Source organism: Phragmites australis, chromosome 23 (assembly GCF_958298935.1).
Source record: "Phragmites australis chromosome 23, lpPhrAust1.1, whole genome shotgun sequence".
In the NCBI taxonomy this organism is placed as follows: domain Eukaryota; kingdom Viridiplantae; phylum Streptophyta; class Magnoliopsida; order Poales; family Poaceae; genus Phragmites; species Phragmites australis.
In genome coordinates, this window is record NC_084943.1 from 1,010,738 (window position 1) to 1,144,085 (window position 133,348).

The 133,348-nt window shown below is 50.6% G+C and overlaps 7 protein-coding genes and 1 non-coding gene across 9 annotated transcripts in view; 3 read left to right on the forward strand and 5 right to left on the reverse strand.

The window, feature by feature from the left end:
- The window catches only part of LOC133906396 (E3 ubiquitin-protein ligase RDUF2-like), a 922-nt gene extending 186 nt beyond the window's left edge, over positions 1–736 (reverse strand). The window contains exons 1-2 of the mRNA XM_062348283.1: positions 658–736; positions 1–569 (exon numbers count right to left, since the gene is read on the reverse strand). The exon at positions 1–569 is cut by the window's left edge and continues 186 nt beyond it. Coding sequence (XP_062204267.1) covers positions 1–550 — 550 coding nt within the window. The 5' untranslated portion in view covers positions 551–569; positions 658–736. The remainder of the gene's footprint in view (positions 570–657) is intronic.
- A 7,218-nt stretch (positions 737–7,954) lies between these two features.
- LOC133906838 (small nucleolar RNA Z247) lies at positions 7,955–8,093 on the reverse strand. Its single transcript, XR_009907849.1, has one exon. It is a non-coding gene; the product is annotated as a small nucleolar RNA Z247 (small nucleolar RNA).
- A 2,922-nt stretch (positions 8,094–11,015) lies between these two features.
- On the reverse strand, positions 11,016–12,182 carry LOC133906804 (phospholipase A(1) DAD1, chloroplastic-like). Its single transcript, XM_062348820.1, has one exon. It carries the CDS (start codon positions 12,180–12,182, stop codon positions 11,016–11,018), a length of 1,167 nt encoding a protein of 388 aa, XP_062204804.1.
- Positions 12,183–39,849: 27,667 nt separating this feature from the next.
- On the forward strand, positions 39,850–43,688 carry LOC133906357 (phosphatidylinositol 4-phosphate 5-kinase 6-like). Of its 2 annotated transcripts, none has more exons than XM_062348230.1 (8): positions 39,850–41,291; positions 41,419–41,586; positions 41,744–41,909; positions 41,987–42,103; positions 42,189–42,382; positions 42,496–42,591; positions 42,695–42,751; positions 43,134–43,688. In XM_062348230.1, exons 1-8 carry the CDS (start codon positions 40,057–40,059, stop codon positions 43,423–43,425), a joined length of 2,325 nt encoding a protein of 774 aa, XP_062204214.1. In that variant the 5' UTR covers positions 39,850–40,056; the 3' UTR covers positions 43,426–43,688. The 2 variants fall into 2 exon arrangements, with proteins under 2 accessions (XP_062204214.1, XP_062204213.1); XM_062348229.1 differs by having other exon boundaries at positions 42,496–42,585; positions 42,677–42,751.
- Positions 43,689–44,152: 464 nt separating this feature from the next.
- LOC133905748 (uncharacterized) lies at positions 44,153–47,051 on the reverse strand. The gene is made up of 3 exons (XM_062347511.1): positions 46,374–47,051; positions 45,757–45,977; positions 44,153–45,172 (listed from the first exon to the last, which is right to left on the reverse strand). Exons 1-3 carry the CDS (start codon positions 46,576–46,578, stop codon positions 44,603–44,605), a joined length of 996 nt encoding a protein of 331 aa, XP_062203495.1. The 5' UTR covers positions 46,579–47,051; the 3' UTR covers positions 44,153–44,602.
- Positions 47,052–49,326: 2,275 nt separating this feature from the next.
- LOC133906277 (DNA-directed RNA polymerase V subunit 5A-like) lies at positions 49,327–53,447 on the forward strand. Its single transcript, XM_062348138.1, has 4 exons — positions 49,327–49,788; positions 50,346–50,522; positions 51,974–52,087; positions 52,960–53,447. The coding sequence occupies exons 1-4, from the start codon at positions 49,456–49,458 to the stop codon at positions 53,083–53,085; spliced, it is 750 nt and encodes a 249-aa protein (XP_062204122.1). The 5' UTR covers positions 49,327–49,455; the 3' UTR covers positions 53,086–53,447.
- Positions 53,448–53,537: 90 nt separating this feature from the next.
- Positions 53,538–55,309, reverse strand: LOC133906278 (two-component response regulator ORR9-like). The gene is made up of 5 exons (XM_062348139.1): positions 55,135–55,309; positions 54,956–55,044; positions 54,776–54,853; positions 54,600–54,670; positions 53,538–53,814 (listed from the first exon to the last, which is right to left on the reverse strand). The coding sequence occupies exons 1-5, from the start codon at positions 55,235–55,237 to the stop codon at positions 53,559–53,561; spliced, it is 597 nt and encodes a 198-aa protein (XP_062204123.1). The 5' UTR covers positions 55,238–55,309; the 3' UTR covers positions 53,538–53,558.
- A 6,170-nt stretch (positions 55,310–61,479) lies between these two features.
- LOC133906458 (cytochrome P450 90A4) lies at positions 61,480–64,564 on the forward strand. The gene is made up of 7 exons (XM_062348373.1): positions 61,480–62,256; positions 62,385–62,663; positions 63,348–63,434; positions 63,581–63,659; positions 63,751–63,857; positions 63,961–64,097; positions 64,238–64,564. Exons 1-7 carry the CDS (start codon positions 61,546–61,548, stop codon positions 64,338–64,340), a joined length of 1,503 nt encoding a protein of 500 aa, XP_062204357.1. The 5' UTR covers positions 61,480–61,545; the 3' UTR covers positions 64,341–64,564.
- The last annotated feature ends 68,784 nt before the right edge of the window (positions 64,565–133,348 follow it).

Genomic DNA, 133,348 nt, shown 5'->3' on the forward strand with positions numbered 1-133,348 from the left:
TCGCCTGCTGGTAATTTTCGTCGTCGTCGTCCTGCTGCTGCGTGGGCAGTGCGTGGCGGCAGAGAGGGCAGACGTGGTTAACCCGGAGCCAGCCGAAGATGCAGTCCTGATGGAAGGCGTGTGAGCACGGCATCGCCCTGAGCTTGTCCTCCGCGTCGAAATCCTGCAGGCACACGGCGCACACCGCCTGCAGCCCCGCGTCGCCGGCCCTCGCCTCCTTGAGGCCGATGATGGCCTTGCTCGAGGCGGGGACTCGAGCACGCTTGTAGCTGTGGTTGCGCTCCTCCTCCGCTTCATGGTCCTCCCGTATGATCCAGTCAACTGCAGTGCCGAAGAACAGATGATTACGCATCGGCACCAACGGCACCCTTGGGCCCCGGATGAACGCCCTAAGCTCCTCCTCCTCGTCGTAGTCTTGGCCGTCGGCTGGCGGCGGGTCGCTTCGACTCTCCTCGGCTATGCACGCCCGGCCACCAAGGACCACCGGATGGCGGCTACGGTTGCCTTGGCCGTCGGAAGCAGCAAGTGGTGCTGCTCTTGCGGCATCCATCTGCAGCCTGCCGCGGACACTGCTCGGAGAAGAAGAATCGGATCAACACGCCGACGGGGATCGAACACGCTGATGTGATGGGGAGCGGAGGTAAATGTCTTACCGACCTATGAATTTATGGGCTGGTGCGTCGTCTTATTCGCGGTCGAATTCGGATACGTAGCTCGATTTCTTTCTTTTTTTCCGAGAACACGCCTTGGCGTGTTATTTCATTAAGAGGAGAAGCGGTAAGAGTTAAGATTACAGACGTACTATTGCCTGTCTGGCATGGCAGTGCAGCCCGGCAAAGCATCGAGACAGCGAACAAGCAAAATACCGGCAATAGCAGCTACAAATAGAAGCAAAACAGGAATGCAAACTCTAAACAACATCAGAGCAAAAAGGCGACCGAAGATGGCTGCTGGGAGAAGTGCAGCAACCCTGCGTTGCCGGCCGTCGCCCAGTTTCGCTCCTCATCGCAAATCATGGAGCTCAAATGCCCTGGCAAAATTGAAGACCGATTGAATACACGCCGGTTTCTCTCGTTCCATAAGCTCCACGATGCCAAGATAAAAAAAAAAGAGTCGAAGTCTTGACGCAAGTTCTTGGTTATCCGCTTGCGCGAAGTCAGCCACCAATCGACCAAGCCAGAGTCCGCCGATGGAACCAGATGTTGAAAATGGACCGGTCTCAACAAATTGAACCATACCTCCCGACTATAAACGCAGCCCAACAGCAGGTGGTGGATGGTTTCAGCTTCCTAACCGCAAAGGGAGCAAGGACCTCCGTTCCTGAGGTTATGGCGCTAGAGGCGATCATTTGTCCAACACTGGCCGTAGATAGCTAGCCATAGAAAGAACTTACACTTAGCCGATGCCTTGGAGTTCCACAGCTGTTTTGCCCCCGGTAGCTCCGTCTGACCAAGGAAGAACACGTTGTATGCCGATGACGACGAGTATTGGTGGTTGGACGACCAGCACCAGATGAAATTGTCCGGGGCTTCAGTTAACTGAACCAAGTCCATCATGTCCCAGACCCTCAGGAACTCGACCAGAACGGGAACCGAGAGTGACCCAGCAATGTCTCGTACCCAGCGACGATTACATAGAGCATCACCCACCGTTCGTGACTTCGCAATGCGCTTTGAGACCGCACTGAACAGATGGGGCGCCATATGCTTAATAGCCCTTCCTGCGATCCATTTGTCCGACCAGAAAAGTGCCCTGCGACCATTGCCAACCTCAACCGAGACTGATGCTTCAAACATTGCGCTGATGATGCAATCACCTTTCGCCGGGAGAGATACCCAGGTGCACGAATCGTCCACCCGTCGAAGCCACTCCCATCTTAGCCGAAGCGCGTAACCAAGGAGTGTGAGATCATGGAGCCCCAACCCACCAAGGGAAAGAGGCCGGCACACTCTTGGCCAAGCAACAAGACATCTTCCACCAGACACCGAGTCCGAACCACTCCAGAGGAAGGCGCGACGGAGCTTGTCAATGGCCTGGATTGCCCAGGGTGGCAGGCACACTGCGATCGACATATAAACAGGGATGGCCTTGAGCGTCACTTTGGTGAGAACAGCCCGGGCAGCCCTGGACATCAGGCCGGCTTTCCAAGTAGGAAGACGATCAGCAACAGCATCAACCAACGGTTGTATGTGACATTTACGAAGCTTCCTCAATGCCAAAGGCACCCCCATGTATTTGACCGGGAAATCAGCGACCCGACAAGGGAAGAAATGTTGCACCGACTGTAAATCCATTTCCGAGCACCGAATTGGAGACACTTGGCATTTGCTAAGGTTTGAATGGAGGCCAGATGCAGCAGCAAACATGTCCAAGATAGCTCTGATCAGGACAAGGTCTTGCTCACAAGGTGAGATAAAAATAACTAAGTCATCTGCATGTAAGGAAGCCCTATTTTTAATTTTCGGGACACCCAAGTCTCTGAACAGTAAAGCACTATCCGCGCAGGAGATCATCGCGTTGAGAGCTTCCATCACTAGCACGAACAGGAGGGGGGAGAGGGGGTCGCCCTGACGAAGACCTCGGGCGTGACAAATGCGACTGCCCGGCCTCCCATTTAACAAAACTTTGGTGCTTGCAGATGAAAGCAACAGCACCATCCAGTTAATCCATCGCCTTGAGAAACCTAAATGCAAAAGAATGTCAAACAAGAAAATCCAGGAGACCGAATCGAAAGCCTTAGCAATATCAATTTTCAACAGAAAACACGGCCGGCACTTTCTATGGAGAAGCTTAGCACCAAGATCCACCGCTCTAAAGTTATCGTGAATGTGCCAACCTTTGATGAAAGCCGATTGATTCAGCTGCACCATTGCAGGTAACCTCGGTGCAAGCCATAGAGCAAGGGTCTTGGTTATCAATTTGCAGAAACTGTGAATCAGGCTGATAGGACGATAGTCCTTGATTTCTTGGGCATTAGACTTCTTGCGCAGAAGGATCATGTAGGAGTCATTGACCAGATTTAGACTCCTTCCATCCAAGGACCAAAGAGCATTGAAAGCCCTCAAGACATCATGTTTAATAATCTCCCAAGAAGTTTTGTAAAACATTCCCGTGAACCCATCTGGCCCCAGTGCCTTCTCAGCCGGTATTTCTTGGATTGCCTTCCAAACCTCTTCCTCCGAGAAACAAACATCAATGCTGGCTAAATTGTGTGAGGGAATGTTGAGGGCTTCAAAATTCAGAGTGACCAGTCGGGGTTCCTGTGAGCCCAACACACCACTGAAATAATCAAATGCATCATCAGCTTTCTCATCCTTCGTGACTACCGAAAGTCCCTGGACTTGAAAGCTCTCAATGAAATTTTTTCATTAGCTGTGGCAAAGCTTGAAGGTGGAAGAACCTCGTGTTTGCGTCCCCCTCTGCAAGATACAAAATACGGGATCTTTGTCTAGCAATCGTCTGAGCTAAAGAAGCAAGGCCCATGCTTCTACATTTGAGGTCCCTCCGGAGGTGCTGCTCATCCTGCGAGAGCTAACGATGATCCATGGCCCATTCAAGCTGGTGGATCACCTCCCTGGCGATTGCCAATTGCAACTGGACACTGCCAACGAATGTTTGACTCCAACTCTTGAGAGCTTTGGCGGTATTGCGCAGCTTCTGATCAAGGGCATGGAAAGCGTCCACATCCCCCGTCTGGCACTGCCATGCCTCCTCAACCGTGTCCAAGTACCCCGGAAAACGGGGCCAAATGGACGCGAAACAAAAACGGTGCTTAAAGGAGGAGCACCAGTTCGTGTGAAGCACGAGAGGAGCGTGGTCGGAGCAGTAGCTCGATTCCTTGTCAATTGATTTCGGATGGCGGCGCCGATTTGGATCCGAAGTGCGGGGAAAGGATGAACAGAAGGTAGAGGAGAGAGAGATGGGGCCCAAAGGTGATTCACTGTGCTGAATTGGGATCTGACTGGGCCGGTGCAAGGGGGAGGGGAAAAGGAAAGAGAGGGGCGTGTGGGAGGAAGAAGGAAGGCTATGACGCGCAATCGATCGGCTGATTAGGCGGCGGGAGAGCCGCTTATCTGGACGACGGTGGATGTGTTAAGATTCGGTTGTTGTGGGTCCCTTTTTTTTGCGTCGGCCCATAAAATCAGATATACATGGTACATATGGTCCCAGTTGTGTCACTTTTCTGGACTAAACAATATAACTTGAAGCGGAAGTCTGTTGTTCGGATTACCACCGGAAGCCAAGCGGAAGTCTGTTCATCTTCCTGGGATAATCACATACTGATTTTAGGAAACTTAGAGCATCAGTGGTTTTTAGTTTTTTGGACTTGTAAGTAATTTATATATGAAATGGCACCAATGTTATCACACCATAGTCTTGCTGACGGTGGGCTGTGAACTCCAAGCTTTTTTAGTAAAGACCGAACCCACATGATTTCTGCAGTAGCATTTGCAAGAGCTTTATATTCTATTTTTGTGCTCGATCTTGACACTGTAGCTTATTTATGAGTACTCTATGATATAAGATTAGATCCTAAGAAGACAACCTAACCACTAGTTGATCTTCTGTCATCAAGACAGCCTACTCAGTCTGTATCTAAAAAGGCACTAACATGCATAGATGGAGACTTGCTTATCTTTAATCCAAGTCTAACAGTATGCCTTAAGTATCTTAATATCGTTCTATCCAATGAACTGTAGTAGGGGCATGTAAGAACTGACAAATCTTATTTACTAAAAAAGAAATATCTGGTCTAGTCAAAGTTAAATACTGTAAAACACCTACAATATTCCTATACTGGGTTGCATCTTGAGACCCTAAAACTGTACCATCTTGTGCATACAACTTTTCAGAAGTAGATAGAGGGGTATTAACTGGTTTGCAATTAGACATTCCAACCTTTGGTAATAAATCAGAGGCATACTTTTCTTGTGTCGTGATAATACCATTAGGTACCTTGTTCACTTCAATATCAAGGAACTAGTGAAGATCTCCCAAATCCTTGAGTGCAAAATCTTTCTTGAGATCCTGCAGTAGAGCTGAAGTTGCTTCCTGTGTGGAACTTCCAACAATTATATCATCCATATAAATAAGCACAAAGATAATAACATCTCCTTTGTTATAGAAGAAAAGTGAAGTGTCAGCTCTTGAAGATTTAAAACCCAAAGCATACAGCTTAGCACTTAAGCGAAAGTACCATGCTCTTGGTGCTTGCTTCAACCCATATAAACCTTTGTCTAGCTTGCAAACATAATTTAGTAGAGTCTGCTTCTCATAACCTGGTGGTTGTCTCATATATACCTCATCCTCCAGAACACTATGAAGAAATGTGTTATGTACATCTAGCTGGTGAAGGCTCCGACCCCTAGATATTGCAATAGATAGAACAAGTCTTGTAGTAGCTGCTTTAACAACATAACTAAAGGTATCTTCGTAGTCTATACCATATCTTTGTTTAAACCCTTTAGCAACTAGATGAGTCTTGTATCTATATATATAGATCCATCAGATTTTCTTTTAATCTTGTACGCCCATTTACAACTTATAATATTGCTACCCTTTTTAGGTGGTACTATGTGTCAAATTTTATTTTCCATCAGAGCTTTATACTCAATATTCATGGCATGTTTCCATTCTCTATTATGTAAAACTTCCTCTAAATTGAGGTTCCTTGCAGAATTAAAGAACCCATATTTAATTGTACCATCAGTGTATACCTTCTCCTTGCGAATACCACTTTGTAACCTTGTTTGTGGCCTGATAGAAGGAATTGTTGGAGCTGCAACAGCTGCTGTCATAGATAATCCTGGGGTAGTCTGTCGTGCAACATCGTGAGTAGAGTCAGGTCCAGGTGGGACACCGAGCCCACTGCCTTATCGCCGCATGTCGCTGGTTACGACTGATGTCAGGTGCGGCGTGGGTGCGCTTGACCCGCACCCACTCGCCCCGCGCCACGTATCAGCTATAATCAGGTGTAGTGTAGGAGCAACTAGCTGATCACGCCTTGTGTCACCCAACGACGAGCTGAGCTAGTTTTGAGCTGGAGTGCCGGAGTCGTCATACAGCGCGTGACGCGCATCATGCATAGACGTGTCAGAGTCTCCTGAGTTAGATCCCGAAGGGATATTGGTACGGGCAGAGCAGTTTTGGCAGGGAGATCACCTCTGATTCCTCTGTCGCTGCTCTCAAGTCCTGTTGCGCCTACAAGACTCAACATTTCCTATTGAATTCTTGTTTCTACATGCTCATCAAAATTATTAGTGCTAGGAGTATCAATCATTTGATCACCTGAATATTCACCCCCATGATCAAAAGTATTAGGATTTGTCAAAGTTGGAGGAAGGAGAAGAATCTCATAATACAATCTAGCACCAGCATTAGAATGTACTTTGGAAAACGGAAAAATGGTTTCATCAAAGATAACATCTCTAGAGATGTAAATATGGCCAGATGAAATGTCAAGGCACTTAAAGCCTTTGTGTAAATTATTGTACCCAAGAAAAGCACACTCCTTTGAAGAAAATTGTAGCTTGCGAGAATTATAAGGACAAAGATTAGGTCAACAAGCACACCCAAACACTTGCAAGGAAGAGTAATCTGGTCTTTCATGAAATAGTCATTCTAAAGGAGTAGTGTATTGTATAACTTTGCTAGGAGTGCAGTTAATCAAATAGGTAGCAGCAAGGAATGTCTCATCCCAAAATTTGAGAGGCATGAAAGCATGAGCAAGAAGAGCAAGACCAACTTTAGCAATGTGTCTTTGCTTTCTTTCTGCAAAACCATTCTGTTGATGTGCATGAGAACAAGAGACATGATGAGTTATGCCAATTCTTTGAAAGAAAAGAGTGAAGTTTTTCATATTCTCCTCCTCAGTCAGTTTGCATGGTGATGATTTTTCTATCAAAGAGCCTTTCAACTAGGCTCTGAAACTCATGAAATTTCTAGAATACTTCATATTTAAACTTAAGAAGATAAATCCAGGTAAATTTACTATAATCATTAATAAAACTGACATAATATTTTCTACCTCCAACAGAATCTGGTACAGGACACCATACATCTAAAAACACAAGTTCTAATGGGAATTTTGACACACTCGAAGACTTAGGATATGACAACTGATGACTCTTGGCTCTTTAGCACGCATCACAAACAAACTTATTATTTGACTCACTTAGACAAGGGAGATTATTAAGACTAATAACTTCATGAACTATAGGAGATGATGGCTATCCTAGGCGACTATGTCATCTAGCAATAGAAGGCTTGACAACTCCAAAGGCTTGTTTCTTTGTGGACGCAGAAGGAAGAGGATAGAGTCCATTATGACACCTCCCTCTAAGAAGAGTGTTCTTTGTGGCCTGATCCTTAATCAAGAAAAAATCAGGATGAAATTCCAAAAAGACATGATTATTAGTAGTAAGGCGATGAACAGAAACAAGATTTTTTTAGCCTTTCAAACTTGAAGAATATTATTTAGATGAAGATTACAACTAGGGGTATGAACAGCAGTGTGACCAATATGACTGATATCCATACCTGCACCACTCGCTGTATGAATCTGGTCATTGTCGTTGTACTTGTCTCGAACAACCAGCTTGTCGAGCTCTCCAGTGATGTGGTTGGTGGCTCCAGTATCAGCATACAAATTTGTGTCCACTCCATTGGAGTGTGTTGCTACACCAGCGCTCCTCTCCTCAGGAACAAACGAATCATCTAACATGTGCTAGCAATTGATAGTCGTGTGACCCTCCTTGTCACACAGCTGGCACATAGGGCGGAGTGAAGTGTTGCTGCTATTGTTGTTATAGTTGGAGTAGCCACCGCGGTTGCCGCTGCCATTGTTACCGCGCCCACAGCCGCGTGAGCCACCACCACACCCACCGCCGCGACCACCACGGGATGCGACATTGGTGGACGACTAAGATTGAGTGCCTTGAAGAAGATCTATTCGCATCAAAACTCAGCAATTGAGCATATAGCTCGCTTACTGAGATTAGCTCCACTCGCGACACAAGAGCCAACACGAGGGGAGTGTAGTCGTAGTCGAGGCCGGTCAGGATGTACGAAATCATCTCTTTGTCATCCAGAGGTTTGCCGACGGACGTCATCTCTTCTTCGAGCACCATCATCTTCTCGACATATTCGACAATCTTCATGTTGCCTTTCTTTGTCATGGCCAACGCTATGCGTGTGTTCACTGACTGCGCACGCGTATGAGAGGAAAACATGTTCTCAACGATGCGCCATGCTTGCGTAGCCGTCTTCATGGCGACAACTTGTGTCAAGACCTCCCGAGAGAGAGAGAGAGAGAGAGAGAGAGAGAGAGAGAGAGAGAGAGAGTGGACAACAGATAGCTAAGGACCTATTGATGTGAGGCTACCCAGCGTGCATACTCAGGGTTCAGTCCCTTGACCGACTTGTCTCCTTCCTTGACGTCGATCTCCTTCTCCGAAGGGATGCTGGTGCCGTCGAGGAAGCCATCCAGCTGTGCTCCACGCACAGCTAGAAGGATTTGCGCCTTCCACAAGAGGTGGTTCTTCTTGGCTAGCTTTTCTGTGATTGGATGGCCGAATATTGGATTCATGGTGAAGGCCGACGAGGAAGAGCCGGCTGCCATGCGACCTAGATGCGATCTAATTAGGAGAAGGGGCTCTGGTTACCATATTGAGATGCATGCATCAACTAGTTCACATAAAACTCTAAGTTGATGGGAAAAGATGAGCAATTCACTTATACTTCAACAGTCGAAACAGTCGCCATCAGCGGCAAGAGCCCGCCGTGCACTACTACAGAAATAGTTTTTAGAGGCAGATGATAACCCATTTACAGAGGTGTTTAGCCACCCACCTCTTGTCGAAAGGATGTGGAAATGGACAATCCCCATAAGCGCAAAAGAGATCGTCTGTGAAAACCAATTACTAGAGGTGGTTCACTTAAGGAACCGCTTGTGAAAACCGATTACTACAGGTGTTTCCTTAAGCGGACCACCTGTGGAAACCGATTACTACAGGCGGTTCCTTAAGCGGGCTTTCTCTGGTAGTCGGTCCCTAAATCGATGTTTTTTGCCCTGAAAAAATATTTTGGCCCGACCAAGCACCCCATGCGGGCGCGCCGTCGCAAGTTACGTGATTTTTCACGCAAAATACGCACGCGTGCAGTTCGTGACACTCGAACCCAGAACATATCAGCTCGCGCGATACATCCTTACCATTCCACCACAGAAGTATTAATGATACACATAGCATATGCAATCCTTTGATCTCTTCTGTCTGAAAATTTAAATGATTATTTGTACGTTTAGCGTATGCAATCCTTTGATCTCTTCTGTCTGAAAATTTAAATGATTATTTGACTTCAAATGAAAAGGTTTTTAACTTCAAATGAAAAAGTTTTCAACTACAAAGTTGTAGATCTCGTCGAGTTCTACAATTTTTATATAAAGTTTGTCCTCATTTAATTTTGTATGAAAGAATTATGATTTTTTTAATATAAGCTGTCATCCATTACTAGAGGCGGTGGTTCCTTATGTAAACCGTCTATGAAAATCGTCCCATTACCAGAGACGGTTCACATAAGAAACTGCCTCTGGAAATAAACTTTTTACACAAACGACTTCTTATGTCGTCCAGCTCTGGAAATCGTACCATTTTCAGATACGGTCCACACAAGCAAACCGCCTCTGAAAGTGACCTTTTACACAGACGACTTCTTATGTCATCTGTCTCTAATAATCGTACTATTTTTAGAAACGGTTTACATAAGGAACCGCATCTAAAAATAATATTTTACATATGCGATTTCTTATATCGCCCGCCTCTGAAAATTGACCATTACCACAGGCGGCTGTCATAAGCAGTCATCTTTAGAAATTTATTTTCACAGGCGGTCCAAAACTGCAAGGGGTCCCCACCAACTGCTCAAATAAATTATCATATGAGCCGCTTATGAAAAGACACCTATATATTTTAAAATATAGTTTTTACAATAGTGGTGACCCAAGAGTCAGCTGGGCAGGACTCCGTGTGAGACTGGGCTGCGCGCGTCGGCTTCTCTAGAAAATGCAACTCCCCGATGTGGATGCTCCGGCTTCTCTTCTTCAGGTGGATGCGGCACCGAGTCACCAACGAATCATGCGTTCATGCATGAACGACGCACCGCTCCATTTACCTGCAACTGCAAGAGTTGTAAACGGCGGAGCTCCGGCCGGCCAGTGTGCGGTGCCGTGCGCGGTGATGACCCATGGACTACGCAGCACGCCGCATCATGAAAGGCCGGTCCGGCGGCACGTGCGAAACAAGCACAGTCGGATTAGGGGCGTGCATGCTGGCATGAGCGCCTGACCATGGCACTGAGAGCGACAAGATGCCGTTCCAACTTCCAACCCATGCAAGGGCAGCACGGCCGCCGCTGTGGTTCCCAGAGGCAGCGAGGCGAAGGAAAAGGGCCGCGCAGGGAAGAAGATTGATCAACGTTCTTTGGAGTTTGGACTCGGGCCGGGTGGTCGGTATTTCAGATAATAACGACAACCCCTGAGCTCGTATTTCATTTTATTTCCATGCAAAACCGCGACGATAAATTCTGAAAAAAAATCGCAGGTCCTGTTGAGACAATTTGGAAAAAACCATACGAAATTTCATACTCAACCAAACACTGTGGAGGGAGAACGAAAAAAGAGAAAAATTGAACGCAGGGTTCGTATTTCACCTCGTTTCCCAAACAAAGCGGGATGGAAAAATGTGGATTTTTTCACAGTGACGGGTCATACAATGGAGAATACAGTACAGGGTTTCATACTCAAACACTACCTGTGGAGTGAGAACTAAAAAGATAAAAATCTGGACGAACAGTGGAGACGGTTGCAGCGCTGGAGCATGATGTTCTCTCGAGACTCCAGAATTAGTTTCTATCCAAACAGACCTTAGCCATTCCTGTTAATTGTCTGTACAAACTAATCACTAGTTTAGCATATATATTTTACACTGTCAGATTGGCATAGGCCAGTACTACATTTCCTAATCTGTGCAGGCAGCCACGAGCTTGAGGTACAAGTCGAGGTCATGCGACGCAACCACGTTGGGCGCCGAATCTTGGCTGCAGAGCCGCAGCTCGCGTCCCACGTCGCTGTACGCCCACCCCATCTTGGAGACCAGCCACCTCGGCACCTTCGGCTTCCTCTTCGCCGACTCGCCGCTGCAGTCGTCGACCGGGAACCCCGGCACCTTGGTCACGATGTCGTTCGAGTTCACAATGCGGAGCACCTTGCCGCCGCTCTCCTCCAGCCTGCGCCGGAACGCCGCGTTGCCCACGCGCGGGCCGCCGAACGACACGGCGGTGACCATCGGCGCGTCGTCCTCGCCGCATTGATGCGCGACCGCGATCGTGATCTCGTAGGCTGAGAGCACCGCGAGTGCCGCGCCGAGGCTGTGGCCGGTGACCGTGATGCTCAGTGGCGGCATGCCTTTGTTGCCACCGTACTCGTGGACGATTCTCTGCACCTCGCCGCGCACCTGGTCCTGCAGGCTGCTGTGAGCTTCGCCTGGTGCAGTGAAGAGCCTCCAGAACCCACTCTCCACCATCGGCTCGTCCTTCTCGTCGGCGTCACTAGAACGCGGCGCGCCGGCCGGCAGCCGCGTCAGAGTAGACTGGAAATTGTCGACCCACTCGCTGCACGTCGCGGTGCCGCGGTACGCGATCACGACGTCGCGTCGGCCGAGCCGCTCGATCTCGTCCTCGTCGTCGCACACCGCGACATAGCCAATGTAGCTCGAGCTGCACTGCGACAGCCAGCCGGGCGCCGAGGTGGACGCCGCGTGGAGGAGGCGGGTGACCCGGTACCCGGTCTCGGGGAGACCGGCGCGGCGCAGCAGGGAGCGGCTCGGGAACCGGCAGGAGCCGTACGACGGGGCGCGGCCGTCGAAGTCGAAGCTTACGTAGGCCGCGCGGACGAACTCGCCGTACCGGACGAGCTCCCCGCGCAGTGCGCCATCGAGCGGGCTCAGCAGGCCGTCCCAGTCGCGGGCGCCCTGGAGCTCCGACCACTTCCTCCCGATCCGCAGCGTCGCGGGCTTGGACGCCAGCGAGCAGGGCGCGAAGGAGCTCCTGATGGTGCGGCAGCTGCTGCCACGGGACAGTGCAACGCTAGGGTAGCAGGTGCGGGATCCAGAGATGGAAGCCGCCATGTCTAGCTAGCTAGCTCCTTGGATCGATCAGCTGTGCACGCTGCCTCCGAGCTTCGATTCCTTGCTGAGTTCCGAGCAGCAGGAGCTTATTATATATAAAGTGGAGGGAACTTGGGAGCTGTGTCGTGCGATTTGAAAACGGCGGGAAGTTGGCAAGCAGACACCGTGCGTCGTCTTTCGTCGCTGCGCGTTCTGCTTGGTGTGTTTCGGGCAATGCGGTGTTCTCCATGCTCGTCGTCGAGTTGGGTTGCACCACGTACCTCCCCGAACGCGAAAGTTGATCGGCCAAACCTCCCAAATGTGCAGTCTCATCTCTGCTCTTCGATCTGAAGCATAAAACTCGCATGTTTTTTTGCATAGGAAGAAGGTTTCACAGCGGAATGCAAGCTGTGAGTGTATTCGTTCGGTGTTGCATTTTGCACGATTGGCACGTGAATGTACTGCAGCTCCTAAATTGAACCAAAGAAATATTGTCCACTAATTCGAATCTAGATATGGTGTCATTTCAGTTTATCGGCTAATTAATTATATAACCAAAGAAATATTGTGGAGCTTAATATCTTTTATCTAGTGGCGAAGCTACAGCTTGGTGTCGAGGTCAGTCGACACCGACAAAATTTGCTAAATCCAATAGAAAAGCACTATTTATTCATATGGCTAACCCCGTTGTCTATTATTCATATGGCTAACCCCGTTGTCGAATGGAGCCGACCCGGGTGGTCTTCTTGCCCTGGCTCTGCCCCTGCTTTTATCCACAATTTTACCAATAGGATGGTGTCCACATCGACACTATCAATGTTATGAATTTAGAAATATTCTTTGTAAGAATCCTTAAAATTATAAGATGGACAAGATCCTAAAACCTCTAAACCACTATATGTCTGTGTGCCTACTACAAACTGTTTTGGTAAACACCCATAGTTAATTAGCGGCATTTTTTTTTGGATAGGAGTTAGCGGCAATTTGAATGTGCTATGCTGAGGTTCATACACACTGAGATACCTAGCTTAAGTTTAACGACATGTACTGTCACTACCACGAAAACACTCTTCATTGCTCTTTTATTACTGTCGGTTCGGATATAACCTGTAGTGATAGTATATTACTGTCGGTTCATATGAAGAACCGACACTAAAAATCCATCCAAAAATAAAAGAATCGATAGTAAAAATAATTATCACTACCGATTCATGTCAAGAACCGATGTTAATACTAATAATATCGGTTCTTGATATGAATGGACATTGAAAATAATTATTTTACTATCGATTCATGTTATGAATCGGAGTATCATTGCCGGTTCGTTTACCCGTCTTCGAAAATTCAAAAAAGAAGTCATAGGAAATCGTATGGAGACAAACTTTATATGAAACTTATATCTCTTAATTAGATCTACAACTTTGTAGTTGATAATGTTTTCATTTGAAGCAATTAAAAAACCCAAATAATCATCTAAAAAATTTGGTAGGAAAAGTCAAAAGAATAAATTACTCTATAACCATCAACTAAAACTATGATGTGAGATGGTAAGGAAGCTTTGCGTGAGGGGTGCCTCGCACAAAAACCATAAGGTTCGCCGTGTGCAAAAAAAAAAAATGTCGGTCCCAAAAACATAGGATTTGAGACTGACTATCACTGTATTACTATCGGTTTTGTTGGTTCCTAAACCGCAATGATGCTAATTTAGAACCAGCAGTAATAAACTTTTTCTGTAGCAGTGTGTCCCTATCCCTATTCATTTTAATGGCTTGTTTATGTCACTCAATCGTTTTAGGGGTGCATCTCACCTAAATTTTCTCACCATTAGATCTGATATCTACGTTTTTGGATTTGCATATGATGATAGTAGTTACAAAAATTCAAGTAATATTGAGGTGGGTCTCACCTGAGATTGATTTACACCAATGATACGTGAAAATTACAAAAAAAAAAATGTAACTCCTGTGTAAATAGCTGTAATTCCCGTATAAACTAACTGTAACTTTCATATAAACAAAAAATTCAGGTGTCATGAGGTCTTAAAACACATAAATTTTTATACCTAATATACCTCCATCATCCATAAAGCACAAATCTGATGCACCAAAATTTAGGTGTTGACTCTAAAACACTCATGTAAAGTTTAGCAGATTTTTTAAAAATCTTAGAGGAACCCCTTTTTAATGGTCAATGGGGCGCAGGGCTGGGGCAGGAGAGATCTCCACCTGATTTATCCATTAATTAAAAGGAGGTCTAAACCATTTTTTAAAAAAAGTACAACATGACATAGGATACACTCACATCACCACACGTGCATACTCACATAGCTTCTACTAAAGACCGGAGATACAAAGCCTAGAGATTAACGAAATCACCATATACGCTTCGCGGTCAATATGTATATCGTCTACCCCTAAAATAAAATTTCACCTTAACGAGACACACAATAAACAAATTTAGAATTTAATAATAGATCGATAAGAATACAACCAACTTCACTAACCACTTAAGTAAATGCTGGGTTCTCAAATGGAGCCTAAACCGACCAGGTTTAGTTGTACAAGGCCACGAGGTAGCCTGGTTCTATTTCTCTTGCCCACTCATGCTTGTGAGAAGATTCAAAACTAGCATTGATTGTCTCGTGCCTCATCGAGCCTTACGGCTAAGCAAGGAGGCCAAGTATTCTCAAAATTATTAACAGGTGAAAGTGAGGCTATGAACATATATAATGCCATGTACGATGCATAATTGCATATGCCCTCCATTTCTATTTCGGCCACAGTACTTTGATAAAAAGAAGTTGCAAATACGGTGCTATATTTGTTTCATCCCAACATGAGTGTTCGCATTACCAAGCTTTGAAATTTTTGACCAAATTTTGCCGTCATTTGGTTTAAAGTTATAATTGGTAGCAGATCTTTGGCACTCTAGCTCAGTTTTTTTTTGAGCCAGTGTTGTACCAAACGTGGGCACTCTTGGCTGAGAAGCGCCGTTCGTGTTCTGTGACACGCGTCAAAGCAAATTTGCATTCGCAGTATGCAAATTTGCTTTGCTGCTTGTCACTTAAAACCCCAGCAAGAGGCAATTAGCGCCTAATTATCCTCTACTGAATGAGCTTGCATTCTAATCATGGAAAGCCTATCCAGGACTGCACTGCCTAATTGCTCTCTCTACTGCCTAACGCTTCCTCTACCCTCTTTCCCTTTTCCGGACCACGTCCAGGCAGAAAGAAATCTTGCTGCAAATGCGTATGCCCGGTGCTCATCAATGTGCTAGCCTTGCTTGGTCATTTTACACGTGCAACAAGTGCAGTATAATCTGGCCTGGCACGTGCGGACCATGCCCAGTTCATTTGAGCACATGTTTTCCATTTCCAACCTCGTGCATATAGGATCAAAGTGCCATTAACGAAAAGGAAAAGGATAATCGACAATGGTGATGGGCTGTTAGCTCATGGGCTAATGCATATTAGGCCCATGATTAAACTCTTCGACGGCCCACGAGGCCCATGACTATGAGTCCATAATGGTCCGTTCAACACATGTTCTGGTCATTTCCCAAACCCTATTTTTTCTGGCTTCTATCTTCTAGCTTCTTACAGCAGCAGGAATAGAACCAGAAACATAAAACAAATAGGGTCTAAAGGTTTGTTCTATGTTAAATCAGCTTACAAACTAGAATCCAATTACAAGATCAACGTCTGCAGAGAGATTCTATGAATTTAGAGGAAGATAAAAGTATCAGGTCAATTTAGTCGAAAACATGGGAGATGCAAGTGCCAAACAAAATGGTCAATGTGGCTTGTCGTCACTCCCCGTTTCATATGGTGGTCATGGCTCTAATGACAATCATCGCGAGTAGAAACGGTCGAGCGCTCGTCTCCATCTCTCTGCGCGGCCAAACAAGCCGTCTGAATCCTGCCCGATCACGCCAAGTCGCAACGGTGCTTGTGCTACTAGCCTGCTACCTTCCCATGTTCCCCATTGCGAGTAACTTTGCATCCCAGATATGCATGCAATTAACTTTGGGCCGCCTACAAGACCGTCGAATAAGATGCATCCACAGTGCAGAGAATGCCTGAGGAACGAACTGAACCTTTCCTGATGTTCCCGGAGCTGAAGAAGCAAGTATTCCAACTCCATTTTTCTCTACTCTCATTGGCCACTTTGATGTGCGACTTTCGATAGCAACAGTTCAGCACAACATCAAAGTTCTGTTCCATTTATATTGAGATCTCAGGGGCGTAAGACAGCTTCCGCAGACAAATGCGTGTCGAATGAAGTACAAAGCAGAAGCATAATAAAGGATTTAACATGATTGCATGACATAGGATTGCGGTTATCACAGCCAAAGTTAAGCACTATGTTATTTATAGTCTAAGAGTAGCAGCACACCAAGTTTGCAGGTTAATCACATGACAATATATGCAAGCTGTCAATAGTCATTGGTAGTTTGGCACAACCGCATAGTACGACATAGCTCAATGGAGTTGCTTATATATGAGCTTAAGACACCGCGAGTGGAATAGCACCAATGAGATCGCAACCATGACTAGAGAATTCAGATCGACCTGCATTGCGATTGAACAATGATTAGTGGAGACACAAAGAATATGTTGCGGCAAATCATAAAACAGAAATGTAAAAGTGAATTATTCTATCAAAAGGAGCACAGGTACATGACTATACGTTAGTACCAGGGAAATTCACAACAATTCACTGCAGCATTCTAGAATTCAAGCATCAACAAGATGGCCAGTAGTCTAAAGCATTCAGATCCACAGATATCCACACCACAACAGTTTTGTTAGCAAAAAGCAGAAACCAGTTATCAAGTTTTAAATCCCGAGCTCCAGCGCATGATATGATGTGTTGCTCAACCAAAAAGCTTACTACAGTGAAATGTGATTGCTAAACATGTCATCAAAAGCTGACAGCCTAACAATCAAGCAAAGCATTAGGCTATCAGACCACTAAATAGCAGAGGGTTTCTGATGGCAGAACAATTGAAGCGGATAATTTTCCAAGTAGCCAACAAACAAGAACAATCCCCAACAAAGATTCACTCAAACCTCTCAAATTAATATTTATAACCTGCAAATTTTACACAATGGATCGTCCTAGCAGAACATTCAGTATTACAGCAATTACCCATAAGCAATGAAAGTGATGCTTCCCTGTCCTCTAGGGGAGGAAACCCACATGTATTGACCTGTGTATGGTTTGAACATAAGCGCACTTAATAGAATAAATAGTATATGAAAGATATGCAAATTTTCAAGGATACGAGAATTAAACCTCAAAAATGCCATTTGAAAGCTGTTCCCCCTCGACGATGATTACAGTATTTTCAACAACAACAAAAACTGAAGTGATTTTGTGTTCTATGTTAAAGAAAGTGGTAATAATTTTATCAATAACCATGAAACCACCGTGGATAATTCCATATGCTATCATAATTTACATAAATAACAGATGGTCATTTTTTAAGAGAAATACAGGAAGAAAGGCTCCTCCTGCGCAGATGATCAGGTATTGGATCCTCAATATCTTCCATCTCGATCTCTTTCAGTTCAGAAGTCATCTGAAATGACAAGTATTAGTGACAATGGACAAATGTACATCTACTAGGTATACAAAGAGTTAAATAATATGTTCTGAATGTATGATGGTAGATTTACCCCTTTGTCCATCTCAGATAGCATCTGCAAGAGAATGTCACCAGACATCTTGGTGCATTGACTGCTTTCCAAATCTGCAAGAGTGTAAAATATTGTATCCGCATTTCAAATATCAGAGCCGATATTTGAATTCTATTACTTGTCCAAATTGTACGTATTTATGTGCAAAAAAGTCAGGAAAAGGAAAAAATTATAGCATATTCAAATTCTACATATGCCCATTCAAGACAACAAAACATATAAGAGCAGTCAGTACAAATCAGAAGATTCAGTGCATAGATCAAAACTTGGTCTACCATTAGCAGAATCTGACAAGCTAGGTGGCTACGCAAGATGGCGTGTCGCCTAGCACCTAGGTGGCCGCCTAGGGCAACATCAACCAGTACGTCAGTTATCCGCAGGGTTTAATGAGCCCAGTAATGCTGTTGTCCTGACCTCACTTCATGTATCACTTCACTGGTTGCAGAGATGGCCAAATGGACCACTCGGGCCAGCCCAGCTATGGCACGGCCTGAACAGCCCGGCTACTGTAACGGGTCGTGCCGTGCCGGCTCGCGTGCCTCCCCCTCGGCCCACTGTACTGCCCGTCGGTCACCATGCCGTGCCGAGCCAGTCCGGGCACGATTACGGCCCGGCGGCACAGCCGGCCCAACGGGCATGACAAGCACGGCGGGCACGACATGCACGGACGGCCCAACGGCACACGGGTGGTCCGGCGGCATAGCCGGCCCGATAAAATAAAAAATAGCTACAAAATTAAAAAATATAGAAAATAGATAACAAAAAATAGCTATAAAATTAAAAATACATAGAAAATAAAAAATAGCCGGGCCCATACGTACCGGACCGGATCGTGCCTAGCCGGGCCGTGCCCGTGCCGGCCCGACTTAGCCGGGCCGTGCCGTGCCGGCACGCCGTACCTCACGCTCGGCCCAGGCACGACCTGTGGCCTCATGCTGTGCCAGCTCGGCCCGTCTCAGCTCAGGCCGTGACGTGCCTGGGCTGTACCTACAGTGTCGTGCCTCGATCGGCCCAGGCACGACCCATTTAAACATCTTTAACTGGTTGCTTCTAGGTCCTACAGTACTCACCTAGACACCAATAGATGCACTGTTATCAGATGCAATCATGTGTTAGCCTAGCTGGTTAGTAGTTATCTTGATGAAGTCGATGGAACTTATGCCATTCTAAAAATTGAAAGGATGATTTTAGTCCTATCTGTGGGATCACTAGACTTACGTTTTCTCCCCAGCTGTTTGTTGGGAAACAACCAATTGGATCGCCCGATCAATCGCCCGGCACCTGCTGAATTCACCGCTCAACGCTCACTGAAGCCTGAATTTTTCCCGGCAAGACGAGCTATAGTACTGTTCGTCAGGCTTCTTCAGTGTTTTTTGCTGCAAATGTTGCAGCGATTTTCTCCGACCTTTATTGCTTAAATAGCGAAGTGAAACTCGACCACGATTACATAATGGACCACGTTAACACTCCATGATCCCGTTTTCTAGCTGCGCCATCCCACAACTCGGAATCGTGGAGCATTGGAGTCGGTCCAGACTCTGACGAAAATACCGAACAGATAAACAGACTCTGTGATTCTAACTGACTCCCTAACCTATTAGACTGAAAAAACGAAGTAAAACATGCAGGAATTAACATAACACTGTTCACTAACTTGGGAAACACTCTTGTGAAGTCTGCAAAGGTGAAAGCTGGAGATACCTCTAGTTGGAGGCAAATGTCAGACCTGCGATGAAAGGCTAGTTGAATTGCCACTCCGGTAGAGTGGCAAAAAGTTAAATATTCTGCGAAACTAGGTTAGGCATATCTGAATGTTTGCTGCAGCCAGTAAATATGCTATTAGATTGTTTCTGATGTAACTGTTCACAGACCATGGGAACCAGTCTTGTGAAGTATGCAAAGGTGAAAGCTGGATACCTACAAGTCTTGTGAATGATATGGAAGCTCAAGATGCAGGTGGATGCTCATCAAGATCAACACGCGGTTGCTAGACTACAGACAGGAATTGGATAGCCCGTTTGGTCCTATAAGTCTTTTGGTGTTCGCTGGATGAATCTGTTTTTGTTTCGCTAGAGGTTTGTTTTAGAGTTGTTGAAGGTTAGAGGTTTAGTTCTGTCTGTTACTTTTCGGTTATATACTTTGTATGCTGGTTGTTCATTAGTCCACCAGCAAACTCTATGGTGCTTTCTATAAAGCGCGGCAAATGCCTTTGGTCTAAAGCTGGATACCTATAGTCTGAGTCAAATGTCTGACTCTGTGATGAACGGCTGAAGCTGTCAAAAAATAGCATTAGGCATATCTGAATGTTTGCTGTAGCCAGTTAAAATGCAATTAGACTGTTTCTAATGCACTGTGCATGCCTGTAAACAGTACTCTTTCTTCTGATAGAGTACCTAATGCACTGTGCATGCAATTAGACTGTTTCTAATGCACTGTGCATGCCTGTGCATGCTATTTAATGCACTGTGCACTAAGAAGTAAGAACTGGACCCTTTATTGCGAAAGCAAGTTCTTCGGTGGTTCAAAAATTTCAGAATACCTTCTCGATTTAGAGTACTCCTTGATTTTGTAAGATTTTTTTTTCCAATTATTTCTCTTATTGCACGACTTGCACCATGTATTGTGTATTGCTGGATCATATGCTTCCACCGTGTAGAAATAAGATGTTGCACTTTTTGCATATGCAACGAAGACTTTTCAGATCTGGAACTTGTAAGATGCTCAAATAGTTCTGCTTATAATCTGATCCGCATACTGGTAATATTTTAGCGTTCGTGAATATTGTGGCGCCGATCAGAGGTCTGTATTTTTGGGTCAGTAAGGTGATATTGCTTGTCAGATTGTAGGTGTAATAGGGCTCTGGATATCTGATAATCTGATCAAGGATTCCAATTGTATGACTACGTTTTGACGTAAGTACTCATTTCACAGTTTTTTTAAATACGTACGTAGGCATATATGCATGCAATGTATATATATACGTATGTATATGAGAAAAGGAAAGGGAAATAAAAAAATAGAAAAAGGAGGTGGGCTGACCTGGGGCCGGCCCCTTTATCCCTCTTTTAATTCTGGTCCGGCCCGTACAGTTACCGCGGCCTCCTCCTCTCTATTTGAGCCCATGTTGAGATGGCCCAGCGCATTCTCTCCTCATTTGGGCCGTAATAGCCCAAAGCCGGCCCGAGGCAGCTGCCTCTTTTCTTCTCCATCACCGAGTCGGCCCGGAAGGGGGCTCCTTTCTCCTGTTCCTCTTCCACACGAGTCGGGAATGGCGCCATGGCTCCCACGCCGCCGCCCCTCTGCTCCCTGGGCCAAGCCACCTGAGCGCGCTGCCCCTCTCTACCTCGGACGCGCTCGCGTCGCGCCGCACTCCGCTCTGAGCCGGCGCCGCATCCCGCGTCTCTTGCACCTGGGTGCGCCGCTAGGCAGGCACTCGCGCCGCGCCGCTGCCCCTGCTGAGCCCTAGCCACCCAACCATGCGCGCCCCTTTCCCCTCTCCTCCTCTGGCCGGTGAACCACCGCCGCTGTATCTCGTTCCCCAACTGATTCATCCTCATCTCCAACCGGATCCGATCAGGTCTCCTCCCCCAAATCCCAACCGAACTCGACCCGATCTCTTCGCAAGGGAACCCCGGGCCGTCTCTATAAAAGGCAGGGAGGGGGTGCCCGCGAGGGGGGAGAGTTTTTTTGGAGAACAAGTGGGAGCTCTACCACATTACGCTGCCGCCTTTCGCCACTGCCGGTCAACACCCTTGCTCCTACTGTGCGTCGCCTTCTCCTCCCTCTGCCCGTGGCCGAGCCGTCCTATGCCGAGGAGGAAGGGCCGAGCCCTTGCTGCGCCTACACATAATGCCTCGCGGTGCACCGAGCAACGCATCGAGCCACGCCACCCAATCCACACCACCGAGCTTTCTGTCGCCGTCCTCGAGGTGAATCACTTCTGCCGATGGGGATGTTGGCCGATCTGAACTCTATCACCACCGTTGTCGGTGTATTCGGAACCAGGGGTCCCTAAGTCCCGAGACCAGGCCGGCCATCCGCCACATGTCACCACCCTGCAAGATAAGAAGAAGCTAAGTCCCGGGAGAAGGTGCTCGGGGCCGCCGCCTCTGGTTCCCGAGCACCCCAGTTCCCCGATGATCTGCAGAGCTCAAATATCGGGAAGGAAGTGCTCGGGAGAGAGTGCTCGGGGCTGCACGTGGCAGCCCCCGAGGACTCGGTTCCCCGAAGGTCTCGCCCAAGTGCTCGGGAGAGAGTGCTCGGGGCTGCACGTGGCAGCCCCCGAGGACTCGGTTCCCCGAAGGTCTCGCCCAAGTGCTCGGGAGAGAGTCCTCGGGGCTGCACGTGGCAGCCCCCGAGGACTCGGTTTCCCGAAGGTTCGCGCAAGATCGTCCGACGACTCGAAGGGTCCCATCGTCGGGGTGTCAGCCAGTCAAGGGCCCAATGCCGCATTTAATAGGCACGCGCGGCCTGACATCCTGACATCCTGACATTCTCAGCTGCCCACGCCCCAGTGTCAGACCCTACCATGCACTAGCAGGGGGGCGTGGGTCCATTAAATGCACGGGCCCCGTCCCGTTTCATCCGAGTGCCTCGGGATAACATTGCCAGAATCGAAGCGCTCCGCCTGCCACCCTGCCCTGGCAGAAGAACAAGACAGGGTGGGCGCACCGGGCACCTCTGAGGCTGCCCGGTGAGCCCCCTTAATGGCGCCCGAGGGCATCCACAGTGGCGGGTGGTCAGATGCGCGCCGCATTTTTCCACCGCCCCTGTCACTTCGCCAAAACGGAATGATGACGCCTTTCTCCGTGGCACCTTGGCACTCGCATCCCCTCTTTCCCATTCAGGATATGTCGAGGTCGGCGCGCCTATAAAAGGAAAGGATGGAGAACACGTAAAAGGTGTGAAGAAGAGACGGTAAGAAGAAAAAGAAAGAGGACGCAAACGCTCGAACCAGCTCAAGCCAAGCTAGAACACGAGAGCCTCAAGCTCTCAGTAAGTGGCTCTCTCTTGTAACCAGATACATCCTTGAAGAATTCCCTTCAAGGACAGATATAACCCTCACACAGGAGTAGGGTGTTACGCCCCCGTGCGGCCCGAACCTGTCTAAACCCCGGTGCACCCATCTTTCTCGCACTAGGACGATCATCTCCCACCAGCCACTGTATTTATTTCTGTTTCCCGCTTATTTCCCAAAACAAGCTCGTTCAGGATCATCCCCCCGGCCGAATCTCTAAAAGGGGGTCTCTCGGGATCCCTGCGACAGGAGTTCACCCTCCGACAGCTGGCGCGCCAGGTAGGGGGGAATATCCCTGGATTTGTTTGTTTCGCTTTTTTTCACAGGAAAAGATGGCCGGTGGGCATCGCCTCCAGCGTTCCGGCTCCACTTCCAGTGACGGGGCGCTGCCCGACGCCAGAGGAGGCCCAGTCGTTGCTGCGTACCAGCAACAACCACCATCCACGTGCGCGTTTTTTCCCGCTCAAGGGGATCAAGGCGTTGGGCCCATCAGGGCCGCCGCCGCCGCTGCCGACGCACTTTCCGACCCCCAGCAGGTGGTCGGGACCCCGGCCACCCGGTCCGCCTCTGGACCGCGTCGGCTGCCACCACGACGCGGGTTCGCTTTCAGCGAGGCTAGCCCAGGGAGCGCGCTGCTTGCAGCACATGCTCTCCTTAGGCACCCGCCCGTTCAGGCCACGCCGAACACTCCGGAAGGCCGGTGGATACAAGATGTCGTTGCTTTGGTCGGCACTGCTCGTCGCTAGGTGCAGGCCGGGAGTCATCGCACCACTTCCCGGCATGGTGCCGCCAGAGCCGGCTCCTCAACGGGCAACACCCGCATGGGCCGAGGGGTCTCCAGGCGGAGTGCCGTCCCCCTGGTCGCATCTGAAGCCCAGGACCTTCGTTTGCACCTTGACGAGCGGAGGGACCACGAGGATGCCCGAGTTACTCTCGAACGTCAGCGGGAGACCCGGCAGGGGGTCGGGGCAGAGGACCAGGCTTCCTCTCTCCCGGCCCACGGCCACCGGGGATCCCCGGCTCGCCGCCACTCGCCACCGAGGACCCCCGCTCGCGCTGTGGGGTACGGCACCGGTTGCCGTGCTTTCACCGCCGAGCTCCGCCGGGTCAGGTGGCCTTCCAAGTTCCGCCCCGAGCTGCCGGAGAAGTACGACGGGTCCATCGACCCCATCGAGTTCCTCCAGATCTACACAACGGCCGTCCAAGCGGCCGGAGGCAGCGAAAAGGTGATGGCAAACTACTTTCATGTTGCCCTGAGGGGCTCCGCCCGCTCTTGGCTTATGAACTTACCCCCAGGGTCTATCGGCTCCTGGGATGACCTGTGCCACCAGTTCGTGGCCAACTTTCAGGGCACGTTTACGCGTCCCGGTTTGGAGTGCGACCTCCACGCCATCCAACAGCAGGAAGGGGAGACGCTACGGCGCTTTATACAGCGTTTCAGCCAGGTTCGCAACACCATTCCGCAAGTGGCCCCCCACGCTGTTATTGTTGCTTTCCGGCAGGGCGTCCGCGATGAGCGGATGCTCGAAAAGCTAGGTACGCACGAGATCGAGACCACTGCGGAACTCTTCGCACTGGCCGATAAGTGCGCCATGGCTGCGGAGGCCAGGGCGTGGCATGCTCCTCGCCCCGCCTCCGACCAGCCGAGTTCTTCCCGCTCCGACAAGCGGGAAAAGAAGAAGAGAAGGAAGCGCGAGGCCGCTCCCGTTGAGCCAACCCAGGTCCCCGCTCACAGGGTGCCGCAAGAGCCCGATCACCGGCAAGAGCGTCGGCCGGGTGTCGATCGACGCCCCGTCAGGGCCCCTGCTCGGGCTCCTCCTCGGGCCTCCATGCCTACGAGGGCCCCGGCTCCAGCAAGGGCGCCAGCTCCAGCGAGAGCCCCGGCCCCTGGCCGAGCTCCCGTTCCAGCGAGGGCCCCCGCTCCTGCGGGGCCCGAGCCAGGTAAATGGTGTCCCATACACCTGACCAGATGGCACGACCTCACGGAGTGTCGTACGGTCAAAGGACTCGTGGAGCAGCGCCAGAGGGAGCGTGACGAGTTCCGTGGAGGAGGCGATACTGATGTCGCCCCCAACAACGCCGAGCTCGACTTCCAGGAGCCCGAGCACACCGTCGCCTTCATCGACGGGGGCGCGTATACGCCTTCCTCGCGCCGTGGCATCAAGGTCATGCGACGCGAGGTGTGCTCGGCAACCCCGAGCGAGGAGGCCACAAGGCCCCTAAGGTGGTCGGATACTTCGATCACATTCAGCATGGCTGATCACCCCGCCAGTACTGCAGCCGTGGGGCGACTACCTTTGGTAGTGTCCCCCACTGTCTGCAATGTCAAGGTCGGCAGGGTGCTGATCGACGGTGGTGCTGGCCTCAACCTCCTTTCTAAGGAGGCTTTTGAGAAGCTACAAGTGTCTTCCCGACGCCTAAAGCCATCGCTCCCTTTCTGTGGAGTGACCCCTGGGCACTCCCTGCCCCTCGGGCAGGTTGAGTTGCCTGTCACGTTCGGGAGCCGGGACAACTTCCGCACGGAGTGCGTCCTCTTCGATGTCGCGGAGCTCCCTCTCCCCTACAACGCCATCCTCGGGCGTCCGGCGCTTGCCAAGTTTATGATGGCCGTGCATTATGCATACCTTACGGTTAAGATGCCCGGCCCCGTAGGCTCTATCTCTGTGATCGCCGACTCTGGCGGCGCCGTTTCCTGCGCTGAACAATCATACATGGCTCTGGTCTCAGCACATGCCGAGGTCGATGGCTCTACAGGGGGCCCGGGACCCTCTTCATCCAGACCCCGACTCGCCACCGACACCTCTGTTCCAACGAAGGAGGTCATGGTGGGCGAAGACGCTACCCAGGTTGTCCGTATCGGCGGCAACCTGGGCAGCAAATAGGAAAGCGCGCTCGTCGCCTTCCTCCAGGCTAACGTAGACGTGTTTGCCTGGCAACCGTCCGACATGCCCGGGATCCCTAGGGAGGTGATCGAGCATCACTTGGCGGTGCATCCGGACGCCCGCCCGGTGAAGCAGAAGGTCCGGCGGCAGACGCCAGAGCGCCAGGAGTTTATCCGCGAGCAGGTCAGCAAGCTCCTCAACGCCGGATTCATCCGAGAAGTCCTCCACCCCGACTGGCTAGCAAACCCAGTCATCGTCCCAAAGGCCAATGGCAAGCTCCGCATGTGCGTGGACTACACTGACCTAAATAAGGCTTGCCCTAAAGATCCTTTTCCCTTACCTCGCATTGATCAAATTATAGATTCAACTGCGGGATGCGATCTTTTATGCTTTCTAGATGCAAACTCTGGGTATCACCAGATTCGCATGGCCGTAGGGGACGAGGAAAAAACTACTTTTACCACCCCGGTGGGGACTTATTGCTACATGTCAATGCCTTTCGAATTGCGCAACGCTGGGTCATCCTTCCAGCGCGCTATTCGTATTACTCTTAACTTGCAGGTTGGCCGCAACGTCGAGGCTTACATCGACGATCTCGTGGTCAAAACCCGAGACCGCGCCACCCTGCTCGAGGACCTTGCCGAGACTTTCAACAGTCTCTGCTCTACCCGCCTCAAGCTCAACCCGGAGAAATGTGTCTTCGGGGTGCCGGCGGGCAAGCTCCTTGGTTTCTTGGTCTCTGGCCGAGGGATCGAGGTCAATCCAGAGAAGATCCGGGCCATCGAGCAGATGCGACCCCCGGTTCGACTCAAGGAGGTTCAGCGCCTCGCCGGCTGCATGGCAGCCCTCGGGCGCTTCATCTCCAAGCTCGGGGAGCGAGGGCTCCCCCTCTTCAAGCTTTTGAAGAAATCCGGTCGTTTTGACGGGACGCCGGAGGCCGAGGAGGCCTTCCGCGACTTAAAAAAGTACCTTACTTCGCCACCCGTGTTGGTGGCTCCCTCTCAAGGTGAGCCCCTGCTACTTTATGTTTCGGCCACTCCTCAGGTCGTGAGCATAGTGCTGGTGGTGGAGCGCGACGAGTGTTCGGGGCCGGGTGCTGGGTCCCAGCTCCCAGAGGCCCCCGACCACTCACTTGTCCTCGCGGCTCCCCCTGGGCAAGGGGTCGAGCCCGAGCACACTGCTCTTCCCAGCCAAGGAGTCGAGCCCGAGTGCCCGGCCAGCCCCGACCGTGCCGCCAACCCTGGGGGCTGCGGTAGCCCCCCGGGTGGAGCCGCCGTCCGGGCTCGCCGGGTGCAGCGACCGGTGTACTTCGTCAGCGAAGTCCTCCGGGAGGCCAAGACAAGATATCCCCAGGCGCAAAAGCTACTATATGCCGTACTCGTCGCCTCCCGGAAGCTGCGCCACTACTTTCAGGCGCACAAGGTCTCGGTGGTTACCACTTATCCACTGGGACCCATTCTCCGGAACCGGGAAGGTACCGGGCGCGTTGTCAAATGGGCGGTCGAGCTGGCGGAGTTCGACCTGCACTTCGTCTGTCGCCAGGCAATCAAAAGCCAGGCACTCTCCGACTTCTTAGCAGAATGGACACCCGTCCCCTGCGTCGTCCCAGAAGAGATCTCTACCTATCCCGGGCACGACGCGCCCGGGTACTGGGTCATGCACTTCGACGGTTCCCTCTCGCTTAAAGGCGCAGGGGTCGGAGTGGTTCTCACCTCCCCAACAGGTGAAAAGCTCTGGTACGTCGTACAGTTGCAGTTCCGCGCATCCAACAACATGGCGGAGTATGAAGGTCTCATCGCCGGCCTCCGGGCTGCGGTGGGGCTCGGGATTCGTCGCCTCCTGGTCAAAGGGGACTCCCAACTGGTCGTCAACCAGGTATCCAAGGAGTACCAGTGCACGGATCCTCAAATGGCGGCGTACGTGGCTGCAGTCAGGAAGCTCGAGAGACGCTTCGACGGCCTCGAATTGCGGCATATCCCTCGCCGCGACAATGCTCCGGCCGACGAGCTCTCTCGCCTGGCCTCCTCACGTGCGCGCGTCCCTGCCGGAGTCTTTGAAGAAAGACTCGCGCGGCCTTCCGTCCTGCCTGCCGAACAGGATGAAGGGGAAACCTCGAACTCAATTCAGGGGACCCCGGCGGTGCCCTCAGTGGGAAGCCCCGTCAGGCCGCCGCCGTCCGGCGAGTGCGCTGTGCTCGCCGAATGTTCTCAAGATGCCTCGTGGATGTCTGACATCCGAGGGTACTTGAAAGAAAAGTTCCTACCCGAGGATGAGGCGTCTGCCGAAAGAGTTGCTCGGCAGTCCAGGCACTATGCCATAGTAGATGGGGATCTCTACCGGTGTAGCGCAGGAGGTGTCCTCCTGAAATGCATCTCTCGAGCAGAAGGCGGCGATCTTCTCGCTGAGGTCCACGAGGGCGAGTGCGGTGGCCATTCATCGTTCCACACGCTGGTCGGGAAGGCCTTCCGGCAAGGTTTCTACTGGCCTACAGCTCTCCAGGATGCTTCCGAGCTGGTTCGGCGCTGCAGGGCATGCCAGTTCCATGCAAAGCAGATTCACCAGCCAGCTCAGGCTCTCCATACCATTCCCCCGTCATGGCCTTTCGCGGTCTGGGGTTTGGACATTCTGGGTCCATTCCCCCGAGCAGTCGGGGGCTATGCATACCTATATGTCGCTATCGACAAATTCACCAAATGGCCGGAGGCGGTCCCAGTCATCAAGGTGACCAAAAAAACGGCGCTCCAGTTTATCCGCGGCATCACCAGCCGCTTTGGCGTCCCGAACCGGATCATCACCGACAACGGCACCCAGTTCACAAGTGCCTTGTTCGGGGACTATTGCGAAGATCTCGACATCAAGTTTTGCTTCGCTTCCGTCGCTCATCCTCGGAGTAACGGGCAGGTCGAGCGCGCCAACGCGGAGATACTAAAGGGCCTCAAAACCCGGACCTATAACGTGCTCGCTAAGCACGGGAAGGGATGGGTGGACGAACTGCCAGCCGTGCTGTGGGCCAATCGGACTGCGCCAAGCCGCGCCACCGGGGAGACTCCGTTCTTCCTCGTCTATGGCGCCGAAGCAGTCCTCCCCTCCGAGCTCACTCTGGGCTCCCCTCGAGTGCATGCATACTCTGAGGGTGAGCAGGAACAGCAAAGAAGCGACGACGTGGACTACCTGGAAGAGCGCCGGCGGCGTGCCGCTGTCCGGGCGGCTCGGTATCAGCAGAGTCTACGGCGGTATCATCTGCGCCATGTCCGGGCCCGGTCTCTCGAGGTGGGGGACCTAGTTCTCCGACGCGTCCAGTCGCGCGAAGGAATGAATAAGCTATCCCCTGTGTGGGAAGGTCCTTTCACCGTGATCGTGGTCCCGCGGGCAGGTTCTTTCAGGTTGGCGACGGAGGAAGGACAGCCACTCCCGAATCCGTGGAACATCGAGCATCTCCGACGCTTCTACCCGTAGATAGTCGTGCTCGCGGCTCAGGTCAGCAAGGCCGGGGGCTTCTCCCCGCCCAAGCAGTCCGAGGGCTTCGCCCCTTGGGTAAGTCGCTGTCGCCCAACCTTGTAAATATTGCACATTCAGTATTTCGATAAGCAATCACTATGTCAAAATATTTTTTCTGGATTCCGTGTGTTTAATCTGTCTGGTGAGGTGCTCGGTTGTGCAAGAAAAAGATCGCTCTCTCATTTTCCCCGCTGATAAAAGAATCCCAATCGGTATGCATGCGAGCAGTCGCCGCTGACTTACGTCCGGCATGGTAGGCTGTGGGGTTCGGTGTCGTGGCAGGCTCCCGGGCACTACCAAGTTTCGGGGTGCTCTGGGTAATCCCATCGCTCGAGCCGCTCGAGTAGTCCGGAGCTCGGGCCCCCGGAGCGGGCTGTTGGTGCTCGGTCTGGTCTGTCATGCCCGGGCGCCATCGAACCATAGGACCTCTGAGTTATGTTTCTGCTCGCTCTTGTCCGCCGGTTTGGATCTTCGAGAGGTCTTGGGTCGAAAACGAGAGCAGTCTATAGCAAGTACCGCACTAGCAGAGCGCACCAGACAAAGAAATCCTATTTTCTCTCTTAAGTCACAGGCTGGCGATCACGAGCAGCTCGGCCGCGAGGGCTTCAATGCCCCGGTCTCTGGTCGGCCCCGAGGGTCCTCGGGTGGTCCTACCACTTAGGCATGGGTGGTCGAGATCACCCGACCCCAGGAGCCTCGTATGCCTTTGGGCAATCAGGCGCTCCGTTGAAAGAATCAAGTCCCCGGGCACCCGAGCTGGGAAGCACACCCCTCCTGGATCGGTTGGCCGAAAGGCCGACAGCTGTCCGGTGAGTGGTTATATTCAGACAAGTCTGCTTTAAGTAAATTTATGTCCTCGAGTCACTCTCGGGGGCTCTCACGGTTTAATCTGTTCGGCGAGGTGGTCTCCTCGCACGCAAAAACCCTGCCGCGTGACTACTTTTTCCCAGAACGACAGAACGGTTTGCAGAAAAGAGTAGCGTGCTTGCGATAATGTCTGACCGAAGCCCTTCGTGGTGGTCGTGGTGTTCGGTCCGCTTTTAAGGACCCCGAGCACTACCGAGTCCTCGGGTACCCTGGGTAATCCTATCGCTCGAGCTACTCGGGTAGTCCGGAGCTCAGGCCTCGGGGGCGGGCTGTCAGTGCTCGGTCCAGCCCGTTTTAAGCCCGGGCACCACCGGACCACGAGGACTCTTGGTCATATTCTCGCCCACACGTGTCTCCCTTCTGCTAACTGAGTGGTCGCAAAGTGAAAAAGTGTTCACTAGGTATGGCGTGTTCCGAGCGGGATCGATCTATCTCCCGGGCAAGGGAGTCAGTGTATTTGTTTCTTAACTTAGGCAAATACGGACTCGCGAGAGCTCGAAGGCCGACTGCGCCAGCAACAGCGATCAGGACCACTTTATCCTCGGGGACGGGAAGGTCGGGAACGGCCCGACTGAGTACTCCCCGGGACTTCTGGGCAAAACACCAGAAGAAGCATCATACACTCAGAGAAACTGGAGTTGCGAGCTCAAGGAAAAATTGCCATTAATATTCACAGGATAGATACAAGGCATTTTCTAAGAGTTCACTCCTACATTTACATTCATCAAGATAACAAAAGAAAAAAGACTACAAAAGATCTAGTCGGCAGCAGAGGCGTCGGCTGAATCCTCTGAGTCGTCCCCGGGGGCTGGCGGCGGCGGCACCTCTCGCCTAAAGCCGGCCGCCACCATGGCGGCGGTACTCCGGACCGCTACCCGGGCGGCCTCTCCCTCAGCCTCGACCACTCCCTCCCGCGCCGGCTCTAGCGGGAAGTTCCGGTCCCTGCTTCGGTAGCAGGCCAGGACGTGCTCGGCCACTGCATGTGCCAAGCCACGTCCCTCCCGGGCGGCAAGTTCTTGGACTGCCCAAGGCAGGGCCTCGAGGCGCTCGCAGACCTGCTGCAGCCCCAACACTTGTCGTGCGGGGCCGTCGCCCTTCTCGCCTCCAACGAGCCGTCCGAGACCACCCTTCTCTACGGCTCGCCGCATCCGCCGGAGTACGTCTTCCAGCATATGCTCGAGGTTGACCCGCGAGACAAAGGCGGTCTCGAGCTTCTCCTTGGCGGCCCGCAGCTGTGCCTCAAGTCCCTGGTCCCCGACCGGACCGGAAGAACCGCCAACTGCTGCGGGGGCGGCAGCCTGCTTCGCCTTGGCCACCATCTCGGATAAAGCACGTTCACGGGCTGTCAGTTCTGCCTCGTGCTTCGCTTTCTGCTCCACCTTGGTCGCCATGGCCGCCGCCGCCGCGTCAGCCTCGCCTTCTCGACGACTCAGTTCGCCTTCTCGGCGACTCAGCTCGCCCTCCCGCCGGGCCAGCGCGTCCTCCTTCTGGGCCACCGAAGTCTCCCGGGCGTCGAGATCCGACGCCGACAACTCATTGTCCACCTCCCGCAAGGAAACGACCTCCTCCCAACGGTGGATCTCCTCCCTGATCTTCCGAAGGTCATCTTCCCTGCGCTGGAGGTCAGCGCACATCTTCTCGGCCGCGCCCTCCCGGCGGGTCAGCTCGGCTTGCCGCTCCTCCGTAGCCTGCTCCCGGGCTGCGATTGCCACCTCCCTCTCCTGCGCCTGCCCCATCTTGGCAAGGGCCTCGGCAGCTTGCTGCCTCGACGCCTCAGCCAGGCGGGCGGCGTCTTCTCGCTCCCGCGCGGCTTCTGCCCGCGCGGTCTTCAAAACTTCCTGTTCCCGCGCGACTTCCGCGCGGATATCTTCTAGGAGCTTCTGCCCCCGCGCGGCCGCCGCACGGGCCTCCTCCTGAGCGCCCGCCAGCTGCGCCTTCTCCAACGCCAGGCGGGCACGCTCGGCCTCGAGCTCCCCCTCCTTGGCGTCCACCGCTGCGCCCAGCCGCCCGACCGCTACTTTGACGCCTTCAATGGTGGCCAGGAAAGGGTCGGCAGGCTGGCCGGGCGCCGGTGGGGCCCAGGCTTCTCGGCAGAGTGCCTCCAGGGGGGCCGAGCTCTCTGCAGGGCCCTGCACTGCCATCCGCTCCGGGCTCTGCCTGCCCGAGGTAGGCTCCGCCGGCGCCGAAGACTCGGACGGCGGCCGCATTTCCGCATCGGCCGCCCTGTCCACCGGCCCCGGCAAAGCGTCCGCCTCCACCATCATCCGCCCCGGGCTTTCCGCGCCCGGGGTAGGTTCCGCCGGCGCCAAGGATCCGGACATTTGCACCGTCCTCCTCTCGGCCGCCGCCTCCGTCTCTCTTCCGCTGGCCGCCACGACGGTTGGCGCCTCCGCCGTTCTGGTGCCCGCCTCCGTCGGAACAGCAGGCGGGCTCGGCTCTGGTCCCGGCGCCTGTTCTCTCTCCGTCGCAGCAGCGCCTGCGGCCGGCCTACGGGAGACAAATGAAAATTGTCAAAACTTAGTTCGGGCCAGAAATGCCCATGGAAAAGCAAGAAAGAAGACTCACCGATACCGCCATTTGGCCGCTGGAAGCCTGATGTCCGGGTCCGGCGCCGTCGGTCCGGACTCCTCCCGCCGCCTCTTCCGCTGGGGGCTCAGCTGAACCGCTGCGTGGGCCTCGGGTGCCGCCGCACGAGTCTCGGTTTCCGCCCTGCGGGTCGCAGGCGCCGGTGCAGGCCCCATCCACACCAGGCGCGGCTCCAGCACCGGAAATGCCGCCGCTGCCGTCGGCGACGGCGGAGAGTCCGGCACCAGGATCAGGGCCCGGGGACATTTTCCCCGATCTCCCGGCGCCACCTCCTCGACGACTTCAGTCGCGACCCCTTCACCAGCCCGTGCCGAGCTGCCAGCGACCTCCTCGCCAAGTAGCTCTTCCAACCCAGGCAGTTCGGAGGCCTTGGGACTCCGGCTTCGTGGCCGGTACACAGGCCCCTGGGCGTCGAACTCCAGCAGCCCCGCCATAATGGCCACCCGGTTGGGGTTGGCGCAGAGCGCCATCTCCGGCCACGGGAGCTCCGTCCGGCTCATGTCCTCCGTTCCGGTGATCACCCGTGTCATCCCCCGCAGCTCCGCCTGCCCCAGATCCCAGCTCGCGTCGATCTGGGTCCTGGTGATGTCCTCCGGCCTGGTGTAGAACCAGCTCGGCCGGGCCCGCTCTCGCAAAGGCGCCAGCCGACGGCGCAGGAAGTCCACAACCACCATGACGGAGGTCAGCCCGCACTCGCGCAGCTCCAGGATGCGCTCCAGCACCGGCTTCAGTCTCGCATCTTTTGGTGGCGGCGCCTCCCACGTCGATCGCTGAGGTTCCGCCACCGCCTCCGGCAGCTCGAGGCGCTCATGGGGGTCGACATCGACGAAGAACCAGTCCCGTCGCCACTCCTCCCACTTGCTGCGCAGCACCTGGGGAATGTAATGATCCCCCAGGCCGTCCCGGAGCCGGAGGTTGCAGCACCCCGCGACGTCCGCCGTGGAGTGCCCCCTCTTCTTCCCCACCGGCCGAAGGACGAAGAAATGACGAAGCAGCGTCGCCGACGGCATCACCCCCACGAACATTTCGCAGAGATGCGCGAAGATCGCCAACACCACCACAGAGTTGGGGCTTAGGTGCACCAGTTGAATGCCGTACGTCTCCAGCACTTGCAGGAAGAAGGCGGAGAACGGCGGCACCAACCCCGCCGCCACAAAGGAAGTGAAGAGGATGATCCTCCTAGGGACGGTCGTCGCCGGCGTCAGAGTCGCCGGCCTCACCACCACAGCACCTTCCTGCCCCTCCGGCACCAGCAGCTTCCTAATCTTGTCCGCCGCCTCCTCGTTCCTCAGACGAGACTCCGGCAAGATGCTGTCCGAAGCCTTGTCCCGGCGTCCTCCTCCAACCCTCGTCATCTCGACAAGATGGAAGGTGTTTTGGTGGTGGAGAGAGAGAGAAGGAAGAATGCTCCGGTCGCCTGAGAATTTCCTAAGGGCTTCGGAGCACAAAGAAGGCAGGAGCACAAGTGCGAGAGAGCGTAAAGAGGGGAACGGACCGATCCGTTCCCCCTTTTATATCTCAAAGTTCAAAAACTGCCGCCCAAACGGTTCGTTCGGCGAAGCGTCGCCTCGATCGACGCAACTGCCAGGTGAATCTCCCGCCGATCGCGCGATGTCAGCGGCTGCCAGGCGTATTTTCCTCGATCTGCGCGGCGACAGCGCGTGCCGCCCGTATGGTCATTATACCCTTCAGAAGTTGTGTGGACACGCGTCCACTCATTTTTCCGTTGGGGCGTACTTGAGGTTCGGGTCCGCAAGGGCCACCTCTCGAAAGCTTGCCACATGGCGTCTGCACCAGCCTCGGCCTCGGCCGCGACGAAGGGCCCATTCGCAGTCTCCGTCCCGTCACCTACCAACGGGCCCGGGGGCTGCTGTCGGTGTATTCGGAACCAAGGGTCCCTAAGTCCCGAGACCAGGCCGGCCATCCGCCACATGTCACCACCCTGCAAGATAAGAAGAAGCTAAGTCCCGGGAGAAGGTGCTCGGGGCCGCCGCCTCTGGTCCCCGAGCACCCCAGTTCCCCGATGATCCGCAGAGCTCAAATATTGGGAAGGAAGTGCTCGGGAGAGAGTGCTCGGGGCTGCACGTGGCAGCCCCCGAGGACTCGGTTCCCCGAAGGTCTCGCCCAAGTGCTCGGGAGAGAGTGCTCGGGGCTGCACGTGGCAGCCCCCGAGGACTCGGTTCCCCGAAGGTCTCGCCCAAGTGCTCGGGAGAGAGTCCTCGGGGCTGCACGTGGCAGCCCCCGAGGACTCGGTTCCCCGAAGGTTCGCGCAAGATCGTCCGACGACTCGAAGGGTCCCATCGTCGGGGTGTCAGCCAGTCAAGGGCCCAATGCCGCATTTAATAGGCACGCGCGGCCTGACATCCTGACATCCTGACATTCTCAGCTGCCCACGCCCCAGTGTCAGACCCTACCATGCACTAGCAGGGGGGCGTGGGTCCATTAAATGCACGGGCCCCGTCCCGTTTCATCCGAGTGCCTCGGGATAACATTGCCAGAATCGAAGCGCTCCGCCTGCCACCCTGCCCTGGCAGAAGAACAAGACAGGGTGGGCGCACCGGGCACCTCTGAGGCTGCCCGGTGAGCCCCCTTAATGGCGCCCGAGGGCATCCACAGTGGCGGGTGGTCAGATGCGCGCCGCATTTTTCCACCGCCCCTGTCACTTTGCCAAAACGGAATGATGACGCCTTTCTCCGTGGCACCTTGGCACTCGCATCCCCTCTTTCCCATTCAGGATATATCGAGGTCGGCGCGCCTATAAAAGGAAAGGATGGAGAACACGTAAAAGGTGTGAAGAAGAGACGGTAAGAAGAAAAAGAAAGAGGACGTAAACGCTCGAACCAGCTCAAGCCAAGCTAGAACACGAGAGCCTCAAGCTCTCAGTAAGTGGCTCTCTCTTGTAACCAGATACATCCTTGAAGAATTCCCTTCAAGGACAGATATAACCCTCACACAGGAGTAGGGTGTTACGCCCCCGTGCGGCCCGAACCTGTCTAAACCCCGGTGCACCCATCTTTCTCGCACTAGGACGATCATCTCCCACCAGCCACTGCATTTATTTCCGTTTCCCGCTTATTTCCCAAAACAAGCTCGTTCAGGATCATCCCCCCGGCCGAATCTCTAAAAGGGGGTCTCTCGGGATCCCTGCGACAGGAGTTCACCCTCCGACAACCGTCATTTTTCGTGGTGAGTCCCGGCTGTGATCCTCCCCTGTCCCCTTTCTTCTCGATCGTGCATGTGGTTGCCGATCATCGTGCTGTGCATACGCTGCTGGTTGGCTCGTGGATGTCCCCGGCCATCGCGCCGTGGTGCTATCGTTGCCCATGTTTATGCTTGCCATGTGCCGCCGATGATGAAGAAGCCTGAGGTCACCCCGTTGCTATGCTCTTGCTTGCTTGAGAGCTTGCTGTGAGCCGGTGATGATAAAACTGAGGCCCCGGTACGCATCGTTGATATGATGTTGCCTTTTGCGAACACCCATGGGAGAAGGGCGAAGCCATGCTGCTATGTGCCGATGTGTGTGTGTCGTTGTGCCGATACTTAGGCCCGGACGCCGCCTCCCCTTTCTCTGTCACTAAGATGGCCAAGTCCTATGCTGCTTGGTGCCGGCTGTGTAGTGTTGTGGTAGCTTCATCTGTATGCTGTTGGGCTTCTGGTGTCGCCCCTCTGTTGTCTTACCGGCTGCCATGCCGTTGTACATGGCCTGGAGACAGTTGTTGCAGCATGTGGCTTGAGAGTGATGCTATTGTTTTTCCCTCTGGCCAATTGGGGTTCCGATTTCGCAGGTTGGCTTGCTATTGATGTTCTGTTGGGCTTGATTATGCATTATGGTGCCTGATTGTCAGGCTGAGGCCTGTGGAATTGGTCTATATCTCTCTGGTGTCTAATCTTGGCATAGTTATCTTGATGACTTACTCTCGTGGCTATCTTCTTATTGTCGGCCAACTGCTCGGTGATGCTTGCTGGCTTGATTTTTGCACTATTGCTGATCCTGCTCCATTGCTGGTTGTGCTGATACACGTTGTGATTACCCCGCCTTCGTGGCTCATCGTCGCCTTTGTGGCTCACCAGAATATCTGCCTTTGTGGCTGGAGCCTGCGTGGCCCACAAGTGATCACCTCGCCTTTGTGGCTTATGCCTGTGTGGCGTCAGTTGTTTGTTGCCTTCAGAGATGGCCGATGAGGACAAGTCCAAGGCCCCGAAGAGGGAGTTAGTGAGTCAAGCATGGCATCGGAGCTCCTGGTGGTGGCCATGCTGCCGCTTCCGGTAGAAGCTACGTGTCGTGCCATGCTCCTAGTTTACCTCTTCACACGAACACAATTATGAGGCCTACGTGGCCAATGATGACCCGAGATATATAAATACTCCAAAAAGCTCATTATCGGAGGATTAACTCCTGTCGCAGGGATCCCGAGAGACCCCTTTTTAGAGATTCGGCCGGGGGGATGATCCTGAATAAGTTCATCGGAGAAATAAATGGGAATGAATGCAACGGCCGGTGGGGGGGGGGAGTTGACCTAGTGCAAGAAGAAGTAAATGCACCGGAATTTAGACAGGTTCGGACCGCACGGGGGCATAATACCCTACTCCTGTATGGATGCTATAACTGTCCTGAGGAAGTCCCTCAAGGATGTTGCTGGTTACAAGAATATGGGTCTATCTAAGAGCTTGAGCTCCTTGTTCTTCAGCGGGAACTGGGCTCAGCCTTCCTCACAGTGTTTTCTTGCGCTGTGTTCTTCGTGTCTGCTTTTGGTCTCTGTTGTGCTATTCTTTTTCTCTTGCTCTCTCGCTATTTTCCTGTCGTCGGTCCGTCCGTTGCTTCTGCGCCGCTGGCTGCTTTAAGTACTCGCCGGCCACGACATGCCCCGAACGGAAGGAGGGGGCTCGAGTTCCGAGACGTTATAAATGGAAAGGGTGTCATCATTTCTTCTGGGCGAAGTGACCGGGGGTGGAAAATGCGTCGCACGCCCGGTCACCCGTCACCATAAATGCCCTGGCAACGGGCGCCGTGGAGAGGGCCCACCGGGCAGCCGCAGAGCAATCCGGCGCGCTCGCCCTGTCTTGTTCCCCTGCCACAGCAGCGCGGCAGACGGAACGCCTTGGTCCTTACGACGTTATCCCGAGACAAGCCGGATGGCACAGGACGGGATCCGTGCAATTAATGATCCCACGCCTCTCTGCCAAAACATGGCAGGAACTGACGCTGAGCGCGGCGGGAGCAGTTGGAGGTGTCAGGCCACGCACGCTCATTAAATGCGGCATCGGACCTTTAACTGGTTGACACCTCATTGGCAGGCCCCTCGGGGGTCTTTCTGGGTCGTCGGGGTACCGAGTGCTCGGGGGTACTGTTCACATCCCCGAGCACTCTCTCCCGAGAATGCCTATCCTTGTCCTTGGGGTGCCGGGTGCTCGGGGGTACTGTTCACCTCCCCGAGCAATTTCTCCCGAGCACTCTTGCACGGACCCTCGGGGAACCGAGTGCTAGGGGGCTGCCGTGTGCAGCCCCGAGCACTCTCTCCTGAGCACTCTTGTACGGATCCTCGGGGAACCGAGTGCTCGGGAGCTGCCGCACGCAGCCCCGAGCACTCTCTCCTGAGCACTCTTGTACGGATCCTCGGGGAACCGAGTGCTCGGGAGCTGCCGCACGCAGCCCCGAGCACTCTCTCCCGGAACTTAGCTCTTCTGATCGTCGGGGGACTAGGGTGCTCGGGGGTGACCGTGCACCTCCCCGAGCACTTTCTTCTCGGTACTTGGATTCCGTGGATCATCGGGGAACTGGGGTACTCGGGGGCCACCGACCGTGGCCCCGAGCACCTTCTCCCGGGACTTAACCTTTTTCTCATCCTACAGGAGAGACCTCGCGGGATGGCGCCATGTGGCGGATGGCTAGCCTGGCCTCGGGATTCGGGGACCCCTGGTTCCTGATACATCAACACTCATGCTAGACTGTTGTCCCGTCTTTACTACTTTTTATTTCTAACGCTTACTTTGCTTCGTTTTGTTGCGTGTGACTACGGTCTTATAGACTCGGAGACGACCTCGATATGACGACCGCCAGCGCAGCTTAATCGGAGGTAGCCCGAAGACAGGCATAATTAACTGGAGAGCTTCACGAAGCCTCGGAAACCAAGACGAAGCAATCGCCGAAATAATAAATCCAGATAGCGTGAGTGTTACGGAGTAAAACTTTGTAATTGAAAGATGTACTTTATGAATTCGATATAAATGAATAAAATTTACAATTTCATTACATTGTCTTTTGTCTTTCGTATACTATGTATACTGGCACGCCTGTAATATTACATTCAAAGTTACAAAATAATACAACTCGACGCATATTTCGAATCCGTGAAACACCAATTTTGCAAATCCTGATAGCATCACAATTGGACCCATCAGCTGCCTTAGACCAAGTTTCCAAGTGATTGTTAATTCGTCTAAGCTTCTAGTTCCAAAATAACAAATGCCCACATGTGAGTAGCCTATTGGAAAGGAGCATCTACTGTTTGACTTTCGTCTTGCACGGGGCTAACCCCAAAACTAAGGTCAACTAGCTGCCGGTCTTGGGACAACAAATGATGCCCTTTGCTTTGGCATCGAGAGAATTGAAAATTCACCCGTCGCATTGTCCCCAAGAGCCAAGCAAACATTGCTACTGCCAATTTGTCCTTTTGGTCTTGCCAGCTTCACGTAATCACGCAGCCTGGAGCCATACAGTTAGTTGGCCTGGAAAGCCTCGGAGAAAGAGAGAAATGGCATGCATCTATTCGTTTTTAAGATCACGAAATTAACATATTATTTTTTAAAAAAAATCTAGATCACCCATTGTTATGAACATCTAACAGTCTAAATTTAATCAAAAAATCTATATTAAATACAATTAATAAATAGCTAAATTCGGAATAAAAAAGTTATAGAAAATTAGTAGTTTGACTTCCATACGATTTAGAAAGCAAAATATTTAAATAAAAAGTCTAAATAAAATAAAAATAGAAAATTACCGCGAGGCTTGTGGCACTTGCTAGTTTCATAAGAAAACTGTGGCACCGCGGCGCACGCTCCCAACAAAAGCGCGCCTTTACAGCAGAATAAATAGTAGAGGCTCGGCGTCCCTCCAAATGTTGCGCTGCCGAGGTCTCCTCGGCGACAGCTCCTCTCAGCCTCCCTCCAACTCACGCCCTTCCTCACCCAAAACTCGCAATCCAAGGCAAAAACAACGAGCAAACACGACCCCGCCCGCCTTGGTCACCATGCACAGACTCGCTCCAGCTCGGTCGTGTCGTGTTGACCTCTCGTCACATTCTTCGAACTGACTGCGCCAACGTGACAACGTCGGGGAGAAGGATGAACCAACTCCCTGCCCCGGCCAGCCGGCTGTGGGAGGCGAGCATCCGCAAGCTCCACACCATCCGCCACGGTGGCTCCGTCGTGCCCGCCGCGGTGCCCGTCGACGGCGACGCCACCACACTCTCCGTCAGCACCTCGACGTCCAACACCATCTACCGGTACAACGACGATGACGAGGACGGTGAAAACAGTGACAGCGCCACCGAGGGTGATGACACGGACGCCGGCGACGACGACGACCCCAGCCACGCCGAGCAGCTGCTGCCCAGCGGGGACTTCTACCAGGGGGGCCTGCGCGGGGACCTCCCGCATGGCGCGGGCAAGTTCCTCTGGACGGACGGCAGCATGTACGAGGGCTCCTGGCGCCGCGGCCGCGCGTCTGGGCGCGGCAAGTTCTCGTGGCCGTCGGGCGCCACCTACGAGGGCGACCTCGCTGGTGGGTACATGCACGGCCACGGCACCTACATTGGCGAGTTCGGGGACACCTTCGCGGGGCTGTGGGCCAACAACCTCCGGCACGGCCGCGGCACGCAGGCGTACGCCAACGGCGACGTGTACGACGGCCACTGGCGCGACGGCCTGCAGGACGGGCACGGCCGCTACATCTGGCGCCACGGCCACGAGTACATCGGCACCTGGAAGGCCGGCGAGATGCACGGGTGCGGGACGGTGATTTGGGCGGACGGCGACCGGTACGACGGCGCGTGGGAGAACGCCAAGCCCAAGGGCCAGGGAACGTTCCGGTGGGCCGACGGGGGCATGTACATTGGCGCGTGGTGCCAGGAGTCCGGCGCGATGCACGCCAAGGGCGTGTACTACCCGCCGTCCGGTGGCCCTGCGGTGCCCGCGCCTCGTGAGCCCTGTGAGGCCATCGCGTCGCTGCTCGAGGAGCTTGAGGTGTGCGAGGGGAAGACAGCGTCCCTGATGCCGTGGCAGAAGATACTGACCTGGCCCGGGGTGGAGGCTGTGCTGAAGAAGCCGGTGTGGCGGCCCCCGGAGGTTAGCTCTGACCAAGGGAGGACGTCGAGCGTACAGAGGAGAAGTAGCGTGTCGTCCGACCTGGACAGCCTGGCCGATGGTGAGGACGGCGAGGAGACTCGGACGGACAGGTCATGGCTGCGGACGCCGTCGTGCATGCGCGCGCCGCCGAGGCCAGGAAAGAAGCAGGGGGAGACGATATCGAAGGGGCACAAGAACTACGAGCTCATGCTCAACTTACAGCTTGGCATCAGGTGTGCAGTGTGCCACCAGTATGCCATTGTGCTTTGCCATTTGATCTCTATTTATTTTTTGATGCATTGATCTTCTGAATCTGATTCATCTGAATTAAGCTGCCATTCATCTTCTTTTGGGACACAGGCATGCTGTTGGAAGGCAGTCAGCTCCAACTTCGATGGATCTTAAATCATCAGCATTTGATCCAAAAGAGAAGGTTTGGACAAGATTTCCTCCTGAAGGATCGAAGCATACTCCTCCTCACCAATCATGCGATTTCCGGTGGAAGGACTACTGCCCCCTGGTTTTCAGGTCAGCATAACAGGTTATTATGATTTATGGCCTATAAACCTTTCTGATGCTGATTTCTTTGTTCTCTCCTGTGGCAGTAACAAATTTGACATTTCTATCGTTTCCTGCTTCCTGACTCCAATATGAAGCTAACTTGTTCTTCTGTACTTCCCTCCAGGACTTTGCGTAAGCTCTTCGATGTCGACCCTGCAGATTACATGATCTCCATCTGCGGTGATGATGCACTCAGGGAACTTTCATCGCCTGGTAAAAGTGGAAGTTTCTTTTACCTCACCAATGATGACAAGTACATGATCAAAACAATGAAGAAATCGGAAGTTAAAGTATGTCGATATCGTCTCTCCTCACCTTAGCTTAACTTGCGAGTTATATGGTTGAATTTGTGTTTCTATGTGAACAGGTACTTCTTAGGATGCTTCCAGCCTATTATAAACATGTCCGTGCTTTTGAAAATACTCTAGTAACTAGATTTTTCGGTCTGCACTGTGTTAAACTAACAGGAGCTATTCAGAAAAAGGTTAGCTGCAATGAGCAATTGATCAGATTCTCAAAAGTAAATTGATGTGTAAGAGTTGCTCAACATTTGTAACCATGAAACACAGGTTCGCTTTGTTATAATGGGGAATCTTTTCTGCTCCAACTATGCCATCCACAGGCGCTTCGATTTGAAAGGATCTTCACATGGTCGCATGACAGATAAACCCATTGATCAAATCAGCGAGCATACCACCTTGAAGGATCTTGATCTTAATTTCATTTTCCGGCTAGGGGGATCTTGGTTTCAAGAATTCTACAGGTACACATTTGCGTGAATCTGTCAAATTAGAAGTTCTTAAACATGTTTTACAGGTTAATTTAAAGAAACCCAAGCACCCCTAGCTTGTTCCCAGAATTTGTGTCTCTTTCCAGGCAAGTGGACAAAGATTGCGAATTACTGGAGCAGGAGAGGATCATGGATTATAGTCTTTTGGTTGGTGTTCACTTCAAGGACAGATGCAAAGATATGTTCCCCAATACATGCATGCTTCCACATACTTGCATTTGCAAAATTGCTGTTGATATATTTGAAGTTATGAGACTGAAAAATCTCCTTGTTGGCTACAGACAGCAGCGATGCTGACAATGGAGCACCTCATACTACCGCTGAAGATTCTGAACAAGATAGGTAGATTCAAAATGCATTTCATCGATCACAATTTGCTAACAAACATATTTTGATACCTAGTTTAATATTATCTTAAGCAACTAAAGGCATAATATGATGTAAACAAAATGCTTCAAAATGTAGTACAATTAGACATGCTTCAAAATGTTCATTTGAACATACATAATATATTGTTCAATACATTATATAGTGAAGAGATTAGAAGTAGCTAATATATACCACACGAGTGCTTTTGATTTCTAATTGAAGATGCCTTTAATTTTCACGACATGACAGCTCCTCCGTTTTCAGCTTAGCTTGCTTACATCAGACACCAACCTATGTATTTCATTCATACTAACATTAATATCTGACGACAAACATATGCTTATGATTTTTGCAGAAAAGCACCATTAAAACTAGGGATTTGCATGCCCTCAAGGGTGGAGAACGTAGTGAGGAATCCTGATAGTGAATCTTTGCTCATTGGTGAACCCACAGGCGAATTCCAGGATGTCATCTTGTTCTTTGGAATCATTGACATCCTACAAGACTATGATATTAGTAAGAAGCTCGAGCACGCTTACAAATCCATGCAGTACGATCCCAACTCCATATCGGCTGTTGATCCGAAGCAATACTGCAAGCGATTCAGAGATTTCATTTATAAGGCTTTCACTGAAGATGTACAGTAACTACTGAATTGACAAAAAGGAGGCGCATTTAACTGAAGAGATTAACAATTGTTTGGTGGATGTTCTTTACCCACCCTCCAGTCTTTTTTTGTAGATAACATCATTGATTCTTTCTGTTGTAGATGGAAACACATCAATAGCGCGGTGATTTTCTCTTCTCTTGTAGATTCTGTACATTTTCCAAATATTTTCTTCTGTCATTGGAGGTAGTGTAACTGTAATCATGTCATGAAAAGGATGTAGACTAGAGATTAATGTTTATGTAAACAGTTGCTTCAATTTTTTATTTTACTTTGTTCTAAAGAGTTGAGCTGTGGTTAACTTGTGTTAGTTCTTTCTCTTCACAATGCTTAGTTTATATATTTATTTATCCTTTTACCTGTATTGATTTCCAAACATGGTACGTAAGCCTTTCTCCCAAAACAATTTAATTACGTTGGTACAGAAAAGATCATAAGCAGAATTTGAAAGCCCTTCAAATGTTCAGAAGTAGGATGTACAAGAGAACTAATCCCGCCCTCGGTTGAGCTTGGCGCCGGTTGAGCTCCGCTTACTCGCGTAACGAGGATTAAGACCAAGTGCCTGGAAACGCCATGAAGCAAGCAAGTCACATTGCAGTGGAAGAATAGCTAGGTAGCTCGCTAGAATTTGAGCAAATGAGTCAACGTATTTCCTTTCATCATATTTCATAAATTAAACGCTATAGTACTGGAGCTTTACAAGGATGGTCTCACAACACAACCAGCCGATCCTCAATTGATGCCAGATCTGGCTCGGGCAGCCGCTTCTTGCTCGTCCAAGAGGCGCTGCTCGTCGGCAGTGGGCAGCGGGGGCTATTTGTACCAGCCGCGGCTGCACCACGAGTTGCTTGTCGATGAAATCAGTCAGAGGTTACAAGGGTGATCAGCGGCCAAACAGAACAGGCAAGAACATACAAACACCAAACAGTGCACCAGAATACTTTAGTTCAACAAGATACTGCATACGTTCATCATTACTACATAACAAGCCTAGCACGTTAGACAGTAAGTAGTTCAACATAACAAGCCCAGCACGACAAACAGTAGTTACACACACTATTACTTAGCTAGTGTCCAACAGAGTCCGCATAACTTAATGGTAACCGCAGCATTACTGCACCAGATGTGGTTAACAACGAGCCAATCCAAAATCTCAGTCAGGGGTCCATTATCGACCAAGCAACCTTGAAGCGCAGCTTAGTGACACCAACAGTAAGTTCATCTTCATCTCTACTGTTGACCCTTGGAGTAAATTGAATGGTACATTCAGATTTACCATCACCAGTCCGGGCAACAATTGTCAGCATATCCTTCACATAAACAGATACAACGGGTCGCATAAGTTGGATAACTTCATTACGATCACCAGTCATGGCACCAACCACTTCGCTATCATAAAGCACAAGGCTGTTCTGGATGCTGGTGGTGTGGGCAGTGATTTTTCCATAAAAATCTCCTTGTAGAACTTCAATTGCAATAGTTGCCTCCACTGCACATTTCACAACTGCATACATCACATCCACAGTACTGAGCCTGGTAGCAAGAGATTTGCTTTCAACCTCGCATTTCTTCAATGATCGACCTGCTATGCCCCTGATCGTTAAGATTCCTTTACTAAGTTCTCTGTCCTGCCCTTGATGATCCTTGATCTTCAGATCAGTCTCAACATAATTGTCAGTTAATAACGCAAGACCTCGTTTTGGGCCAGTCAAGATCAATGATTCATCCTACGAAAAGGTTTACATGATAGGTTAGTGGCATATTTCTCCAAATATATAGTGCTGCCATTGAAGTAGACAAAAATTCCACCTCACAGTACATGGAAGCTGTTACTATAGATAATGAAACTGTTAATGGTTCAGCACTCGATCAGAAGCTAGATATGGATCATCTAGTTGTACCAGTACTACCATGCACACATGGAGTGCCCACTGTGTCTACAAACAAGCACTAAAAAACAAACGCATAACATGTATATGCTTAATTCTGAGCATCTGCATTTTAGTAACATTTCGATACGGTCATCTGATATTCTGATGATTCATCAGTAGCGTGTAAAATTTCAACTTTTAGCACCATATGGATTCAAAACGAGAAACAGGAATGCATATCATATCAACAAGGGAATTGCATATGCTTATTGACAAGCACTGGCAGTTACATTGTCCACCATTAGAAATCGATTGCAGGTCAGTATATAGATTTTAGCTTTTCTCTATACAAAAGAAAGGAGTGCAATCTGAGGTTAACACACGCATAATGCATACTAGAAAGGAGCTCTTTGTTTGGGAAAAGAAAGAGGAAGTTGTACCTCAAAGTTGATGAGTTGGCAATGGTCTCTATCGCGGCGGAAGAGATAAAGACACTTTTCGTCAATGCTGTCTCTGGCAATGACAGTGCCATACACATGGATTGGGAAGCCAACGTCCGAGGAGGCTATCTTGACGGAAAAGATGTTTACTGCCTCACAAAGCTCGTAATCTCCCTTATTTTTGTAGACTGCATCAGTAAATGCCATCGGACCAAGGGGCGCTGTGGTGCGGAAAAACAAAAAAACAAAGGAAATAAGGTAGGTTCTCTACAGATTAGATTCATGCTTGCAATGGAAGATGGTACACATGCAGAGGGAGGTTATTCCCTTAGAGTTACAAGACTAAAACTAGAACCGAAATTACATCCAACTAATCCAATCCCCAAAAATAAAAATAATAATTGAAGGGGCAAACGAGATAAAGTATCAGTTTTTTTCCCCAAAAAGAAAAAGAAAAGGATAATTTTCGGTATCTAGAATCAATAAATCAACATATATAGTTGTGTTAATTAATTTATCATGGATTGGATGGGTGGAAGAAGAAGATGCAGTTGACTAGTAGTAGAATGCAGAATCGAACTGAGAAGGGCGACTTGCACTCCTCGTCGTGGTCGAACGTTGTGAGGTCGACGAAGTATAATCGGTTGTAGTAGACGCCCCGCTGCTTGGGATCAAAGTCGAGGATGCGAGCCTCCGCTTCCCGCCACCGATCGAGGGGGTTGCCCTCCATCTGAAGACGGCGCGCCTCCTGAAGCTTTTCAGGCCTCCGCCTCTCCGCCTCCGCCGCTCGCTCGGCCTCGCTAATGCCTGAGAAATCCTCATCCTTCATCATAGAACGGAGCCGGATATAGTCCCGGATCAAGCCCAAGCGCTCCTCCTTCGCCTTCGCCTGCGCCTCCGCCTCTGCCGCTCGCTCGGTCTCGCTCATGCCTGAGAAATCCTCATCCTTTACCACGGAGCGGAGCCGGATATGCTCCCGGATCAAGCCCAAGTGCTCCCTCATGGCCTTCGCCTTCTCCTTCGCCTCCGCCTCCGCCTCCGCCATAAAGAATAGGCCGCCGCCGACCAAGGGAAGCTTGGGGAAAGGAGAAGATGGGGGGACTCGAGCCCAGCCCATGATTTATAGCCAAATTCTTGTCGAGTTACCAATCTCCTTGCTTGAAACCCCTGCACATATGCTTGTGATCCCATTGCACACCATTGGAAATTAATTACTAGAAGACACGCGCTAGCATGAGTAGCTGATGGAGATGACCAGCGCTATTGTTGTTGCTACAGGATGCAATATTAGGTTAAAGACCCTGAGTTTATTAAACTCTAGCGCTTGTGCTCCCCAAAGCGATAGTTTCATTGTGTTGCCACCGCACAAATAACAGAGAATTTAGTGCTTGAGCATAAAGTATACGTAGAAGAGGGCTGAACGAATTGTAAGAAACCTCAAATTGCACATGAGTAATTGAGCATATTATTTAATGAGTGATTGGTTTGTAATTATGAGATTATTTTTTAATAAAGGTTATTATGCATCATATCACTAGTGAGCTCGTTCATGGCGTCGCTGCTCATCGGTGGGTACGCCTTCATCGACGAGATCGACAGCGCCGGGATGAACCTCATGGATAGCGGCAAGACAGACTCCGAGGTACGTGCCTCTTCTTGTACTTATTTGCAACAGGATTTCGTGAGCAGTTTTTCACAAGCGCCCCCTTCTCTCCCTTATCTCTCTTGATGTGGCGGAGGGCGTCACCGGAGATGCGTTCGAGGGGGTCAGACCCGATCTGGAGGCTCTTGAGGGTGCTTGTTCTTGTGTTGAAATGTTCTGAAATGTTTAAAATAACATAAAATTAATTTGTTCTTGTGTTGTGTTCTTGAGTTGATTTGTTTGTATGGATGAGATGAGAAGATTTGAGCCCGAGATGAGTCGATTTGATTTGTGTGATGTGTTTGTATGGATGGGATGAGTCGATTTGAGCATACGGCGGCAGGAGCGGCAGCCGAGCCGACTCTTTCGAGCATGCTCCTTTATTTTATTTTTTTGGCTTAGTAACCTTTTTCAGTGTCGATTTCAGACCCGTCACTAATAGTCACTAATTATTAGTGCCGAATAAAAGAGTGCCGGTTGAAAAACTAGCATCGAAGTCGTTTTTCAACCGACATTCTTACATCTTTTTGCAGTAGTGCTAAACAGTACATAGAATAAACGATGTGAGGTGCATAACACAAAAGATGGAAATAAAAGCTTAGCGCATTAGTGTAAAACACATTTAAAACTTATCTTATTTCAAACATTTATTTGACAATGCCTTGCAAAAGATCCTAAACAATTCAAATATCATAAGAAAACGGCAAATTCCTTCGAGTGCTGGAAAATAGAACATTAATTAGTCTCGAACAGATCGAAGGACAAAATGTACTCAAGAGGTCTGCTTGTGCATTGAGTGTATGCATTGTGGTGCACGCATAAGGGCCTAGAGCACTGAGTTTGGTAAAAGTTGCAGCACTCTTTAAGACTATACTTTAAAATTTTATCTCTTATAACACTATTACAATATCCTCTAATACTATTACAGTATTCTCTATTTTTTTTTATCTCCAACCGCTATCCTATTTCCTACCTTTTATTACTCTCACACTCTCCTCGGGCTCACAGTCATACGCAGCAACAGTAATGCAGAGTCCTTTTTCCTTTGGCAAAGTTGCCGCCCGAAGCAGCAGCCCGCATCACTATTGAACTAGATACCGATTCTGTTGGACTTGGATACAGCTGCCTCCGATCGCTAAAAAGTACCAAAACGCGTTGCAACAATATTGCGGAATGGAGATACGGATTCTCTGGAGATGGCCTAAGTCTCAGTTAGTTTGTAGCCACTATTTTCACCGTCATGCGATTAAAAAGATCAACACTGAGTTGACAACCAAAATGCACTGAGATTATACTCAAATTCAAATAGAAGACATAAGCACACTTTATAGAAGCACCAACTTTAGTCAACACAGAGAATCAGGTTACACGCCACATATGCTTATATGCTATGTTATTTCCTGGTCGGTTTCCTATATTCAAAATAATAATTAAAATTTCATATAAACCAAAAATATGTACCATGTACCTCCCTATAGAACTCTAATTATTCATATGCTTTTGATTCATTATTTCGCATGTTTTCCATGCCTAATAGGCAATATGTACACTGCTATATTTGTTTATCAAGCTGAGTTCCGGATAGCATATTCATAGCAGTTTTGTTTAAGAGCAATTATTCCATGGGTGCAATTTGTATCACGGGCTTTAGAAAGTTTATATGTTTGTAACTTTGTATCAATATGAATTAGTGATCAAAACTATACATCGTAGATGGTGTCCTATTTGGTATTTATGATCAGAGGTAACTGGGCTTGTCGGCCAGTCTGCCTATAGAACAAGGCAGGAAAAAAAACTAGAATTTGACTGATCCCTACTGCCCAATTTTTATCCGATTATTTTGTTTTTTGAGAAAAAAAAATCCGATTATTACATTTGTGCTCAGTGAGCTCGGTATATTTTGTGCTAACATCGAATTCTAATTTGCTAATCTTTTTGAGGGGAAAAAAAGCTCGTTTTCCCTTCCTCCACCTAAAACCCCAATACCGAAGAGCAGAGCACTCAACGAAGAGGGAGAAATTAATCAATTCGTCCCCTCCCAGCAATCGGCGCTCACCATGGACTCGGCGGAGAGCACGGCCGCCTCCGCCGCACTCGCACCTAGCGGCCTCGCCTCGGCGGCGGCGGCGGCTGACGGCTCCGTCGACGACGACATGCCCGAGGTAGCCGGCTGCATATCGTCGATGATCGACCGCGGCGGCAGCGTGGAGAGCCACCGCCTGTTCCTGGCGCGGCGTACCGCGCTGGAGATGCTCCGCGACCGCGGGTACAGCGTCCCGGAGTCCGAGCTCGCCCGCACCCTCCCGGAGTTCCGCGCCTGGTGGGCCGACAAGCCCGAGCTCGAACGCCTCGCCTTCTCCACCACCCTCGCGTCCGACCTCTCCAACAAGGTGATTTTTTTTTTGGGTTCCTTTCCCCATGATATTGATATCATGGTGTGCTTTTATATGTTCTTCCATCAGGGCTAGATTCCTGTTCTAGATCGCGATTTTAAACAACATTCTTGTCCCAACCATCAGGTCTAGCTTTATACACATGACTGGGGACCTTCCCACAAGTGATCGTTACTCATCGTACTAGAATCCAATTGTGCTGAGACATGCGTGGTGGCCGAAGTATTGCAAAATTTAAGAGCTAGGGAGAAATAGGGGTATCAGTTATTTCTTACCCTTTCTCCACTGGTTCATCCTTTCTGTTTGTTCATTTTAGGTGGGGTTGTCTGTACGGTTAGGAAGATTATTGTTCTTGTGGTTATGGTTGTCAGGGTTGGCACCATCATGCAAATGGACGGCTCAATTGATTATGTGTCTAGGAAAGTTCAATGATTCCATACATACATATAGTATGAGTGCTTAAATCTCTTATCTTTTTCATGCATAATGTTATTTATACCATTTGTTCTTGTTGCAAGTGAGTAAAAGATACATCTTAATTATGCCACTCGCAGGTGAAAGTTGTGTTCTGTCCACCCGAGCCAGTCAAAATCGCAGCTATCCGGGAGATATATAACGGAACCAAAGAAGAGAATTTGTCTAGACTGATTCTGATATTGCAGAGCAAAATAATGTCTAAAGCCAGAGAATCTATCAAGGAGATCTTCACATTTAAAGTCGACATATTCCAGGTTAGGTTTATGTAATCTGTTGATGGATCTTCACATTTTGTTTAATTTATGTAAGTAAAGAACATAGTCGTCATGGCGTCGCCTTCTCGTTGCCATATTGGCGTGGTGGAAATTTGGGTCTCGTAACGGCAAGATCGTGTATGGCGTCCGCCATATAGGCGTGGTGTCCCTATGGCGGCAAGAATGCATCCTATGGCGGGCGCACTGAGCTCCCACGCGCGCCGGCGCCCGAGCTCCGTGCTCGCCAGGAGACAAGGACGAGAAGTAAGGAGGGAGAAGAGATCAGGAGAGGTCATGCACGTACTGGGAGGAAGCTCGTTGCTGAGAGAGATGGAGGGGGAAGATGGTAGCGATAGAGATCTGCTCTTCACTTGATTTTGCTGTGCTGCTCGCCCTTCTCCCATTTGTTTGTGCTCGAACACACACACACACAAACACAGAGTTGGGAAGGGAATGAAGGGACAAGGGTGGCGGCTGTTTTGGGGCTGCACAGGCAGAGAGATGAGGTAGGGTTTGGGACTGATTGGGCCAAGTTGGGCTGCTTTCGTGGTGGTCGGTTGGATGCAACAGGATCTTCTGTGCATTCCTGCATGGTACTACTGAAAAGGAATCCTTCGTGCAAAATATCTAGTGCATGATACTTACATAAGAAAGTAAATAGCTACCAATTGGGTGTCATGGTCATTGATGTCCCAGATTTAATGGTTTTATGTTCCACGTTCTGGAATATAATATCGTTCCGAAGATGTATACCCCTATCGTATCATACATTTTGGCAAGTGACGTTCCACGTTCCTTGATCCCGTCCCACAACCCTACCGTCCTGGGAACTTGGTGACTAAGGTTGTGTCGTGCTGTGTTGAAGCTTTTGAGTCCATGGACCATGGGTCCCACGTGTGAGATGGTCAATTGTTCACTGAAAAAACAAAAAAAACCAATCAGCTACATTTACGTTGCTATTTTGATTTCCTAAAATCCTAAACTATCACTTTTGAGCTACATTTACATTGCCATTTGCCAATATAATTTCCTACTATCCTATACTATGATGTGTGTATTTGCACGCCGATGTGTGTATGGCGTCGCCACGCTGCGTGCCATTAGTGCTGTAAAGGTGTGAAGGTGGTGGGTCGCTGCGCCTCGCCACATCGCCATAACAACTATGGTAAAGAACGAAAGTGACTCTTTGGGTTGTACATACAAATATACAATGCCCACCCCTAGTAAATAACAGCATGTAACTTCTGATGATGATACTTGCTGTAATGGTTTATTGGTTAGCATCTGAATTCACTGTATGTTTTCTCTGCAAATTGTACTATTAGTATAAAATATTTGTTCACATCACAGCATCATAACTGTCATCATGTAAACTTGATATTTTACTGTTTTATGTTATATTAATATTAAACAGTCTACATATTCAAATTGATGTGCTTTTTGAATGGTAGATCACAGAATTACTGGTAAACATTACTAAGCATGTCCTGAAGCCCAAGCATGAAGTGTTGACTGCAGAGGAGAAGACCAAGCTCTTGAAGGAGTACAATGTGGTGGATTCACAGGTACGTTTATTTATTATTTTTTAATGTTACTACATAATTTCTTACTGTTTTTTGTCATACTGACACTGGAAGTCATGGTGCTATGTGAGTTATGTAGCCTTCTTTTGTGACATCCTGTGGAATGTTATTATTTCCTTCGCAATACAACCTTGTGCTGGCTGTTGACTTGTTGACTGTTGGTTTCATTATACCTGTTGAGTTGCTGTAACACCATAATTTCTGCACTTGATTTGATTTGCAACACCAATGTGGCTATCAGGAATACAGCAATTTCTTAGTGTGCTGGGATGTGATGATGGAGATAATTGATTACCATGAAACTTGCTAAACAAGCTGAGTGCTCTAGTCTCATAGACGTATCAATGTATAATGCAATTTTCTGAATTTCATCATCTTTTTGTTGTGGTTTAAAACGTTGTTTTGTTGTGTGTGTACAGTTCTCATTAAAATCGAACTTGATGGTGTTTGAAACATGTAGTCCTCCCATATTTTCTTAGTTATCTGTAAAGATCTGCTTTTATCAGTTGAGACATTAAATGGAGTGTCATTATCATATATAGAAAACTTATCTAATTGCTATGTAAAATTTCTTTCACCTTCCATCCTTGTGGGTTTTTATTGATATTGGCAGGCTCCTCACAAAGTGGTATGCAAAGCCTTTAATTAAAAATATGTATGTGATACGCTTATTGTTTTTGTGGGGGATACTGCATTTTCTTTATTTTGGTTGGAGCATTCTTAACCTGACTGAAGTGGAAAATCGCACTTGTTATTAGCTTCTTTGCTTCGAATTCTCTTTGGTATAGCTACTCCAACTTGTTATCCAGCATTTTTTATACGACTTTGCTGAAATTGGTGCATGTACCTTACAGTTGCCTCGCATGCTGGAGACTGATGCTGTTGCTCGCTACTATGGCCTTGGCAAGGGAACTGTTGTTAAAGTTACATATGACAGCGAGCTTACTGGGAACCATGTGACATACCGATGTATTTTCTGAGAGGTCCATGTGTTTCCAAGGATCAAGTTTGTCGTAAGGTGTTAGTGAAAAACTATCTCGTGGCTAATGTTAGTACCCTAGCATGTTTGATGAAGTTTGTCGTAAGCTGTTAGTAAAAACCGCCTCGTTGCTAGCCTAGTATGATGTTCTGTGTTAATGCTGTTTGCCAGACTAAGCTGAGTGGTGTTAGAAAACTTAAATTAGTCCCCACATAAGTTATCTGGTAATCAGTTTCAGATGTTACTTGGAAAATATGGCAAACGATGTGTGCAATGTCCTGTTGTCACAGCAGTCCTATTAAAATTAAAACGTTTTGTAGAATCACTGGGTTGGAATCAAGCACTATCCATTCACGGACTCCATTATATTTGCAAACTAATGGCTAACATCTGTGTTACAAATTAGTAGGCCAAAAGCTGAGTAAGACAAAGAACCAAGGAAAAAAGGTTAGCTGCCCTATAATCAGTTTGCAGCTAACTGTGCCTTAGTCTGATTGTCTGGGGCAAAATTTCGTCGTCTGCTGCCTTTCTCTTGCGGCTATTGCTGCTATCACCGCTGCTGTTGTTTGTGGGGTTACTGCTTTCGCTGCTATTGCTGTCGCTTTGTTGGTGTTGTTCCTGGTGATTGTGCTCCTTGCATCTGCTTTTCAGTATGTGGGGCTTCAGCTTGCTCATGTCTGATAGCCGCACTGGTTTCAGGAAAAACTCATCCGCTCCTTCCTCCAGGCATCTGATTCAGAATATCAAAACAAAAACGTGAGTCAGGGATTTTTCCTATGATCATAAAGCATGATATGCCACTAAGAAACACAACTTTAGTGTTCTTACTTGTGTTTTTATCTTTACATTTCCTTTCTATGGGTATCATATCTTTCCATATCTGAGTTCTTATTTGACTTTAATGCCCTTTTGGGTTTTTCCCCTCTCGATTTGTGTATCGTGCAACTAGAAATAGAATAAACCTGGATAAAGACGAGTGGTGCTAGTGAGTTGTCTGCATCAATAACCTGTTTTATGGATACCTTATGAAAGACCTACAAAATTGATCTGCGTGTCATTCCATATCTTTTTAGTTATTTTACACCAAACATGTCGAGATAGAATACTAGGACGGTGTGAGCTGTGTCGTGTGGGGCTGTTCCTCTATTATACTAGACATGTGACGCCAAATCAATAAGGATTAAGAGAGATCTCCGTATCCAGTTTAATCCTAAACATATTCATTTCTCTGTCTCTATGCAAAAAACTAAAATTGAGTTTTTTTTTCTAATCATGAAGCAAATTTCTGAGCAAGAACAGGTAATTGCTCATCGTTCATACCGAATTGTTTTTCAGTTTTTTCTAATTATGAAGCAAATTTCTGAGCAAGAACAGGGAATTGCTCATCGTTCATACCGAATTGTTTTTCTTACACGATGATATTCTTTTCTTGCTTTCAGTATACTAAGTTATTCACAGATATTTTTGTACATGGCGTGAATCTGAACAATACTATAGATCCATAGGAGCGCTCACCTGTTGATCCTTGAAGGAATGTTCTCAGACGACATGATCACAACTGGGATATCTCTGAGAAACGATGATTCCTGATTGAACAAACCAAATATACATTGTTAGTCGCTGTTGTCTTCAGCAGATCAACTCAGCAGATCATACCAAGAAATCCTAGAGAGGAAAACAAAGTAAATAACCTTGATCTTCTTGAGCAGATCATATCCTGTCATGCCAGGCATGCAATAGTCTGTGATGATCAGGTTCACCGCAACATCCTGATTATCCACACATGAAGAAAATCAAATCCATCAGTAGCCTTTCTTCAGACTAGGAACACAACTACACGTGAGTTAATGCATAGGAAGCCATCCTCTTACCAGCTGGTCCGCATGAACAGAAACTGGGCTGTCCTCATCATGGAGCCCCAAGAACTGCAGAGCCTTGCTCCCGGAATCAACAGTGGTTACTGCACAGACACACCAAACCTTCCATGAGATTCAGAGCCCCATAGCAACCAAGGCGTCAAGTTGCAAGCATAAGAGAATCTGGTGATTACCTTGGAAAGAAGATGTCTTGAGAAGCCTCTCAATGAGTTTCCTATCTGGGAGGCTGTCATCCACAGCAAGGACATGGAACGGAGTCTCTGTGGCTACCGCCATGGAAGAAAGAAGATAGCAAAATTGTGTGTGTTTTCCTGCTCGTGTTCTTGTGTCTGATGGGGAAGGAGGATGCTATGAGCAGCAGCAGTGAGGAAGAGCTGTAGAGGAAAGACAGGTGGTGTGTGTGCTTGGCATGAGAGGCTTTGCTTGCTTTTTCAATGGTGTGGGTGTGGCTGAGTTCATATATATACAAGAGTGTGGAACGATTCCGGGAGCTATGAGGAAAGAAGGAAAGTGAATAGAGAAAATAGGTGTGATGACTGAGAAAATCCCAGCTCACGGAAAGTAAGATCCTCGTCAGATTTCCTCCAAATCTTGCCAGGAATTGACTCCACGATAGAAATAGAATAGACCCGGCCACAACCAACAGCATCATCAGCCCCTCTGTATTCTGGAGCAGGCAGGCCGAAGGGTCCACCATTTTCTTCTGCTCCCTCGCCCTTCTCCTGCTGCCATTTGGATTTGGCTTCATTTTTCCGTTCCTGGGTTGTCCTCTTGTTGGCTGACCTGAAAGGATGAAAGATACGGATCGTTTTGGCGATTTGGTAAAGCTTAGTTATGCAGGTGTTGCCTCCACATTGTTTCTTTGTTTTTGTTTTGTATTTTTTTTCTCTGTTGTTTGGAGTGGAGGTGTTGCCTCCAGTAGTCACGTCTTGGATCACAACTGACTATAGTCCTAGCATCAGCATGTATAAGTTAGTATCACAAATGACATGACACATGCCCATTCAGTATATCATGCAGAGTTGAGCGACCCACAGCAAAGAATCAACTGTAGTAGTAATTTAAAATGCCAAGCAGCGAAATCCTCTGATTTGGATCACCCTTGCTGGCACCACTGCCTGCCACACCAACCTCGAAATCCAGCTGATTCCTCGAAATCCAGCTGATTTCCTCGGTTGCTACCAACTCTCCTCTGCCAAATCTCCGAGATGCTGCTAATCGTGCACCAATGCGGATAGCAACGAGTTGTGCTACAACTGCTGAGATATGGAGGAGAAAGAAGCAGCCACCCACCTGGAGAATCCGGAGGCGTGGATTTCCCTGTGCCGGCGATACGCTCCGGATTCCCAACACTTGCCTCCTCGCGTCTCATTTCGCTTTCGCTTTCGCTTTACTTGAAATCTGATTACATGTTCTAAAATTGACTAACTTTTAATAATATATTCGAAGTTGATCATCATTTAATCATATATCTCACGTAAACTAGTTTGTAATAAAATTTAACTCCACCTCTCTTGTCCAATATAATCAATTTTCCCTTTCCTGGACCCTGACCTGTTCCATGTGGATTTGGAAGCTACAAGGCGTGGAAGACAACTCTGAATCATCATCGCGTTGCATGGCATGGACTCGGGCTTCCTCGGTTGCCGCGGATCAAGGAGATCGGTGGCTTGAACGTTAGCTTCAGGAGACAGGCTCGACAGGGAACGTGTAGCTGTTCCTGCCGTTCCTGAAGAACACAAATGGTTTGCAAGCCACCGCACAGCCCAACTAAAGCCTTTTGTAGCCACCTCGATTGCATTACAAGGGCCCGTCTTACCGTCATAGCCCACTGGGGCATTTGAGGCTGAATCCACACCCGAATTTTAGACCATCCATCAAGTTGATCCAACGGCCCTGATCTACCCACCGCTCGCAGGCGCTGCCTCCAACGCCGTCAAGCCACCTTGGGCGACCTTCTTCACCGCGCCCTCACCTCTGCCCCACCCTTCTTCCTCATCATCGGTGGCTCTCTGCTGCCGCCTTCCACTGCCGCGCTAGCCCGGCTTGCCATGTTGTTGTCATGACATCCCCGTTCCGACATTGCCCAACCGATGGTCCTCCGCCTCCTACAATCAGTGACGTTCCCGCCTTCGCTTCCACCACCACTGCCGGATTGGTCTGCCGACGTGGTCTTCCCTCTAAGCCTTGCTGTAGTTGCAGTGGGGAGCTTGGTCCAAAACTTAGCATAAGCCAAAAAGGGACTGTCGTAGCATGAGTTGAAGAATGGGCTGTTAGCAGAGACAAATTTTAGGCTGTAGCTATTTTAATAATGGATTGAAGCTTTTTTGTTGGGTCAGGGCCACGGCCCACCTTAGCCGCGACGAAGCTCCGCCCCTGTGTAGTTGGAAACGAAGCACCCGAGCGTGAGGAGCTTGACTAAAACACTCGAGTGCAATTCATCATTTCCGCATGAGAAACAACCCTATATTGCGATCGCGAGTTTGCAACGCGATGAAAAGATTGGCATGCCGATACATGTACACGTTCTGCTACACATTGGTTGGTGGTGCAACTGCGTTTCCCTACAATGCAGTTGATTGTCGAGATCAAAACTAACTCGAAGAAGAAAATCTTCAAAGGACGAACAGAGCAGCAAAAAAGAAGAGAAATGTATATCCAGCGGAAAACAAGGACCGTCCTATCCGTAGGGCGACCTATAGTTTCTTACTGGTCAGCATGGTCCAACAAGGCCCATTATCGTCAAATAGGCCAACCCACACAACCAGGTATTTATCATTTTTTTTCTAGTCATCATAACTAATTCATGGTTTTACTATATCAATGTCATTTTCTTCATATATGCATTTAACATTTTAAAAGACTTGGTTCAACATTTACGAAACCTACTTCAACAATTTGAGAAAACCGGTTCAACATTTATGTGAAAAAATTGAAATAGTATATCTAATACATTTAAGTAGTTTTTTGTTTCTCATAGGCATTTAATATTTTGAAAAACCTGGTTAAATATTTGGAAATACCTAGTTCAATAATTTGAAAACACCGGTTCAATATTTTTTGTGAAAATATTGATAATATAATAATCAAAATGTTGAACTAGTACATTCAAATTGTTGAATATTTTAAAAAATAAAAAACGAAAAATATATTCATGCTGGATCTCATTTTTTGCATTAATTCTAAATGGCAGCATGATTTAAATGGAATTAAAAACAAACTTGTGGTTTCACAGAAAAAAATCATTTAAAATTTGAGATTCAAAAGAGATTCTCACCCACCTACACCAACCTCATGCTATCACTTGTCCTTAAAACCCAGCCCACGCCCGCTCCACCTCCGGAATGAATCTCAAAGCGCCCTACCCTTAAACTTTCTTCGAACTCGCTAAGGAAATCAGAAGAAGGCTTGGGCACTTGGCTATCATCAGCCTCGTGCAAGCCAGTTGCTCCAACGGATGAGAGATTTTTCAAAATCTCGCCCAATGATTGGGCCACTGACCTCACTGGTATGTGGCTGGTCCAAGCACTACCACGGTAACACGTCACGTCATAACTTGTCATCTAATAAATGGGTGAAATTTTATTTCACCTAACGGACGACTGTTTTTGATGATTTATTCGCCTGTTGTCGAGGTGATTTGTAAAAATCGCTCAGTGCTGCTGGGGGACAGGAAGCTAGTTCTGTAAATTTTTAAAATGGCCAACTAGTTCTGCAAATTAAAAAAAGAATAATGTAGAAGAAAAAAAAAACTCGTGTGGCACGTACCATGTAAAGCCATACGAAGAAGCTAGTAAATTTGCATGCCGAATCCTATCCCCACCACTCCACCACATGTGCTCTAATAATTGCTAGTCGATAGAGATAGATTATTGGATATTCATCAAGGATCACACCGGTGAGTTGTCATATGAATTAAGAAGAACGCCAGTAAAATTGCATGCTAAAATCATATCTAACCAACTATGCTCTTCTAATTTGCAAGTGATAGATCATTGGATTTTCACGAAGCACCTGCCCATTGTTTTTCAGGAATCTCTCACATATGAATAAGCCAGTAAAAATGCATGCCCTTTTCAATTGCCTGTGAGATGTGACCAGGGCATTGAATTCTCATGGAGCATCACACCTGCCACTGTTTCCAGTGAATCTCTCAAACGTTCTCACACAAGAGACTCCGCTAGCCCTTCGTTTCACCATCTGCAAAAAACACTTTTTACATGAGCAAAACTACAGGACCACCATTTCCACGTGGTTTTATAGAGAGAAAAAGTTAAAGTGGGCCCTATTCCCCTATTTCTTTTTACTCATGAACATTCCTTACCTCTTCCTAGATATGGACGTTGAGCGGTCTGTATATCTACTTAGTTTAACTTTAATTAACTAACTAGTTAATTATTTACTGTTCACTAATATGGCCCCACGCCTACAACTACTGTTCGCTAACATGGCCATGCTGCATGCTGCCCCCTACACTAATAGACCCATACTGTGCCATACATTACCCTTATGACCAAAGCAACATTGTTTTATTTTATCCGTGATGATCCAACTCCCAACAACTTATATTAAACTCCAAAAATCTCCAATTAATTTTATAAAAAGATTCTCAATTAGACGTATTTTTTTATAAAAAAAGTCAAATCTTATGTACTTTAACTAACATTTAATCAAATTATAAAAATATCTAGTGTATAAAAATTATATAACTAGATTTACAATTTAAAATAATTTTATACTATATAGATTTTATAGCTATCAATAATACATTTTATAAGAAAACTATAGTCCAAATTCAACTTTAATGATCGGAAAAAATAGATATATTATTTTTGAACGGAGAGGGTAATTATGAACCACCTACAATACAAATATCTCAAACACAGTAAGCAAATTCTATAGGATACTGTTTAGAAAAATTCTCATAAAATCTTATCCATACTATCCATCCCGTAATCCAATAATTAGACTATGGCAAGGGTTTCCCTTCACGGTCTATATTTTTGTCGTGAAGGTATTTTCGTTCCCTTCAACACTCCAACGGTTTCCCTTCATGATTACCGTTACGAAGGGATTCCTAAGGTCATTTCCTTCCGGACGAGATTCTCTTACCTTTCATTCGTGATTCCTCTCGAAGGGAAGCTGTTAAAGATAAGAGAAAATAAAAAAATGAGAACAGAAAAGTGAATCAGAAAAGGAAAAAAATGAAAAAAAATATAATTGAAGATGATCTTAGATTGTATAAAATTTACTTGTCCGGACACACCCTACTCAAGCTAGAGGTGTCTAGATTCTCGCATCACTCCTCAATCTCACTCCCAGTACCAGACCAGGGTTCAAAAAACCGTCGGTAACCGCTCAAAAATCGCGGTTACCGACCTTCCCGGTCCGGTCCGGTTTCAAAAACCGCTCGGTAACCGAAATTTGAATTCGAAAAATTCGAAAAAATAAAAAAATTCAAAAAAAATTCAAAAAAAATCTTAAAAAAAACTAGACATAATTCTAAGAACTTCTGTGATTTTTTTTTCAAAAATAATGTCGTTTGCATCATATTCTATAGGGAGAAAGTTTGAAAAAAATGAAAAAAATTGAAGCGCGCGGCTCAATTATTAACTCACGTTAAGGAAAAGTGTAACATGCAAACACATATTTTCTTGTATAAAACGTATTTTAAGAGAATCTTTAAAATTGATTTCACTTTATTTAGAGTCTTATTAAATTCTCTATGATTTTTACAAAGTTCACAAGCATAAAGTGAATATGTTAAGAAACATCACTGTAATTAATTTTTTCATGTCTACTATTATTTTTTCTACGTAAATCATAATATAAATAAGCTAATGAAAGTGGTTTCACTAATTTTTAAGGTGTGATGGGTCAGTTATGAATTAATCTAGTCGCAACACATTTACACAATCATGCATGTTACAATAACTAATTCATGAGTTCATATATTTTTAAAAGATATAGGATCATGTAAGAAGACTAACAAAATTAGTTTCATGATTTTTGGATTAGCAAAGAGTAAACTATGCATTTACCTTGTTTTAACAAATAAAATTTCTCACAGAAAATTTTGAACTTTTTTATGAGTATAAATACTTTTATCATGTAGATCATGTTACAAGGAAGCCAACAAAATTTGTTTTACTTGATTTGAAGCTCGGATGAATTAGTTATTGATTTTACAAGATTGAACCCTTTTTTAGGTTTTTTGTTGAACTGCGCTGAAATTTGATAAAACCGCTCGATAAATCGAGAAAACCGAGCGGTTACCGACCCAAACCGCTCGGTAACCGACCGAATCAAAAATGCGAGAAAATCGCTCGGTAACCGACCCAAACCGCTCGGTAACCGACCCAAACCGCTCGGTTACCGAGAGGGCAAAAACATGATTTTTTCGCAAAAATTTAAAATTTGCCAAATAAATTTTCTCCGATTTTTTTTGAATTTTTAACCGGTAACCGCGGTTATCGCGCATTTTCGGTTACCGCCGGAGCTCGGTTAACCTTGTACCAGACACGCGCACGAGCAAGCGCTCCGCTCCCCACCCAACCAAAGCCAAACTGCACACGGCCACGGCCATGGACGCGAGCGCGCTGCCGCTGCTCCTCCTGGCCGCGGCGGCCGCCGCCGCCGTCCTGGTCGCCGCAGCGCTGAAATGGCTCAGCGCCGGTTGGCTGTCGAAGAAGGGGGCGGCGCGGCTGCCGCCGGGCAGCACGGGGCTGCCGCTGATCGGGGAGACGCTGCGGCTCATCTCCGCGTACAAGACGCCCAACCCGGAGCCCTTCATCGACGCGCGCGTGGCCCGCCACGGCGGCGTTTTCACCACCCACGTCTTTGGCGAGCGCACCGTCTTCTCCGCTGACCCGGCCTTCAACCGCCTCCTCCTCGCCGCCGAGGGCCGCGCCGTCGACTGCAGCTACCCGTCCTCCATTGCCACGCTGCTGGGCGCCCACTCCCTGCTCCTCACGCGGGGTGCCGCGCACAAGCGCCTCCACTCCCTCACAGTCACCCGCCTCGGCCGCCCCGCCTCGCCGCCGCTCCTGGCCCACATCGACCGCCTCGTCCTAGCCACCATGCGGGAGTGGGAGCCCGCCGCCACCGTCCGCCTTCTCGACGAGGCGAAAAAGATCACCTTTAACCTTACCGTCAAGCAGCTTGTCAGCATCGAGCCAGGGCAATGGACCGAGAGCCTCCGCCGCGAGTACGTCAAGCTCATCGATGGATTCTTCTCCATCCCATTCCCCTTCGCCTATCTCCTCCCGTTCACCACCTACGGCCAGGCCCTCAAGGTGCTCGTTCTTTTGCTTTCCTCTCCCCATTCTTTCCCCTATTTAACATTGCATTTGCCCTGTGAGGAATTTATGTGTGCGATTGATGCGTTTTTCACCATAAAGTTGCATTATTTGATTCGATTTAGGCGAGGAAGAAAGTGGCCGGGGCGCTACGGGAGGTGATAAGGAAGAGGATGGACGAGAAGGTAGAAAATGGTGGCGCGAATGGGGAGGATGAGGACAGGAGGGAGAAGAAAGACATGGTGGAGGAGCTTCTTGAAGCAGAGGGTGGGAGCTTCTCAGCTGAGGAAATGGTGGACTTCTGCCTGTCTCTGCTGGTGGCTGGCTACGAGACGACGTCAGTGCTCATGACGCTTGCTGTGAAGTTCCTCACTGAGACACCCACTGCGCTGGCGCAGCTCAAGGTATGAATCAGAAGAAATTTGCTTGGTGATGGGCAATTCCTTGTTGGAATGTTCGGTTGAATACGCGATCCATGGGCACGTGTGGTAGTAGGTAATGTCAATTGTCAAATTAGATTAGACATTGGGGAGGATACGTCAACTGATTTCATAATATGTTATTATAATGGAGGGTTAGATTAACTTAATCTGTCATACATCAGGTCTTGTAGTCTTGTCCAACAAAAAATCTGCTGCCGCCGGCTTGTGTTTTTAGGTCGAATTCTAGTACAGTTTTTTTAATCCAGACAACAGTTTGTTCACTGCAAGGTTACTGTCCAATTTGCTTGCTTCTCTTTGAGCATCCTGCAATAGGTGCTGATGATGTTGCCTATTCCTTATCTTATTGTAGTCTGAGAATGAATCTGCTATGAGTACAACTGGTACTGATTTCCTCCTGAAACGTTTTATTGGTTATGCGTAAAAATGCCTTATTTCTTCTCATTTTCTGTACTTGGAAGTGTGCCAAAGCTATCCAACCTAACAGCCGAAAGTGAGAATCGTTGGCAACATCATAGTGGAACTGGGACTGAATTTTAACCACTTATGAAACCTTTGTTTTCAGTAATTTAAGCTACACAGTGGTACCTAGTTGGTCAAAATGTTTTTCTGCTTCATTTCATGTCCAAATATTTGCTGATTTTACAGGAAGAGCATGACAATATCAGAGATATAAAAGGCAAAAACCAACCGTTGGAATGGAGCGATTACAAGTCAATGCCATTTACACAATGTGTAATGATTCTTAGGCCCTATGTTCTTCAAAGTTGCCTTCTAGCTATACCATGCCCAGAACACAATGCCTTTTAGCTGTTTCATATGTATAAAATGTCTCTTGAAAAGAATATTTGAGCTTAGTTGGATTTTTTACATTTTTGCAGGTGATAAACGAGACACTCCGTGTGGCCAACTTAATAAGTGGGGTATTCAGGCGAGCAAACACAGACATTCATTTTAAAGGTATTTCTGTAGAAACTATCCTCATGTTTTCCAAACTTCTTAATCAAGAAGATTCATTCGTTTATAACATTTTGTTTTTTTTTTTCATTAGACTACATTATTCCAAAGGGCTGTAAAATATTTGCTTCATTCCGAGCTGTGCACCTTAACAATGAACACTATGAGAATGCTCGAACCTTTGACCCTTGGAGATGGCAGGTGTTGCTACTGTTCTCATATTCCGTTTTGTATTGACTTATGAAAGTAAAGTATAGGCCTGCAAAAATACACATATGCATTATGCTTTATGGTTGTTGCGCAGAGCAAAAATAAACTTCAGAACACGGTAGGGGCCAATTTGTTTACTCCCTTTGGTGGTGGACCTCGTCTGTGCCCAGGCTATGAGCTTGCCCGGGTTGTTGTTTCTGTTTTTCTCCATCATCTTGTGACGCGCTTTAGGTAAGACATCGTTATCTTTCAAGTTTCTACTGTTTTCCAGCCATAGGATGTAGATAATGGTACGATGAAATTTCAATCTGTGTGTTCCAAACTGGATGCCACTCTGATTGAATTGTGCCTCTTGACCAATGAATCTGCAGCTGGGAAGAAGCCGAAGAAGATAGGCTTGTCTTCTTTCCCACCACTCGAACTCTCAAAGGATACCCCATCAATCTCCGGCGTCGACCAGATTCCGTTTTCTGACCTCATATCAGTTTCCAGTTGCGCTTATCTTCAAAGCAAGATCAAGCATAGATAAAGGAAGAGGAAAACTTGTCGCTCGTAATTAGTGTATTTCTCTCTTTTTTATACTTTCTCTATCTGTAACTTGGCACAGTATAGCATTTAACAAACTCGTGTGGCTTGTAAAATGACCCAAACTGCTGTGCATACTGGTTACGGATAACATTTTGTCGTGTGTTTGGCTATTCTAAGATCTAGCAAAAATCGTGCTAGTGGTGTATATCACCGTCCTAAATGATGTGATGGAGTACAATTCAGACGATGCTGTTCTATCAGCAATGGGAAGGAGGTCACATGACATCTCCACTCCTAGATTGTTGACAATCTTTGTCAAGCACATCACTATCAACTGTTGTCTGTAAGTTTATGTTCATCTGCAACTAGGTATAATGGAAAGATCGTACGCTCTGTTCCAGTCTCCACAGCATACATCTATTGCAAAATTTCTGCCCCATAAGTGTAGACTTCCAATAGCGTGTGCATGACCCTAAAGTATTTGATCAGAACAGCTATACACATTGAAGAGGACCGTGCTTTCATTGATCCATTGTACATGGCTTGCTATTGCACACTTGAAGGGCCCAAAACATTGCTCAAGCTACCCAGTAAACTGCAGTAATTGCATCAGAAACTGAGTTTTATTAGTCTGAAAATATTTGTGTATCTGTCAGTAGGTGCAATACAACCGATCGAGATTGTATGCAGGGTTTTCAGACTCTATAGGATGCATGTATTGCCAAGTTTTTCCTCCATAGCTTTAGACTTGCAGTAGCAATGTGCATGACAGCATGAGCCTACAGCACATAATCTGAAAGGACTGTGCAAGTGCAGTAAGCCACTATACATGGTCAGTTGCGTACTAGAAGAGCCAGCAGCATTTCTCAGGAAAGCTGCCCAGTGAACAATAGAGGCAGCAGAAACTGACCCGTGCTTCCCCTCTCGATGATTTTTATAGACGTGGGGATGAACCCCAATTTCAATTAATGAAATTAGACATCACTGGATGTCTGGTAAAAAAAAGTTTATAAAAATAAAATAAAATAAAAGATAAAAATGCATCACGTCAAAATAACCTTATATTTACTAATTGGAGGCTCCTTTTGGTGCCTCCACGTTAATCTTAGAAAAGTCCTAAAAATTCTGATAAAAAAAGCAAAACATTCAACCGTCGAATTGATTGATTGATTATCTGTAACCATAGATCAACAAACAGACGAAACAACGTAGAAGATTAAAAAACAAATTATAGAATTCAGTCTTAAGACTACTTCTTGTTTTATCTTTTCTTTTTTTTTATTGTAGATAACCTTTGTCCAACAAGGTTACGTTACCAAACTTTAACTTAGTTACGTTAGCAACAAACACACTTTTTCAAATCAATTAAAATATGGTAATTAAATATGTGTGTAATCAAACATTACAAAATTAAAATAATAGAACGCAAACATATTATGGATTATCACATAAAAATAATATCAAAAAATTTATAATGTATTTCTAAAAATAATAATATGAGATACGGTGACGACATTAAAAATAATAATAATTTCAAAAAATCAAGAAATAAATAAAAATCAATTTGCATAACACATAAAATGAAAATTTTAAATTAGATCTATTCACAAATAATAAACATAATTCTAATATTATGAACAAAAATTATATTTATATTTTACATTCTAATATTCAAATATAAATAGCTGATATATCTTAGCATACAACTATTATTAATATAAATATCTATAATTCAACCGTAAGCTAAATATCTAACTTGTGCAGTTGCACAGGTTAATGCGCTAATAGCTATAAGAGCAAACTGTAACCTAGCTAACACTTTAAAAAAAACTTAGTCGCAAAAGAGCTATCATTACTCACGATGTATTTGTTCAGTCGCAACCAACGTCCCCTCGCGATGATAGGACATCAAGAAGTCGCCCCTACCTGCGGTTGCAACCGATCGTGCACGGACGCTTTGCTCATCTGCCACCGTCACCGGCGTACGTACGTACGTGATAGTACAGTGATGCATGATACGATCCCAGATCTTGAAACGAAACTCATGGTGCCTCACCGTGCACGTCCCCTTTTCATGTGGCCTGTTAGGCTGTCGCGATCGTGAGAGCATGGGAAAGGGAGGCACTGTCCTGTCGGAGCAATCATGCATGCAGCCGATCTCTCCGCCATGTTCTTCTAGTGATCTACTTTGAGGGGAGGATGCGATGCTTTGTGAACACGAAGGCATCCAATCCATGCATGCATGCAAGATATATCCATGCATGTTCCATCTATTGAAATCCTTAACCTACGGCCATGTTGGAAAAGCCACCGTAACTGTTTCGTTTCCTTAATCATGAGATCATGCGTGCAACTTAGCAGAAGAGAAGCTGATGAGAAAATGGTGCGTCGATCGCATAAAGCAATGCATCATCTTGCCGGGTTACGTCCACTTTAGTACTGCACAATGCTGTGCGCTATACATGGGTGCTGCTCATCAGGCCACATGCATGCATAGCCTCTAGCTCCACGAAACAGTTGATCGAGATCACATAACATGCATGTTCATGATTGCAAATCGGAACTATCTCAACAACCAAGAGCTACCTCTCATACCAACTTATTTTTGCACACACACACACACACACACACACACACACACACACACACACACATATATATATATATATATATATATATATATATATATATATATATATATATATATATATATATATATATATATATATCATTCATATGGTTGCCGACACATAATTCCAAATGAGCAGCTACAGTGTATGTATACTCGATCGTCAAGCTAGTGTCAGATTCATATAGCTAGGAACGGATGGATGATGACAATATGGCCTTCGTCAAACCAACAAACATCCACAAACGAGCCAAAAATTGAAGCATGCATATCGACGAAGAATCATGCCTTTTCCATGCATGAACCAGCTAGTCTTGTAGTACGGCGTACACTCCCTAAAGCTAGCACGAATCACGCAGATGATCGATCGTCATCCCAGGCGCGCTGCATCTGCGTGTTCCTCCTCCTCGGCCTCGGTGGGCAACTTGAAGCTGCAGGGCCGGCTGATGGAGGGCCAGTCGACGATGCAACCCTCTCATGGAAGAAGTCGTGCGAGCGCGGCATCGTCCTGAGAGTGTCGCCCGCCTCGTAGCCCTCCTGGCACACCGCGCACCAGTAGTGCTCCTTCCCCCCACCGTCGTCAAAGGCATGCAGGCCCGCCATGGCGATGGCGCTGGCCGAGGCCGGCACCGGCACGCCGCCGAAGCCGCGGTTCCTGTGACGGACTCGAAGCTGAAAAGCAAACGGATACAGGTGACGAGCCCGCAGAAGCGGCGCTCCATCCGTCTCCTGTTGCGGCTGCGGTTGTTGGCAATGGCTAGTCGTCGTGCACCTCCACGCAGAGGTGGACAGGCAGTCAAAATGCAGGGGAGACGGGGCAGTCGAGATGTGATCGATTCACGGAGAGTGGGGTCGGAGTCAGATCATTTCTTTTATATAGAAATTATACGTCACTTTATTGATTAACATAAAAAATACGAAAGCAAATCTTATAGGCCTTTTTTTTTTCGAAAAACTTTTTCTCTTATAATAACACATGTCTACTTACTCTCTTCTTTTTAAACTAACCATTAAATCATAAGATAGATGGTATGGATAAGATCTAGTAAGAATCTTTCTAGACATAATTCTACAAAATTTACTTCTAGAAGTACAATGTAAGGGTCTAAGAGTTTCAAAACCAAACATGAAGACCACGATTTAACAAAAGAGCGGTCCTAACAAGCTGAAGTACTTCTTTGTTTGAATTTATATCTTTATAAATAAAAATGGTTTCCTGAAAGGACGACCGTCGATTTTTAATCTCACCTCAGAAGTCGGATCAATTGATGCTGTCCCCGCCGGTTAGCGTATCTGGGCTGGGCTAGGTTGGAGATCGGATCACCACTGTTAGGCTCGTCCCTTCCTAGTCCAATCTGCAACGGGCCCGCTTGTGCCTTGCTTCCAAAAGAGATCCACTCGCATTCGGCTGACTCCACCGCGTGCCACTCAGGCTTTGCCTCCACTGCCACTGTGAATCCTAACAACCGTTGGTTTTGGATGCACGACAAGGCTACATTTCGCACCGCGGTGGCTTTTCAAAAACACTTCTTCTTGTTCTAGATTTGGATGTGGTAGTTAGTTGGAAGTATTTTTTAGTCCGTAGAAGTAATAGACTAATAGTATATGTTTGATAGAGTTTTAGCTGTAAATTTTTTTAGAGCTGAGTACCTCTTTTTAAAAATTTGTGGGTCTACAGCTGGGTACATCTTTTTAGTTGCTGGTGCAACATTGCCCGCGCCCTAGTCGGCGGCAAGAGTGTGCGGCCTTGATGCTACCTTTGGTCGCGGTGGCATTCTCTGCCGTCAGCCTAGTCACGAGCGTGGTCACCGCAGGCACGTCGCTGACGACACGATAGGATGAGTCGACGTAGAGGGCTAACGCTTAGAGGCCCGACGTCACGTAGTAGCTGCCCAGCATGCCACATAGCTAGTTGAGAGCTGTTTTTGCGTCGGCTTTGGCGCCACATAACACGAAGACAATGAATAAACACTACTACATAACAGAATATCAATACCGATTCAAAACTAGCATCACTACTAGTTTTGAAACTGACAGTGATAGTAAGTATCATTGTTGGTTCAAGCCTTAACCCGACAGTGATAACTCAACTATCAATTTCGGTTCTAACCTTGAACTGGTGATGTCGGTGAATCAGGAATCAGGGGTCCCCGAATCCCGAGGCTAGGTCAGCAGTTTGCCACGTGGCGCCCTCCCGTGGGGATCATCTCCGCGAGGTACGAAAAGACTAAGTCCCGGGAGGGGGTGCTCGGGGCCACGAACAGTGGTCCCCGAGTACCCGAGTTCCCCGATGATCTGCGAAGACCAAGTGCCGGGAAGAGAGTGCTCAGGGTCATGATCAGTGGCCCCCGAGCATCCAAGTCCCCCGACGACCTGAAAAGCCGAGTACCGGGAAGGGTGTGCTCGGGGCTGCGATTAGTGGCCCCCGAGCGCCCGAGTACCCCGAGGACCCAAGGAAGGTAGTTCCGGGAGAGAGTGCTCGGGGCTGCGAACAGCGGCACCCGAGCACTCGGTTTCCCGAGGATCCGAACAGTCAATTCCGGGAGAGAGTGCTCGGGGCCGTGAACAGTGGCCCCCGAGCACTCGGTTCCCCGAGGACCAAGAGAGGGCGTTTCCGGGAGAGAGTGCTCGGGGATGTGAATAGTGACCTCCGAGCACTCAGTTCCCCGACGGCCCAAGAAGTCCTTCGTCGGTGGCCCCCACGGGGGTCCATGAAAGTGCATCTAGGCCTCCTAAGTGGGTTTTGGCTTATTGATGACAAAACGATTAAGGAACTAACATGCTTATCTAAGTTATGAACAGGTTTAAGCATTAGTTGAAAAGATAAGTGACGTTTGACGCCCGTCGAAACAAATGTAGAATCAACGAAGAGTACTCAATAGGATTTAAATTCTTTTATTTTTGAAATTGAGTCTAAGATAGCCGCTCTATTAACAGGGTTGCATTTGATTGCTTGGTTAGTGTCTCAATGCTCAAGACATCCCTTAGAACCAACTAGTTGAGAGACACAATCACCCACGGACACCGAGTTTATTCTGCAAAAATTCACTGAGTCCGGATACTCCGGTACTCAGTATTTAGTCCGGAGTCTCCGAGGTAGACTCCGGCAGAGAGTCTCGGTTACGATTTATTTTTATTGGAAAAAGACCAGAGTCTCCGGTGTTCACCGGATACTCCGGTAATTTATGGATTAACAGACCGGAGTCTCCCAGAGAGTCTCGGTTAAGGTGTTTATTTTAATTAAAAAGGACCGGAGTCTCCGGTGTTCACCGGATACTCCGGTAAGTGTTTTAGTGTTAACCGGAGTCTCCAAGGGAGACTCCGGCAGAGAGTCTCGGTTATCTTTTAATCTTTTTGATAAAAAGGACCGAAGTCTCCGGTGTGCACCGGATACTTCGGTACCTGGAGAGGTTGGAAGGTCCGGCTAGTCTCCGGACTTAATATTTTTGGAAGCCCTGTCAGGACCGGAGACTCCGGTGTTCACCGGAGACTCCGGTAATTTAACAGAACTGTAACGGCTAGTTCTGACACGTTCTGTGACCGTTCTGACGCCGTTTTTGGATTTAGGGCCAGATACTCCGGTGTTCACCGGATACTCCGGTCAGTTCTGACAAAATAGTAACGGCTAGTTTTTGAGAGAGGGTTATAAATGCTCCCACACCCCATGGCATTTAGGGCTTGCTGTTGCTGGTGAACTTTAGACCTCTTGAGCACTTTAAGAGCATTCAAAGACCCTCCAACCACCTCTAGTGCAAAGTTTGCAAAAATTTAGAGAGTTTGTGTTTGGAGAGGATTCTAGCCACTTGAGCATTGAGTTCTTCATCGAGTATTCGCTGCAATCATTTCTCTTGAAGCTTTGGGCTTCTAGACGGCAAGGCGTCGCCCGTAGAGCACCCAAACTTGTGGAGTGTCACGGGAAGTTTGTAAACATCTTCGAATTGAGTAAGAATTTCTAGCTTGATCTTGGTGGTCGCTAGAAGAGGATAGGGTTGGAAAAGACCCGGCTCTTTGTGAGCTCCTCAACGGAGATGTAGGCACTTCTTTGTGAGGTGGCCGAACTCCGGGATAATCTCTTGTGTTCGTATTTGTTCAATTTGCTTTATTGTGTGAAATTTGTGATTCATCATACAAATTGCTCTAGTGATCATCTTGCTAGTGTTAAGTGTTATTCTAGCTCTGTGATATCCAGTAGACCTAGCTTCAACCTTAGATTCTAGCTATTAGCTTTAATTCGTAGTTGTTCTAGAATTCTTGTATAGACCGGAGACTCCGGACTAGACCGGATACTCCGGACCAGACCGGAGTATCCGACCTTCATCGGAGTATCCGGCAGATTTAATCCACAGTTTTAGTTTTAATTTTCAGAAAAGCCTATTCACCCCCCCTCTAGACACTTTCAGTCCAGCGGTGAGGTGTCAACCAGTGAAAAGGCTTGATGCCGCATTTAAGAGGGCACGTGGCCTGTCACCTCCAACTGATCCTGCCACGCTCGGTGTCAGTCCCTACCACATCCTGGCAGAAGGACGTGGGGACATTTAATGCACGGGTCCCATCCCGCGTCATCCGGCGCGCCTCGGGATAGCATCGCAAGGCCCAAGGCGCACCGCCTGCCGCCCTGCTGTGTCAGACGAACAAGACCGAGCGGGCACGCTGGGCTGCTCTGTCGTTGCCCGGTGGGCTCTCTCCACAGCGCCCGTTGCCAACGCCATCATGACGACCGAGGCCAGGCGGGGGGCACATTTTCAACCCGCTGTCACTTCGCGCAGCAGCCCATAATGTCTGCTTTTCCATTTATGGTGCCTTGGAACTCGTGCCCTCTCTTTCGGGGCACGCTACCGCCGACGGATATTTAAGAGAGCCAGCGGACACGGACAAGGAGAGGTCTTTTAGGACTCTCAAGGGCTCAGAGACTCAGACACACACTCTCAGAGATTGAGGAACTCTGAACACAGACGCCAAGACTCGAAGAACACCTCAGTACAAGCACAGAAGTTGAGACCACCGAAGAACAAGGAGCCCGAAGCTCTAGGATAGACAAACATTCTTGTAACCAGCAACATTCCTGAGAGACATTCTCAGGGCATTTATAGCATCTACACAGGAGTAGGGTATTACGCTCAGTGCGGCCCAAACCTGTCTAAAAATCCCTCTGGTGCATTTACTGCATTCTGCATTAGATCATTCCATCCCACCTGCCATCGCATTTACGCCCATTTATTTCTCCCGCAAACATATTCAGAATCATCCCCCCGGCCGAATCTCAAAAAGGGGTCCCTCTGGATCCCTGTGATAGGAGTTCACGCTCTGACAGGTGATAATCCACTTACATATGTAAAAAATACTCTACCGTGAACTCTTTGGTATAGGGATCTGTCTCGAGTTAGATCTCAAACTTGAGATAGAGACTCCATACCAAAATGTTTGTGGCAGAGTATTTCATATCTAAATCTAAATTCGAAGCAGAATCTCAATCAACATTAGGATCAATATGTCATATGGTGCAAAACTACTTAGACCTCCTAGCTCCTGGTAGAGTGATTTTGCACCACAAGGCACACTGATCCTTATGCTCAAGCTTCATCCTGGTGGAGAGTGAGCTTCTGCTTGATGGTGCGAAGCTAATAGTCCGCATCAAGATGGTTCTCGGTGCGCATGAAGGTGGGAAGACTAGTGTGGAGAAAATCCGAGTAGTCGTCACGACGCTCGGCTCCTCCTCCTCCTTGAGGGGCCGTATTGCACACGAGTGCCTTGAGCAAAGTGGTCTGCGCTTGGCGATTCTGCTCAATTTGCAAGAGCGCATCCGCCATGTTCAGTGGCAGAGGCGACACATGATTGTTCTCGTTGGAACCCTCATGAAGATCACCTAAATTGCCGTGGGTCCCCATCCCGCCGTCAATTCCTAGATTAGTGACAACAAGATCTTGACAAGAAAAATAATTAAAAGGAGTTTTGGACGACAAGGAATATATAAACAATATGAATGCAGTCAGGCTCCTTAAAGCCATGATAACTAGTTGCGTGCAAAATGAGAGATAGGAAATGACGTATGCTCGATCTTATCTACTGCATTTCTTTCTTGCGTGCATCGCTCCCCAAACAAACATAATAATCACAATCATCACCCTTCACGCGAGAAAGAAATATTTTTCACGTGAACGGTGCTTGTGCAACTTGTCGCACAAGCAATGTTTCATCGTTGTTGCCAACGTATTCACTTCCCGTACCTTTACCTTACAGGACACCCCATGTAATCGCCACATGGGTAGATGATCATAACTACCATCGTATAGTAGATGTTCATATGTTATCGCTAACATATTCATTTATCATATCATTGTTGTACGGGACACACCAGGCCTCTGCCTCACACTGGTTGAGCCCCCGATATTAACTACTATCGAGATGTGTCCCTTACCTTCTTACCTTTGTAGACGATTGCGTCGATGCAACATTTGTAAAATGACAGTATTATAAATAGCAATCAACAGAATTGAAGGAAATATTAAACAGTCATAATACTCATACAACACAAAGCTTCATCATACAAGTCTCATATATAGGGCATAGTATAGCTAATTTTTAATCGTCCATAAGTTTCGTGAAAAGAACTAAGCTCTATTACATAATTCTTAAATCCATGGACTTAAAACCGATTAAGAATAAGATGAGTTAGAGATCATGTTTAAGCAGATTATCAATAAGAAGAGGTACGAAAAGCTCTAATATAAGATGAATAATAAAATAATGCAAATACTTAAGAACTAAAGATAAACTTTAGTGGGTTATCTTAGTGACATTGACAAGTTTTATTATCCCATCCTAAGTATTTTTAGGCTACTTTATTAAACCAAGTTCTGATACCACGCTGAGGGGGATCATCCAAATAGTATTCGAGCTAATCATTAGTACGATTATTTTTCGTAATCACATCCACAATGATCAACTGGAATACTATTCCGGTAGTCTCAGCATGTGTTTATTTCTAGGATCGGAACAAACACCTTTACAATAAGTATATTATCACAAGACATAATAAAGAGCGAGTAATTAAATTAAGTTACAAGTCTTTAAGTAGATTAAATTTTACAATAAAATACATATCTTGAATATTTGTTAGAGTAGTTATGCAGCTGTCGGTGTACCAGGAACTGGGGGTCCCTGAGTCCCGAGACCAGGCCGGCCGTCCGCCACGTGTCACTATCTCGCGAAGTCCCTCCTGCAAGATGAGGAAAATCTAAGTTCCGGGAGAAGGTGCTCGGGACCACAGCCTCTGGTTCCCGAGCACCCCAGTTCCCCGATGACCCGCAGAGTCCAAGTACCGGGAAGAAAGTGCTCGGGAGGGTGCCCGCTCGCCCCCGAGTACCATAGTCCCCCGATGGGCCAAACAACCAAGTACTCGGGAGAGAGTGCTCGGGGCTGCACGTGGCAGCCCCCGAGCACTCGGTTCCCCGAAGGATCTACAGAAGGGCTCGGGAGAGAGTGCTCGGGGCTGCACGTGGCAGCCCCCGAGGACTTGGTTCCCTGAAGGTTCTACATGAGGGCTCGGGAGAGAGTGCTCGGGGCTGCACGTGGCAGCCCCCGAGCACTCGGTTCCCCAAAGGATCTACAGAAGGGCTCGGGAGAGAGTGCTCGGGGTTGCACGTGGCAGCCCCCGAGGACTCGGTTCCCCGAAGGATCTACAGGAGGGCTCGGGAGAGAGTGCTCGGGGCTGCACGTGGCAGCCCCCGAGGACTCGGTTCCCCGAAGGTTCTACAGGAAGTGCTCGGGAGAGAGTGCTCGGGGCTGCACGTGGCAGCCCCCGAGCACTCGGTTCCCCGAAGGTTCGTGCAAGATCACCCGACGCCCCGACAACCCGGAAGGACCCGTCGGCGAGGTGTCAGCCAGTCAAAGGTCTGAAGCTGCATTTAATGGGCATGCGCGGTCTGACATCCTGACATTCCCAACTACCCACGCCGCAGTGTCAGTCCCTGCCATGCTTTGGCAAAGGGGCGTGGGTCCATTAATTGCACGGGTCCCGTCCCGTATCATCTAGGGTATCTCGGGATAACGTTGCCAGGATCAAAGCGTTCCGCCTGCTACCCTGCCCTGGCAGAAGAACAAGACAGGGTGGGCGCGCTGGGTGCCTCTGTGGCCGCCCGGTGGGCCCTCTCAACGGCGCCAAGACGTCCACAGTAACGGGTGGTCGGATACGCACCGCGTTTTTCCACCGCCCCTGTCACTTCGCCCGGACGGAATGATGACGCCTTTCTCCGTGGCGTATTGGAACTCGTGCCCCCACTTTCCCATTTGGGGTAAGTCGAGGTCGGCGTGTGTATAAAAGGAAGGGATGGATAACACAGGAAGACAGACCTAAGAAACCGAGATAGAACCACAGGAAGACAAGCCCAAAAACCAACCCGACACTCTCGAAGAACACCACAAGCAAGCTTGGGTAGAGCTAGAGCAAGGGAGCCCCAAGCTCTCTGTTAGCCATACACCCTTGTAACCAGGCACATCCTTGAAGGATTCCCTTCAAAGAAGTATATTGCATCCACACAGGAGTAGGGTATTACGCCCCCGAGCGGCCCGAACCTGTCTAAACCCCGGTGCATTTATTTCTTTTTGCACTAGGTCGATCATTCCCCCACCACCGACCGTTGCATTTATTTTCGTTTCCATTTATTCCCCCGACGAACTCGTTCGGGATCATCCCCCCGGCCGAATCTTTAAAAAGGGGTCTCTCGGGATCCCTGCGATAGGAGTTCATCCTCCGACAGCTGGCGCGCCAGGTAGGGGGGAATATCCCTGAATTTGTTCGTTTGCTTCCTTCCATAGGAAAAGATGGCCAGTGGGCACCGTCTCCAGCGTTCCGGCTCCACTTCCAGTGACGGAGCGCTACCCGACGCCCAAGAGGCCCCAGTCGCTGCTGCGTTCCAACAGCAGCCGCTATACACGCGCGTGGTTTTTCCCTCCCAAGGGGACCAAGGCGCTGGGCCCAGCAGGGCCGCCGCCGCCGCCGCCGCCGGTGATGCACTTTCCGACCCCCAGCAGGAGGTCGAGACCCTGGCCGCCAGGTCCGCCTCTGGACAGCGCCGGGTGCCACTTCGGCGCAGACTCGCGTTCAGCGAGGCCAGCCCGGGGAGCGTGCTGCTTGCAGCGCATGCTCTCCTCAGGCACCCGCCCGTCCAGGCCACGCCGAACACTCCGGAAGGCCGGTGGATCCAAGATGTCGTCGCCTTGGTCGGCACTGCTCGCCGCCAGGTACTGGCCGGGAGTCCTCGCACCACCACCCAGTGTGGCACTGCCAGAACTGGCTCCTCAACGGGCAACGTCCGCACGGGCCGGGGGGCCTCCAGGCGGAGTGCCGTCCCCCTGACCGTGTCCGAAGCCCGGAACCTTCGCTTGCGTCTTAACGAGCGGAGGGGCCACGAGGACGCTCGTGTCACTCTCGAGCGCCAGCGGGAAACCTGGTAGGAGGCCGAGGCAGAGGGCCAGGCTTCCTCTTTCCCGGCCCACGATCACCGGGAATCCCCGGCTTGCCGGCATTCACCGCCAAGGACACCCGCTCGCGCCGTGGGGTACGGCACCGGTTGCCGCGCCTTTGCCGCTGAGCTTCGTCGGGTCAAGTGGCCCTCCAAGTTCCCCCCCGAGCTGCCGATGAAGTACGACGGGTCCATCGATCCCGTCGAGTTCCTCCAGATCTACACAACGGCCGTTCAAGCGGCCGGAGGCAGCGAAAAGGTGATGGCAAATTATTTTCATGTTGCCTTAAGGGGTTCTGCCCGCTCCTGGCTTATGAACTTACCCCCAGGGTCTATTAGCTCCTGGGATGACCTCTGCCACTAGTTTGAGGCCAACTTTCAGGGCACATTCACGCGCCCCGGCTTGGAGTGCGACCTTCACGCCGTGAAGCAGCAGGAGGGGGAGACGCTGCGGCGCTTTATACAGCGTTTCAGCCAGGTTCGCAACACCATCCCGCGGGTGGCCCCCCACGCTGTTATCGTCGCTTTCCGGCAGGGCGTCCGCGACGAGCGGATGCTCGAAAAGCTAGGTACGCACGAGATCGAGACCACTGCGGAGCTCTTCGCACTAGCCGATAAGTGTGCCAAGGCTGCGGAGGCCAGGGCGTGGCATGCTCCCCGCCCCGCCGCCGACCAGCCAAGTTCTTCCCGCTCCGACAAGCGGGAAAAGAAAGAGAGAAGGAAGCGCGAGGCCGCTCCCGTCGAGCCGGCCCAGGGCCCCGCCCATAGGCCAGCTCAAGAGCCCGACCGCCGGCAAGAGCGCCGGGCGGGCATCGACAGACGGCCCGCACCCGCAAGGGCCCCTCCTCGGGCCCCCGTGCCCGCAAGGGCCCCGGCACCAGCTAGGGCACCGGCTCCCGCAAGAGCCCCGGCCTCTGGCCGGGCTCCTGCTCCAGCGAGGGTCCCCGCTCCCGCGGGGCCCGAGCCAGGCAAATGGTGCCCCATACACCAGACCAGATGGCACGCACTCACAGAGTGTCGTACGGTCAAAGGACTCGTCGAGCAGCGCCAGAGGGAGCGCGACGAGTCCCGCGGGGGAGGCGATGCTGAGGTCGCCCCCGACAACGCCGAGCTCGGTTTCCAGGAGCCCGAGCATGCCGTCGCCTTCATCGACGGAGGCGCCTATACGTCTTCCTCGCGCCGTGGCATTAAGGTCATGATACGCGAGGTGTGCTCGGCAACCCCGAGCGAGGAGGCCGCTAGGCCCCTGAGGTGGTCAGACGCCTCGATCACGTTCAGCATGGCCGATCACCCCGCGAGTACTGCAGCCGTGGGGCGACTACCCCTGGTGGTGTCCCCCACTGTCTGCAACGTTAAGGTCGGCAGAGTGCTGATCAACGGTGGTGCAGGCCTCAACCTCCTCTCCAAGGAGGCTTTTGAGAAGCTGCAGGTGTCCTCCAGGCGCCTAAGGCCGTCGCTCCCCTTCTGCGGAGTGACCCCCGGGCACTCCCTGCCCCTCGGGCAGGTCGAGTTACCCGTGACCTTCGGGAGTCGGGACAACTTCCGCACGGAGTGCGTCCTCTTCGACGTCGCGGAGCTCCCTCTCCCCTACAACGCCATCCTCGGACGTCCGGCGCTCGCCAAGTTCATGATGGCCGTGCACTATGCATATCTCACGGTTAAGATACCGGGCCCCGCGGGCCCCATCTCCGTGATCACCGACTCCGGCGGCGCCGTCTCCCGCGCTGAGCAGTCATACATGGCTCTGGTTTCCGCGCGGGCTGAGGTCGAAGGTTCTACAGGGGGCCCGGGACCCTCTTCATCCAAACCCCGACTCGCCGCCGACGCCTCTGTTCCGACGAAGGAGGTCGTGGTGGGCGAAGGCGCTACCCAGGTCGTCCGGATCGGCGGTGACCTGGGCAGCAAATAGGAAAGCGCGCTCGTCGCCTTCCTCCGGGCTAACGCAGACGTGTTTGCCTGGCGACCGTCCGACATGCCCGGGATCCCTAGGGAGGTGATCGAGCATCACTTGGCGGTGCGTCCGGACGCCAGCCCGGTGAAGCAGAAGGTCCGGCGGCCAGGAGTTTATCCGCGAGCAGGTCAGCAAGCTCCTCGACGCCAGATTTATCCGAGAAGTCCTCCACCCCGACTGGTTGGCAAACCCAGTCATCGTCCCGAAGGCCAACGGCAAGCTCCGCATGTGCGTGGACTACACCGACCTAAATAAGGCTTGCCCTAAGGATCCCTTCCCCTTACCTCGCATTGATCAAATTGTAGATGCAACTGCGGGATGCGATCTTTTATGCTTTTTAGATGCAAACTCTGGATATCACCAGATTCGCATGGCCGTAGGGGACGAGGAAAAAACTGCTTTTACCACTCCGGTGGGGACTTATTGCTACATGTCAATGCCTTTTGGCCTGCGCAACGCTGGATCCTCTTTCTAGCGCGCTATTCGTATTACCCTTGATTCACAGGTTGGCCGCAACGTCGAAGCTTACATCGACGATCTCGTGGTAAAAACCCGAGACCGCGCCACCCTGCTCGAGGACCTTGCCGAGACTTTCAACAGTCTCCGCACTACTCGCCTCAAGCTCAACCCGGAGAAGTGTGTCTTCGGTGTGCCGGCGGGCAAGCTCCTCGGTTTCTTGGTTTCTGGCCGAGGAATCGAGGCCAATCCAGAGAAGATCCGGGCCATCGAGCAGATGCGACCCCCGGCTCGACTCAAAGAGGTCCAGCGTCTCGCCGGCTACATGGCGGCCCTCGGACGCTTCATCTCCAAGCTCGGGGAGCGAGGGCTCCCCCTCTTCAAGCTCCTGAAGAAGTCCGGTCATTTCGACTGGACGCCGGAGGCCGAGCAGGCCTTCCGCGATCTAAAGAAGTATCTCACCTCGCCACCCGTGCTAGTGGCTCCCTCCGAAGGTGAGCCCCTGCTGCTCTACGTTTCGGCCACTCCTCAGGTCGTGAGCATGGTGCTGGTGGTAGAGCGCGACGAGTGCCTGGGGCCAGGTGCTGGGTCCCAGCTCCCAGAGGCCCCCGAGCACTCACCCGTCCTCGCGGCTCCCCCTGAGCGAGGGGTCGAGCCCGAGCACACTGCTCCTCCCAATCAGGGAGTCGAGCCCGACTATCCGGCCAGCCCCGACCATGCCGCCGAGCCTGGGGGCTGCAGTAGCCCCCCGGGTAAAGCCGCCGTTCGGGCCCGCCGAGTACAGCGACCGGTGTACTTCGTAAGCGAGGTCCTCCGGGAAGCCAAGACAAGATATCCCCAGGCTCAGAAGCTGCTCTACGCCGTGCTCGTCGCTTCCCGAAAGCTGCGCCACTACTTCCAGGTGCACAAGGTCTCGGTGGTTACCACGTATCCACTGGGACCCATTCTCCGGAGCCGGGAAGGCACCGGGCGTGTTGTCAAGTGGGCAGTGGAGCTGGCGGAATTCGACCTGGACTTCGTCAGTCGCCAGGCGATCAAAAGCCAGGCGCTCTCCGACTTCGTGGCAGAGTGGACACCGGTCCCCAACATCGTTCCAGAAGAGATCTCTGCCTATCCCGGGCATGACGCGCCCGGGTACTGGGTCATGCACTTCGATGGCTCCCTCTCGCTGAAAGGCGCAGGGGCCGGAGTGGTTCTCACCTCCCCAATGGGTGAAGAGCTCCGGTACATCGTACAATTGCAGTTCCGTGCGTCCAACAACATGGCGGAATATGAAGGTCTCATCGCCGGCCTCTGAGCTGCGGTGGGGCTCGGGATTCGTCGCCTCCTGGTCAAAGGGGACTCCCAACTGGTGGTCAACTAGGTATCCAAGGAGTACCAGTGCACGGATCCTCAAATGGCGGCGTACGTGGCAGCGGTCAGGAAGTTGGAAAGGCGTTTCGATGGCCTGGAGTTGCGGCACATCCCTCGTCGCGATAATACTCTGGCCGACGAGCTCTCCCGCCTGGCCTCCTCCCGTGCGCGCGTCCCTGCCAGAGTCTTTGAAGAAAGACTCGCACGGCCTTCCGTCCTGCCTGCCGAACAGGACGAAGGGGAAACCTCGAACTCAATTCAGGGGACCCCGGCGGTGCCCTCAGTGGGAAGCCCCGTCAGGGTGCCGCCGTCCGGCGAGTGCGCTGCACTCGCCGAATGTTCTCAAGATGCCTCGTGGATGTCTGACATCCGAGGGTACTTGAAGGAAAAGTTCCTTCCCGGGGATGAGGCGTCTGTCGAAAGAGTTGCTCGGCAGTCCAGACGCTATGCCATAGTAGATGGGGATCTCTACCGGCGTAGCGCAGGAGGTGTCCTCCTGAAATGCATCTCCCGGGCAGAAGGCGGCGATCTTCTCGCTGAGATCCACGAGGGCGAGTGCGGTGGCCATTCATCGTTCCGCACGCTGGTCGGGAAGCCCTTCCGGCAAGGTTTCTACTGGCCTACAACTCTCCAGGATTTCCGAGCTGGTTCGGCGCTGCAGGGCGTGCCAGTTCCACGCAAAGCAGATTCACCAGCCAGCTCAGGCTCTTCATACCATCCCCCTGTCATGGCCTTTCGCGGTCTGGGGGTTGGACATTCTGGGTCCATTCCCCCGAGCAATCGGGGGCTATGCGTACCTATATGTCGCCATCGACAAATTCACCAAGTGGTCGGAGGCGGTCCCAGTCATCAAGGTGACTAAAAACACGGCGCTCCAGTTTATCCGCGGCATCACCAGTCGCTTTGGCGTCCCGAACCGGATCATCACCGACAACGGCACCCAGTTCACGAGTGCCCTGTTCGGGGACTATTGCGAAGACCTCGGCATCAAGCTCTGCTTCGCCTCCGTCGCTCATCCTCGGAGTAATGGGCAAGTCGAGCGCGCCAACGCGGAGATACTAAGGGGCCTCAAAACCCGGACCTATAACGTGCTCGCTAAGCACGGGAAGGGATGGGTGGACGAGCTGCCCGCCGTGCTATGGGCTAATCGGACCATGTCAAGCCGCGCCACCGGGGAGACTCCGTTCTTCCTCGTCTACGGCGCTGAGGCGGTCCTCCCCTCCGAGCTCACTCTAGGCTCCCCTCGGGTGCATGCATATTCCGAGGGTGAGCAGGAGCAGCAAAGGCGCGACGACGTTGATTACCTGGAAGAGCGCCGGCGGCGCGCCGCCATTCGGGCGGCTCGGTACCAGCAGAGTCTGCGGCGATATCATCTGCGCCATGTCCGGGCCCGATCTCTCGAGGTGGGAGACCTAGTTCTCCGACGCGTCCAGTCGCGCGAAGGAAAGAATAAGCTGTCCCCTATGTGGGAAGGTCCCTTCACCGTGATCGGGGTCCCGCGAGAAGGTTCCTTCAGGTTGGCGGCAGAGGATGGGCAGCCACTCCCGAACCCGTGGAACATCGAGCACCTCCACTGGTTCTACCCGTAGATGACCATGCTCTTGGCTCAGGTCAACCAGGGCGGGGGCTTCCCCCCGCCCAAGTTGATCGGGGGCTACCACCACTTGGGTAAGTCACCTTCGCCCAACCTTGTAAAATTTGTAAATCCAATATCTCAATATGCAGTCGCTATGTCAAATTCATTTTTTCTGGATTCCGTATGTTTAATCTGTCTGGTGAGATGCTCGATTGTGCGAGAAAAAGTTCGCTCTCTCATTTTCCCTGCTGATAAAAGAATCCCAATCGGTATGCACGCGGGTAGTTGCTGCTGACTTACGTCCGGTATGGTAGGCTGTGGTGTTTGGTGTCGTGGCAGGCTCCCGGGCACTACCGAGTTCCGGGGCGCTCTGGGTAATCCTATCGCTTGAGCTGCTCGAGTAGTCCGGAGCTCAGGCCCCTGGAGCGGGCTGTCGGTGCTCGGTCTGGTCTGTCATACCCGGGCGCCACCGAACCATAGGACCTCTGGGTTATGCCTCTGTCCGCTCTCGTCCACCGGTTTGGGTATTCAAGAGGTCTCGGGTTGAAAACGAGAGCAGTCTATAACAAGTACCGCACTGACAGAGCGCACCAGGCAAAGAAATTCCCTATTCTCTCTTAAGTCACAGGCCGACAATCAAGAGCAGCTCGACCGCGAGGGCTTCGATGCCCCGATCGCTGGTCGGCCCTAAGGGTCCTCGGGTGGTCCTACCACTTAGGCATGAGTGGTCGAGATCACCCGACCCCGGGATCCTCGCGTGCTTCTGGGCGCTCGGGCACTACGGCTGAAGGAACCAAGTCCCCGGGCATCCCGAGCTCGGAAGCACACACCCCTCCTGGATCGGTTGGCCGAAAGGACGACAGCTGTCCAGTGAGTGGTTAAATTCAGACAAATTTACGTTCAATAATTTTATGTTCCCGAGTCATGTTCGGGGGCCCTCACATTTTAATCTGCTTGGCAAGATGATCTCCTCGTGCACAAAACCCTACCGTGTGTCTACTTTTTCCTGGAACGACAGAGCGGTTCGTAGAAAGGTGTACTGCGCGTACGGTAATGTTCGACCGAAGCCCTTCGTGGTGGTCGTGGTGTTCGGTCCGCTTTTAAGGACCCCGAGCACTAACGAGCCCTTGGGTGCCCTGGGTAATCCTATCGCTCGAGCTGCTCGAGTAGTCCGGAGCTCAGGCCTCAGGGGCAGGCTGTCAGTGCTCGGTCCGGTCCATCTTAAGCCCGGGCACCACCGGACCACGGGGACTCTTGGTCACATTTCCGCCTGCACGCGTCTCCCGTCTACTAACTGAGTGGTCGCGAGGTGAAAAAGTGTTCACCGGTTACGGCGTGTTCCGTGCTGGATCGATCCATCTCCCGAGCAAGGAGGTTCGTGTCTTTGTCTTTCAATTTAGATGATGCGGACTCGCGAGGGCTCGAGGGCTGAGCGCGCCGAGAGCAGCATTGGGACAACTTTGTTTTCGGGGATGGAAAGGTCGGGAACGGTCCGACTGAGTACTCCCCGGGACTTCAAGGCAAAACATCGGAAGGAACACTAAGTACTCAAGAACATTGGAGTTGCGAGCCCAAAGAAAAGCTGCCGTTCTATTCACAAGGCAAATACAAGCATTTCTGAGGGATCACTCCCATATTTACATCCGTCAAGACAACAACGAAAGAAAGAAAAATGACTACAAAAGCCTAGTCGGCGGCGGAGGCGGTGTCCGAGTCTTCTGGATCATCCCCGGGGGCTGGCGGCGGCGGCACTTCCCGCCTAAAACCAGCCGCCACTTCGGCAGCGGTACTCCGAACCGCTTCCCGGGCGGCCTCTCCCTCGGCTTCAACCACTCCTTCCCGCGCCGGCTCCAGCGGGAAGTTCGGGTCTCTGCTTCGGTAGCAGGCTAGGACATGCTCGGCCACCGCATGGGCCAAACCGCGTCCCTCCTGGGTGGCGAGTTCCTGGACGGCCCAGGGCAGGGCCTCGAGGCACTCGCAAACCAGCTGAAGCCCTAGGACTTGTCGTGCGGGGCTGTCACTCTTCTGGTCTTCGACGAGCCATCCGAGACCGCCCTTCTCCACGGCCCGCCGCATCCGCCGGAGTATATCCTCCAACATGTGCTGTAGGTTGACCTGCGAGACGAACGCGATCTCGAGCTTCTCCTTCACAGCTCGCAGCTGCGCCTCAAGTCCCTGGTCCCCGGTCGGGCCAGAAGAACCGCCGTCGGTTGCGGAGCTGGCAGCTTGCTTCGACTGCGCCACCAGCTCGGACAAGAAGCGCTCACGGGCAGTTAATTCTGCCTCGTGCTTCGCGTTCTCCTCCCCCCTGGTGGTGGCGGCCGCTGCCGCCGCGGCAGCCTCGACCTCTCGACGGCTCAGCTCCCCCTCCCGACGGACCAGCACGTCCTCTTGTTGGGCCAGCGAGTCCTCCCGGGCACCAAGATCCACCACCGTGATCTCATTGTCCACCTCCCGAAGGGAGATGTCCTCCTCCCAACGGGAGATGTCTTCTCTGATCTTCCGGAGGCCATCTTCCCAGCGTTGGAGGTCGGCGCGCGTCTGTTCAGCCTCGCCCTCCCGACGGGTCAGCTCGGCCCGCAGCTCTTCCGCCACCTTCTCGTGGACTGCGACCGCTGCCTCCTTCTCCTGCGCCTGCCCCATCCTGGCGAGGGCCTCGGCAGCCTGCTGCCTCGACGCCTCAGCCAGGCGGGCGGTGTCTTCTCGCTCCCGCGCGGCTTCCGCACGCACGGCCTTCAAAATCTCTTGTTCCCGCGCGACCTCCGCGCGGGTATCTTCCAGGAGTTTTTGCTCCCGCGCGGCCGCCGTGCGGGCCTCCTCCTGGGTGCTTGCGAGCTGCGCCCTCTCCGAAGTCAGCCGGGCGTGCTCAGCTACGAGCTGCCCCGCCTTCGCGTCCACTGCCGCGCCCAGCCGCCCGACCGCCACCTGGACGCTTTCGATCGCAGCCAGGAAAGGGTCGGCGGGCTGGCCGGGCGCCGGTGGAGCGTCGGCCTCCCCGCAGATCGCCTCCGGGGGGGTCCGAGGTCTCCACGGGATGCCACACCACCGTCCGCCCCAGGCTCTGCCTGCCCGGGGTAGGTTCCACCGGTGCCGAAGACTCGGGCGGCGGCCGCATTCCCGCCTCGGCCGTCACGTCCGCTGGCACCGGCAAGGCCGATGTCTCCACCATCATCCACCCCGGGCTCTGCATGCCCGGGGTAGGTTCCGCCGGCGCCGAGGGCTCGGACGACTGCTCCGTCCTCCTCTCGGCCACCGCTTCCGCCGTCCTCCCCGTGGCCGCCACAACCGTTGGCGCCCCCGCCGTCGCTGCATCCGCCTGCGTCAACGCGGCCGGCAGACTTGGCTTTGGCCTCGGCGCTCGCGCCCCTTCAATCACGGTGGCGCCCGCGGTCGGCCTGCGGGAGATAGGCGAAGATCAAAATCGAAGCTCAGTTCGGGCAAGGAGCGCCCAAGAAAGAGCAAGGAAGGAAACTTACCCGGTCGTCGTCCCCCGATACTGCCATTTGGCCGCCGGGAGCCTGAAGTCTGGGTCCGGCGGCACCGGCCCAGAGTCCTCCCGTCGCCTCTTCCGCTGGGGGCTCGACGGGGCCGCCGCGCGGCTCTCGGGCGCCGGGCCAGACCCCATCCGCTCGAGTCGCGGCTCCAGGACCGGGAACGCCGCCGCTTCCGACGGCGGCGACGGGGAATCCGGCACCGAGATGAGGACTCAGGGGCGCTTCCCCCGATCCCCTGGCGCCACCACCACTGCAGTCTCGGCGGCGCCCTCCTCTCTGGCACGGTGGCTGCTGCCCGCGGCGGCCCCATCGCCAGCCCGCGCCGAGCTGTTCGTAGCCTCCTCGCAGAGCAGCTCGTCCAAACCCGGGAGCTCGGAGGCCTCGGGGCTCCGGCTCCTCGGCCGATTCACGAGCCCCTGGGCATCGAACTCCGGCAGCTGCGCCATGATCGCCACCCGATCGGGATTGGCGCAGAGCGCCATCTCCGGCCACGGGAGTTCCGCCCGGCTCATGTCTTCCACTCCGGTGATCACTCGGGCCATGCCCGTCAGCTCCGCCGGGCCCAGGTCCCAGCTTGCGCCGATTTGGGTCCGAGTGATGTCCTCAGGCCCAGTGTAGAACCAGCACGGCCGGGCCCGCTCCCGCAGGGGCGCCAGGCGACGGCGCAGGAAGTCCACCACCACCATGACCGAGGTCAGCCTGGAGTCGCGCAGATGCCGGATGCGCTCAAACACCGGCTCCAATCTCGCGTCCTCTGGCGGCGGCACCTCCCACGTCGACCTCCGAGGTTCCGCCACCACTTCTGGTAGATCAAGACGCTCGTGGGGGTCGACATCGACGAAGAACCAGTCCCGTCGCCATTCCTCCCACTTGCTGCGCAGTACCTGGGGGATGTAGTGCTCCCCCAGGCCGTCTCGTAGCCGAAGGTTGCAGCACCCCGCGACCTCCGCCGTGGAGTGCCCTCTCTTCTTCCCCACCAGCCGCAAGACGAAGAAGTGTCGTAGAAGCATCGCCGAAGGTGCCACCCCCACGAACATCTCGCAGAGGTGCGCGAAGACCGCCAACACCACGACGGAGTTAGGGCTCAGGTGCACCAGCTAGATGCCGTAGGTCTCGAGCACTTGGAGGAAGAAGGTGGAGAACGGCGGCACCAACCCCGCCGCCACGAAAGAGGTGAAGAGAACAGTCCGTCCGGGAACGGTTGTCGCCGGCGTCAGGCTCGCCGGCGTCACCACCACAGCTCCCTCTTGCCCCTCGGGCACCAACAACTTCCTGATCTTGGCCGCCGCCTCTTCATTCCTCAGACGAGACTCTGGCAGAATGCTGTCCGGAGCCTTGTCGCGATGGCCTCCTCCGACCCTCGGCATCTTGGCAGGAGTGGAGGTGTTTTGGTGGTGGAGAAAGGGAAGGAGAAGTGCTCTGGTCGCCTGAAAGTTTCCTAAGGGCTTCGAAGCACGAAGGAGGCAAGAGCAGGAGTGCAAGAAGGCGTAAAGAGGGGGGCGGACCGATCCCCTCCCCCTTTTTATATCTCAAAGTTCGAATGTTGCCGCCCAACGGTTCGCTTGGCGAAACGCCCCCTCGATCGGCCCAACTGCCAGGCGAATCTTCCGCCGATCGTGCGGCGTCAGCAACTGCCAGGCGTATTTTCCTCGATCTGCGCGGCGGCCGCGCTGCCCCCCGTACGGTCGTCATACCCTTCGGGAGTTGTGTGGACACGCGTCTACTCGTCTCCCCGCTGGGTCATACCCGAGGCCCGGGTCTAAAAAGGCCACCTCTCGAAAGCCTGCCATGTGGCGTCTACGCCAGCCTCGGCCTCGACCGCGACGAAGGGCCCATCCGCAGTCTCCGTGCCATCTCCTCCAAATGGGCCCGGGGGCTACTGTCGGTGTACCAGGAACTGGGGGTCCCTGAGTCCCGAGACCAGGCTGGCCGTCCGCCACGTGTCACTATCTCGCGAAGTCCCTCCTGCAAGATGAGGAAAATCTAAGTTCCAGGAGAAGGTGCTCGGGACCACAGCCTCTGGTTCCCGAGCACCCCAGTTCCCCGATGACCCGCAGAGTCCAAGTACCGGGAAGAAAGTGCTCGGGAGGGTGCCCGCTCGCCCCCGAGTACCATAGTCCCCCGATGGGTCAAACAACCAAGTACTCGGGAGAGAGTGTTCGGGGCTGCACGTGGCAGCCCCCGAGCACTCGGTTCCCCGAAGGATCTACAGAAGGGCTCGGGAGAGAGTGCTCGGGGCTGCACGTGGCAGCCCCCGAGGACTCGGTTCCCCGAAGGTTCTACAGGAGGGCTCGGGAGAGAGTGCTCGGTGTTGGTAATATGCCCTAGAGGCGATCGAGTTTGCGGATTGGATCTGCTAATAGGCTTTAATGTTGATTAAAGGACCATTAGGGTTTAGAGTCATAATGGGCTTTAATGTTGATTAAAGGCCCATTAGCGTGCTCTATATAAGAATAGGCAGGGGCCAAGGCGCATAGTGTTCTTCAGAAACCCTAGCCGCCTCCTATTCCCGAACTCCCTTCGAAACCCTAGCCGGGCGCGCGGTGCTAGCACACCGGCGCACGGCGATTCCATCCTTGTACGTGTGGATACCGTGGAGGCGCTGCTACTATTGCGGTGCTGATCTGCTCGGGAGTACTCGGGACGTACCCGCGAGTACTCGGAAGGTGCTCGGGACGTGCTCGGGACGAGGTTGACGATCGACTACTTGAAGCGCACGACGTTGGATTGGTCTGCTCCAACTCTTCTTCCGCTGCACTGCTCGTCAAGTGGTAACGATTCATGATCCCCTACTCGCATGGCTTCCTGGTTGAATGCGGTAGAGAAAATTTATTTTGTGCTAGCGTAGCCTACCCGCAACCCTTCAGTGGTATCAGAGCCATCCTGCGTAGTTTTCGATCTGGATCAGTCACATATAGAATATATGTGATAGAAATAGATTAGATCTATTGTTTTTGATCAGTTCATATGATGGATTGATCAATGCACGGTTGGTTAGGTGAATTAGAGATCGGATGAGATGCCAGTCGATGAAACCACATAGCCAAAAAGATTAGCTCGATCTCCCACCTGTTTTTGCGTGCGACTTGCCCCTACCGGCTGGAATCACCATCGGGGCTAACTGCATGCATCGCGACATGGTCGGGAGAACAGCAGATCGAGGTCATGTGTGCTGTCATCGTTTCTGGAAAAACCTCACGCGATGATCAATGGGATTGATCTAATGGAAATTGAGGCATTATGAATGACTCGGAATTGGCTCGATACGATCGATCCGATGAGATTTTCATAGCGATTTCATAGATGCGATCTATGTATTTCCGAGAGGTTTTCAGGGCGCTGCCCTGAAACCCGTGGGGGGCGGCTCCCCCCTCGACCCCCCGCCCGCTGACCGGCCAGCGGGACCGCCGTCGCGTACACGCATAGATTGTTGTAATAACATGATCCCATCACGACATTAGAATTCGATTCTACGCTTAACTCGTTTTTGCAGAGAATGTTGTGACTGGTATGGCCTTGTGATATGTGATGCATGTGTGTAATTTTTCATGGCCTGCGTGTCATGGTTAATTGCAGCCCAAGGCTGTCATGTTATTGTATAACGGCCTGCGTGTCGACTTGTGATGCTTCTTCTCATGTAATTTATCTAGTGCTATTAGGTGTAATAGACTAGAACAAAATCATGGAGATTTGAAGCATGATGACCTGGAGGACAGGAACCGTGGCGATGAAGATCACCATGTGAAGGGGCCATACTATGTCACAGTTAATATGATTGCATGTGATGTTTTTATGTTCCTGTCATACTATTCTTTCATGTTTTATATGTGGTGGATATGATTTTCATGATAGAGTAGTTTCCCTCAGAAAAATCAAGAGTAATTGATGCCCTTCCAATAGCTGCACCTACAAAGGTTTTGATCATTGTGTGGTAGGTCTGCCAAAGCAGGGTGCCATCATTTATCTTAACCAGTTAGAGTGGATGTCGGACATCCACACGCATAGTATTGGTTTACTTGATAAAGCTATCAAAACGGTTTTGGGCTTTGGGGCATGGTGTTGGGCGCCGGGGCATTCGATGCCACCCAGCAAACAAGAGTCACATAGGGATGTGATTAGCAAGGCGTTGCTTACCTATGTCACTAAGTTTCTAGCAGTGATGCCAAAGCTCACTAGAACTTAGTTGAATATGGATCTTGATCCTCTATATGTTGTTAGAGGGAAAACACATATAGTGGAGTATCTTTTGTTAAATTGTTTAAATAGAAGATTCACATAGGCATAGTGTTGAACCTGCATTTTCTGTTGTAGATCATGGCACCGGCCGCTAGTAACACTTCCAGTTTTAATTTGCGATCGATTCTTGAAAAAGAGAAGCTTTCTGGAACAAACTTTATTGATTGGTATAGAAATCTGAGAATTGTTCTCAAACAAGAGAAAAAGGAATATGTTCTAGAGGTCCCCTATCCTGATGAACCAGCTGATAATGCTCCTGCCGCGGATCGGAGGGCTTATGAGAAGCACACCAACGATTCACTGGATGTTAGCTGCCTCATGCTTGCCTGTATGTCCTCTGAGCTTCAGAAGCAATATGAGAATAGGGATGCCCATGATATGATTGTGGGACTCCGAGGCATGTTTGAGAACCAAGCTCGGGCCGAGAGGTACAACACCTCAAAGTCCTTGTTTGCGTGCAGGTTAACAGAAGGCAGTCCAGTCAGTCCTCATGTGATCAAAATGATTGGTTACATTGAAAGCCTGGAAAAACTTGGTTTTCCCCTTAGCCCTGAGTTGGCTACGGATGTAATTCTTCAGTCGCTCCCTGCGAGCTTCGAGCCATTCATTTTGAACTTTCATATGAACTGCATGGAGAAAAGCATGGCTGAATTGCATGGGATGCTAAAAACTGCTGAGGAAAGCATTAAGAAGAGCTCTAGTCATGTGATGATGGTTCAAAAGGATAGCAAGAAGAGAAAACGCAAGGACAAGGCTAAAACCTCGGATGAGATCTCGAGTTCTAAGCCTAAACCTGTTGGAAAGCCCAAGGCTAGCCCTGCCGCTTCTGACACTTGCCACCACTGCCATAAGACTGGTCATTGGCGGAGGAACTGCAAATTGTACTTGGAAGAACTCAAAAAGAAGAAGGGAAGTAAGACTTCCTCTTCAGGTATAAATGTTATTGAAATTAATCTTGCTACTCGTCCTGATGATTCATGGGTATTTGATACCGGATCAATGATTCATACTTGCAAATCGTTGCAGGGACTGAAAAGGACTAGGAAGTGTGCAAGAGGCGAATTGGATGCTCGCGTCGGTAATGGTGCAAAAGTTGCTGCGTTGGCCGTTGGCGTTTACTCCTTATCGCTACCCTCAGGATTAGTTTTGGAATTAAATAATTGTTATTATATTCCTGCCTTGGGCAAAAACATTATCTCTTCTTCATGTTTGGAAGAAGATGGTTATGAATTCATAATAAAGAACAAGTGTTGTTCGATATTTTTGAATGGTATGCTCTATGGTAATTGTCCATTAGTAAATGGATTATATATATTGGATCTTGAGGATATAACTATCTATAACATTGATACAAAGAAGCCTCGGCTTAATGATTTGAATCCCACTTTTGTTTGGCATTGTCGATTAGGTCATATAAATGAGAAGCGTATGCAGAAGCTCCATAAAGATGGTCTTCTACATTCATTTAATTTTGAATCATTTGATACATGCGAGTCTTGTTTACTTGGCAAGATGACTAAGACGCCTTTCACTGGTCGAAGTGAGAGGACAAATGAATTATTGGCCCTAGTACATACAGATGTATGTGGACCGATGAGTTCTACAGCTAGAGGTGGTTTTCAGTATTTCATTACTTTCACCGATGACTTTAGTAGATATGGTTACATCTACCTAATGAGACACAAGTCTGAATCCTTTGAAAAGTTCAAGGAGTTCCAGAATGAAGTACAAAATCATATAGGCAAGACAATTAAATTTCTGCGATCAGATCGTGGAGGTGAATATTTGAGCCATGAATTTGGTGATCATCTAAGGCAATGTGGAATCGTTCCACAATTGACTCCACCGGGTACGCCACAATGGAATGGGGTGTCTGAGCGGAGGAACCGAACTTTGTTAGACATGGTTCGGTCGATGATGAGGCAATCTGATCTTCCATTGTCCTTCTGGGGATACGCTCTAGAAACTGCTGCTTTCACGTTAAACAGGGTTCCATCTAAGGCTGTAGAGAGGACACCATATGAGATATGGACCGGGAAGCGTCCCGGATTGTCTTTCCTTAAGATATGGGGTTGTGAGGCTTATGTAAAACGTTTGTCGTCTGATAAGCTCACTCCCAAATCTGATAAATGCTTCTTTGTGGGGTATCCTAGGGAAACCAAAGGATATTATTTCTATAACCGGGAAGAAGGCAAAGTGTTTGTCGCCCGGAATGGTGTCTTTCTTGAGAAAGAGTTTCTCGCGAAGAGAGTTAGTGGGAGCACGGTGCAACTCGAAGAAATTCGGGAACCACTTGAAAGTGTTTCAGCTCCTATTGAACCACAACTCGGTATGCAAGATGTTGCAGAACCTGTTGTCGAGACACCAGCCCCACGTCGGTCGGAAAGGTTCAGTCGTGCACCCGAGCGGTTTATGTTCCTAACCACGGGGCAGCGCGACATATTATTGTTGGACAATGATGAACCTAAGACTTACTCGGAAGCAATGGTGGGACCAGACTCCGAAAAATGGCTTGGAGCCATGAGATCCGAGTTAGAATCCATGAGAGAAAACCAAGTTTGGAACTTGGTCGATCCACCTGATGGTGTGAAAACTATCGAGTGTAAATGGGTTTTTAAGAAAAAGATAGACGTTGATGGAAATGTTCACATCTATAAGGCACGATTGGTGGCGAAAGGTTTCAGGCAAATTCAAGGTGTTGATTATGATGAAACGTTTTCGCCCGTCGCAATGCTAAAGTCTATTCGGATTCTCCTAGCAATTGCTGCATATTTCGACTATGAGATATGGCAAATGGATGTCAAAACTGCTTTCCTTAATGGAAACCTAAGTGAGGATGTGTACATGACACAGCCTGAAGGTTTTGTCAATCCGAAAAATGCTGGGAAGATTTGCAAGCTGCAAAAGTCCATCTATGGACTAAAGCAAGCTTCTCGGAGTTGGAATCTTCGTTTTGATGAAGTGATCAAAGGGTTTGGTTTCATCAAGAATGAAGAAGAGCCTTGTGTTTACAAAAGGACTAGTGGGAGCGCACTTGTGTTTCTGGTCTTATATGTGGATGACATATTATTGATCAGAAATAATATTCCAATGCTCGATGCTGTCAAATCTTCATTGCAAAAGAGTTTTTCAATGAAAGATTTAGGAGAGGCAGCATACATATTGGGCATAAAGATCTATAGAGATAGGTCGAAAAGACTAATCGGATTAAGCCAGAGCACGTACATTGACAAGATATTGAATCGGTTCAATATGCAAGATTCCAAGAAAGGTTTCTTGCCAATGTCACATGGCATCACTCTCAGCAAGAATCAATGTCCTAAGACATCTGATGAGCTCGAGAGGATGAGTACGATCCCGTATGCTTCTGCTATCGGGTCCATCATGTATGCTATATTTTGTACACGCCCAGATGTCTCCTATACTCTAAGTGTTACGAGCAGATATCAATCGAGCCCAGGTGAATGTCACTGGGCTATAGTAAAGAGTATCCTCAAGTACATGAGAAGAACTAAGGATATGTTCCTAGTCTATGGAGGTGAGGAGGAGCTCGTTGTAAATGGTTACACCGATGCTAGCTTCCAAACCGACAAGGACGACTCGAGATCGCAGTCTGGTTTTGTGTTCTGCCTCAATGGAGGTGCGGTGAGTTGGAAGAGTTCCAAGCAAGAAACGGTTGCTGATTCCACAACGGAGGCCGAGTATATCGCAGCTTCGGAAGCTGCAAAAGAGGCTGTTTGGATCAGAAAATTTGTTTCTGAGTTGGGTGTGGTCCCTAGTGCGTCCAGTCCAATGGACCTCTATTGTGACAATAGTGGTGCCATTGCACAAGCCAAGGAGCCTAGGTCGCACCAGAAGTCCAAGCACATACTTCGGCGCTATCACCTCATTCGAGAGATTATTGATAGAGGTGATGTAAAGATATGCAATGTGCACACGGATTCGAATATTGCTGATCCGTTGACGAAGCCTCTCCCACAGCCCAAGCATGAGGCACACTTGAGCTCTATGGGTATTAGATACTTGCGGGATAGACTCTAGTGCATGTGAGAGAATGTGTTCTGTCTATGCTAATGTACTTTTGGATAATTGTTATCTGGTTCCATGAATAATTATCATTTACATTGATCAGCAAGTATGTGACTTGTTTGTGAAACTCTTTGTTTTTATGATGTTATTCTAAATAGTCCCTAATCTCATATCATTGTGTGGGACAATAATGATTTATAGATTAGCACATTTGACTGAATGATGATCATGTTTCACGGATCATAGATATGGAGATATCAAATCAGTAATGTGGACACATGTTAGAGAACATGATGTTGGATAGACCCACCCTGAGATACTGCTGGGATTGTTATTTTTAATGTGCCATCAGTTGTTATCTCAAATGGTGTACCTACAGAATCCTTTGACCTGAGATCATCATTGATTCCAGAATGTGTAGTAACACACTTAGGAGCTTCCAAACGCTATTCCGTAACTGGGTAGTTATAAAGGTTGCTTTCGGGTATGTTATGAAACATGTCGTGGGATGTGAGTGATCAAGATGGAATTTACCCCTCCTAAATAACGGGAGAGATATCTCTGGGCCCCTCGAGGTAGTTGGATTGGAAAGTGCATGGCCATGCCAATGTGATTAAAGAGTTAATCATGGTGAATCCACTACTTGATCGAGTGAATGGTCGAGCTATCACAAGGGTGGCACGAATCTCGCCTTGAGCTTGACTGGTATCGTGTGGTAAAGGGATTGGTGCATGAGTATATCAAGGTTCAGCCGATATGATCTTTGTGTGCATTCGGGAGTCAATATGTCCTGCTAGGTACCGCTATTGACTTGCAATTCGGAAAAGGGTTTCCGGATAGCGGCCGTTTACACATGAACCTAACGGGTCACACACTTAAGGGGATGGAATATAAAACTTGTGCTGACTCTAGTGCAAGTGGGAGATTGTTGGTAATATGCCCTAGAGGCGATCGAGTTTGCGGATTGGATCTGCTAATGGGCTTTAATATTGATTAAAGGACCATTAGGGTTTAGAGTCATAATGGGTTTTAATGTTGATTAAAGGCCCATTAGCGTGCTCTATATAAGAATAGGCAGGGGCCAAGGCGCATAGTGTTCTTCAGAAACCCTAGCCGCCTCCTATTCCCGAACTCCCTTCGAAACCCTAGCCGGGCGCGCGGTGCTAGCACACCGGCGCACGGCGATTCCATCCTTGTACGTGTGGATACCGTGGAGGCGCTGCTACTATTGCGGTGCTGATCTGCTCGGGAGTACTCGGGACGTACCCGCGAGTACTCGGAAGGTGCTCGGGACGTGCTCGGGACGAGGTTGACGATCGACTACTTGACGCGCACGACGTTGAATTGGTCTGCTCCAACTCTTCTTCCGCTGCACTGCTCGTCAAGTGGTAACGATTCATGATCCCCTACTCGCATGGCTTCCTGGTTGAATGCGGTAGAGAAAATTTATTTTGTGCTAGCGTAGCCTACCCGCAACCCTTCACTTATAATGTGAAGATCCGTAATAACGATATACCCATGGCATCAAGGTTGAAGAGGTCATATAAGTCATTGAAACCCACAAAGAAGTAGCTATCTTCAGTTAAGAAGTGACGTTGTTTGTACTGTACGACTATGGATTGAGCTTTGGTGTCTCTACAAGTCTGCATGTAGTAATTATGCAGCTCGACACATGCTTGTCCCACCCTTGTTAGGTCATCTGCCGTCATCAAGGGCTTTCCATATTGGAATTTCTTGTGCGCACTAGTCCATGCTTTTTCAATGTCTGTGGACTTCTTCTCTGGTACAAAGGCCTTCTACTTCTTCGGTAGGTGCTTCTTATAGCCTTCCTTCCTGGCTCCCTTTTCCTTCTTCTTTAGGCTCTTTGGGGGAGCCGGAATTGGAGATGGATGCGAGGCTACCGGATACGGAGGAGAAGGTAGTGAAGCCGGTTTCTTTGGAGGAGGAGAAGGCAATGAAGCCGCCTTCTTTGGAAGTGAGGGGCACGATGGCGGTGCACATGAAGCTCGTCCAGATTGAGATGCATTGGAGACCATGATGCCACCCCTCTTCCATTGAATCATTTGACGAAGAGCTTCACCCAGAATTGTGACTTTATCATTGGGAGGGGGGTGGGGAGGTGGTGGCTCCAACATGTGATCAGTGACATTGCTATGTACCATGTCCACCATAACTATGGCATAGTCAGCACGTATCAGGACCGTATGTAAGATATAGATGTCTGGAAGCACTTGGCCCCTTGCAACCTCCATTTGATAACCCACCAGGCCCGATTACAAGGCTGCATGGTGTGGGCCCTTCTAGTAGGTCGATCGTATCCAGCTCAGTCACGTCGGCTACTTGTTGATCAACCTCCTTGGAAGCACAACTACTCTTCCATGTAGTTTTGGGGCTAGCTTCCTCTGGGATGAAAATCTCTATTCCTCGTGCTGCAAGCGTTTGCATGATGTTTGCATAAACTTTCTGGGTGATATTCTATGTCAATGCATCCACGTCCATTGCACCCGACCTCTTCCTCTTCTTGTACATTCCAAGGTCTTCGGGAAAGCCATATTTCTAGCCCTGGGAACTGGATACACCTCGCACTTGACCTGGGCGCTCCGGGTTTCCCAGCGCCGTCGAGAGAACATCATGTTCCCTGACCCTGGTGAAAGAACATTAGCTAGCTTAGACTGCCTTTTCTTTTACTTTTTCTACAATTGACTGGGTTTTGCTATTTTTCTAAATGTGATTTGTTCACTTTCGGACAGCTCACCCCTTGCATGCAAATATGATTGCGATCATCACGGGAATTGCAACCAAGGATTCTCGCGGCCTTCTTTGGCTAACTTTTCATCCTTTGCCTATCATTTCACCATTTTCCCCACGTACCCGATTGCACCGATCCTGTGGTTGTGCTTGTTCCTAGATCGAAGCTGTTTTTTCTCCTCACTCTCCTTTTTGAACTGCTCTGAGTTCTTTATTTGCACAAAAGCTTTCCAATCTTCTGCTTTCAAGTGCTTGTAGGGGTGCCACCCCTTTAGCCATTTACCGGTTAACAAGCTTGCTCTTAAAGCTTCGGTGAAGTTTCACGATTGCTTTCATTGCTACTTTGATCGTGGCATTCGTTTGACGCTCACTCATGTTTTCAGGGTACTCTAGATACTCTTTGATGTCATTATCGAACAAGTCCCACTTCGTCACTGAGGTCATCGAACTTAGTCATTATTGGCACCCTCTCCCGAGCAATGAGCCCTGCGACCCTCTGGAATCTATTCAAGACCTTTTCATATGTAGGCAGCCCGTCCGCATCGATTCCCATGACGATAACCTTGTCAGTCGGCCACTGTGTTTGTGTCCTTGGCTTTCGGGCTCGTGCACCACTACCAGCTGTCTGACTTGGAGAGTGCACTTCCTCACAGCCATGTGACGGGTCAGAGGATGCTGTCGAAGATGCGTTGGGAGTGGAAGGTTGTAGCGCAGATGATCGATGCGAAGATCTTTGCACCCTCTAGATAGAAAACAAGGGAAGTTGACATAAACAAAAAAATATTTCTCCATTTAAGAAATATAAAATTCTCAATACCTCTTTGGCAAGATCGTAGTCGGGGCTACTTACCCGACGTCAGCTCTCCCGATCGCATGGAATAGGGCTCGGGCTATGCCACGAGCGCTCGCTTTTGCTGCTATCGAAGGAGGACGACGGGTGTGGGTTTGGGCTCCTATCTGACCTTCTGCTTGCATCTGCCCCATCTTGTGCCGGGGTGCCCTCTAGTGTGAGCATCCTATGTGCTTGTGGTTTCTTAGGGGTGACAGTCCTCTTCTGCCCTATGGTATTTAATCGACCACTAGATTATTGTTTACCTAGAAAACAACAAGTGGACAGGTTGCTAAAATTATATCTCAGATGCTCACTAAACCAAGCAAGTTCTGTCATATCTCATATAACTTTTGTGTATCAGAAAAATGATTTCAGACTATTACAGGTAAATGCCTATATAATCTTTAATATTTGGAACAATACACATTTATAGATTGCAGAATTGAAGGCGGTCTCTTTACATGTACTATAACTATAGTGTGTGGAAGAGGAATTGAAGGAGAGAAACGGCAAGGATCACATGGCTGATCTTGTTGATCTGTCCACCTTTATCAAATTTTCACATGCACTATTTGTAGTTCATTAACAGATAAAATAATATTAATTTTTATAAAGGGCCACTGGCAAATCTTGTGCATGTTGTAGTCGTGGTCGCTGTCCTCCCTCTTCTTGAGCTTGGGGCAGTCCGCCTTGAAGTAGGTAGTGTCACCACACTCAAAGTAGGTACGAGGACCACCCCTCCTCCGGTCTCGACGGTTGTTGTAGAAGCGGGTGAACTTCTTCACAATCAGCGCAAGGTCCTCATCATCTACTGCGTCCACCTGCTCCTCTGTAACAGAAACCAAGAAATACAAAGCAAATCCACTTGATGAAATGTTAGCACAAGAAAAGCCAGCTGCAGACTGATTGCCACCACCAGATCCGGAAACCAACGCCATGTTCTGAGGCAGGGGGTTTTCGAGATCGACTCGAGCCGCCTTGGCTATCTCTGTGAACTTGAGCTTGCTGAAGAGCTCATCACAAGTCAACGTGTCGTAACTTGGAAACTCTTCAATGCTCGAGATCTTCACTTCCCATATGCTACGGTCAAGAGCATAGAGAAGCTTGATCGCTCTCTCATGGTCAGAATAGGGGAAAACACCAGTTGATCAAAGATTGCTAACAATCCCATCAAAGCGAGCAAACATCGCATCCAAAGACTCTCCAGAGCCTTGCACAAACATTTGGTATTCTTGGTTGTATGTGCTTTGGCGTCTGGCCTTAATCTGATTAGTACCATCATGAAAGACACTCAGAGTAGACCAGATCTCCCGGGCTGTACAGAGGTGCTGAACCCTGTCAAACTTATTCCAACTCAGGCTTGTGAACAAAATATTTCTAGCCTTATTATTGGCCTCATACTGTTTGATTTGAACCTGAGTCGTGCGAGCAACAGGGATCTCATAGTTGGAATCAACTATTTTCCATATTACACTTCTTTGGCTTAGAAGATAAGCCTCCATGCGTACCTTCCAGTACGAAAAATCACGGCTATCAAACAGGGGAATCTTCCCACTTCTCTCCATGTCGCCTACGGATCACAAAGCTGGTTAAGGTCAACAAGTGATCAAATCGGCTCTGATACCAATTGTAGGAACGAGAACGACGACTAGAGGGGGGGTGAATAGGCGCCTCAACAAATTTCTTTCGAAATAGATGGCTTTTTCCTATTTCTCACCCAACGCACCTCAAAACGCTCAAGCGGAAGCAAAAAAATTAGAGAAAAAAGCAATAAGACTAGTTCCATGGTAACAAGACTCCACAGATTGAATATGAACCATAGGTTTCATTCAAGACCATTCCGCAAAAACTCGCAACCTCCAAAGAAACTAGAGAAGATGAACACCGGACAAGGTTATCCTCCAAGATGATAGTCTAGTGACAAGGTGACTCAAGACTCGCTCAAATACATGAGTATGTGAGTGTTTAAGCCACTAGCATCAAGAAAAATAACCCTGCAAAGGTGAAAAACGCAGCTCAAAGAAAAGATCTCCGGGCAAGGAACCTCTCAAAGTTGATGATCTAGAGGCAAGTGTACTCAAGACCCATGAGCATACACTCGTATGTGAGTTTTTATGCCTCTAGCAACAAGAAGAATGATCTCACAAGATGCTGAAATTTTAGCCCAAAAAATAAAACGAAAATCAAAACAAAAAACTGAAAAACTTGCAAACTTGCAAAGGAACCAATAGAGAGAAACTAGAAGGAGAGGAATTTAAACATATGCAAAAACAAAAACTAAATTACTCAAAGAGGTCAGCCCTATTTTAGACGGATTACAAAGATTTATCTCTCAAAACTCTCATCTATTACATAGGCTAAGCACTCATATTTCTCTACTCTAAAACCCTAGCTCTAAGGCTTTCAAATGGGTGACACAAGGGGGCTCAAGTGGCTGGTTCAAAACTCTCTCTAGCCCTACCCCTTTATTTATAGGTCTAGGAAACTCGGCCCTTAAATTTCCTAGCTTTTCCCTCTCTTATAGTGCACTTCTACCTACCACCGAGGGTATTTTGTTCCATTTTTTTCTCTATTCATCGGACGGCCGCGGCGTTTTCACGACTTAGCTTCGCCTCAACGCAAGCTACGCGATGATGCCACGTACTCCTCCAGTCCTCCCGCGGTTTTGAGGTCAAACCGCGAAACCGCCTGCACGCTTCTCAAAGCGTGACTCACCGTCTTGCTTACACCTTAAGCAAGCGTTTCGATGTTGACGCGTGTACTCCGTTATGCGATCCTGACTGCCGGCAAGTCTCTCCCGTTCCCGATCCCTCGGACCGCCTTGTCATTTGCACCGGCATCCTCTTCGCTTGACTTTGTTAACACGCCGTCTCCATCCGTCTTCAATGCTTTGCTTGATCTCCACGTGTTCAGCTAGGATCACCCTTGACTCCGCCCGGTCTCCTTGATCGTCTGGCACAAAGCACTCCACTTGGTCCCCATCATCCCGCCGTCGACCGTTAAATTACATCCATCACCTGCACACTATGAGACAAGCAAACACATATCTTCAACTCCAATTCCGATTCCAATTAGTCCATAATTATCATGCTTAAATGAAATCTCAAATCAATTCAAATCACATCAAAGCTCATGCAAAACCGAAAATCATCAAACCAAATAAATAACAATATCAATCACTCATCACAAGAAAACAAAATCTCATTTCAATTTGTTTCTCAGACGAAGACCAGTCATCTGAAGAAGCACACCCTGCCAGCCGGTGCGAAGGGGCCAAACCCTGACGGTGCAGAACACTTCAACGAGATCCCAAATCCCCAGCCGACGGGAGACCTTCGCCAGGATGTCGATCTTCTCGTTGGGAGCCTCTGTCAGAGCAACATCAGGCCTCCGGACGTACCAGATCTCTTCGGCCTGGGACCGCATCTCGCAAGACTATGGGGTTTTGTGATAAAACCATAAGTCTCTCCAGTCAGTACTACAGCGGTTCCGGTACACCTTCGCAGGAACCTCAGCTGACCCGTAGGGGACAAAAGAAACGCTGCCGTATGAGGCAACGCGGTCCACCTTGTCAACTTCCAGCCTTTTCGGCTGGCAGTGGCTATACTGTAGAGCGGTGAAGGCTGCCGAGCTGGGGATCATGTCTTCAGCCTTCCAAGCCCAGACGAACGCTGCGAGTTGAATGAGTGCGTTCGGGGTTATCTGGTGATCCTCCAAGTTGTAGCCGGACAGCACGCTCTGGAGAAACTTCGAACATGGGAAGTGTAGCCCTGCGGCAAAAAATTCCATAAAGACGACGACCTCACCGTCCTGCGGTGTGGATTTCAGCTCGCGGAGAGAAGGCACACGTGCATCATCGGCGCTTCGGAGCCAACCACACTCCACGAGCTGGTTTCAGGTCTCCTCAGTAAATTTCGAAGCCCCGAAGATGGGGGTCGACTTGTACTTGTCGCTGGCACGCTGAAGCAGAACGTTCGACATGGTGTCTAGGAAAAGGCGAGGTGGAGATGGTGGACAGGAAAAGGTAATGCGGAGATGGTGGACAGGAAAAGGCGATGCGAAGACGGTGGACAGCATCGAAGAGATCGCCGAGAGACAGGCGAAGGGGCTGAGCGCGAGTAGGAATCAAGGATGTGGGATATGACACTGCCGGGGCAGACGGGGTAGGATCCCTTTTATACACCGCGCGATGAGCGCACAGGAACATCGGGTGGCGTGCATGGAGTACGAGTGGAAGCCTGACACCTGTCAAAAATAAAATCTGGATTCTTGGAATTCTTCCTGGTGTTGACTTCGGCCGTCCGAATCGGACTAAAACCGCGAAGGGACCACTGTTGGTACTGATCCCACATCAGCTACCCACCTCCGTGGATTTTGTCCATATCAATCAACCATAGGTAAATTGACAATAATAATATGTTGAGGTTATTTTGTAGGAATTGAGTCGAAGGGTGGATGAAGCTTAAGAGTGGGCTCAAAGGCTTAGACCCCTGCCTCGAAGGGCTGAAGACATGGGCGGGTCCGAAGGGCCGATGAACGCGAAGCAAAGGTCTCTGACTCAGTCGATGAAGCAAACTTGAGTAGTTGCGGGATGACTATAAGTACTCTCCATCTTATTGATGAAGTGATAATAAATATTAATTAAAAATACAACTCTTTCTGTTAAAAATAATAGGTGTATTTCTTTTTAGAAAAGTCAAACTTTGTGTACTTTGATTAACGTTTAATTAAATTATACGAATGTCTAGTGTATAAAAGTTATACAACTAGGTTCACAATTCAAAATAATTTCATACTATATAGGTTCTGTAGCTATAAATGATATATTTTGTGAGAAACCTTAGTCAAAATCCAACTTCGAAGACCGAGCTCAAAAGAAATATGCCTACTATTTCTAAATGGAGTGAGTAAATTACTGTATTAACACTACTATAGAAACTATTTCTAGAGTCGGTTCATAACCGGTTGTTGGGGATCATCTCCCACCATTCCCGTACTCGAAGACAACTGCGAAGTTAGTTGGAGGTGCTACGTGATAGCTGTCATGCTGGTTGCATCTTCTTCTCGCCAGATTGACGCATGCGAAGCGTCCAAGCATCTTGCTCTCGCCGGATTGGCGCACGCGAAGGCTGATTGATCTCGATCAGCGGGCGAAGCCCCGATTCGCGCCCTGCGTCCTTCGGACCATGCGAAGACACGACCAGGTCTTCGCCAGGAGGCGACGAAGGCAGCTTGTCAGGTGGTCGAACCAAGAGGGCTTCGATATCCTTCGGTTGGACGATCAGCTTGACAGTGGGCCCAATTGCCCTGGGCACTGCTGTAATTATGGGATCATGCTTTTGTACCATATTACCCCCGGATATTCCGGGAATGTAGCAGGTTAGGGGGTAATATATGTAAACTGGGCTCGTGATCGCCGGATACGGGCTATAAATAGAGCCATAGTGTAACCGTGAAAGGTAATCAAAAATTGTTCTACTTCCAGTACACGTCACTATAAGGGACCTTCGCCACTTCCACCCCCGAAGGTCCACCTTGTCTGGGACTTCGATCCCAACACTGGTTTTCACATGCGTTTAGCGCAACTTCCTGTGATCTAAGGCATGTAGAAATGAACGATTTTCACAGACGCAAAATAGACCGCATATGAAAATCTATTTCCACAGGTGTCTCCTTAAGAGAACCAACTGTGGAAATGTTTTTCACAAGTGGTTCTCTTAAGGAGCCGCCTGTGGAAAACGATTTCCGCAGGCGGTTCCTTAAGTGAACCGCCTGTGGAAATAGATTTTTATAGGCGACGCACTTTAGCGTCCGCATGTAGATAGATAGATTTTCACAAGCGGGTTACTTTAAGGAACCGTCTGTGGAAATATATTTTATTCAAAAAAATAATGAGTATATATTTTTATTCCCTCCAGATTTCAACATATTTTCAAGACACGTTTCAAACATCACAGATTTCAACAGCATTTGAATCTAACACAAGTCAAATATTTAACACAAGTACAATAATATTCATAAGTACAGTATTTTTACATCAAAAGTCAATTTACATCACAAGCCAATATTGCTAAGAGTCTTTCCTCTCCCACTCACAAAGCCTTGGATGACTAGCCAATTCTCCTCCGAGATCAAAGAATCTGCCACTCTTGTGGATAGCTTCGTGCATAATAAATCGGCACATGTCACATTGCACGTTTTGGATATCTGCGTCTGTGAGACAGGTGTTGATACGTTCGATCATCCGTGCCTGAAATGAAAACACAACTAAAAGAGTTAAAACACAACTGACAACGAAAACAGAACCAAATTAGAATGTGCAAGTGCAATGATGACTTACATCCTCAGGGTTCGTTTTGTACCTCCCATTTACCCGAAGAAACTCGCAAACATAATATCTACAAAGAACGGTATCGAAACCTTATTTGTGGCACTTAAAAAAAACACAACGTATTCGTTAGTTTAATAAGACACTTTGTCATAAATAGTAAAATACAAGCATTAGAGGTGTGTTATTACCGAAAAATATGTACGGACGGCCATTGCATCCGGTTTGGGCGTGCCGTGTATCCCACCTTTCGTTACGTACCACTTATAGGCCCTATTCGAATGCCAATAAGTAATTATTAATTCATAAATGATTTTTAAGAATTTTATGTATGGGGATTATCTTTACCTCTGTATAATGTCGATAAGATCTTGGTAGGATTTTTGGGGGAGATCGGCTGAGTTAAGGACCACGAGTTTGCTTGACTTTGGCATCAATATTATACAAATAAAGTGGTCGCTACATGAATCTTTATGTTAGGTTCTTGATTGACCAATTAAGTTGACATTTCAAGCTTGCGTGTTTTGGTCATTTCTGTTATGACCCTTGCTTTCTCCTTGTTACTCTTCCCCTTAATCTGAGGGTCATTAGTCCTCAACTTCACAATCAAGTTGGGCTGGGAAATTAGTTGCGGATTAATGAATCCGACTGGTAACTTTAACTTTTCCGCACTGTTAAATTGCATCCTATAGAACAAGTCACTAGTCATTAGCTTCTATAGCATACATTGATAGATATATGAACGTAGGGGTAGATTATAGGCACTTACAGGTACCACACGCTTATAAGATTGATGTCGAGTTTGTCGTGACAGAACAAAGCGTGCTTGTCGTTAAAATCCATCATGAGATAGGAGTCTCCGCTTAGATAAACGTTAGCAGGGACAGAAGCAGTTATTATGAAGAACCCCGCGCGATATGCTCTCATGTACCATTCGTGGAATCTCCTCATCTCCCATGGACCTTCTTGGAGTTGAAACAATGGCAGAAATGGCTTTCCATTCTCATATTTCTCACGAACATCTGGTGTAGGCAAGAAATCCAACTAAGGGGTACTTCGTGTTTTGCCGGTCTCTCTCGCGAGATCGCCTTTCGTTGGAGATTGCAGGGCGGATGATGCCTTTGCTTTTGAGGACAGAAGCCACCTCTTCACCGGTGATGTTAGAGTCTTTTCGTATGGGGTAACTATAATAGGGACTCTCTGATGCTCAGGTGAATATGCCAGAGACACAGACGCTGGAGGCGGAGATGCCGAAGTCGTAGATGCTGGAGGCGGAGGTGTCAGAGTCGCAGATGGTGAAGCACGATGCGAAGATGCTTGTGGCGGAGATACTGGGTGCAGGGGCGAAGGTACCTGAGGCAGAGAGGCTTGGCTCTGGGTCGGAGGTCCCTGAGGCGAAGAGGGTTGGCTTTGGGGCAGAGGTGCCTGAGGCAGAGATGCTGGGCACGGGGGCGGCCGTGACGCTGACGATTGTGACTAATGACGACTGAAGATGATATCCCGTCTGGGCTACAGAATAAAGTTGCCAACAGCCTCCTCGAGAATCTCGATACCCTCAGGTGTGCTGATGTCTAGCTTGTAGTTCATGAAAAGCTATTGTACCGAGTCCACTTGTAACTTGGCGTAATCGGTCGGAATGTCTTGATTGTGAAATGGACGGCGTGGAATGGCCTAGCCCGTGGCAGCATCGACAGTGAAGTCTCCCTTGCCGACCGGAACATGTAGCATGCAAGGAGTAGCCTCTGTGATATCATCCACATGATATCTCTGGTTATCGAGCTGCGTGGATCCGACACTGCTCCGAAAGCCTGGGCTGGTTGGTTGATCTGTCCGCATTAATGCCGCCCTTTCCTTCTCCTTTTCATTCCACATTTTCATAAACTGGACCTTAACCTGTTCTTGTATATCTTCCACCAAGGTCTTCTTATATCTATTACGGGTCTTGTACTGGCCCACGGTGTTGGGAATTCATGCTTCCAGCCCACTTTTGATCCGATGCATCGAGTGCGACCTAAATGTTCCTTGTTCCCCAAGGCCTTGGTAAGCAAGTCATTCTCGCTATCAGGGTCTGGAGACCCTTCGTTAGCAATCCCTTGAATGTCTGGGTCACTTCCATGGCCTGGGAGCTTTTGAAGGATAAGTCCCCAGACTCGGTTCCTCTGACCGAGCGTAGACCCAGTTCCTGCTTCGCTCATCACAGTTTCCAAAGGGTTGGTGTCGGTGATACAGGAATCAGGGGTCCCCAAGTCCCGAGGCCAGATCAGAAGTTTGCCACGTGGCGCCCTCCCACGGGGATCATCTACACGAGGTACGAGAAGACTAAGTTCTGGGAGAGGGTGCTCGGGGACATGAACAGTGGTCCCCGAGTACCCGAGTTCCCCGATGACCCGAGAAGACCAAGTGCCGGGAAGAGAGTGCTCGGGGCCGTGAACAGTGGCCCCCGAGCACTCAAGTCCCCTGACAACCAGAAAAGCCGAGTACTGGGAAGGGTGTGCTCGGGGCTGTGAACAGTGGCCCCCCGAGCACCCGAGTACCCCGAGGACCCATGGAAGTTAGTTCCAGGAGAGAGTGCTCGGGGCCGTGAACAGTGGCCCCTGAGCACTCGGTTCTCCGAGGATCCGAACAGTCAATTTCGGGAGAGAGTGCTCGGGGCCGTGAACAGTGGCCCCCGAGCACTCGGTTCCCCGAGGACCAAGACAGGGCGTATCTAGGAGAGAGTGCTCGGGGCTGTGAACAGTGACCCCCGAGCACTCGGTTCCCCGACGGCCCAAGAAGTCCTTCGTCGGTGGCCCCCACAGAGGTCCAGCGGTGAGGTGTCAACCAGTGAAAGGCCTGATGCCGCATTTAAGAGGGCGCATGGCCTGTCACTTCCAACTGCTCCTGCCACGCCCGGTGTCAGTCCCTGCCACGGCCTGGCAGGGAGGCGTGGGGACATTTAATGCACGGGTCCCATCCCGCGTCATCCGGCGCGCCTCGGGATAATATTGCAAAGCCCAAGGCGCCCCGCCTACCGCCCTGCTGTGTCAGGTGTACAAGACCGAACGGGCACGCCGGGCTGCTCGGTGGCTGCCCGGTGGACCCTCTCCGCGGCGCCCGTTGCAGGACGGCATCATGACAAACAGACCGGACGGGGGCGCATTTTCAACCCTCCCCGTCACTTCACGCAGCAGCCCATGATGGTTGCTTTCCATTTATGGCGCCTTGGAACTTGTGCCCTCCCTTTCTGGGCACGCTACCGCCGGTGAGTACTTAAGGAGGAACCGGTGGCCACGGAAAGAGGATCGGATCGAGATCTGGACAAGTTGGAGCGCAGAAGCTGAGATCACCGAAGAACAAGGAGCCCGAAGCTCTAGGATAGACAAATATTCTTGTAACCAGCAACATCTCTGAGAGACATTCTCAGAGCATTTATAGCATACACACAGGAGTAGGGTATTACTCTCAGTGCGGTCCGAACCTGTCTAAAAACCTCCAGTGCATTTACTGCATTCTGCATACGATCCTTCCATTCCATCCCACCTACCATCGCATTTACGCCCATTTATTTCACCCACAAAACAGATTCAGAATCATCCTCCCGACCGAATCTCAAAGGGGGTCCCTCCGGATCCCTGCTTGAGGAGTTCACCCTCCGACAATTGGGTTTCCTATCCTGGGCAGCCTCTTCTTGCCTCCTCCATTCAGAAATTTTGGGGGCGTACCCCGATGAGCCTAGGTGATGGTGGTAATTATTCTTCTTCGCAAGGTGCTTGAACGATTCACCTAGTTTGATGGCCTCAGGTGTGGTCTTCTGTCGGACAAACTCCGCCTATTGGTCTGGCGTAATCTTTCCATATTTATTAAAGGGTACCAAGTTCTTCTTCACGAAGTCCTGATTCAGCTCACTCTTCCAGCTCCGGAAGCTCTTTCCCATGGTTTTCAATGCATTCTGTTTAGCGGCTTCCTCTGTTCCCGAGGGGAATCGGATGGTTCTCTGTAATGTTGCCCATAGGAACTCCTTCGCCTCATCCGGAAGATCGACGTGAAGATCTTTGCGCCTTCACCCTCTAGAGAGAAAAAAAAGGAGGGTTGACATAAACCACAGAATTATTCCTCCATTTAAGAAGTATAAAATACATTGACTCAACTAAATACCTCTTCGGCGGGATCGTAGTCATTGTCACTTTTCCGATGTCGGCTCTCCCGATCGCATGGAACAGGGCTCGGGCTATGATACAAGCCTGAGGTTTTGCTGTTGTCAGAGGAGGACGGTTGGTGCGGGCTTGGGCTCCTATCCGACCTCCTGCTTGCATCCGCCCCATCTTGTACCGGGGCGGCCTCTATTGCGAGGATCCTTTGTGCTGGAGAGCCCTCTATTGTGAGGATCCTCTGTGTCGAAGAGCCCTCTATTGCGAGGATCCTCTGTGCCGGGGAGCCCTCTATTGCGAGGATTCTCTGTGCATCTGGTTTCTTAGGGGGGCTTGGGCTTCTATCCGACCTTCTGCTTGCTTTTGGTTTCTTACGAGATACTTCCTCTTCTGCCCCATGGTACTTATTCGATCACTGGATTAATGTTGCCTAGAAAAAACTGACAAGTATGCCATGGTTCATCAATGAAATTTCTCGTTTCAATATGCCATTGTGAAGCAAAATGCAATAAAGATCAAATTGCAATAGGTATATTATTTTAGAGGAAAGAAAAGGAATCAAAGTATGTGTTTTAAACTTTTCGTGAGCACATCCTTAACTTTCGTGCAAGGCGATTCCAATACAGTAGACTGAAACACAACTACAAAAAGTCTACAAAAAGGCGATTGCATTTGTAGTACATGTCTAGGCTCCATTTGAAACTCATGAATTTCAGAAGAAAAGGTCTGACTCAAATCACACTTGAAACGATTGTGCATGTGTGCTCCCATGATTCCATGAGGGGAGTTAACTCAAATCACACTTCATATATCTTACACCCAAAAAAGCCAATACCGGCACAAATTAAGTAGGTTGATTATGAGAAGTATCATACAGCTAGATTATGAGAAGTATCATACAGCTAAATTAGAATGTGCACACATACGCATGCAGGTACCTGGTGGTGGCATAGTACGGGGAAGGAGGTTGATTATGAGAAGTATCATAAAGCTAAATTTCTTCTCATACAGGGAAGTTTCTGCTATACATTTGTAATTTAGATACATGCAATGCATGCAAATGCAGCTATCTATTAAATAGTTTAAGCTTCCTGCTTTAAAGTTTTGATGATTAAAGCCTTTTAGTTATTCAAGCTATATTCATGTATGCAGCCATATCTTCCATTTGATCGAATGTTCCTGCTACTGGAGTTCTTTTGGTGCGACATGAAGGATTTAGCTGAAAAGATGAGCTTAAAGAAAATTCATATCTCTATAAAAGATTCTGAACATTAGTGCTAAGAAAGTGGTTCTGACTTGCATTGAATCGCTTTCAATGAAATAGACGTTGAAGAGAAAGATGTCTGAAATAAAGAATTCTGGATTTAAGTGGTACACATTGCATGTTACAAATGAATGTCTTATATCTTATTTGTGCTCTCATTATAAAGACGTTTACATCTCAAAATACAACGTGTATCATTGAGTGCAAACACTTCATCTGTGCTCCGATTATTTGAAAAGTACTATTTGATGCATTAGGCACAAACTTCTCTACTGCCTACTTCTTATTTGATGCAGGGCCGCACAACTGATTTTTAGGCACAAAATGATATTGATGGCAAACACACCGTCCATGCAGAGAGTCTATTGCATATGGTAGTGTACTATCGAATTACAAGGTCAAGTAAAAAAAGGAAATAGAAGAACTAAGCATAAATGGTATGCAATTAGTACTCATCATTAGCGGCACGATGGCTGGGCATCACACAGAGCACGGCGACACGATGCCGGGCGTCACACAGAGCATGGCGGCACGATAGCCAGGCATCACACAGAGGAGAAGAGGGGGATGGCTACTCACCACTCCAGGGCATCGGCGGTGAGGTGGACGGGGTCGGAGGGAGAGGGAGAGGCTGTCGGCGTCGACGGTGGCGGACAGAGGCCGGGCTCGGCGACGAGGAGGAGGCCGGGCTCGGTGACAAGGAGGACGCTGGGCTTGGGGACGAGGAGGAGGTGGCGCGGAGGAGAGGCAGCCTGACGGCACGGAGGAGAGTGAGTCAATAGGGTCTAGGGTTCCACGTGGCTCGCGCGTGATATATATAAACATTCATTTCCACAGGCGATTGTCTTAGAGAACCGCCTGTGGAAATGTTTTTGACAAATCTATTAATCATTGTCATTTTTTGTCACTTTTGTAAATCATTGTCACTTTTGTAAATCAATAATCACATTTAAATATTTGGAGTAAAGTAATGCAACACATATATATTTCTTTTGTCACTTTTGTAAATCAATATTCAATTCTGCCGGTTTTAAATATGTTTTTGACAGGCCTATTACATAACATAAATGACATATTGTAAAATAAGTTGCATAACATGAAAATCACATTGAAAACTAAGTTACATAATATGATACTATTTGCCTTGAACTGTTTTCCCTATACCATCAAGGCGCATGTAGGGCATCACAGATCTATCGAGGGTTGCTTCTACAAGTTTGATCTTTTATGAAACTCCAAAAGGCGGCACGTTATCAAACTGATTGTATTCTTCCTCATCCTCCACATTCTTAACTCCGACAATTCTTTGTTTTCCAGCAACAACTATGTGCTTCTTTTCATTCGCGGTATCGTTTATATAGAAAACATGTGTGACGTGATTAGCGAGTACCCACGGGTCATCTTTGTGGCCTACAATGCTGAGGTCGACAGTTGAGAACCGTCACGCTATTTGGGTGTTTCACCCATTTGCACCGAAAGACTGGGATCTGCAGATTCACTCCATAGTCGAGTTCCTAGATTTCATCTATGAACCCATAGTAGGTGATCTTTTCACATGTTGTGTCATAGGCTTCTATCTGAATGCCGCTGTTTTAGGTCGTGCTCTTCTTGTCCTTTGCTTTGGTATAAAACGTGTACCCATTTATGTCATACGCTTGCCATGACGTAACTAAACTTGATGGGCCACAAGCCAACATTTTCATATTTTTATTATCTACGGATTCACCATCTGGTAGATTTTGGTTTTTGAACCATGTGGTGAAGCGACGCTTGTGCTCTTTCAAGATCCAATCATATGAGCAGCCTTGATTTTCTGTGTGAAGCTCATTCAGGTGTTGCTCGACGTACGACGCCACTATCTGGAGCTGCTGCAAGACGGTGAAATGTGCTTCTTCCACTACTTTGTAATCATGATCGATGAATCTTTTCTTTCCTTTGGTCCCTCTCCCAGACAACCTCCCCTCATGTCGAGATACAAGTACGCCAATCGGTTTAGCATCTTTTATATAATCGATGCAACGCTCAAAGACTTCCTCAGTACTGTAGCCCTCAATCATGGAACCCTCTGGGTGAGCACGATTCCGTACATAGCCCTTGAGAATGCCCATGTACTGCTCAAACACATACATCTGATGTAAGAATATAGGGATCAGTGCAATTATCTCATTCACGATGTGAACCAAGAGGTGTACCATGACATCAAAAAAAGATGGAGGGAAGCACATCTCAAGTTGGCACAGAGTCTCTACCAAGTAACTATGTAGAGCACGCAGTTTTTCAGCATCGATCACCTTTTGAGCAATTGCATTGAAGAAGTGACACAACCGTGTGATGACCACCTTTATTTATCTTGGCTTGATACCCCTGATTGCAATAGGGAGCATCTGCGTCACCATCACATGACAATAGTGAGACTTCATTCCGATTAGCTTCAAATCTTTCATCGAGACTAGTTTCTTGATGTTGGATGAGTAACCAGTCGAGACTCTCACCCCACGTAAGCACTTGCACAATGCCTTTTTCTCCTCAAGTATCAGATGGTAGTTAGCCAGGGGAAAATAATGTTTTCCCATTTGGTCTGTCTTCAGGGTGTAGCTCTGGCCTGATTTTAAAATGCATCAAGTCCTTACGTGACTTGATTCCATCCTTTGTCTTGCCTGGTATGTCCAGTAAGAGGCCAAGGATGCTATCACACACATATTCTTCTCAACGTGCATGACACCGATGCTGTGGCGAACTTCTAAGTCCTTCTAGTAGGGAAAATATTTAAAGAAAATCGGCATCTTCTTCCACAGCATGCTGGTCGGCGTCTCACTTTTCTTCCTCTTTTTACCCTTCGACGGCTTCCCAAAAAGAACCTTGATGCTCTTGATTATTTCAAATACTAGTGCCTCAGTGCGAGGTTTTGGGGCAGTACCTTGCTCAATCGTGTTGTCAAAATATTTCTTCATCTTGCAGTATTTGTGAGTTTTGAGTAAGAATTGTCAGTGTCACGTGTACACTACCTTTTGTGAGTACAGGAGTTACACAGACGCGGTTTCATCTAAGAACACTACACATCCTTGCTTCCCTTTAACCCGTCCCGATAGAAAAAAAAAGGGCGGGATAATCACTGATGGTAACAAAAATCATGGCTTTCAGCGTGAAGTACTGCTGTCGAAACTCATCCCCCACCCAGACCCCATCGTTCCATAGTTTCGCCATATCTTCCATCAATGGTTCCAGAAACAGATCTATATCATTGCCAGGTTGTTTCGGTCCTTGGATAAGAATGGACAGCATAAGGTACTTTCTTTTCATGCATAGCTATGAAGGAAGGTTGTAGATTGCCAGGACCACTGGCCAAGTGCTATGTGAGGTGCTCATGTCCCTGAAAGGATTCATTCCATAGGTACTCAACGCGAACCTTACATTCCTTGGTTCTTCAGCGAAATCTGGATACATGACATCGAACTTTCTCCATTGGCTAGCATCAGCGGGATGTCCAAACCTAGTTCCATCCTTCTTGCACTTATCGAAATGCCAATGCATCAGTTCAAAGTCCCTAGGGTTCGAGTACAAACGCTGCAAGCGGGAGATCACTGGTAGGTACCACATCACCATGGCAGGACTTCTTCTCTTCTTCTCCGCGTTGGAAGAAGTGTCTTCTTCGTCATGACCAACATTACTCTTCTTCTTCTTCGCGTTGGCGGAAGCATCTTCATCCTCACAATCATCATTCCTCTTATATCGACTCGCATTGCACACTGGGCATCTATCCAAGGCTTCATACTCTTTACGGTAGAGGATACAGTGGTTCGGACACGCATGTATTTTTTGCACATCCAATGACAACGGGCAGATAAGCTTCTTCGCCTGATAAGTGGTGGTGGGAAAGGAGTTAGGTTTCAGAAGCATGTTTGCCAAGAGACTCAACAAATCCGAAAAACTCTTGTCAGACCATCCATTGTAGGCCTTCAACCTTAGAAGTTCAAGCACCGAATGCAACACCGTAAACTCCTTATCATAGCCCTTCGATTCCTTATACAAAAGATCCTTCGATGCCTTCTGTAATGCCTCAAAATTATCTAAATCTCTCATGTTCTTTAAAACATACGTGTCGGTGACATGGGAACCAGGGGTCCCCGAGTCCCGAGGCCAGGACAGTAGTGTGCCACGTGGTGCCCTCCCTCGGGGATTATCTCCCCGAGGTCCGAGAAGACCAATTTCCGGGAGAGGGTGCTCGGGGCCATAAACAGTGGTTCCCGAGTACCCGAGTTCCCCGATGACCCGAGAAGACCCAATTCCAGGAGAGGGTGCTCGGGGCCATGAACAGTGGTCCCCGAGCACCCGAGTTCCCTGATGACAAGAGAAGTCACAGTTCCAGGAGAGGGTGCTCGGGGCCATGAATAGTGGTCCCCGAGCACCCGAGTTCCCCGAGGACCCGAGCAGTACAATACCAGGAGAGGGCGCTCGGGGCCATGAACAGTGGTCCCCGAGCACCCGAGTTCCTCGAGGACCAAGAAAGGGCATATCCGGGAGAGAGTGCTTGGGGCTATGAACAGTAATCCCCGAGCACTCACAGTTCCCCGTGGGACTGAGAAGTCCTCCGCCGGTGGTCCCCATAAGGGCTCAGCGGTGAGGTGTCATTTGGTGGGAGGCCTGATGCTGCATTTAAGAGGGCGCGTGGCCTATCACTTCCAACCACTCCCCCACGCCTGCTGTCAGTCCCTGCCACGGTCTGACGGGGAGGTGTGGGGGCATTTAATGCACGGGTCCCATCGCGTGTCATCCGGCGCGCCTCGGGATAATGTCGCAGGGCTCGAGGTGTAACGCCTGCCGCCCTGCTGTGTCAGGCTTGCTCTGACCGGGTGGGCACGTGGGGCTGCTCGGTGGCTGCCCGGCGGGCCCGCCCCGCTGCACCGCTGAAAAGCGGAATGATGATGAACAAGACCAGACGGGGGCATGTTTTCAACCCTCCCCGTCACTTCAAGCTGTAGCCCATGATGGTTGCTTTCCATTTATGGCGCCTTGGAACTTGCGCCATTCTTTCTGGGCACGCTACCGCCCCGACGGGTATATAAGAGGGGGGGCTCCCCGGAGAAGGGGGACCGAGACTTGGATCGACCGAAGACACAAGAACACGTCGGACAAACTCCGGACGATGACGACGGAAGAAGCACAAAGCTCTAGACTTAGACAAATATTCTTGTAACACAGCAGATCCTCAGAGAGACATTCCCTGAGCATTTATAGCATACACACAGAAGTAGGGTATTACGCTCAGTGCGGCCCGAACCTGTCTAAAAATCCCCTGAGCATTTACTTGCTCCCGCATCCGATCATCCACTCCACCTGCTTCTCATTTACTCCCATTTATTTCACATACGAGGCAGGTTCAGAATCATCCCCCCAACCGAATCTCAAAGGGGGTCCCTCTGGATCACTGCTTGTGGAGTTCACCCTCCGACAGCTCGACCCGGGTCGCGCAGAGCACCAGCTCCTCTCGGGGCAGGACCGCCCGGGTGAGGTCCTCCATGCCGGTCACCACCCTTAGCAAGGTCGTCAGCGCTCCCTCGTCCAGGTTGTCGTCCTCGCCGATGTGGGTCCTCGTGATGTCGTTTGGGCCCGTGTACATCCAGGCGAAGCGGGCCCGCTCCCGCAGGGGCGCCAGACGGTGGCGCAGGTAGTCGGCCACCACCATCACCGAAGTCAGCCCCGCCCGGCGCAGATCGTCGATGCGGTTCAGCACCGAGCGCATGCGCTCATCCTCCACGGGGGCCGCCTCCCAGGTCAGCCTGTGGGCTTCTGCCAGCATATCGAGCAGCATAAGGTGGTCATGGGGGCTAACATCGATGTAGACCCAGTCCCGGCGCCAGTCCTCCCACTTGCTCCACAGCACTTGCGGAATGTAGAGTTCACCGAGCCTGTCCCACAGCCGGAAGTTGTAGCAGCCGGTGACGTCCACGCTGGAGGATCCCCTCTTCCTCCCGACCGCTCGCAGGATGAAGAAGTGCCGGAACAGGGCCACCGATGGCTGCACTCCCACGAACATCTCTCAGAAGTGCGCAAAGACGGCTAAGATTACCACTGAGTTTGGACTCAGGTGGACGAGCTGGATGCCGTAAGTGTCTAGCACTTGAAGGAAGAAATTGGAGAAGGGCGGCACCAGCCCGGCGGCGACGAAGGAGACGAATATGACAATTCGCTCCGGCCGGTGCGTGGAGGGCGGAAAGCTCTCCGGCGACACCACCGATGCCTCTCGCTGGCCGGCGGGCACCATTAGCTTGCGGATTTTCTCCGCCCCCTCCTCATTGACGATGCGCGACTTCGGCAACACCGCGTCGGAGCCCGACTTGTCCCGGCGGCTGCTTCCTGCCCTCGGCATCTTTTGGGGGTGGGGAGTGTGCTGGAAGGGATGGGGAGAGGGCGTGCTGCGGGCTAGAAGGGGTGAGAGCTCCTGAGCACAAGGAAGAAGAAGACAGAGGCGGCGATCGCAAGAATGGCGTAAGGAGCAACAGTTCGCTCCCCTCTCCTTTTTATGTCATGGGGATTTCAAACGGCGCTTTTCGTGGCGCATTCTGCGAGGCGCACTCCCCACGATCGGCGCAGTTGCCAGGCGAATCTCCCTCCATCCTTGCGGTTGCCAGGCGCAATATCCTCGATCCGCGCGGTTGCCACGCGCGCCTCCCGCCTCGTTATCATGCTCCTCGAAAGTCGGAAGGACACGCGTCCCTTCGATTCCCCGCTGGGCCGTACTAGAAGCCTGGGCCAGAAAGACCAGCGCCCAAGAACAGGCCACGTGGCAGCGATGATGGGGCTAGCCTCGAAGAAAACAAAGGCCCCATCCGCAGTCTCTGGGCCATCGCCTCCCAATGGGCCCGGGGGCTGCTGTCGGTGACATGGGAACCAGGGGTCCCCGAGTCCCGAGGCCAGGACAGCAGTGTGCCACATGGCGCCCTCCCTCGGGGATTATCTCCCCGAGGTCCGAGAAGACCAAGTTCTGGGAGAGGGTGCTCGGGGCCATGAACAGTGGTTCCTGAGTACCCGAGTTCCCCGATGATCCGAGAAGACCCAGTTCCGGGAGAGGGTGCTCGGGGCCATGAATAGTGGTCCCCGAGCACCCGAGTTCCCCAAGGATCCGAGCAGTACAGTACCAGGAGAGAGCGCTCGGGGCCATAAACAGTGGTCCCCGAGCACCCGAGTTCCCCGAGGACCAAGAAAGGGCATATCCAGGAGAGAGTGCTCGGGGCTATGAACAGTTTCCCCGAGCAGTCATAGTTCCCCGAGGGACTAAGAAGTCCTCCGCCGGTAGTCCCCACAGGGGCTCAGCGGTGAGCTGTCATTTGGTGAGAGGCCCGATGCTGCATTTAAGAGGGCGCATGGCCTGTCACTTCCAACCACTCCCCCCACGCCTGCTGTCAGTCCCTGCTATGGTCTGGCGGGGAGGTGTGGGGGCATTTAATGCACGGGTCCCATCGCGCGTCATCCGGCGAGCCTCAGGATAACGTCGCAGGGCTCGAGGCGTAACGCCTGCCGTCCTGCTGTGTCAGGTTTGCTCTAACCGGGCGGGCACGTGGTGCTGCTCGGTGGCTGCCCAGCGGGCCCTCCCCCCTGCACCGTTGAAAAGCGGAATGATGACGAACAAGACCAGAAGGGGGTACATTTTCAACCCTACCCGTCACCTCAAGCTGTAGCCCATGATGGTTGCTTTCCATTTATGGCGCCTTGGAACTTGCGCCATCCTTTCTGGGCACGCTACCGCCCCGATGGGTATATAAGAGGGGCGGGCTCCCCGAAGAAGGGGGACCGTGACTTGGATTGACCGAAGACACAAGAACACGTCGGACGAACTTCGGACGACGACGACGGAAGAAGCACGAAGCTCTAGACTTAGACAAACATTCTTGTAACACAGCAGATCCTCAGAGAGACATTCCCTAAGCATTTATAGCATACACACAGGAGTAAGGTATTACGCTCAGTGCGGCCCGAACCTGTCTAAAAATCCCCTGAGCATTTACTTCCTCCCGCATCCGATCATCCACTCCACCTGCTTCTCATTTACTCCCATTTACTTCACATACGAGGCGGGTTCAGAATCATCCCCCCGGCTGAATCTCAAAGGGGGTCCCTCTGGATCCCTGCTTGTGGAGTTCACCCTCCGACAATACGGTTCTGCATGGTGCAACATTTCATCCAGATCGAAATCAGTATCATCATCCATCATAACAACAGTGTCGCTTTCGACTACCTCATCATCACCATCCCCTTGATCAGCAGCGATGTCGTCATTTGGTTCGCTTGCACGTTGTTCGCCGTGATTGGACCAACATGTGTAATCCTCGATAAAACCTCTCAAGATCAAGTGTGATTTGATTATGCTTGATTTGTCCCATAATTTCTGGTTCTTGCAGTCAGAACATGGACAATATATTTCCTTTATCTTCTTAGTCAAAGCGTCTATCTCGACGGCTTCAATAAAAATAGAGAGTCCTTTGATGTATATTTCTCCATGTCTTGGCGCATCGTACATCCATGCTCTATCCATCTTTAGCTTCAATCACAAAATTAGATACAAAAATTAATTAATTAATCAGAAAATCATAAATAAAAAAGTTTTTTAAAAAAAATTGGAAAAATTAGGCATATTATGATTATAATATGTCTACGCAATTGAATCTACATTGGCGCAAATTTATGGCTCAAAACAATATGGATTCATTACTCTATTCCTCTACATCTAGATCTAGATCTAGATAAAAAAAAATCCCCATTCATGATAAAACCTCCTAGAGACTAAAAAACATCAAATTGAATCTACATTTTTGAAATACAATGCTAGAATCAGGTGAATCTACACAATTGAATCAATATTGCCACAAATTTAAGCTAATTCAAGGATCTAAATGGCTAGAACTATGCACATCTCTAGAACCAATTCAAACTGTAAATAAGCTATAAATCTAAATTTAGACTTCAAAAAGCTGCTAGCTAGGGATAAGATACTCTTACCTTAGATGTCTCCTCCAAGGAACTGAAAAACAAAACCTTCTGCTTTGTTTTCAAATTTCGTGGCCGCCTTTTGAGCTCTACTGTTCGAACAACAGTGAGCTCGGTCTGAATGGAGCTCCCCACAGACAGGAACTATTTATGGAGATATTATCACAGGCGGTTTATATAACGAACCGCCTATGAAAAATAATTTGCACATGCGGTTTATTATCATAGGTGGTTCACATAATGAACTATTTGTGATAATGAAGCTATTTTCATAGGCAGTTCAAATAAGGAACCGCTTGTGGAAATAAGTTTTCACAGGTGTCGGAGGATGAACTCCTGTCGCAGGGATCCCGAGAGACCCCCTTTTTAGAGATTCGGCCGGGGGGATGATCCTGAGCGAGCTTGTTTGGGAAATAAGCGGGAAACGGAAATAAATGCGGTGGTTGGTGGGGGATGATCGTCCTAGTGTGAGAAAGATGGGTGCACCGGGGTTTAGACAGGTTCGGGCCGCACGGGGGCGTAACACCCTACTCCTGTATGAGTGCTATATCTATCCTCGAAGGGAATTCTTCAAGGATGTATCTGGTTACAAGAGAGAGCAGCTCACAGAGAGCTTGAGGCTCTCGTGTTCTAGCTTGGCTTGAATTGGTTCGAGCGTCTGCGTCCTTTTTCTTTTTCCACACCCCCTTTTACGTGTTCTCCATCCTTTCCTTTTATAGGCGCGCCGACCTCGACATATCCTGAATGGGAAAGAGGGGGTGCGAGTGCCAAGGTGCTACGGAGAAAGGCGTCATCATTCTGTCTTGGCGAAGTGACAGGGGCGGTGGAAAAATGCGGCGCGCATCCGACCACCCGCCACTGTGGAAGCCCTCGGGCGCCATAAAGGGGGCCCACCGGGCAGCCTCAGAGGTGCCCGGTGCGCCCACCCTGTCTTGTCTTTCTGCCAGGGCAGGGTGGCAGGCGGAGCGCTTCGATTCTGGCAACGTTATCCCGAGGCACTCGGATGAAACGGGACGGGACCCGTGCATTTAATGGACCCACGCCCCCCTGCCAGTGCATGGCAGGGTCTGACACTGGGGCGTGGGCAGCTGAGAATGTCAGGATGTCAGGATGTCAGGCCGCGCGTGCCCATCAAATGCGGCATTGGGCTTTTGACTGGCTGACCCCCCGACGATGGAACCCTTCGGGTCGTCGGACGGTCTTGCGCGAACCTTCGGGGAACCGAGTCCTCGGGGGCTGCCACGTGCAGCCCCGAGCACTCTCTCCCGAGCACTTCGGTGGGACCTTCGGGGAACCGAGTCCTCGGGGGCTGCCACGTGCAGCCCCAAGCACTCTCTCCCGAGTACTTGGGTGAGACCTTCGGGGCACCGAGTCCTCGGGGGCTGCCACGTGCAGCCCCGAGCACTCTCTCCCGAGCACTTCGGTGGGACCTTCGGGGAACCGAGTCCTCGGGGGCTGCCACGTGCAGCCCCGAGCACTCTCTCCCGAGTACTTGGGTGAGACCTTCGGGGCACCGAGTCCTCGGGGGCTGCCACGTGCAGCCCCGAGCACTCTCTCCCGAGTACTTGGACTCTGCGGATCATCGGGGAACCGGGGTGCTCGAGAACCTAGAGGCTACAGCCCCGAGCACCTTCCCCCGGGACTTAGTTTCTTCTTATCCTGCAGGGTGGACCTCGCGGGATGGTGATATGTGGCGGATGGCCGGCCCAGTCTTCGGGATTCAGGGACCCCTGGTTCCTAATACACCGACAGTAGCCCCCGGGTCCATTGGTAGGCGACGGGACGGAGACTGCGAAAGGGCTCTTCGTCGCGGCCGAGGCCGAGGCTGGCGCAGACGCCATGTGGCAAGCTTTCAAGAGGTGGCCCTTGCGGACCCAGACCTCAAGTATGCCCCAACGGGAAAAATGGGTGGACGCGTGTCCACACAACTTCCGAAGGGTATGATGACCATACGGGCGGCACGCGCGGTCGCCGCGCAGATCGAGGAAAATACGCCTGGCAGCCGCTGACATCACGCGATCGGCGGGAGATTCGCCTGGCAGTTGCGTCGATCGAGGTGACGCTTCGCCGAGCGAAATGTTTGGGCGGCAGTTTTTGAACTTTGAGATATAAAAGGGGGAAAGGATCGGTCGGTCCGCCTCTTTACGCTTTCTCGCACTTGTTCTCTTGCTTTCTTTGCGCTCCGAAGCCCTTAGGAAATTCTCAGGCAACCGGAGCATTCTTCCTTCTTTCTCTTTTTCCACCACCAAAACACCTTCCATCCTTGCCGAGATGACGAGGGTTGGAGGAGGACGCCGGGACAAGGCTTCGGTCAGCATCTTGCCGGAGTCTCGTTTGAGGAACGAGGAGGCGGCGGACAAAATCAGGAAGCTGCTGGTGCCGGAGGGGCAAGAAGGTGTTGTGGTGGTGAGGCCGGCGACGACCGTCCCTGGGCGGATCGTCCTCTTCACTTCTTTTGTGGCGGCGGGGTTGGTGCCGCCGTTCTCCACCTGCTCAGGGCTGAGCGCGCCCACCTGGCGTTGGAGAAGGCGCAGCTGGCGGGCGCCCAGGAGGAGGCCCGTGTGGCGGCCGCGCGGGAACAGAAGTTCCTAGAAGATATCCGCGCGGAAGTCGCGCGGGAACAGGAAGTTTTGAAGACCGCACGGGCAGAAGCCGCGCGGGAGCGAGAAGACGCCGCCCGCCTGGCTGAGGCGTCGAGGCAGCAAGCTGCCGAGGCCCTTATCAGGATGGGGCAGGCGCAGGAGAGGGAGGTAGCAATCGCAGCCCGGGAGCAGGCTGTGGAGGAGCGTCAAGCCGAGCTGACCCGCTGGGAGGGCGCGGCCAAGAAGACGTGCGCCGACCTCCAGCGTAGGGAAGACAACCTTCGGAAGATCAGGGAAGAGATCCACCGTTGGGAGGAGGACGTTTCCTTGCGGGAGGTGAACAACGAACTATTAGCGTCAGAGCTCGATGTTCGGGAGGATTCGGTGACTCAGCAGGAGGACGTGCTGGCCCGGCGGGAGGGCGAGCTGAGTCGCCGAGAAGGCGAACTGAGTCGCCGAGAGGGCGAGGTTGACGCGGCGGCGGCGGCCATGGCGACCAGGACGGAGCAATAAGCGAAGCATGAGGCGGAACTGGCCGCCCGCGAACGCGCTTTATCCGAGATGGTGGCCAAGACGAAGCAGGCTGCCGCCCCCACAGCAGTTGGCGGTTCTTCCGGTCCGGTCGGGAACCAGGGACTCGAGGCGCAGCTGCGGGCCGCCAAGGAGAAGCTCGAGACCGCCTTTGTCTCGCGGGTCAACCTCGAGCATATGCTGGAAGACATACTCCGGCGGATGCGGCGGGCCGTAGAGAAGGGTGGTCTCGGACGACTTGTTGAAGGCGAGAAGGGCGACGGCCCCGCACGACAAGTGTTGGGGCTGCAGCAGGTCTGCGAGCGCCTCGAGGCCCTGCCTTGTGCAGTCCAGGAACTCGCCGCCCGGGAGGGACGTGGCTTGGCACATGCAGTGGCCGAGCACGTTCTGGCCTGCTACCGAAGCAGGGACCCAAACTTCCCGCTGTAGCCGGCGCGGGAGGGAGTGGTCGAGGCTGAGGGAGAGGCCGCCCGGGTAGCGGTCCGGAGTACCGCCGCCATGGTGGCGGCCGGCTTCAGGCGAGAGGTGCCACCGCCGCCAGCCCCCGGGGACGACTCAGAGGATTCAGCCGACGCCTCTGCTGCCGACTAGATCTTTTGTAGTCTTTTTTTCTTTTGTTGTCTTGATGAATGTAGATGTAGGAGTGAACCCTTAGAAAAAGCCTTGTATATATCCTGTGAATATTAATGGCAACTTTTCCTTGGGCTCGCAACTCCAGTTTCTTTGAGTGTTTGATGTTCCTTCTGGTGTTTTGTCCGGAAGTCCCGGGGAGTACTCAGTCGGGCTGTTCCCGACCTTCCCGTCCCCGAGAATGAAGTTGTCCTGATCGCTGCTGCTGGCGTAGTCGGCCTTCGAGCTCTCGCGAGTCCGCATTTTCCTAAGTTAAGAAACAAAGACCCAGACTTCCTTGCCCGGGAGATAGATCAATCCCGCTCGGAACACGCCATACCTAGTGAACACTTTTTCACTTTGCGACCACTCAGTTAGTAGAAGGGAGACGCGTCAGGGCGAGAATGTGACCAAGAGTCCTCGTGGTCCGGTGGTGCCCGGGCTTAAAACGGGCCGGACCGAGCACTGACAGCCCACCCCCGAGGCCTGAGCTCCGGACTACCCGAGCAGCTCGAGCGATAGGATTACCCAGGGCACCCGAGGACTCGGTAGTGCTCGAGGTCCTTAAAGGCGGACCGAACACCACGACCACCACGAAGGGCTTCGGTCAGACATTACCGCACGCGCGGTACTCCTTTCTACAAACCGCTCTGTCGTTCTGGGAAAAAGTAGACACGCGGTAGGGTCTTTGCGTGCGAGGAGACCACCTCGCCGAACAGATTAAAGCGCGAGAGCCCCCGAGAGTGACTCGGGAACATAAATTCACTGAAAGCAGGCTTGCCTGAATGTAACCACTCACCGGACAGCTGTCGGCCTTCCGGCCACCCGATCCAGGAGGGGTGTGCTTCCAAGCTCGGGTGCCTGGGGACTTGATTCTTTCAACGGAGCGCCCGAGCGCCCAGAGGCATACGAGGCTCCTGGGGTCGGGTGATCTCGACCACCCATGCCTAAGTGGTAGGATCACCCGAGGACCCTTGGGGCCGACCAGAGACCGGGGCAGTGAAGCCCTCGCGGCCGAACTGCCCATGATTACCAGCCTGTGACTTAAGAGAGAATATAGAATTTCTTTGTCTGGTGCGCTCTGTTAGTGCGGTACTTGCTATAGACTGCTCTCATTTTCGACCCGAGACATCTTGAATGCCCGAACCGGTGGACAAAAGCGGACAGAGGCATAACCCAGAGGTCCTATGGTCTGGTGGCGCCCGGGTATGACAAACCAGACCGAGCACCGACAGCCCGCTCCGGGGGCCTGAGCTCCGGACTACTCGAGCAGCTTGAGCGATGGGATTACCCAGAGCACCCCGAAACTCGGTAGTGCCCGGGAGCCTGCCACGACACCGAACACCACAGCCTACCATGCTGGACGTAAGTCAACGGCGACTGTTCGCACGCATACCGATTGGGATTCTTTTATCAGCGGGGAAAATGAGAGAGCGAACTTTTTCTCGCACAACCGAGCACCTCACCAGACAGATTAGACATACGGAATCCAGAAAGAAAAATATCTCGACGCAGCGATTGCTTATTGAAATACCGAATGTACAATATTTACAAGGTTGGGTGATAGCGACTTACCCAAGGGGCGGAGCCCTTGGACTACTTGGACGGGGAGAAGCCCCCGGCCTTGCCGACATGAGCCGCGAGCACGACCATCTATGGGTAGAAGCGTCGGAGATGCTCGATATTCCACGGATTTGGGAGTGGCTGTCCTTCTTCCGTCACTAACCTGAAAGAACCTGCCCGGGGGACCGCGATCACGGTGAAGGGACCTTCCCACACAGGGGATAGCTTATTCATTCCTTCGCGCGACTGGACGCGTCGGAGAACTAGGTCTCCCACCTCGAGAGACCGGGCCCGGACATGGCGCAGATGATAACGCCGCAGACTCTGCTGGTACCGAGCCGCCCGGACAGCGGCACGCCGCCGGCGCTCTTCCAGGTAGTCCACGTCATCGCGTCTTTGCCGTTCCTGCTCACCCTCAGAGTATGCATGCACTCGAGGGGAGCCCAGAGTGAGCTCGGAGGGGAGGACTGCTTCGGCGCCATAGACGAGGAAGAACGGAGTCTCCCCGGTGGCGCGGCTTGGCGTAGTCCGATTAGCCCACAGCACGGCTGGCAGCTCGTCCACCCATCCCTTCCCGTGCTTAGCGAGCATGTTATAGGTCCGGGTTTTGAGGCCCTTCAGTATCTCCGCGTTGGCGCACTCGACCTGCCCGTTACTCCGAGGATGAGCGACGGAAGCGAAGCAGAGCTTGGTGCCGAGGTCTTCGCAATAGTCCCCGAACAAGGCACTTGTGAACTGGGTGCCATTGTCGGTGATGATCCGGTTCGGGACGCCAAAGCGGCTGGTGATGCCGTGGATAAACTGGAGCGCCGTGTTTTTGGTCACCTTGATGACTGGGACCGCCTCTGGCCACTTGGTAAATTTGTCGATAGCGACATATAGGTATGCATAGCCCTCGACTGCTCGGGGGAATGGACCCAGAATGTCCAAACCCCAGACCGCGAAAGGCCATGATAGGAGAATGGTATGAAGAGCCTGAGCTGGCTGGTGAATCTGCTTTGCATGGAACTGGCACGCCCTGCAGCGCCGAACTAGCTCGGAAGCATCCTGGAGAGCTGTAGGCTAGTAGAAACCTTGCCGGAAGGCCTTCCCGACCAGCGTGCGGAACGATGAATGGCCACCGCACTCGCCCTCGTGGACCTCAGCGAGAAGATCGCCGCCTTCTGCCCGGGAGATGCATTTCAGGAGGACACCTCCTGCGCTACGCCGGTAGAGATCCCCATCTACTATGGCATAGCGTCTGGACTGCCGAGCAACTCTTTCGGCAGACGCCTCATCCCTGGGTAGGAACTTTTCTTTCAAGTACCCTCAGATGTCAGACATCCACGAGGCATCTTGAGAACATTCGGCGAGCACAGCGCACTCGTCGGACGGCGGCGCCCTGACGGGGCTTCCCATTGAGGGCACCGCCGGGGTCCCCTGAATTGAGTTCGAGGTTTCCCCTTCATCCTGTTCGGCAGGCAGGACGGAAGGCCGTGCGAGTCTTTCTTCAAAGACTCTGGCAGGGACGCGCGCACGTGAGGAGGCCAGGCGGGAGAGCTCGTCGGCCAGAGTGTTGTCGCGGCGAGGGATATGCCGCAATTCGAGGCCGTCGAAGTGTCTCTCGAGCTTCCTGACTGCAACCACGTAGGCCGCCATTTGAGGATCCGTGCACTGGTACTCCTTGGATACCTGGTTAACGACCAGTTGGGAGTCCCCTTTGACCAGGAGGCGACGAATCCCGAGCCCCACCGCAGCCCGGAGGCCGGCGATGAGACCTTCATACTCCGCCATGTTGTTGCATGCGCGGAACTGCAACTGCACGACGTACCGGAGCTCTTCACCTGTTGGGGAGGTGAGAACCACTCCGGCCCCTGCGCCTTTCAGCGAGAGGGAGCCGTCGAAGTGCATGACCCAGTACCCGGGCGCGTCGTGCCCGGGATAGGCAGAGATCTCTTCTGGGATGACGCAGGGGACGGGCGTCCACTCTGCCAATAAGTCGGAGAGCGCCTGGCTTTTGATTGCCTGGCGACTGACGAAGTGTAGGTCGAACTCCGCCAGCTCTACTGCCCATTTGACAACGCGCCCGGTGCCTTCCTGGTTCTGGAGAATGGGTCCCAGTGGATAAGTGGTAACCACCGAGACTTTGTGCGCCTGGAAGTAGTGGCGCAGCTTTCGGGAGGCGACGAGCACGGCATAGAGTAGCTTCTGCGCCTGGGGATACCTTGTCTTGGCTTCCCGGAGGACTTCGCTGACGAAGTACACCGGTCGCTGTACCCGGTGACCCAGGACGGCGGCTCCACCCGGGGGGCTACTGCAGCCCCCAGGGTTGGCGGCACGGTCGGTGCTAGCCGGGCACTCGGGCTCGACTCCTTGGCTGGGAAGAGCAGTGTGCTCGGGCTCGACCCCTTGCCCAGGGGGAGCCGCGAGGACAAGTGAGTGGTCGGGGGCCTCTGTCCCAGCTCCCGGCCCCAAACACTCATCGCGCTCCACCACCAGCACTATGCTCACTACCTGAGGAGTGGCCGAAACGTAGAGTAGCAGGGGCTCACCTTGAGAGGGAGCCACCAACACGGGTGGCGAAGTAAGGTACTTCTTTAAATCGCGGAAGGCCTGCTCGGCCTCCGGCGTCCAGTCAAAACGAAGTAAGGTACTTCTTTAAATCGCGGAAGCTTGAAGAGGGGGAGCCCTCGCTCCCCGAGCTTAGAGATGAAGCGCCCGAGGGCTGCCATGCAGCCGGCGAGGCACTGGACCTCCTTGAGTCGAACCGGGGGTCGCATCTGCTCGATGGCCCGGATCTTCTCTGGATTGACCTCGATCCCTCGGCCAGAGACCAAGAAACCAAGGAGCTTGCCCACCGGCACCCCGAAGACACACTTCTCCGAGTTGAGCTTGAGGCGGGTAGAATGGAGACTGTTGAAAGTCTCGGCAAGGTCCTCGAGCAAGGTGGCGCGGTCTCGGGTTTTGACCACGAGATCGTCGATGTAAGCCTCGACGTTGCGGCCAACCTGCGAGTCAAGAGTAATACGAATAGCGCGCTGGAAGGATGATCCAGCGTTGCGCAGGCCGAAAGGCATTGACATGTAGCAATAAGTCCCCACCGGGGTGGTAAAAGCAGTTTTTTCCTCGTCCCCTACGGCCATGCGAATCTGGTGATACCCAAAGTTTGCATCTAGAAAGCATAAAAGATCGCATCCCGCAGTTGAATCTATAATTTGATCAATGCGAGGTAAGGGGAAGGGATCTTTAGGGCAAGCCTTATTTAGGTCGGTGTAGTCCACGCACATGCGGAGCTTGCCATTGGCCTTCGGGACGATGACTGGGTTTGCTAGCCAGTCGGGGTGGAGGACTTCTCGGATGAATCCGGCGTTGAGGAGCTTGCTGACCTGCTCACGGATAAACTCCTGGCGCTCTGGCGCCTGCCGCCGGACCTTCTGCTTCACCGGGCGGGCGTCCGGACGCACCGCCAAGTGATGCTCGATCACCTCCCTAGGGATCCCGGGCATGTCGGACGGTTGCCAGGCAAACACGTCTACGTTAGCCCGGAGGAAGGCGACGAGCGCGCTTTCCTATTTGCTGCCCAGGTCGCCGCCGATACGGACAACCTGGGTAGCGTCTTCGCCCACCACGACCTCCTTCGTTGGAACAGAGGTATCGGTAGCGAGTCGGGGTTTGGATGAAGAGGGTCCCGGGCCCCCTGTAGAGCCATCGACCTCGGCCTACGCTGAGACCAGAGCCATGTATGACTGTTCAGCGCAGGAGACGGCGCCGCAGGAATCGGCGATCACAGAGATGGAGCCTGCGGGGCCGGGCATCTTAACCGTAAGGTATGCATAATGCACGACCATCATAAACTTGGCCAGCGCCGGATGCCCGAGGATGGCATTGTAGGGGAGAGGGAGCTCCGCGACGTCGAAGAGGACGCACTCCGTGCGGAAGTTGTCCCGGCTCCCGAACGTGACAGGCAACTCAACCTGCCCGAGGGGCAGGGAGTGCCCAGGGGTCACTCCACAGAAAGGGAGCGACGGCTTTAGGCGTCGGGAAGACACCTGCAGCTTCTCAAAAGCCTCCTTAGAAAGGAGGTTGAGGCCGGCACCACCGTCGATCAGCACCCTACCGACCTTGACATTGCAGACAGTGGGGGACACTACCAAAGGTAGTCGCCCCACGGCTGCAGTACTGGCGGGGTGATCAGCCATGCTGAACGTGATCGAAGTATCCGACCACCTTAGGGGCCTTGCGGCCTCCTCGCTCGGGGTTGCCGAGCACACCTCGCGTCGCATGACCTTGATGCCACGGCGCGAGGAAGGCGTGTACGCGCCCCCGTCGATGAAGGCGACGGTGTGCTCGGGCTCCTGGAAGCCGAGCTCGGCGTTGTCGGGGGCGACCTCAGTATCGCCTCCTCCACGGGACTCGTCGCGCTCCCTCTGGCGCTGCTCCATGAGTCCTTTGACCGTACGACACTCTGTGAGGTCGTGCCATCTGGTCTGGTGTATGGGACACCATTTACCTGGCTCGGGCCCCGTGGGAGCGGGGGCCCTCGCTGGAGCGGGAGCTCGGCCAGGGGCCGGGGCTCTCGCTGGAGCTGGTGCCCTTGCTGGAGCCGGGGCCCTCGTAGGCACGGAGGCCCGAGGAGGAGCCCGAGCAGGGGCCCTGACGGGGCGTCTATCGACACCCGGCCGGCGCTCTTGCCGGTGATCGGGCTCTTGCGGCACCCTGTGAGCGGGGACCTGGGTTGGCTCAACGGGAGCGGCCTCGCGCTTCCTTCTCTTCTTCTTTTCCCGCTTGTCAGAGCGGGAAGAACTTGGCTGGTCGGAGCCGGGGCGAGGAGCATGCCACGCCCTGGCCTCCGTAGCCTTGGCGCACTTATCGGCCAGTGCGAAGAGTTCCGCAGTGGTCACGATCTCGTGCGTACCTAGCTTTTCGAGCATCCGCTCATCACGGACGCCCTGCCGGAAAGCAACGATAACAGCGTGGGGGGCCACTCGTGGAATGGTGTTGCAAACCTGGCTGAAGCGCTGTATAAAGCGCTGTAGCGTCTCCCCTTCCTGCTGTTGGACGGCGTGAAGGTCGCACTCCAAACCGGGACGCGTAAACGTGCCCTGAAAGTTGGCCACGAACTGGTGGCACAGGTCATCCCAGGAGCCGATAGACCCTGGGGGTAAGTTCATAAGCCAAGAGCGGGCGGAGCCCCTCAGGGCAACATGAAAGTAGTTTGCCATCACCTTTTCGCTGCCTCCGGCCGCTTGGACGGCCGTTGTGTAGATCTGGAGGAACTCGACGGGGTCGATGGACCCGTCGTACTTCTCCGGCAGCTCGGGGCGGAACTTGGAAGGCCACCTGACCCGGCGGAGCTCGGCGGTGAAGGCACGGCAGCCGGTGCCGTACCCAGCAGCGCGAAAGGGGGTCCTCGGTGGCGAGTGGCGGCGAGCCGGGGATCCCCGGTGGCCTTGGGCCGGGAGAGAGGAAGCCTGGTCCTCTGCCCCGACCCCCTGCCGGGTCTCCCGTTGACGCTCGAGAGTAACTCGGGCATCCTCGTGGTCCCTCCGCTCGTCAAGGCGCAAACGAAGGTCCCGGGCTTCAGACACGATCAGGGGGACGGCACTCCGCCTGGAGACCCCTCGGCCCGTGCGGGTGTTGTCCGTTGAGGAGCCGACTCTGGCGGCACCATGCTGGGAAGTGGTGCGAGGACTCCCGGCCTGCACTTGGCGATGAGCAGTGCCGACCAAAGCGATGACATCTTGTATCCACCGGCCTTCCGGAGTGTTCAGCGTGGCCTGAACGGGCGGGTGCCTAAGGAGAGCATGTGCTGCAAGCAGCGCGCTCCCTGGGCTGGCCTCGCTGAAAGCGAGCCTGCGTCGAGGTGGCACCCGACGCGGTCCAGAGGTGGATCTAGCGGCCGGGGTCCCGACCACCTGCTGGGGGTCGGAAAAAGCGTCGGCAGCGGCGGCGGCGGCCCTGATGGGCCCAACGCCTTGATCCCCTTGAGCGGAAAAAACTGCGCACGTGGATGGCGGCTACTGCTGGTATGCAGCAGCGACTGGGCTCCCTCTGGTGTCGGGCAGCGCTCCGTCACTGGAAGTGGAGCCGGAACGCTGGAGACGGTGCCCACCGGCCATCTTTTCCTGTGGGAAAAAAACGAAACAAACAGTCCAGGGATATTCCCCCCTACCTGGCGCGCCAGCTGTCGAAGGATGAACTCCTGTCGCAGGGATCCCGAGAGACCCCCTTTTTAGAGATTCGGCCGGGGGGATGATCCTGAGCGAGCTTGTTTGGGAAATAAGTGGGAAACGGAAATAAATGCGGTGGCTGGTGGGGGATGATCGTCCTAGTTCGAGAAAGATGGGTGCACCGGGGTTTAGACAGGTTCGGGCCGCACGGGGGCGTAACACCCTACTCCTGTGTGAGTGCTATATCTATCCTCGAAGGGAATTCTTCAAGGATGTATCTGGTTACAAGAGAGAGCAGCTCACAGAGAGCTTGAGGCTCTCGTGTTCTAGCTTGGCTTGAATTGGTTCGAGCGTCTGCGTCCTTTTTCTTTTTCCACACCCCCTTTTACGTGTTCTCCATCCTTTCCTTTTATAGGTGCGCCGACCTCGACATATCCTGAATGGGAAAGAGGGGGTGCGAGTGCCAAGGTGCCACGGAGAAAGGCGTCATCATTCCGTCTTGGCGAAGTGACAGGGGCGGTGGAAAAATGCGGCGCGCATCCGACCACCCGCCACTGTGGAAGCCCTCGGGTGCCATAAAGGGGGCCCACCGGGCAGCCTCAGAGGTGCCCGGTGCGCCCACCCTGTCTTGTCTTTCTGCCAGGGCAGGGTGGCAGGCGGAGCGCTTCGATTCTGGCAATGTTATCCCGAGGCACTCGGATGAAACGAGACGGGACCCGTGCATTTAATGGACCCACACCCCCCTGCCAGTGCATGGCAGGGTCTGACACTGGGGCGTGGGCAGCTGAGAATGTCAGGATGTCAGGATGTCAGGCCGCGCGTGCCCATCAAATGCGGCATTGGGCCTTTGACTGGCTGACCCCCCGACGATGGGACCCTTCGGGTCGTCGGACTGTCTTGCGCGAACCTTCGGGGAACCGAGTCCTCGGGGGCTGCCACGTGCAGCCCCGAGCACTCTCTCCCGAGCACTTCGGTGGGACCTTCGGGGAACCGAGTCCTCGGGGGCTGCCACGTGCAGCCCCGAGCACTCTCTCCCGAGTACTTGGGTGAGACCTTCGGGGCACCGAGTCCTCAGGGGCTGCCACGTGCAGCCCCGAGCACTCTCTCCCGAGCACTTCGGTGGGACCTTCGGGGAACCGAGTCCTCGGGGGCTGCCACGTGCAGCCCCGAGCACTCTCTCCCGAGTACTTGGGTGAGACCTTCGGGGCACCGAGTCCTCGGGGGCTGCCACGTGCAACCCCGAGCACTCTCTCCCGAGTACTTGGACTCTGCGGATCATCGGGGAACCGGGGTGCTCGGGAACCTAGAGGCTACGGCCCCGAGCACCTTCCCCCGGGACTTAGTTTCTTCTTATCCTGCAGGGTGGACCTCGCGGGATGGTGATATGTGGCGGATGGCCGGCCCGGTCTTCGGGATTCAGGGACCCCTGGTTCCTAATACACCGACAACAGGCGGTCCGAAACCGCACGGGTCCCAGCCTACTACTCAATCGGTTTGTCATATAAACCGTTTGTACAAATGAATTTAGATGTCTCAAAAAATAGCTTTTGTAATAGTGTAAGATATAGATCCAACAAGCCGTGAGCAAAATGTTTCCCTGTAGCTTCATGTAACCCTGTTTCCTTGCCTAGCTGGTGTGTCGCCTATCTCAGGCACCCGCTCAAGCTCAGGTTCACAAAATGGTCACCTGGCTCAGGCAACTCGCTCAGGCCCCCTCCCTATCCATGGGGCAAGTGATGCTTTCCACGAAATCGTACAGTCCAGCACCGGCCTAGGCCACCGGGTAGGGCAAGGTCATCGACGCCGACGGGACGACGACCACCAGCGAGGCCTTGGTCACCGTGACACCGTTCATCATTTTGTGGTCTTAATCATACGCGGGTAATTCGTGGGTGCATGAACAGTAAAGTGCAGTTTATTGTAGCAGTACTGTAGAGAATACGACAGCTACGAATTACTGTAGCACCTGCCCGGATGCTAAAATAAATTGTATCCTCGCGCAAACCTTTTTTCTGGGAGAAATGTTGAGATACGTTTATCATCGAAGTTCATGTGATAAATTAAGAGGATTTCGAGGAATACTAATTTTGCCAGTTAGCAGCTGGTATTACGTATACGCTTTTTTTCGTTTAAATTATGTATGCCACATAAGAAATGTTGGTTTTATTTTATTGAGCTTAATGCGTGGAGAACGTTTCTACAAGGCCAGATTCATGAACTTACATTTGGGGCAATGATACCTTCTCTTCCAAAAGAGTCTATATCAGTCTTATGGGGCATTCTTAGATTTATCCTGCTTTTAATTGGATTTGGAAATCTTATTGTCAAAAGAAACACAAAGTCTTCTTCTGTTTGCTTCTCAAAGACAGACTAAATTCTAGAGGTATGTTACGCAGAAGGAACATGGCTTTGGATGACTATAATTGTGAGCTATGCATTTGGCAGAGAGAAGAAACTATCATGCATCTTTTTCTCAAATGTTACTTTGCAACGGCATGCTGGCTCTTCATTTGCATAACCCTTCCTCAAACGGTTAACCGTGACAGAATTTGGCTTTTTTTTAAAAGAGCAATTGAGCAACCTTTCTATATGGAGATTATCATCCTTATGTGTTGGAGCATTTGGACATCCAGAAATGATTGGAACTTTAACAATGTGGACCCAACTATTTTGCAATGCAGAAATAGGTTCTTCTATGAGTTAAGATTGGTTACTCATAGAATAAAAAAAGAGTATCTTGATCAACTCTCTGAATGGATAAACTTAAGGATGTAATCTTTTGGTTCTTTTTCTTTTTTTCCCTCCCTAATTCTATTTTTTATCCTTTCTTTCCAGTGTTTCAATATATTATAAATCTGTAGGGACTAAGTCCCTCCAATTTCATAAAAAAAAAATGCATGGAGAACGTTGGTTCGAATGGATTATAAATCAGATGCTTCGTTTGGAAGATAACAGAGTGCAACTACAGTTTTTTTTGGCAATATTTAAAACTATTGAAAATACTATTTAGGTATTATTTATCATGCATTATGTAGGACCGAGAACGGTGACTAGATGGATAAATAAGCGCCTCAACAATTCCTTTTGAAACGCATGGTCTTCTCCTATTTTGTCACTCAACACACCTTAAAAATGGATCACAACGAAGCGCAACGTAAAACGCAAAAACACAGCGGAAATAGATGAACCCGGAAGTTCTGAGTTGGATCCGGAAGTTCCAGCCTATCGGAAGTTCCGGATTGAGACCGGAAGAAGAGCCTCGGGATGAAAATTTGAAATAATCTGGAAGTTCCGAGTTGAGCAGTTCCAGAAGAAAAACTGCAGCACGAGAACCCAAAATCCAAACTCGAAATCCGATCAAACGTGGTCCAAATCCAACGAAATTTGAGCCATAGTTTAGCACGTCCATGGCCCAAAAGATCTTTTCAAGAAGATCAAGATTTCACCCTAGATTTCGTGGATTTGGTCAAGAACACTAAAGGGAATCAAGAACATCGGGTGAAGAAATCGTCCAACTCGATGATCTAGACGCAAAGGAATTCAAAACCCACTTGTATACATTTGTATGTGAATTTTATGCCTCTAGCAATAAGAAGAAAGACTTCACAAGGTGGAAAATTTCAGCTTTTAGTCAAAAACAAAAATCGTAACAAAACACCTAAAACTTGCAACAAAGCAAGTGAGCCAAGAGAAAGAAACTAGAATGAGGTGAACACAATCACAAAAGGAAACATAAATTCCATTGCTTGCAGAGGTCAGCCCCATTTTAGGTGAATTACAAAGATTTTCCTGACAAAAAGCTCTCACTTATTACAAAGGCTAATCTCTCATTTACTCTAAAACCCTAGCATACAAACTCAAATGGCTGGCTCTTCCTCTCCCAATAGCCCTACCCCTCTATTTATGGACGTTGGGAACTTCCTTGGATGCAGAGTTTTCTTTTTCCCAAAATACCCCTTTTTTGTAGTACATTCTTACCTACCACCAAGGGCATTTTGATCCATTTCTCCTCCATCCATCAGACGACTGTGGTGCCTTCACAACTTAGCTTCGT

Coding starts and splice junctions, on each gene's coding strand:
- LOC133906804 (XM_062348820.1), bottom strand. CDS start 12,182: ATGGCGGCTTCCATCTCTGGATCCCGCACCTGCTACCCTAGCGTTGCA.
- LOC133906357 (XM_062348229.1), top strand. CDS start 40,057: ATGAACCAACTCCCTGCCCCGGCCAGCCGGCTGTGGGAGGCGAGCATC. Junction 42,586..42,676: donor CACTTCAAGGACAGATGCAA/AGATATGTTCCC, acceptor CTGAAAAATCTC/CTTGTTGGCTACAGACAGCA. Junction 42,752..43,133: donor GAAGATTCTGAACAAGATAG/GTAGATTCAAAA, acceptor TGATTTTTGCAG/AAAAGCACCATTAAAACTAG.
- LOC133905748 (XM_062347511.1), bottom strand. CDS start 46,578: ATGAGGATTTCTCAGGCATTAGCGAGGCCGAGCGAGCGGCGGAGGCGG. Junction 45,978..46,373: donor TACTTCGTCGACCTCACAAC/GTTCGACCACGA, acceptor TCCGCACCACAG/CGCCCCTTGGTCCGATGGCA. Junction 45,173..45,756: donor GCCAACTCATCAACTTTGAG/GTACAACTTCCT, acceptor ACCTTTTCGTAG/GATGAATCATTGATCTTGAC.
- LOC133906277 (XM_062348138.1), top strand. CDS start 49,456: ATGGACTCGGCGGAGAGCACGGCCGCCTCCGCCGCACTCGCACCTAGC. Junction 49,789..50,345: donor CGTCCGACCTCTCCAACAAG/GTGATTTTTTTT, acceptor TGCCACTCGCAG/GTGAAAGTTGTGTTCTGTCC. Junction 50,523..51,973: donor TTAAAGTCGACATATTCCAG/GTTAGGTTTATG, acceptor TTTGAATGGTAG/ATCACAGAATTACTGGTAAA.
- LOC133906278 (XM_062348139.1), bottom strand. CDS start 55,237: ATGGCGGTAGCCACAGAGACTCCGTTCCATGTCCTTGCTGTGGATGAC. Junction 55,045..55,134: donor CAAGACATCTTCTTTCCAAG/GTAATCACCAGA, acceptor GTGTCTGTGCAG/TAACCACTGTTGATTCCGGG. Junction 54,854..54,955: donor CTGTTCATGCGGACCAGCTG/GTAAGAGGATGG, acceptor GTGGATAATCAG/GATGTTGCGGTGAACCTGAT.
- LOC133906458 (XM_062348373.1), top strand. CDS start 61,546: ATGGACGCGAGCGCGCTGCCGCTGCTCCTCCTGGCCGCGGCGGCCGCC. Junction 62,664..63,347: donor CTGCGCTGGCGCAGCTCAAG/GTATGAATCAGA, acceptor CTGATTTTACAG/GAAGAGCATGACAATATCAG. Junction 63,435..63,580: donor CAATGCCATTTACACAATGT/GTAATGATTCTT, acceptor ACATTTTTGCAG/GTGATAAACGAGACACTCCG.